Below are 144,179 nucleotides of genomic sequence, written 5' to 3' on the forward strand. Positions count from 1 at the left end.
TTGGGTCCAACACCGGTGATAACCTGGTAGCCGGTTGCTCTCAGGCAAGGGCTGCAGTTACTGGAATAAAGTTACATTACTAGCTATCTCCAATTAAGATATTACACAATATGGCATTACCACTTTGAAATTGTAGCTAGATTTGGTAGAAAGGAGAGTTGCGGCTATTGAAACAGCCAGGTGATTTCGTTATCACAATATAATCAAGAGAAAGTATTTGTAAACAAACAGTACAGTAATGATACATTATTATAACTCGTCTTCATTTCTACATTGACAGTTTAGAGTTCCGGTCTGGGTCCAGCCAATTTAGCTAAGAACTGTCACCGCTTTGATACAGGTGTAAAGCAATGTGGTGTAATGGGATACTGCACTGAGATAATTAATATCACGAAGCACTCATTTTGTGGATGAAATTAGCAAAACTGAATTTACTGTGGTGACTTTATAAACTGTAATGATTAGTCTACTTAGTTAAGAATATTCAGAGAAAGCAGTCACTTCACCAAACTTTACAATTAAGATGAAACCATTACACAAATTAATTGCATGTCAGTTGCATCTAATATTGATCAACATATAGCCAGCCAACTTTGAGAATAAAGTAGGGCTATCACAGCACAGGAAAATATATGTGGAAACTCTGAATAATCTATTTTGAATGGTTGTCAACTTGTCACATTATTATTCTTATAATATATCCAAAAGCGCCCCTCCCCCACGAACAGTAGTAATTTTGTTCTGTTTGAACGGTTCTTGTACATTTCAGATGAGCTCTAAAAAAGACAACACTGTCTATTGTTCCAATAAACCGCTTTGGAGTGCAATACCGTTGTTTCTAGTAGAGGGCGCTGCGTGGCAGTACGAGCTCGAGGCCTCAGATCTTTTTGTCTGGAACTGGATCCCGCTGCCGCTCTACAGTGTGTGCGATTGCTTGGAGCCGCGTCCGTAACACACTGTCAAACCACTCCAAACGAACACATTTGATACCAAAACTATTAATTTAGCATATTTTACAATGGCAGTTGTAGTTTGCCGTTGAAATCGGCCGTTATTCTGGCTAAGTGTTTATTACAACTTGCAGAATCGGCTTGTTTTCTGTGTATAGCTGTGCATCAGTCTTTATTAGCGAGCTGGCGCTCTTCTTGCTATTAGCTATTTCTTTAACTTTTTTAAACACTCAGCTTCGCGAATGACTGAGCGCCGGCGGAGTATGGGATCCTTGGTGTCTTAGGAAGCGAGTGAGTGGGGGTTTAACCGTTTTTACATGCAAAAACAATGGCAAATTCGACGGGGAAAAATGTACTAGATCAGCGAAGGAAGGGACTGGCTTTCCTGGACGAGCTGCGGCAATTTCACCGAAGCAGAGGGTGAGAATGGGGCGTTTAAATACACCTTTAAACATCATGTACATATGACTATGGATGCTTACAAACAATTACTAATACTATTCTCCATGTATTTCATTATTTTTCCTTCAGATCGCCGTTCAAGAAGATTCCTATCGTGGGTGGGAAAGAACTAGATCTTAATGCTCTCTATATCAGAGTCATTTCGTTAGGTGGATTTGCTAAGGTGAGTGCAACAAAAAGTGCATTTTCGCACTCTCGGTTTTCAGTGAACAGCTAGAGAACTCTCTTTCGGCATCCCGAATAGCTATTTCATACTAAAACGGCTGTAGGAGAGAGATGATTGCGGTCGGCCTTGTGCTAGTTTGCCATCTATGCAATGTGGTGGCTTGTGTTGTGTATGGTTTGAATTGAAAGTCCGTACGGTAGCTGCACTGCTCGGAGTCTGAGTGCAGTAAGAGCAACTCAAAATTAGCGGGCACGTTTAACATCGATTATCGGCACTGGCTAGGAGGAACTATTCGCCGCGGGGGATAGGTAACATTTTGTGCAAGTAGATTTTTTACGATAATTTGGGGGAAGCTAGTTATTCGCATTAGCCATCTTTGGCTCTATGGCTGAAGACAAATGTAGGCCGCACACAGGCCTATTTATTGAAAACTGTAAACGTGAAAATGATTTCCCAAATAAAGACTGCTCGCCTTCATTCCATCATTGCTACTAGCATTGTGCTGAAGCGGGTCATCGTTGTCTCGGGCTTTGGAAGCTACCACATTTAGCCTGCACGCTTGGCTTGCCAGAAAAGTAATGTTAGCCAGATTGCTAACACTAGCTTGTAAGTAAGCCATCCAGTTCAAGCTGTAGCTAGCTGTGAGTTGTTGCTTGCAAACATGGAATTAAATACACAGTTCTAGCTAATAAAAGTAGCTAACATTAACATCTTGTTACTAGATGCTAATCAGATTGTTTATGATTCATCTAATACATATTTTATGCATCCTGATATTGCTTAATTGAAAAATGTGTAATAACATCCTTATTTACTTTACAGGTTTCTGACAAGAATCAGTGGTCAGAGCTGGGTGAAGATTTTAACTTCCCAAGGAGTTGTTCAAATGCAGCATTTGTTTTAAAACAGTACTACCTTCGGTAAGTGGCATGGTCTTGTATTAGCTACTACACTCAGACAGCATGTGGCAAATGTTTACAAATTCTGAGAGGCTGGAAGCAGGAAAGGACCATGCAACAATCCAGCATTGCTGACAGTTGTAAAGATGTTGAACACGGAAAACAAAAACACCATACTGGACCTTACCTTGGCTGCAATATTTATGCCTCATAGCAGTATGTTTTGATGTAAAATTTACTAAACTTTACTGGGTTAATGCAGATCACTATTTTATATATATATATATATATAATTGTTTGTTTGTTATGCCATGTCTTACTGCTGGGGATTCTGCCATACATATTCTCTTTGTAGATTTAAACTATTATTAAGGGACATGAACTGGGAATGCTTTTTAAATGGTCCATGATTTGTGTGTTACTGAATGCTGGCTGGTCATTTTGCAATTGAATAGGCTAGCCGTTGCCACAACTGCAATAAGCGGCACGTTACCCTAAACACCTTTTGCCCTCGGTGTAGATGTTTCACCAGCAGTAAGCCTTTGGCCATTGTGGAGCTGCTTCTCTACTCAAGTCTCATTTTCCCTCCAAAATATTGCCATCATTGACACGGTCACCTGCTTTTAAGAGGAAGGATCATATTCACCAGTCTAGCCTAGAGGCTGCTTATACGACGCTGCGTTGCCAGTTAGTTGAAGCAACATATCTTTAATAATCCTGTTGCATTAATCACCTTCACAATTTGGGAATGGTTTAAAGAGCTCTAGGTCAACAGTCTGCAAGTAACCAATCTTGTAGGCAAGTCAAATTCTTAACAAGGTTCACACAGACTCTACCTAAGTATCATAACTGCCTACAGATATGGCTTATGAATTTGAACAACTCGGCATAGGCCTAAAGATGTTATTGCCAACCTCTCTTAAGTCATCATGGGATTTTGTATAGGCCCTACATGCAGAGCCAATAATAGGCCAAGCACAGTAATGAAGTGTTTCCAAATGGTCCTGGTTATTCCAGCATTTTTAGCAAAGGATTTCATTCTTGCTATCAGATGAACAATAGTAACGCTTGATACCCTATAAGAGTTTGTTGAATTAAAATATTTTTACATTAACTTCCCATGCAAAGCTGATTTGATATTGGGCAGGCAATGTTACCCTGCGAGGTGTGGGTGCAGGCTGTTTTAGCCCAGCTGCAACACCTGATTCTACCAATCAACAAGGCCTACATGGTCTTCAACCAAGAAACAGGTGTGTTGCTGCTTGGCTGGGAACAAAAGCCCGCACCCAGTGAGACAAATTTCCCCACTTTCAAATTGTCATTTGAAGAGTCATAGGCTAATTTATAATGCAGGGCTCCACAATGTGACCATTTTACTCACATATACAATGTCGTCACAGTTCGCATATGTGTATCGTCAAGTACAAGTATTGTGATATTTTATTTAGGAGCACCAGTGCGCCTAGAAGAATGAAGGATTCTAACATTATTACTTCAAATATTTTTTGTGTGCACCTGGCTACATTTTCCGACTTAGTTCGCACATGTGCTCCTTGTAAAAAAAAAAAAAAGTATGCGTAGAGCCCTGTAAAACAATGTTTGACTGAAACACAGAGATATAAATAGCCTAACTGACAGAACATCAGCAGGTTGGAAGGAGCTGTTGGGAGCTGCCCAGATACATGCTTTATTTTGCCTCATATTTTCAAACAAATGCACAGGCCTAACCCATTTCAAGCCTGCATTTGACCTGACTGCCTGAAACTTTTCCTGGGTTTTACCTCATGACACAGCCCACTGGGATCACATAGAAGTTTGACCATTCTGGTCTACAACTACCATTCCTTGGAAGATTTTTTTCACAGCTTATATATGTTGTTTATTTTTACCACACTCCTGTGTCTTTACCAAACAAAAAATTGAATTGGCCAGGCTAAGACAGCCTTCTACCATCAACTCAAACTGGTTTAAGGGGGAGATGTAGCCCAATGCCAGGTCTCTATTATAGGGTAAGCAAGCCTGTAACGGTGAAACTTATTGGAACCAAAGAGCCCTTTGGTTTAACTGGGAGGTGTAGCTCAATACCAACGCGGTCTTAAGGGCAAACGCTGAATAGTCAGAAATGTATTGAAGTAGGGAGTCGTTTGCTTGTTGGTCTTCTTGTACCGCTACTTAAATCAACATTGCCAAGCCACTTGTCAGTGAAAATAGTAAGTAATCATACAACATGGGAATCTGAGCAATAGACTCAATAGTTGACCTCTGATTGTCGTTTAGTAAAACTGGAATAAAAATTCCACTTATGTGAAAGACAAACATGGAATAAATGAGTTGTTGCAGCTCAATTCAAGTCACTACAACCATCATGTTGAGGCACAAGTTCAACAGTCTAGTGGTTGCTTCCCCTTGTATCCTTTTATCTGCATTGGTTTGAACCTGATACATGGGGGTAAGCAATATTGATGTTGTGCCTACTGCGTACAGTAAATTGGCTTTTGTCTGTCAATTTCCTTCACCTTAGTTCAGGTGCAGGAGAGGAGGTCTCTTAAGACAGATGCAGCTCGTGAATAGACTGTACCCAACATCATGATGTTAGCACTGTGATGCCCATGCCAAAACAAGAGCTGAATTAGAACTACCTCGCTGTTTTCATGCATAAGTGAAGTCCGAGGCAATCAAGTTGTCTCATTCACACATCGTTTGCTAGTGAGATTAGCCTTGGCACCTCAACAAAGGTGAAACGCGGCAACAGCGTTTAGAGATCCGGTGTTACCCCGATGTCCCCTGATATCTGTATGTCTCTTTCTGATGTTAAATAGAGGGTGCTAAAATGATATAGCAAAACTCATGTATCAGCGAGCCACAGAACTGTAGCGAGTCTGCTGAAACTTTGGAAATGCATGTTATTTCGACAAGATTTTGCAGACAATGTCAACAGTTTCCTGGTGTAACCCAAGCGTGCATACCATATTCATTTTTATGAAAAGTCAATTTGCTTTCTAAACCAGTGTCATATAAATTAGGGCTGTGACGATACTAGTATCGTGATATTTTTTACATGGCAAAAATGAAAACACAAAGCAGACATCTCTGGTCCTTTAAAAACTTGCTGTATGTTAAGTATTGTGTTTTGTAGCTTGGAAAACACAGTGAACAAAAATATGAACGCAACATGTAAAGTGTTGGTTTCATGAGTTGAAATAAAAGATCCCAGAAATGTTCCATATGCACAAAAATCTTATTTCTCTCAAATGCTGTGCACAAATTTGTTTAAATCCCTGTTTGTGAGCATTTCTCCTTTGCCAAGATAATCCATCCACCTGATAGGTGTGGCATATTAAAAAGCTATTTAAACAGCATAATCAATACACAGGTGCGCCTTGTGCTGGTGACAAAAGGCCACTAAAATGTGCAGTTTTGTCACACAACATAATGTCACAGATGTCTCAAGTTTTGAGGGAGTGTGCAATTGGCATGCTGACTGCAGGAATGTCCACCAGAGCTGTTGAAAGAATTGGATGTGCATTTCTCTACCATAAGCCGCCTCCAACGTCATTTTAAAGATTTGGGCAGTACGTGCAACTGGCCTCAGACCACGTGTATGGCATCATGTGGGCGAGTGGTTTGCTGATGTCAACGTTGTGAACAGAGTGCCTTCTGGTGGTGGGGTTATGGTATGGGCAGGCATAAGCTATGGACAACGAACACAATTGCATTTTATCTATGGCAATTTGAATGCAGAGATCCTGAGGTCCATTGTCGTGGCATTCATCCGCCACCATCTCCTCATAGTTTCAGCATGATAATGCACAGCCCCATGTCGCAAAAATCTGTGCACAATCCTGGAAGCTGAAAATGTCCCAATTCTTCCATGGTCTGCATACTCAACAGACATGTCACCACCCATTGAGCATGTTTGGGATGCTCTTTGGGATAGCGTGTTCCAGTTCCCGCCAAAATCCAGCAACTTCGCACAGCCATTGAAGAGGAGTGGGACAACAGGCCATAATCAACAGCCTGACCAACTCTATGCGAAGGAGATGTCGCACTGCATGAGGAAAATGGTGGTCACACCAGATACTGACTGATTTTCTGATTCACAACCCCTACTTAAAGAAAAAAAGAAAAGGTATCTGTGACGAATATCTGTCATCCCAGTCATGTGAAATCCATAGATTAGGGCCTAATGCATTTATTTATATTGACTGATTTCCTCATATGAACTGTAACAGTGAAATTGGTGTTTTCTATCATCAGATGTAGGCCTAACAATTACAATCCGCTAAAGTTGAGTAACTCCATAGTTCCCCACTTAAGTCGATAGGACAAACTGTTGCGAATGATGGGCAGCAGAAGTTGTTCACTCTATAAAAAAGGTACACCCGGGAACCACTGTTTAAGAAGAGCAGCTCTCCCTACTCCAAATCCTATTTCCAATGCCTGGCATACATTACAAGACTTGACTGGCAAGTAGGACCTAACCTTGTGTTGGACAAAGAAAACTATAGAACGTCTGCTTGTTTGCAATTTGATTACAGGTGAAGCGCCATGGTTATTTGCTTAGGTTTTGTTCTGGTTTTCCGCCACTGTGTGAGGCCACAGCTAGCTCTCCCTCAGCATACCCCCTTATTTTGTCACTGGTTATCTGCTTCCCATGCCTTTCTCTACTATTTTTAAAATTGTTAAACCTTGTCAGCAACAATAGCTAGGAGAGGTTTTGAATCACAGATATAACAGTCCAGGGGTGGGGATTGGAGCTGTTGGGACTAGCGAAAGCTAGCCGAGGTAGGCAACACTACTACTGCTACTGGCCTAAGATTGGGCATGCTGTCCCAATGTTCTTTGACTGTGGTAAGCTCTCTGCAGATCACACAAAGAAATGTTTGAAATGAAATGTTTCTGTTGGATAGAAAGTGAGACGGACTTTAACTTTGCAACAAGCTAACTACACTTGTGGAAAATGTATTTAGGGGGCTGACAAATTAAACTTAGCCACCATTCTCATTATGTTAAGCATGGTCTTGAGGCCAAAGTGTTTTATTTTTTGTCTAATGGCATTATTTTATATTTGTTGTGATTCCCACCTTGATTGTGGTTGTTAGCTTTCTTCTCGGTGTCTTCTCATTGTCTCCCCAGACCAGTTTCTTGTCCACAACCTAGTACCTGGATTTCACCCACCCCCACTCTCAGTAGTGGCCTGTATATAGTGCTTCCATTTATTATTTTATCAGCCATAAAACCAGCCTATCAATTGACATAGCTTTAGGCTACATAATCTGGATTTCTAATGTTGCTCATCGGTCTCTGTTGAATGCCCCATGTTTAATAAGTTGTCTCTGTCTACTCAAATGAATCTGCAAGCGTTTAATTTAAAGGTACAATAATATATACCTGTTTATAGAACAGTAGTAATGCCAGTTAGTTTACTCAATCTGATTGTGTGTTTGTATGTGTGCTTGTCCAACAGGCGGCACCCAATTTTCTCTCTCTCTCTCTCTCTCACACTCACTCACTCACTGAGGCAGCCTTTATTGAGAGGGTTGCTCTTATGTCCTATCAGCTCTTGTATGATCCGGACAACCCTAAATTACATCAGTTCTCAAACAGTCACCATTTGCAGTGGTAGATCTATGGCTTCAGTTGGTTGCCTACATTTTTATTGTGTGCCGTTCAGATTAATTGAAAAAATGTGATTTAAAAAAAAAAAGTATATATATTTTTTGTTGTTGCTGGGGACAAAAAAATGAGTTAAGAGCCCTGTTCTACCTTAATTGCTTGTTTTTCCCCAGCTGATGGTATGACACATGCAATGACATTATTTTTTAAATGTCAACTTGATTGGACACTGATAATGAGAAGGCCTCCTAATTCTGTGTTGCTTTTCTGTGGCACTCTGGCTGTTGTCTTGTCAGAAGAATGGGTGCTTTTTGCCAGCCATGTATGAAAAGGGAAGTGCATACATGAGCAGCTGCAACAGAACCCACCACCACCACACATCCCGCCTCCCCTTCTGCCCGTGCCCAGACAAGTGTGTGATGACGCTGTGCAGAGCCAGGGCCTCTCCAAACGGAGAGTTGGTGTATTTATAGTCCAGTGTGTCACGCGCCGTGGACGGGGGATTACCTTGGTCACGGCGAACCAGCAGCAGCACTGGGACTCCGTTCAGATTGGAGCTCTCACTCTGACTCATGGCAGCACACACACTCCGCGCTTAGCCAGGGCTTTCCACGCTACCACTGGTGAGGTATTTTCTGTTGCCACCACTGCAGCATGTGTCTGTGTAAACAAATATTCAATGTGCAGATGTGTTGGTTCCTCCCTACCTAAACATGTGAGAGAAGGCTGCAGCACTTATTAGACATTCTCAACTCAAGTAAGGTTTTGCAGATTTTTTTGTAGACTTTTTTGGCTTTAGACAGAAAGCTGTCAGTATTTTTCTTTCATTGAAACTCCCTCTGCTTTTCTGCACTCCTCCCCAGCTGAGCGGTTGGTCATTTGAATGAGGACATCACCCCAGTGTCTGGAATATTCTGTCTGTGCTGATGATAAGGTCATATCATCCCCACCTGTGTCACATCCAAGCTGAATAAACATATTAAGGAATACTGGTATTGGTTGTGACTCTTGATAAACTAGTTTGCCCTAAGCAATAGGGCACAAAGGATTCATCACTTGTACTCTGCTTAAACACTTGCACATGTCTTTTGATTCTTGAGTCAGCTAGGCGTAAACATAATTATTTCAACATAACCGATGGTCTCTATGTCAAACTTGGATTGGATTTTTATCCCCCTCTGGCAGTATTTTCATTTCATGCTTTGTCGTGTAGTCATTCATGTTCACTCTGTCGATTTTAGAAGTAGGCGAGAGACATTGGTTGTGTTGTAAGCCCAGTTTTGTAGTTTGTTCCACTCTGCTGCGACTGAGTAGTGGAATTGCTTTGTGACTGGGGTTGGAATAGAATGTGGGCACAGATAGCCCAACAACATTAGTGTTGTCTGTAGGAGGACTTTGAAAATGTTAGGAGTTCACAGAAGTAGGCTTGTGAGTCTTTATAGGCCGGAGTGTAGCCTACCAGTTTACTTGTGTGATTGCAGGCATTAACCAAATTCCTCAGAGTGGCTGTCATACTCCATTGGCAAATTTATATGGTGGGAATGTGCCAGGGTGTCCAGTTTTGTTATCAGGGATTTGGAGGCACAACAGTTGATGTTGAAGCCACAGTCTAAGGATACAGGACTTATCCTAGTTAGGGAGATTTGAGGATCGGGTGAAACAGGATTATTTGCTATAGAGAAGCCATTCTAAATTCGATATTGGGGGGGAGAGTAGGAATAGGTGGGGTCTTGGATCAGTCACCCTCTGAGCATTAAGTTCTCTTTTGTCTACAGATATTTAGAAAAGTATGAAAAGGTCCATCACTTCGGCGAGGATGATGACGAGGTGCAGCCTGGGAACCCGAAACCATCTCTTCCAATCGGTGCAATTCCCTGCTCCTATAACTACCAGCAACACACTGTATCAGGTAAAGCTTTCCCTCTCTTTTACAAAGTGTCTTCAAACAACCACAAAGCAATAATTGGCTACATAAGTTCTGCCAAAATCTTGTTGGTTGGGCTAGGACTTGAAGTACAATAACGATTCTTGAAGGGATGGCCCCATATTTTGCTTTCGAGCTAGTTCTTAAAGGGACAGTGGTATTTCAGGATGGTGGCATATTCCAGGAAAGAAACAGATGCAAGTATGATAAAAACTTAGTTTCTTATTGACACTTTGAGAAGAGTGATTTTATTGGACAGGTATCTGAGAGGTAGGGCTGGGTAATTGCTAGTGGTGGGGGGAAAAATAGATGGTTACATATTGGGATATTATTTTTGATATATCGTTTTGACAGCATCGCAGTATTCATTTTGCGGTAGTACCTGCCCCAAAACTCCAGTATTTTTCCTTGATGACTTGTTCTCATCTTCTTTTCAGCTATTTTATTTCCTTGACTGATCAAAACTAGTTTTCTCATGGCTCGCTCTTGTGCCTCTGCAGCCATAAGCAGACATAAGGTGAGCAATATATTTGGAACATCAAATCACAGTCAAATCACAGTATCTGATCGCAATACACATAGAATAATGAGAATCGCGTGCCGAATCGGCACCTTAATATTGTGATAATATTTTATTGTGAGGTCCCTGGCAATTCCCAGCCCTAGTAATTGCTTTGGGCCTCACGATACAATATCACTATACTTAGATGCCGATAAGACATGTATTGAGATTGTATATGTATCACTATTCTGTATGTATTGCGATTCGATGTTCCAAACACATGCTCACTATACTGTATATTTGCTGCAGAGGGACAAGAGAAAGCCATGAGAACTAGTTGTGGAGGTTAAAGTGCTCACGTTGTTGGCTCAACATGCTTTCTTTTTTAATTAAAAAATATATATATAAAAAATAAGATGGAGAAAAAGCTACAGGATGATAAATACCTGATATGTGGGGCAGGTACGTACACCTGACTAACGTTAATAATATAGTCACAGTAACGATGTAAAACCAGCAAAAATTAAATTGTGATACTCTACTGTATCCATACTGTGAGGTAAAGCAACCACCCTTTGGTGGATTTTGGGATGCCGTGAAATAAATAAAAGTACTCTTAGGTCAGAGGACAACCTTGGTGTGTGTTTATCAAGGTGGATATTTCTTCAAGTATCGAGTGATGTGGCTGTTGAAGAACACCGCCAACTCTGGTTTGAGTTGAAACTTTACGACTCAAATGGAGAACATTATGGCCACCTTCAGCACTGAACTTCCTCGCAACACTCTTGACTGGGAGAACTAGGTCTCTCTCTACTCAAAGCACACATTCGTTAGTCATCTGAATGTGCATATACTGCAGGCTTGTTTGCTTTGTCTTTTCAGACAATTTATTCCACCTCATAACATAATCATAGATTCATCAAGATATAATTTGGAAAGCTCAAGAGAGGAGAATGTTAGCAAGACAACAAGATCTTAAAATGTATGATGAAAGTAGCCTATATTCCAAGAAAGAGGAGTTGTACTAGGATTAGTCTTTGAGCTGTTTCAGAACTGAGACGCAATGTACTTCATACGGTATTTGGGCTGCTACATTTATACTCCTTTTGTTTATGTGCAAACATATGGGCCTTTAAACCAGTGCTCTGCCACCAGAAGCTCATATCCTCCCTCATATGGCTGTTGAGATAATTGTTTGAATAATCTTGACTTTGGACAAAAATTGTAATACAATCTTGCACAGGCCTGAGAGACCCCCATCAGTAAGAGTGTATCTGAACTGAGGTTGTCATTTCCGCAGGCATGCAGGCAATTTGCAACAGTGTGTTACCATGGTGCTGTGTGATGGTGCATTACCACCATGCCCGCTATGTGTGAAGTAGCTCTAGTTCAGGAGTCCTGACAGCTACACACACACACACACACACACACACGTGTGAAACAGATGCAAAGCTGCCAGCTGTGAGGAGTTGGCTATTTATATCCCATTGATTGCACCGTAATCAATTTCAAATAACTGAAATATACCATACAATCATTGCCATGCCAGCAAAGTTATGCCAAGTGACTGAGGCTTCAGGAAGTTGCACTTGTTAAGCCCACCCCCTGCATGTGACTTTAATTACTGTTTCCTATCTTTGAAAGCATATTCATTATCAGGCAGGTGTCCCAGTGCATGCAGTTGCAATCCATTTTTTTAAACAGTCTAAATAAAAGTATAATTTCTCAAGGTCTTTATAGCGCAACATTATAATGTTTTTGTATGTTTTCATCAGGCTTTCTTTACATTCACTTTGAAGTTGAAATTACAACTGGATTTGTGGGTTTTTTTTGTCCCCAGACTATCTCCGCCAAAGCTATGGACTGTCCATGGAGTTCACGGCCCCTTGCGACTATAACAAACTGGTGCTCTCTCTCCTGTCGGGCTTGCCCAATGAAGTGGACTTCGCAATCAACGTTTGCACTCTCCTCTCCAACGAGAGCAAGCATGCCATGCAGCTGGAGAAAGACCCCAAACTCATCACGCTGCTACTGGCACATGCAGGTGTCTTCGATGACTGTACGTCTTCAACACCTTTAAATATTCTTCATTAGTATCCAAATCTATTTTTGCAGGACAGTAATTAGAAAGATGTGTGTTTTTGTAATCTTTGTCTATCATGGGAACTTGGGGGAAATGTTGAGACACTCGCACTACTGTGCTCAGTTTCCTTTTTTGGTTAAAGTGGAAATGGGGAGTCAGTAGTTTATTCCCTTTCATTTGCCTGTATGGAGACTAGATGAGTTATTACCTCCTTGGTAAACTTGTTAATTTATAGTCTGAAGAAGGTTGTGTTCAATGCAGAAATCCAGGCTTTAACACAACAAAATGTGAACACTGTGCATTCCTTTTCAAGGCACTGCCATAGCAGAACCTTTTTTGTTGTTGTGATCCCTCAGGTGTGAAAGTACCTTCTGTCTCAGAATGTAAGGGTTGGAATGTTCTCTCTAACGGTACTCTTGTGAATTTGCAGCACTAGGCAGCTTCTCCTCTGTATTTGGGATGGACTGGAAGGAGCAAACCTCCCGGGACTTCATGAAGGTAGATTTGACTGACAGACTCACTATATATGTATACTATAGGTTTGTAAGTTACAGGGCTTTTGGTCAGAGGGAGAAAAAAAAACAGTTGCCTCGCCTCCAGCCGTTCAGGGATCTTCGTGAATACGGTGATATGTCCTCGCGGGAGTACATCAGCCTTAACCGCTCTTGTTTTTTGTAGCAATGCATCTTTTCGGCAGTCACTATTTCAATAATAATCTGTGAATATGATTCTACAGTTCTGGAAGGATGTGGTAGAGGATTCTGAAGTCTGGGACCTCATCTGGGACAAGACCAGCCTGACACAAGGTAAGCAATTTATGCCGACAGACCCAATTTTAAAAGACCCATGGCACAATAAAATATTTTTTGCACATCAATGGTAAAAATAGCACGTCAAATAAATATTACGGCAACATTGTTTTGTGGACTTTTTGTGTAATAAAGTATTTGAAGATTTCTCAACCATTGCTCAGACCCTCGATGTCCTTGGGGGATCAGACATTCACTGTTCTCTCTGCTCTTCTCCCAGTGACAGACACTACGCTGGGGGACGAGCGCTGGGGCGCCCTCTTCCACCCGCCACGCAACCTAGGCATCAGCGACATCGAGGGTCAGCGGGTCCTGCAGGTGGGAGTCATCCTCCGCAACCTCTCCTTCGAGGAGGCCAACGTCAAACTGCTTGCTGCTAACCGCACCTGTCTGCGGTTCCTCTTACTGTGCGCCCACTGCCACTTCATCTCCCTACGGCAGCTGGGATTGGATACACTCGGCAACGTGGCCGCAGAGGTGAGGCGTTTTTACTGTTATATTTATCTTCTGGATGTTATTACTTTTGTGCAGTATGGAGCTAAGTAGTACTATTCAGTATCATGTTAGACAAGGCTGTAGCTGTTCCAGAGCATTTGTGTTATTGATGATTCCATTAATTAATATCTCTGTTTTCTCTCCCAATAGCTTCAGTTAGATCCTGTTGACTTTCGAACAACCCACCTAATGTTTCACACCATCACCAAATGCTTGATGTCAAGGGACAGGTTCCTGAAGATGAGGGGTGAGTGAAAGAGCCCATACTTTATCTTTGTCAGTGTCTGGGTCTTTTTATTACAAATTCAATGTCAGATTTATTTTTATATCACTGGCCTTGTAATGCGAAAGCAACTTCATGTCTTTATGTAAAAACAGTAAGCATAAATTGTGATAAAAGTAGAGATGATTTTCCCCAGAGCCTGACTATTTGTTCCTCCTCCCCTCAGCCATGGAGATCCTGGGTAATCTGAGCAAGGCGGAGGACAACAGTGTGCTGATCTGTGAGTACGTGGACCAGGAGTCATACCGTGAGGTGATCAGCCTGCTGTCGCTGCCTGACCTCATGCTCCTCATGTCCTCCCTGGAGGTCCTCTACCTGCTGGCCCAGCTGGGGGAGATCCCCTGCAGCAAGATCGCCTCCGTGGACAGGAGCATAGGTGAGATACCAACAACCTAGCCCTAACCATGGTACTAGTAACCTAGACACTAGTCAGGATTGAGGATACATGCAGTAGTATAAACAACCAACCAGAATGGAGGGGATGGAGAACCGTCTAACCAAGATAAAGTATGTATAGCATTAACAACTGATGGAGTGTTTGAGTACAGTTTGATTAAGTATAGTCTCTTAGCATGGCACAGCAACCAAGCTACATGAATTGGGAAACAAACTGGTTGCACAGAAGATATTTGTCGTCTCTTGGAGAAATAGGAAATTCAATCATTTTCAGAATTGGGAAATCCAAAACAACCGTCATGCAACAATTTAGACGTACGTTATTAAACGGTGTATATGTGTGTCCCTGGGCAGATCTGCTGGTACGGCTGGTGTCAGTGGACCTGCACACGTTTGGTCCGGATGCTCTGACGGCCGTGAGGCTGATGGAGCACCAGGCTGCTGGGCAGAGCCAGGTGGCCGAGGTGCGGCCACAGCTTGTAGAACAGCTGCCTGCTCCGCTGCAGGGCGCACCCATCCCAGGTGAGCATCTTAACACTTAAACCCTGTCCCCTGATCTTCAGATGCACATAGAAATTAAATGAACCCGGGTTATATTCATGTTGTACATAAAATCAGAATTTAGAGCAAACTGTGTGAGGGCAATAATTAGACATATGGTATAAAGGAACAGTTCCCTGAGACAATGGCCTGAGATTATAGGCTCAGCTCTGTGGAGCCTTGCTCCTTGTCGTGTACGTTAGAGACTGATCGAAAGCTGACAGCTCATCAGTTTACGCCTCCCATAAGCCTCTGCATCCACTCTGTTCTGTAGAGACTTTCCATCCGTTGGTGATTTAGAAACATGGATGATCAGGCAAACTGGTGTAACCCGTATTGTATGCAATCAATCAGCTAAAGTTGATGTTTGCATGAGGTGCTAGGAATAATTCAAGCTAGGGAAAACACAGCAGTCTGCTTGTACAGTACTGTCACTGCTCCCTAGTGGGAAAAATGAGGAACAGCACACTAAACACACCATGTAGGAAGGGAGCAATGTTCTGCAGATTTGACAGTTCAGTCTCACATCAGAACAAAAGTGTTTTCAGCATAGAGAATGGGTTTATTCAAAAACTTTTGTAAGTTGATCAAATTAGACTCAATAATGATGTCAGATCTCACTTCAGCAGCAAGAGTCCCTGTCCAGTCCACTCCCCCTCCTCCTGGTATTGTTGAGCTAGATGGGGAGAAGTTTACAGTGCAGTGGTGAGTCTCTCAAACACACACACACACCCTCTCATAGTTATGCTCTCTCTGTGACACATTTTAGCTCTTTAGTTTCTCTGTAAGTTGAACGGTAGTTTTCGGGTCAAGCAGTCAGCTTGCTGGTCACAATTGACCCCTGAGTAGCTATAGATACAGTTTGAGTCCCTTTGTCTCCACCAGGCTAAACGCCCACTTCGAGGTGAGCGGCGAGAGCTCCGTGTTGCGCTCAGAGATGTACTCGGAGTACCTCACCACATGCAGCAAGATGGGACGCGCTGGCATCCTGGCCTCCCAAGGCTTCCTCAAATGTCTACGGTTGGTTGGAATAATCCCATATTAAATCAATAGATTTAATTGAAAACCATCATCATTTGGAGAACACACAACTAGAAGTTCCGTTTTTTTGAATTTCCAACTGTGGTCCTGGAAGCCTTATATTCATTCATGTTGTGTTTTCAACCAAGAAATCACCCTATGGACAAGTTACAATATAGTGGTCCAAATTAAATTACTTTGAGAAGCATGATTGACAAGGTTTCAGTGTCAACTGCACTCACACCATGTCTCTTATCATTTTGTAGGACAATCTTCCCAAACCACACAGTGAAGCGGCTGGAGGACACCAAGCCCAATGCTCAGGCACACATACACGTGGTGGGGGTCAAACGGAGGGCCATCCCACTGCCCATCCAGCTGTACTACCAGCAGCAGGCTAGCCCCACACCAGGGCCCAGGCACGACGTCCCTGTCGACCCCCAGGCATCCCCGTCAGGTAAACTCACTGTACAACTAACTACATTTTGTAGTTAGTGGCATTAAAATTTAAGTTTACACATACATTGAATGTTATCACAGCAAACGTCAGAAGACATAGTTGCTATACATGTTGTCTTGGAGTATGGTGAGACATACTTTGCAGATGTGCAAATTAGACCTCAGTCAATGATTCTAATGTGTTCTTTGTTGTATCTCTTTCTGTGTTTACGCTTTGTTCCTGGGTATCCTGGGTTTGCCCGGCCTCCAGTCCCCAGCCTTACTGCTAACCCGGCAGCGCCACAGGTGGCATCCAACATGCAGGATGGTGTACCTCACCCCCAAGTGGCTCAGACTGTTCCTCGGCTCCCCCTTCACCCCCAGGCCTCACCGCATCACCACCCTGCTCAGCAGGCCAAGCCAGGGGATATCCTCAAGACGGCCATGGTCCAGAGCTCCATCCCCACCTCTGGCCAGGTGGTCCAGAACCACAGCCCCAGCATGACCCAACAGCTCCACCATCAACAAGTCATGGCGCCTACCGGGACCCCCGTCACACTGTTCCAACAGGTACAGCAGGGCCACATCTTCACGGCGCGGGTTCAGGGGGTGCCCATCGCGCAACGGCCGCCCCTGCCACACACTCCCTCCTCAGTACCCCAGGCCCTCTCCCAGGGCCCCCAGCAGGAGACGGCTGTATTCTCTTCCCCCCCACACTACGCTGCTGTGTCGGCCCCCTGCTCCTCGCTGCAAAACTTCCAGGTGGGCGGGGGCCAGGTGTTCACCATTGCCGGCGTGTCCAACACCCAGGGCTCCCGCGTCACTTTCCAGAACATCGCCCCCAAGCCTGCACCCTCGCAGGCCAGTGGACCACCAACAGCCAGTCATAACCAGCAGCAGCAGTCCAGCGTTGTCATCGTCAGCCCCAACCTCCAGCAGAACCAGGCCTATGCCCCGGCTATCCATCAGATTGTTCTGGCCAACCCCTCCACCATGTCTGGTGGCCAGGCCATCCAACTGGCAGGACAGCCTCCCGCTCCTTCCAAACCCCCACCTTGCCCTTCCACCATCGCTCCACTGCCCCAGGGCCTGCCCACTCCTTCCAACACCCAGATCCCAATGCAGGGCTCTGCTTCTGTCAGTCAGATGCTGTCGGTCAAACGGCAACCACAACAATTGAACCCCCAGCAGCAGTTTCACCCCCAGCAGCAGTTTCAGATTCAGTCCCAACCCCTGCCTCAGCAGCAGCAGCCCCCCCAGCCTACCTCCACAGAGTCCAGCCTGATCAAACAGTTACTGCTTCCAAAGCGGCCCTCCACGCCGGGCGGAAAGCTCATTCTGCCCGCGCCCCAGGTGCCTCCCCCTAGCAGCACGCAGCGTGCCCCAAGCCCACAGGTGCTCTACCAGTTGGCCTCACAGGGCCAGCCTCAGCCCCAGCAGCTCAATGTACAGCTGGTCCCCAGCCAGCTCCAGTCCCCAGGGGGGCCTCTCCAGACGGTGCAGCTCATCTCCACCAGCAGCCCCGCCACCATCATCCAGGGCCAGGCTCCTGGTGGCCAGGTCACCTTCACTGTGGTGCCCAACACAGGCTTCACCACTTCAGCCTCTGCAGCTGCCGCCCAGGTCAGCCAAGGAGCCGCTGCACCAGGCCTGCCAGCGGTCCAGACAGGCAACACCCTCCACGGGCCACCGCTGCCCTTCAGGGGGGACAAGATAATCTGCCAGAAGGAGGAGGAGGCCAAGGACGCCACGGGTCTGCACATCCACGAACGCAAGATCGAGGTGATGGAGAACTCCTCTCTGGCCGATGGGGCTGGCACCAAAACCAGCAACGGGGACCTGGCAGGGGCTGATGCTCCAGGGGCCAAGCTGCTTAACGGGAGGAAGTGCATGGACTCCAGTCTACCTCCATACCACTCAGGGAACAGCCAGGGGGCCTGTGCCAACGGACCAGCCAGCGAGAGCTGCCCTACCAACGGGAAGCAGACCTCTGGCCTGGCTAACCCACAGGAGGGCCATGTCGACCCCAAAAAGGCTCTCGTCAACGGGGTCTGTGACTTTGAGAGAGGGGACGCCTCCACAGGTGCCCACTTAAGCAAAAACATTCCAAATCATTTCGCTTCCAAACACTTGGGGAACGGGGAGGTGGGTCCTCCTCAGAAACTGCATGGGGCTCCCCAGGAGCCCTCTGTCCCCCAGCAGGATACTGCCAAAGCTGAGCAGGCAGAGCGCCTTGCCAATGGGCCTCAGGCAACAGGCCCCTTCTCTAACGGACCTATGGGGCCGGGGCCTAACTACGCACTGCCTGCATTCAGGCAGCAGCTGTTTCCCACCGTCACTGTAAACTCCCAGGGCGCCACGGGGCCAGGGACCCTGCCGGCCAATGGTTTGAGCGGTGAGAGCCGTGCGCACAAGAGGCCGGCGGAGGAGGACAAGGGGGCGTCTGTGATTCCCTGTAAGGTGGGAGTGAGGATCATCACCATCAGCGACCCCAACAAGGCGGGCTGCAGTGCCACCATGGTGGCCGTGCCTGCTGGAGCCGACCCAAGCACAGTAGCCAAAGTAGCAATAGAGAATGCCACGCAGCAGAGGAACTGCTCCACCATACAGGCATCTAGCTCTACGGTGAGTGTCACATAACTCAACAATTTGTTTCTTGTCCCAGTTTTGCAAGATGTGCCAACTTAGTTGGCTAGCAAGCTCATTAGATTGATGACTTATCTTGAATAATTAATTGGATCATTGACATTCTTGCCCTGCTGGTAAAACATGTGACTACGTTTTTTCTTCACAAACATAAAATGCAGGGCTCGACATTAACGCTTGTTCTCTTGTCCGGGACAAGTAAAAACGATGCTCGGACAAGAAGAATATAGATTGAAGTTTGGACAAAAGTAATACACTTTTTTCACATCAAACAATTACTCAGATCAGAATTTGATCAGAGGCCGACATTGGAATAATATTCCAATCTATTTTTTTATGCACATTAATAAAAAAGCCTACATGTCAAAGTGTAGATGATATGCATCTTGGCTACAGCCTCGCGTCCAAACCGATGCTGAATGCTGACATGAGGGAGGCACCAGAAAATGTAGCCAGACTTTTACTTACATAAATATAGGTTGAACACCAGTCATGTTTGAAAAATATAATAAAGGACCATTAACGTCTAAAGGCTTGATTCGACATACTCAAGGCACGGTTCGTTCAGATCAAATGGTCACAAGACCGGCCTGTTGCGCACCGCACATCACCCATCTTGATTCTGAGTGGGGTCTGCATTTTGAAGCTATTTAAAGGGCAATTCCACCACTTTTCGACCTCTTATCATTTCCAGTGTATACATATGTGAAATCAGCACTTTTTTTTAACAATCTGTAGTTACAAAGATGAGAAGGAAAGTCCTAAAGAAATGCTTCTCTGTGACATCATAGGGTAAGATATAAAAAAATAAAATGTAAATCAACCTGCAATGTGTTTTTAGCCCAAGGTGGGGAGCAAGAAAATACCTCCATCACTGAATCTGTTTGAAAATAACTGATCATGTATTCTAGTATAACTTTTTTTACTTTTGTTTTTTTCCTACAAGACGTATAAATGCACCGTTTTCGTAAATGTTGAAACTGGTTTTGTGCTGGAGATAATGAACAAGAGGTTGGTGGAGTTGCCCTTTATCTATTAACTTCATTGTTTGAAACCTTGATGTTTTGTCATTTTATGAAGCACGTCTTACCTTGTTTCAAAGTAGCCAAGCATAATCCTAGTCATTAGAAACCCATGCTAGTTGATGCATCTTTAGATCTCCCCTTGCTTTATTTCTAACAGATATTTTCATATCTCATGCGGTGTGATTTTGAGAACAATGTTTTCCTGCAAATTGCATTTTGGAACATTCGTGCATAGCCTACAGCCAAGTGCGCATTGAGTTTATTGTATAACGAAATAAAACGTTATCAACATTTTAAGCTAAACAGTCTGATCTGAGGCATCAGCCTCATTGCTTTTTTAAGTGTTTTAATGTGCAGTGGTTGTATGAATTTGGGATCTGTCATCCCCAAGTCTGTTATGAACCGTAGACATATTTTTTATCGTTCCAGGGACAACGGGAAGCCCTGGGGGGAATTATTTTATAAAGAAAAGTGTTTGGTTGTAATTGTAATGTTGCAATATTTTATAGGCTACAAAGGGTGGCCAACCAATCTCCAGGAGAGCCTTAAAGGGGCAGTGTTGTAATTCCAGATAGGCTTGAATATGGAAAGAAGCCTACAGACAGTGTAGCCTACATTTGTCTGATTCTCTATGGTAAAAAATGTAGTCATGCATGTTATTTTGTAAAGTGGATCTGTCAATGATGCAAAGATTGTGTTATTTGGGGGGGGGGGGGGGTGCTTGAGTTTTTGCAAGTAAAACATCTGACCTTGAATGTCTATCCATCACATGCAACTACAATGCTTTTCTGTTGCTGTTATTTGGGAAAATCAACTGCATTGTGATGAGTAGGGTTAGAGGCCATTTAATTATTTATACAGACTGACTTTGAAAAGATGCAATTGTGTTTTATATTGCACTTATTGGATTGGCATGTGTGTGTGATCTTTAATTTCATCGAATAACAATGCAGGGCTTACAGTTGTTGTTTTTTTACAAGCAAATGACTTGCATAAAACAAGATCAACGATGAAAGTCTTCAGGATCTAGGACCTTGAATAATTTATTCAAACTCTGTTCATATTTCTGTTTAATTAATTTCTGAAAATAACTAATAAGCAAGTGGTAGGTTATTCATATTGTATAATCTATTGTAAGCAGAGGGTAGATAGGCTAGAATCTAAATGTGTTTCTTCAAAATTAGCTTAATTTACCAATTTATCTTGTCATACTTTTTAAAAAGGTAAAAGAAATGCAATTTGGGGAATAGTCAAACACAATCATACAACACAAAATACCACTTGCTTATTTGGTCTGATAAAGCTTTGCTTCTTTCCCTGGTTTTACGCAGCCTCTGCCAACAGTGGCTCAGCCTGTGCAGGGTGGCAGCGCCAGCCCCAACGCCTCCCTTTCTGGGCCACAAGCCGTGGTGGCACCCCCAGAACAGACCAGGAAAGCGGGACAGAACTTCAAGTGTCTTTGGCAGTCCTGTAAACGGTGAGTTAATCTCTGTCCATATTGAGTTGACATACTTATTAAAGAGAAGTCCTTTGTTGTGAAAGGTGTGTTCATGTCATGGCTAACTAAAACTGCGTTTAGACAGGCAGCTCAATTCTGATATTTTTTTTCCACTAATTGGTATTTTGATCAATCACATCAGATCTTTTTCAGAGCTGATTGTTCAAAAGACCCATTAGTGGAAAAAACATCAGAATTGAGTCTTTGTGGCCTGTTCATTGGCTGTCCCATTTATATCCGTGTTCTTCCAGGTGGTTTGAGACGCCGTCTAGAGTGTTCTACCATGCAGCCACGCAGCATGGTGGCAAGGAGCTATACCCAGGCCAGTGCCTCTGGGAGGGATGTGAACCTTTCCCACGACAGAGACTGTCCTTCATAACCCATCTACAGGTAAAACTACACCCTCACCTCTCAATCAATCAGTCCATGTTTGTGGGTTTTTGCTGACAATTATCCTATTTTCTTCCTGCAGGATAAGCACTGTTCTCGAGATGCCCTATTGGCCGCACTAAAACTGGAGCAGGAACCGACACAGACGCAAGACCCAAATCAGAAAACTTCCAAGTATGTACCCTCTGGTTAGCTTAGTATGCTAGTGCTAATGTCCATTCTGGTGATGCTAGAATGCGCTATGTGTGGCTGACTGTCTTTTGCATTGTTCCACAGGCCTCAGCCAGTGGCAAGCAGCACTCCAGCCCCCCGAGCACAGAAAGCTATTGTCAATCATCCGAGCGCAGCCCTTATGGCCCTACGCAGAGGCTCTCGGAACCTGGTGTTCAGGGACTTCACTGTGAGTATGGCTGAGCTTAGCTGTTTGTTTACACTGAAGGTGTCCGGCTGACTTTTGACAGAAATGTATGATTTTATACCTGGAAATAAGATTTAAGATGTTAAACATTGCAGTCCTTGACTACTCCATATTTATCATATATTCCCACTTGGAAATATTTTGTTATCAATATATCTTGTAACTGATGAATTTCACAATCATTTTCCTTAGGATGAAAAAGAGGGACCAATGACCAAACACATAAGACTAACTGCTGCCTTAACGCTAAAGAACATTGCCAAGTATTCAGACTGCGGTCGAAAGTAAGAACAATTTTTTTTGTATACATTCACATTTACAGAAGGGTTATCTGAGGACTCCTCGTGCTGTGTTTGTTCGGAGTGATTAATCATAATCAATTAAACAAATGTTTACTGTTTGATGGAGTGTGTTTAATGACAGCTTCCTGTCTTCTCAGGTTGGTGAAGAGGCATGAGAGCCACCTCTCTGTGCTGGCACTCAGTAACATGGAGGTCTCCACAACGCTCGCCAAATGCCTTTACGAACTGACTCGCTCTCTCCAAGCTTGAGCCCACAAGAGCAACCCCACCCCCAAAAATTGGAGAACCATCCTTCAGGGGTGTCATGACAGTGGGGCACACAGGTGGGCAACACCAGACTATGCCCTTCGGACTCCCCTCCCTAACCCCACTGTGCTCAAATCGCCCCCATCTCCTTCACAAAACAAACTGCCACGGGGTCTTCCACCAGCCGCCCAAGAGGGGGAGCTCTTTAGACTGCTGCCCTGAGGGACTCTCCTACCGAAACCCTAAATACGAGCACATTTTTGTAATCCTGGGACTATTTGCAGAGAACTTATTTGAGTAGGAGCGGCAGTACGTTGAGGTTTTGCTGTGCCGGGGGAGGGGAATGGCTGGAGAGGGGGAGGGAGACGCAGCTGCAGGAGACTGGCTCGATTGTTTTTCTTTAGAACTTGATAGCGTGGTTTTCTTACTTGAGTCAATATATTTTCACTTATTTATTATTGAAATGAATACCATTACAATTAATGAAAATAATCTTGTAAATATTTGTGAATATATATATATAAAGAAAATCCTCTCATGCCGATACAGCCACTGGGGAACTTGCTCTGTGGAGTAATAGAAGCATTACTTTGGTAGAACCTTTTTTTTTTTATGATCCCTGGTTACTTGTATCTAATGTGATTCTATACTCAGCAGTGGATGAATGTACTTAAAACCTGTAAATATTTCTGCAAAGGTACTGATGCTGTAAAGTTAAGGGGGGAAAACAGTTTTTTTGTGGAACTGACTTTTTTTGTATAATAATACCTTGTAGAACTCATTTTGCTGGCTGAAAGAGTATGGAATAATATATCTCATGTCATTTTGTAGAAGAAAATAATATTGAAGGTATTCTCTCACCCCGAACATGTATCCACTGTAAACGTTTGTCATTGTACAAGCACAGTGCGCGTACATTTTTTTTTTTGTATTTGTAAATTGGTTTAAATACATGGAGTTTTATACAGGTTTTCTCCTGTGTTCTTTGCTTTATGTGCAGGTATATTTTCTTCACTACTTTTTTTCTATGTTAATATAGTGTGGAGTTTTATTGTACTATTTTTTTCATAATACCATGCCACATTCCGGCTCACGTCCTCAGACTATCCTCTCTATGGAGTGTTGTGTAACATTAATGACTGCCTGTTAGCGTCCGAGCGGGGCAGCCCACCCATCCTCATTTCTGCAGTGTCAGTAGGATGTGCTATTATACATAGACATAAGTCTGTTAGATTGGCTTTATTTACTTTGGTGACTGTTTATAGTTTTTAAATAAAAGACTGAACTATTTGTCTTTGTTTTGGTGCTCTTGTTTTGTGGTGTGAGGAGGCAATGGGTGCCTCTGTTCTACAATGTTACATGGCTGTGATCATCCCCTTTTAAATACACATATTTAAATGGAAAATGGTTTCCCCTAAATGTGTATATTCTATTGATCAAATTACAACACAGTTACAGAAAGTTGAGCTGTTTTTAGAACGTTTAATTGTGAGATCATCCCTCCCAGTGGAAAATAGATCAGAATGGTTTTCAATCTGAAGGTTTGTCCCCCCCAAACTACCTTAATTGGGTTTATATGGTGTAGTTTACCTTTTACTTGGATGTCCTGTTGATGGCCTGTCACTAAAACTGTCAGTCTCCTGCTACTGTTTATGAAATTAGACTTTCAGCCCCCATGCCAGTTACCTGTATAATTATGTTTGTCATTTTACTGCATATACATTCCGTTCAATGGAAAGGCAAGGAAAATATCAATGCTTTCTTGAAAATATTTTAATTTCATTGGCTACAAAACAGATACCGGTTATATCTGGGACCGGAAACAGTTGAAGGATTTCTTCCCTAGTGTAAAATGTATTGCAGCGACACTGTGCGGTGCCTTTTAAACTTCACAGGTTTCAGACATGTGGCCGAGACGTTCTTAAATGTATAACGAGTTAGCAGTGCAATCTATCCGGCTATGTTCAGGTTCTCGTCTAGCTTTGGAGACTAACCAATACACGGAAATAAGTGGGACAACAAAAAAATAAACAACCAGGCCAATTTTTTAGCTATTGATTTAGCTTCGGGTAAGTCAACAAACACGTAGCTAGCTAACCCATTTAGCAAGCAAACGTATCGTTAGCAAAAAAATATATATCGTTAGCTGCTAGCTAGGTAGCTGTTATCGTGGCAAATATAGCGTCTGTACTGTAGGCCAGACCAGTCTCGTTAGCCAATCAAGTTGAATAATTAACTAGCTAGCTATGAACATGTTTGTTTCTTGTTACTGACCTAAATACAAATACGTTGTTACTAGCCAGCTAACGTTAGCTAACAGCTGACTAGCCTATATCAACCAAAAGTAGTGAGGTAAATTAACTGACTAGCGCCTGATCATGACCATCTTGTTACCGTTATCTGAATTGCAAACTAGCCAGCTAACGCTAGCTAGTTAACTTAGTTATCAAACTAGTAGAAAGAACAAGTAGCTAGTTAGCCAGCGAAACAAGTTAGTTGACTTTTGAGGGGGACTAGTACACACTTCTAATAGTATAAGTTGAAGGGTCATGTTACATCACACATGGGCCACATCAAAGTTTAAATTGTCAGCGACCGCAGGGCATTTCATAATGTTTACTAAATTAAATAGTAACTTACGTGATAGCTAGCTGCGAGGTATTTGGTTAGCTAGCTGGACAGAAAATAAAATACAAGACCACAACTCGCCAAATTTACTAAATGGTAGGAAGCTAGCTGACTAGCTGGTAAATTAAAGAATCCAAGATGGCATTGGATGCTAGAACATGGCTAGTTAACGTTTAGTTATTTTGACATGGTAGAGAGTGTTGGCTTCAGTGACCAGTGTAACCCATTTAATTTGAATCTTTTTGCCTCTGTCCAGACCTGCCTGTATTTTAGTCAGAGCTGACAGACTGGCTAAGCAAGGCCTTTTGTGGTACCCTTGCCACTGTGGTAAACCCGTTTGCTCTGGCTTTCACTGGACGGTGTTGTTTTGCTTCCTGATTCAGAGGTTAAATGCGGAAGACACATTTAAGTTGAATGCATTCAGCTGTACAAACCTTCCCGTTGCTCCACTCACCAAGCAGACGTTGACTTATCAACTGGCTATGTACACTTTGACAGTGTATATTTTTGTTTTTTGAAGTTTATTTAACCAGGTACCAGGTAAGTTCTCATTTACAACTGCGACCTGGCCAATATAAAGCAAAGCAGTGCGACAAAAACAACAGTTACACATGGGATAAACAAACGTACAGTCAATAACACAATAGAAAAATCTACATACAGTGTGTGCAAGTGTAGTAAGGTTAGGGAGGTAAGGCAATAAATAGGCCATAGTAGCGAAATAATTACAATTTAGCATTAGAACTGGAGTGATAGATGTGCAGATGATGATGTGCAAGTAGAGATACTGGTGTGCAAAAGAGCAAAAATAAATAATAATGTGATGGGGTAGATGGGTGGGCTATTTACAGTTGGGCAGTGTACAGGTGCAGTGATCGGTAAGCTGCCCTGACAGCTGATGCTTAAAGTTAGTGAGGGAGACATAAGTCTCCAGCTTCAGTGATTTTTGCAATTCGTTCCAGTCATTGGCAGCAGAGAACTGTAAGGAAAGGTGGCCAAAACAGGAGTTGGCTTTGGGGATGACCAATGAAATATACCTGCTGGAGCGCGTGCTACAGGTGGGTGCTGCTATGGTGACCAGTGAGCTGAGATAAGGCGGGGCTATACCTAGCAAAGACTTATGGAAGACCTGGAGCCGAAGCGAGGGTCAGCCAACGAGAGCATACAGGTTGCAGTGGTGGGTAGTATATGGGGCTTTGGTGACGAAACGGATGGCACTGTGATAGACTACATCCAGTTTGCTGAGTAGAGTGTTGGAGGCTATTTTGTAAATGACTGCTGAAGTCAAGGATATGTAGGATAGTCAGTTTTACAAGGGTATGTTTGGCAGCATGAGTGAAGGAGGCTTTGTTGCAAAATAGGAAGCCGATTCTAGATTTAATTTTGGATTGGAGATGCTTAATGTGAGTCTGGAAGGAGAGTTTACAGTCTAACCAGACACCTAGATATTTGTAGTTGTCCACATATTCTAAGTCAGAACCGTCTCAAGTAGTGATGCTAGTCGGGCGGGTGCGGGCAGCAATCAGTTGAAGAGCATGCATTTAGTTTTACTAGCATTTAAGAGCAGTTGGAGGCCACGGAAGGAGTGTTGTATGGCATTGACGCTCTTTTGAGGTTTGTTAACAGTGTCCAAAGAAGGGCCAGAAGTATACAGAATGGTGTCATCTGCGTAGAGGTGGATCAGAGAATCACCAGCAGTAAGAGCGACATCATTGATAAATACAGAGAAAAGAGTCTGCCCGAGAATTGAACCCTGTGGCATAGAGGTCGACCAATTTAATCGGAATGACCGATTTCAAGTTTTCATAACAATCGGAAATCTGTATTTTTGGGCGCCAATTTCCGATTATTTAAAATAAAAAATACATGTTTTTTTATACCTTTTATTTAACTAGGCAAGTCAGTTAAGAACACATTCTTATTTTGAATGACGGCCTAGGAACTGTGGGTTAACTGCTTTGTTCAGGGGCAGAACGACAGATTTTCACCTTGTCAGCTCAGGGGTCCCAATCTTGCAACCGCACAGTTAACTAGTCCAACACTCTAACCATTGCACTCCACGAGTGGCCTGCCTGTTACGCGAATGCAGTAGAAGCCAAGGTAAATTGCTAGCTAGCATTAAACTTATCTTATAAAAAAACAATCAATCATAATCACTAGTTATAACTACTAATCCAGTTTAGCAGGCAATATTAACCAGGTGAAATTGTGTCATTTCTCTTGCGTTCATTGCACGCAGAGTCAGGGTATATGCAACAGTTTGGGCTGCCTGGCTCATTGCGAACTATTTTGCCAGAATTTTACGTAAATATGACATTCATTGAAGGTTGTGCAATGTAACAAGAATATTTAGACTTAGGGATGCCACCCATTAGATAAAATACAGAACGGTTCCGTATTTCACTGAAATAATAAACGTTTTGTTTTCAAAATGATAGTTTCCGGATTCGATCATATTAATTACCAAAGGCTCGTATTCCTGTGTTATTATGTTATAACTAAGTCTGATTTGATAGAGCAGTCTGACTGAGCAGCAGCAGGCACGTAATCATTCATTCAAACAGCACTTTCGTGCGTTTTGCCAGCAGCTCTTTGCAAGCACAGTGCTGTTTATGACTTTAAGCCTATCAGCCTAATGGCTGGTGTAACCAATGTGAAATGGCTAGCTAGTTAGCTGGGTGTGCGCTAATACTGTTTCAAACGTCACTCGCTTTTAGATTTGGAGTAGTAATTCCCCTTGCGCTGCAAGGGCCGCGGCTTTTGTGGAGCGATGGGTAACGATGCTTCGAGTGTGGCTGTTGTCGATGTGTTCCTGGTTCGAGCCCAGGTAGGGGCGAGGAGGGGGACACAAGCTATACTGTTACACTGGCAATACTATAGTGCCTATAAGAACATCCAATAGTCAAAGGTTAATGAAATACAAATGGTATAGAGAGAAATAGTCCTATAAATACTATATTAACTACAACCTAAAACCTTACCTTGGAATATTGAAGTCTCATGTTAAAAGGAACCACCAACTTTCATATGTTCTCATGTTCTGAGCAAGGAACTTAAACGTTAGCTTTTTTACATAGCACACATTTTTACATGGCACATATTACTTTTTTCTCCAAAACTTTGTTTTTGCATTATTTAAACCAAATTGAACATGTTTCATTATTTATTTGAGGCTAAATAGATTTTTATTGGTGTGTTATATTAAGTTAAAATAAGTGTTCATTCACTATTGTTGTAATTGTCATTATTACATATATATATATATATATATATACACTCTGCTCAAAAAAATAAAGAGAACACTAAAATAACACATCCTAGATCTGAATGAATGAAATATTCTTATTAAATACTTTTTTCTTTACATAGTTGAATGTGTTGACAACAAAATCACACAAAAATTATCAATGGAAATCAAATTTATCAACCCATGGAGGTCTGGATTTGGAGTCACACTCAAAACTAAAGTGGAAAACCACACTACAGGCTGATCCAAATTTGATGTAATGTCCTTAAAACAAGTCAAAATGAGGCTCAGTAGTGTGTGTGGCCTCCACGTGCCTGTATGACCTCCCTACAACGCCTGGGCATGCTCCTAATGAGGTGGCGGATGGTCTCCTGAGGGATCTCCTCCCAGACCTGGACTAAAGCATCCTCCAACTCCTGGACAGTCTGTGGTGCAACGTGGCGTTGGTGGATGGAGCGAGACATGATGTCCCAGATGTGCTCAATTGGATTCAGGTCTGGGGAACAGGCGGGCCAGTCCATAGCATCAATGCCTTCCTCTTGCAGGAACTGCTGACACACTCCAGCCACATGAGGTCTAGCATTGTCTTGCATTAGGAGGAACCCAGGGCCAACCGCACCAGCATATGGTCTCACAAGGGGTCTGAGGATCTCATCTCGGTACCTAATGGCAGTCAGGCTACCTCTGGCGAGCACATGGAGGGCTGTGCGGCCCCCCAAAGAAATGCCACCCCACACCATGACTGACCCACTGCCAAACCGGTCATGCTGGAGGATGTTGCAGGCAGCAGAACGTTCTCCACGGCGTCTCCAGACTGTCACGTCTGTCACGTGCTCGGTGTGAACCTGCTTTCATCTGTGAAGAGCACAGGGCGCCAGTGGCGAATTTGCCAATCTTGGTGTTCTCCGGCAAATGAAAAACGTCCTGCACGGTGTTGGGCTGTAAGCACAACCCCCACCTGTGGACGTTGGGCCCTCATACCACCCTCATGGAGTCTGTTTCTGACCGTTTGAGCAGACACATGCACATTTGTGGCCTGCTGGAGGTCATTTTGCAGAGCTCTGGCAGTGCTCCTCCTGCTCCTCCTTGCACAAAGGCGGAGGTAGCGGTCCTGCTGCTGGGTTGTTGCCCTCCTACGGCCTCCTCCACATCTCCTGATGTACTGGCCTGTCTCCTGGTAGCGCCTCCATGCTCTGGACACTACGCTGACAGACACAGCAAACCTTCTTGCCACAGCTTGCATTGATTGATGTGCCATCCTGGATGAGCTGCACTACCTGAGCCACTTGTGTGGGTTGTAGACTCCGTCTCATGCTACCACTAGAGTGAAAGCACCGCCAGCATTCAAAAGTGACCAAAACATCAGCCAGGAAGCATAGGAACTGAGAAGTGGTCTGTGGTCCCCACCTGCAGAACCACTCCTTTATTGGGGGTGTCTTGCTAATTGCCTATAATTTCCACCTGTTGTCTATTCCATTTGCACAACAGCATGTGAAATTTATTGTCAATCAGTGTGGCTTCCTAAGTGGACAGTTTGATTTCACAGAATTGTGATTGACTTGGAGTTATATTGTGTTTAAGTGTTCCCTTTATTTTTTTGAGCAGTGTATATATACAGTGCCTTGCGAATGTATTCGGCCCCCATGAACTTTGCGACCTTTTGCCACATTTCAGGCTTCAAACATAAAGATATAAAACTGTATTTTTTTGTGAATAATCAACAACAAGTGGGACACAATCATGAAGTGGAACGACATTTATTGGATATTTCAAACTTTTTTAACAAATCAAAAACTGAAAAATTGGGCGTGCAAAATTATTCAGCCCCCTTAAGTTAATACTTTGTAGCGCCACCTTTTGCTGCGATTACAGCTGTAAGTCGCTTGGGGTATGTCTCTATCAGTTTTGCAAATCGAGAGACTGACATTTTTTCCCATTCCTCCTTGCAAAACAGCTCGAGCTCAGTGAGGTTGGATGGAGAGCATTTGTGAACAGCAGTTTTCAGTTCTTTCCACAGATTCTCGATTGGATTCAGGTCTGGACTTTGACTTGGCCATTCTAACACCTGGATATGTTTATTATTGAACCATTCCATTGTAGATTTTGCTTTATGTTTTGGATCATTGTCTTGTTGTTCAAAGACAAATCTCCGTCCCAGTCTCAGGTCTTTTGCAGACTCCATCAGGTTTTCTTCCAGAATGGTCCTGTATTTGGCTCCATACATCTTCCCATACATTTTAACCATCTTCCCTGTCCCTGCTGAAGAAAATCAGGCCCAAACCATGATGCTGCCACCACCATGTTTGACAGTGGGGATGGTGTGTTCAGCTGTGTTGCTTTTACGCCAAACATAACTTTTTGGCAACAATGCAAAACGTTAAATGTTGGTTTCATCTGACCAGAGCACCTTCTTCCACATGTTTGGTGTGTCTCCCAGGTGGCTTGTGGCAAACTTTAAACAACAATTTTTATGGATATCTTTAAGAAATGGCTTTCTTCTTGCCACTCTTCCATAAAGGCCAGATTTGTGCAATATACGACTGATTGTTGTCCTATGGACAGAGTCTCCCACCTCAGCTGTAGATCTCTGCAGTTCATCCAGAGTGATCATGGGCCTCTTGGCTGCATCTCTGATCAGTCTTCTCCTTGTATGAGCTGAAAGTTTAGAGGGACGGCCAGGTCTTGGTAGATTTGCAGTGGTCTGATACTCCTTCCATTTCAATATTATCGCTTGCACAGTGCTCCTTGGGATGTTTAAAGCTTGGGAAATCTTTTTGTATCCAAATCCGGCTTTAAACTTCTTCACAACAGTATCTCGGACCTGCCTGGTGTTTTCCTTGTTCTTCATGATGCTCTCTGCGCTTTTAACGGACCTCTGAGACTATCACAGTGCAGGTGCATTTATACGGAGACTTGATTACACACAGGTGGATTGTATTTATCATCATTAGTCATTTAGGTCAACATTGGATCATTCAGAGATCCTCATTGAACTTCTGGAGAGAGTTTGCTGCACTGAAAGTAAAGGGGCTGAATAATTTTGCACGCCCAATTTTTCAGTTTTTAATTTGTTAAAAAAGTTTGAAATATCCAATAAATGTCGTTCCACTTCATGATTGTGTCCCACTTGTTGTTGATTCTTCACAAAAAAAATACAGTTTTATATCTTTATGTTTGAAGCCTGAAATGTGGCAAAAGGTCGCAAAGTTCAAGGGGGCCGAATACTTTCGCAAGGCACTGTATGTGTATATATAACTGCTGATTAATCTGTATCTGCTTTTTTTGGTCCTCCAATAATCGCTATTGGCGTTGAAAAATCCTAATCGGTCGACCTCTAGTACATACCAACCTGGAACTCCGCTATTATTACTGTTCTTCATAAAGAAGGTAAAGATCCAGCAGAATGTGCATCGTATCGACCAATATTGTTGCTGAACGGCGAAAAAAAATTGCTTACATCAATTTTTGCAAATAGATTAAGTAATATAATCCCAGATATCATAAACTCTGAGCAAATGGGTTTTGTGTCCAGCAGACTTCTGAGCGATAATGTTAGGCAAACGTTTAATGTGATTGGCGCAGCGGTCTAAGGCACTGCATCTCCGTGCAAGAGGCGTCACTGCAGTCGCTGGTTTGAATCCAGGCTGTATCACATCCGGCCGTGTTTGGGAGTCCCATACGGAGGCACTCATTTGGCCCAGCATTGTCCGGGGTAGGACGTCATTTGTAAAGAAGGATTTGCTCTTAACTGACTTGCCTAGTTAAATTCATAGAAATAAATAATGGAATGGAACACGCTCAAGAAAAAACTAATTGCTTATGCTAACTCTAGATGCAGAAACAAATAATACTTTAGTGAAACTTTCCTGAACTTGCAGCAAATGATGTTCAAAACACCAAATGTCAGAATAAGGGTAAATGGTACATTATTCTCTAGAGTTCCCGCCGCTATGGATGAAATAAAACAATATGTTGTATCTGGATACAAACTAAATACTGGGAAATCAGAACTAATTACTGTCAACCAATATCCCAAGACATCAAAACTAAGTTTAAACTTAAATGGGATCAAAATAAACTGAAATACTTATTGATTACTATCCCCCAAGACTTGACTTTGCAATTCTGGGAAACGAGTTTAACAGGACCTACCTACAAATATGTACATTGGTGCCTTTTAACAATAACAGGAATAATTTAAACTATTAAAATGAATGTCCTCCCAAGATTTTTTATTCCTGTTCCAGAATCTATCAAAAACTATTACTCCAAACACTTTTAAACAGTGGGATAAACTCCTGAGTAAATTCATATGGAGAGGATTAACAGTCTGTGTCCAACTTAAAACAATCAAACAAGGTAAATAAGCAGGGGGACTAGCATTACCAAACCTAATGAATTATTATATAGGTGACCAACTAAAATCATTTTTTGTTTGGATAAACCCGGCATCAACAGCTAAATGGAATCCACCAAATGGAAAAACTATAAGTGCAACTATATTTATCAGGACAATCAATATACACACTCGGAAGATAGAAAATACCTGTATAAATAACACTATAAAGATCTGGACAAAGATCACCAAAATAAAAGGCATCTAAACAGACCTGACCGACCTGCGAGTAATTGTAATGGACGGCGACTTTAAGCCAAGTATGATTGATGATGCATTTAAATTATGGGCTGACCGGGTATCATTAGATGTTCACAGACAATGGGATAGATACATTTGAGTACCTATAAAAAAAATATACAACCCCCAGAAATCTATTTTACAATTACTTACAAGTGAGAAGTTCTTACTAAAGCAGTGAGACCTAAAAAAACAGAACATTGCTGGGTTCGTGAGAGTCTCCCCTTTCCATAGAGTAGTAATAGTTTGTAGGCCGTTCGAATGCTACAGACGTTTTCGTGAGAAGACAGATTTTTGGGATGTCTCGTGGTCTGGCAAACACAGCTATAGCTCAGCCACCTTCCACCGCAGATTTGGAAGGCCGACATAGTCGGATGTGGTGGATTGCGACGCAGGCCATGTAAAAATACTGATATCTCTAGTTTAAACGGACAGGTGTGTCAATAGACTCTTAAGGATTAAGATGTCCATTGTGTAAATAATGCATTAAAGTCTATGGAAAACTTAATTGACAATTTGGTTACACACACATCTCAAGTTCAATGTAATTAAATGATGGCACTGTGACTGGGTTGTTAACAAGAATCTCTCATACATTTTTATTTCCAGGGGTCATCTGGTCATTAGGGACAAAGCAACAGTGCCAAAGATGACGGGTGAATCGGGAAATGGTAAGTAACTGCCAGCCAGTCATCATGAAAAAGATCTTTCAGTGGGCTTTGGCACCATGGTTTAATTTAAACGTCTCTACCCTCAAGTTTGTTCTTGAATGACAAGCTGTTGTGCCACCTCTCTCTGGTTGTCAGACGGACAGACCCCAGAGGGAGACCCGGAGCCGGAAGAGGCGGAGCGGTGTCCTATCTGCCTGGGCGCCCTGGGCCGTTGTGTCCTGGCCATGCCCGACAGCTGCTGCCATTTATTCTGCCTCAGCTGCCTCCTCAGATGGGCAGAGGTAAGCACCATGTACTGTCCTACCCCCTAGGCACATTACTCTCATTGGCAACAGATAGTGCTGCAACTGGCAAGTTGTCTATTGTGATAAGCCATGGTGAGGCTCAGGAGACGATACATGGTTAAAATGTGTGTGGACTGATGTTTTTTTTGTTGTCTGTTTTTAAGTTGCAGGCAGTTCCATCTTGCCCAGTGGACAGGCAGCCTTTCAATGTTGTCTACAAACGTGACGCTGTGCTGGGATGTGTGACGGTAAGTCTCCACTGGCTACCTTCTATGTTTCACGATTTATAAATGTCATTCACAAGCTATATTATAACTTTAGTCACTATGCAGGGAGAATTTATGTGCTGTGACTTCAGTTGTGATGTGAATCTCAGGTTCCTGTGAAGAAGAGAGTCAGCCAATCAGAGCCAGAGAAGTGTGGCTGCACAGACCCAGAAGCCAGTGGCTGTTTGTTAAAGTGAGTAGAGGTCTTGCGTTAGTGAAAAGGTTGCCCTGCTGCAGAGTTAACCTGACAAAGACCCTTTGTGGTCGAAACGTTGTCTTTAAACTTGGGGAGCATTCAAACAGTGTGCAGCTTAATGGCAGTCACTTTGTGGTGCATTATTATATTCATTTTTTACCACGTTTTTATTTGTTTTGTCATTTTTTTGTTGGAGGTGGGAGTTACAGGTACAATATACATGTTAATTTACACACTTAGTTTATACCACATGTACAGTGCCTTGCGAAAGTATTCGGCCCCCTTGAACTTTGCGACCTTTTCCCACATTTCAGGCTTCAAACATAAAGATATAAAACTGTATTTTTTTGTGAAGAATCAACAACAAGTGGGACACAATCATGAAGTGGAACGACATTTATTGGATATTTCAAACTTTTTTAACAAATCAAAAACTGAAAAATTGGGCGTGCAAAATTATTCAGCCCCCTTAAGTTAATACTTTGTAGCGCCACCTTTTTCTGCGATTACAGCTGTAAGTCGCTTGGGGTATGTCTCTATCAGTTTTGCACATCGAGAGACTGACATTTTTTCCCATTCCTCCTTGCAAAACAGCTCGAGCTCAGTGAGGTTGGATGGAGATCATTTGTGAACAGCAGTTTTCAGTTCTTTCCACAGATTCTCGATTGGATTCAGGTCTGGACTTTGACTTGGCCATTCTAACACCTGGATATGTTTATTTTTGAACCATTCCATTGTAGATTTTGCTTTATGTTTTGGATCATTGTCTTGTTGGAAGACAAATCTCCGTCCCAGTCTCAGGTCTTTTGCAGACTCCATCAGGTTTTCTTCCAGAATGGTCCTGTATTTGGCTCCATCCATCTTCCCATCAATTTTAACCATCTTCCCTGTCCCTGCTGAAGAAAAGCAGGCCAAACCATGATGCTGCCACCACCATGTTTGACAGTGGGTATGGTGTGTTCAGGGTGATGAGCTGTGTTGCTTTTACGCCAAACATAACGTTTTGCATTGTTGCCAAAAAGTTCAATTTTGGTTTCATCTGACCAGAGCACCTTCTTCCACATGTTTGGTGTGTCTCCCAGGTGGCTTGTGGCAAACTTTAAACAACACTTTTTATGGATATCTTTAAGAAATGGCTTTCTTCTTGCCACTCTTCCATAAAGGCCAGATTTGTGCAATATACGACTGATTGTTGTCCTATGGACAGAGTCTCCCACCTAAGCTGTAGATCTCTGCAGTTCATCCATAGTGATCATGGGCCTCTTGGCTGCATCTCTGATCAGTCTTCTCCTTGTATGAGCTGAAAGTTTAGAGGGACGACCAGGTCTTGGTAGATTTGCAGTGGTCTGATACTCCTTCCATTTCAATATTATCGCTTGCACAGTGCTCCTTGGGATGTTTAAAGCCTGGGAAATCTTTTTGTATCCAAATCCGGCTTTAAACTTCTTCACAACAGTATCTCGGACCTGCCTGGTGTGTTCCTTGTTCTTCATGATGCTCTCTGCGCTTTTAACGGACCTCTGAGACTATCACAGTGCAGGTGCATTTATACAGAGACTTGATTACACACAGATGGATTGTATTTATCATCATTAGTCATTTAGGTCAACATTGGATCATTCAGAGATCCTCACTGAACGTCTGGAGAGAGTTTGCTGCACTGAAAGTAAAGGGGCTGAATAATTTTGCACACCCAATTTTTCAGTTTTTGATTTGTTAAAAAAGTTTGAAATATCCAATAAATGTCGTTCCACTTCATGATTGTGTCCCACTTGTTGTTGATTCTTCACAAAAAAATACAGTTTTATATCTTTATGTTTGAAGCCTGAAATATGGCAAAAGGTCGCAAAGTTCAAGGGGGCCGAAAACTTTCGCAAGGCACTGTACCTGTACTCTAAAGGATAATAACACTAAGAAATACATACTGAGAAATTATTACCGTATATTGATCACACAGGATTTTGTAGTAATACAATTGGTATGTAAAGAAATTCTGCTTAATCTTGTCAGTAAATTAAGTTCTGTCTTGACTTTGGAAATAGTAATAGGTACCTGGTCTGAAAAAAAGGGTTGTTTGAAAATGCAGTTTGTTTGAAAATGCAGTTAACATTTCCCATGATGATTTTTGTGATTTATTCAACCGAGATGCAAATGCAGTTGCATTATTTTTATAAAACCTTTAATGGCATTCCATAGAATTCTGGCATTTGTAGTTGGCAGTAGTAAGCGTGATGATCAGACAAGCTCATACAGTGCCTTCGGAAAGTATTCAGACCCCTTGACCTTCTCCACATTGTTACTTTAAAGCCTTATTCTAAAATGTATTAACTTTTTCCCTCATCAATCTTCACACCATATCTCATAATGACAAAGCAAAAATGGGATTAGACATTTTTACTAAAAATAACAAACTGATATCACATTTGCATAATTATTCAGACCTTTTACTCAGTCCTTTGTTTAAGCACCTTTGGCAGCAATTACAGCATTGAGTCTTATTGGGTATGATGATAAAAGCTTGGCACACCTGTATTTGGGGGAGTTTCTCCCATTCTTCTCTGCAGATCCTCTCAAGCTCTGTTGGGTTGGATGGGAGAGCATTGCTACACAGCTATTTTCAGGTCTCTCCAGAGATGTTGGATCGGGTTCAAGTCCAGGCTCTGGCTGGGCCACTCAAGGACATTCAGAGACTTGTCCCGAAGCCACTCCTGTGTTGTTTTGGCTGTGTTCTTAGGGTCATTGTCCTGTTTGAAGGTGAACCTTCGCCCCAGTCTGAGGTCCTGAGTGCTCTGGAGCAGGTTTATATCAAGGATCTCTGTACTTTGCTCTGTTCATCTTTGCCTCGATCCTGACTAGTCTCCCAGTCCCTGCTACTGAAAAACATCCCCACAGCATGATGCTGCCAACAGATGTGATGCTTGCCATTCAGGCCAAATAGTTCAATCTTGGTTTCATCAGACCAGAGAATCTTGTTTCTCATGGTCTGAGAGTCTTTAGAAGCCTTTTGGGCAAGCTCCAAGCAGGCTGTCATTTGCCTATTTTTCCTGAGGGGCTTCCGTTTGACCACTACCATAAAGGCCTGATTGGTGGAGTGTTGCAGAGATGGTTGTCCTTCTGGAAGGTTCTCCCATCTCCACAGAGGAACTATAGAACTCTGTCAGAGTGACCATCGGGTTCTTGGTCATCTCCCTGACCAAGGCCCTTCTCTCCTAATTACTCAGTTTGGTCGGGCAGACAGCTCTAGGAAGAGTCTTGGTGGTTCCAAGCTTCTTCCATTAAAGAATGATGGAGCCCACTTTCTTTTTGGGGACTTTCAATGCTGCAGAAATGTTTTGGTATCCTTCCTCAGATCTGTGCCTCGACACAATCCTGTCTTGTTGCTCTACGGACAATTCCTTCGAACTCATGGCTTGGTTTTTGCTCTGACATGGACTGTCAATTGTGGGACCTTGTATAGACAGGTGTGTGTCTTTCCAAATCATGTTCAGTCAATTGAATTTACCACGGGTGGACTCCAATCAATTTGATAGCAAATGGTCTGAATAAAAACTTCTAAAAACCTGTTTTCGCTTTGTCATTACGGGGTATTGTGTGTAGATTGATATGGGGGGGAAAATAATTTTGTCAATTTTAGGAGACTGTAATGTAACAAAATGTGTAAAAAGTCAAGGGGTCTGAATATTTTCTGAAGGCACTACGTCGAATTTCTATTTTCTTAATTTTAGAAAATAAAGGTATAGATAAGAGAGAAATCGAGTACTCTGAGTAGAAAGTGCACTCTTGCTTTAGGAGTATGTGCTCACCGGGCATCAGTGAGGTTGTAATCAGAGAGTATATGTTGGAGAGCCTTGGTTGCGTGTGGATTGTAGTTGGTCTTTATTAGATCTGTCCCAAAAACTAGTTGGATTTCAGTTCATTCTAACAATAGGCTGTTCAGAGAATCAAAAAAATTGGGATCAAACAAAGGTGGAGCATACATATAAATAAAGTACATTTTATTTCCATTATGGATACATTTTAAGGAAAGGGATTCTGCCGTCTTGGTCTTCGCCTTAACCAAGATGGTGATTTTGAGTTTGTATTAATACGAATGCACCTTTAGGGCTGATGGAAAAGCAGCCAGTTTCTACAAATGGTTCTGTATTCTATCTGCATGCCTTTGGAGTAGGTGTATTTCTTGGAGCGTTACTATATCAATATGGTTTCTTGCTAGGATATCAAGACAGCTGGAACATTTGATTAAGTGAGCAGTGCAAGAGATTAATTTAGCAGTTTTAATTGCAAGTCGAGGGCAGAGGTAATTTCCCCACAAACAATGTCTTGCATAGTAGCAGCCAAATCTTTCTGTTGTCAGGTGTCTTTCTGTTCCCACCTTTTATTTTTTTATTTCACCTTGATTTAACCGGGTAGGCCAGTTGAGAGCAAGTTCACATTTACAACTGCATCCTGGCCAAGATAAAGCAAAGCAGTGTGACAAAAACAACAATGAAGAGTTACACATGGGATAAACAAATGTAGTCAATAACACAGTAGAAAAAGTCTATGTACAGTGTGTGCAAATGTAGAAGAGTAGGGACGTAAGGCAATAAATAGGCCATAGAGGTGAAATAATTACAATTTAGCATTAACACTGGAAGGATAGATGTGCAGATGATGATGTGCAAGTAGAGATACTGGGATGCAAAAGAGTAAAAATAATATGGGGATGAGGTAGTTGGGTGTGCTATTTACAGATTGGCTGTGTACAAGTACAGTGATCGGTAAGCTGCTCTGACAGCTGATGCTTAAAGTTAGAGAGGGAGGCATAAGTCTCCAGCTTCAGTGATTTTTGAAATTCGTTCCAGTCATTGGCAGCAGAGAACTGGAAGGAAAGGTGGCCAAAAGAGGAGTTGGCTTTGGGGATGACCAGTGAAATATACCTGCTGGAGCGCGTGCTACAGGTGGGTGTTGCTATGGTGACCAGGGAGCTGACATAAGGCGGGCTTAACCTAGCAAAGACCTATTGATGACCTGGAGCCAGTGGGTTTGGCGACGAATATGTAGTGAGGGCCAGCCAACGAGACCATATAGGTCGCAGTGGTGGGTAGTAAATGAGGCCTTGGTGACAAAACGGATGATACTGTGATAGACTACGTTCAGTTTGCTGAGTAGAGTGTTGGAGGCTATTTTGTAAATGACTGCTGAAGTCAAGGATATGTAGGATAGTCAGTTTTACGAGGGTATGTTTGGCAGCATGAGTGAAGGAGGCTTTGTTGCAAAATAGGAAGCCAATTCTATATTTAATTTTGGATTGAAGATGCTTAATGTGAGTCTGGAAGGAGAGTTTACAGTCTAACCAGACACCTAGATATTTGTAGTTGTCCACATATTCTAAGTCAGAACCGTCCCGTGTAGTGATGCTAGTCGGGCGGGTGCGGGCAGCAATCGGTGGAAGAGCATGCATTTAGTTTTACTAGCATTTAAGAGCAGTTGGAGGCCACGGAAGGAGTGTTGTATGGCATTGACGCTCTTTTGAGGTTTGTTAGCACAGTGTCCAAAGAAGGGCCAGATGTATACAGAAGGATGTTGTCTGCGTAGATGCTGATCAGAGAATCACCAGCAGCAAGAGCGACATCATTGATATATACAGAGAAAAGAGTCTGCCGAGAATTTAACCCTGTGGCACCCCCATAGACTGCCAGAGATCCGGACAACAGACCTTCCGATTTGACACACTGAACTCTATCTGAGAAGTAGTTGGTGAACCAGGCGAGGCAGTCATTTGAGAAGCCAAGGCTATTGAGTCTGCCGATAGGAATGAGGTGATTGACATAGTCGAAAGCCTTGGCCAGGTCGATGAAGACGGCTGCATGGCGATTATGATATCGTTTAGGACCTTGAGCGTGGCTGAGGTGCACCCATGACCAGCTCAGAAACCAGATTGCATAGTGGAGAAGGTACGGTGGGATTCGAAATGGTTGGTGATCTGTTTGTTAACTTGGCTTTCAAAGATTTTAGAAAGGCAGGGCAGGATGGATATAGGTCTATAACAGTTTGGGTCTAGAGTGTCTCCCCCTTTGAAAAGGGGGATGACCGCGGCAGCTTTCCAATCTTTGGGGATCTCAGACATTACGAAAGAGAGGTTGAACAGGCTAGGCTAGTAATAGCGGTTGCATCAATTTCGGTGGATAATTTTAGAAAGAGAGGGTCCAGATTGTCCAGCCCAGCTAATTTGTAGTGATCCAGATTTTGCAACTCTTTCAGAACATCAGCTATCCGGATTTGGGTGAACGAGAAGCGGGGGAGGCTTGGGCAAGTTGCTGCAGAGGTTGCTGAGCTGTTGGCCGGGGTAGGGGTAGCCAAGTGGAAAGCATGGCCAGCTGTAGAAAAATGCTTATTGAAATTATCGAATTTCGTAGATTTATCAGTGGTGACAGTGTTTTCTAGCCTCAGTGCAGTGGCATATGTTAACAATTTTTTTTAAAATTTACTCCGTGGCCAGTTTATTACGTACACCCATCTAGTACTGGGTCGGACCCCCCTTTGCCTCCAGTTCAGCTGGAAGTCTTTGTGGCATGGAAACGTTGCACAATTTCTATCAAGAGACCTTATGTGTGCCAGGAAAATAGTCCCCAGGAGTTGTGTGTTCCGAGATGCCATTCTTCACACCACTGTTATACTGCGCCGTTATTTGCCTGTTTGTGGCCTGCATGTTAGCCTGGACAATTCTTGCCATTCTCCCTTGACCCCCTCATCAACAAGCTGTTTTTGCCCACAGGACCTATCACTGACTGGATGTTTTTTGTTTGTCGCACCATCCTTTGTAAACCATAGACCAGGGTTCCCCAACTGGCGCTTCCCCCCCCCCCCCCACACACACACAGTTTTCTTAGCACAAAAATGTAAACAAGGTTTGAAATGATTATGTTTAGTCAAATATCTGTTTGGGATTCTTGCAGTTAATTTGCAGTCTACAAGTTCCGGCCCCCTGTTCTGGCCCCCTGACCATCCGGTCAAGAAAAAAATTGTCCTGTGGCTGAATCTAGTCTCCTTTTATGACATGTTTTTGTTTTTTTAAGGAAACAAGGAGGAAGATGGAGGAGAACGAAGACTGAGAGGACATCAGAAGCCAAAGTCAAAGGCCTTATTCGGAAATGTATGTGCTTATTCTCCTCGCATAAATCCTCTTTCCCTCATTTGTTGGCATTTTATTCATGAGGTGTAACAAGATAAATTGTTTTCCCCAGGCAGCGATGATGACCCCTCTGTGTTGAGCAAGAAGAAGGTTAGTAATTTCAGACCCCTTGTAGGGGCATCTATTTCATAATAAATATGTATGGTTCTTGCAAGATTTTATGGGTTTAGAGTCCAACTGTCCAGATATGTAATGTATGCGATGCAACTAAGAAACAACATACGCATACCAACACAAACACACATACAGTGCATTCGTTAAGTATTTAGACCCCTTGGCTTTTTCCACGTTTTGTTACATTCCAGCCTTATTCTAAAATGGATTAAATAAATTGTTTTCCTCAATCTACATACAATACCCCATAATGACAAAGCGTAAACAGGTTTAGACATTTTTGCAAGTGTGTGTGTGTGTGTGTGTGTGTGTGTGTGTGTGTGTGTGTGTGTGTGTGTGTGTATGAAAACACCTTATTTACATAAGTATTAAGACACTTTGCTATGAGACTCGAAATTGAGCTCAGGTTCATCTTGTTTCTACAACTTGATTGGAATCCACCTATGGTAGATTCAATTGATGGGACATGATTTGGAAAGTCACAAACCTGTCTATATAAGGTCATACAGTTGACAGTGCATGTCAGAGCAAAAAGCAAGCCATGAGGTTGAAGGAATTGTCCGTAGAGCTCCGAGACAGGATTGTGTCGAGGCACAGATCTGGGGAAGGGTACCTAAACATTTCTGTAGCATTGAAGGTTCCCAAGAACACAGTGTCCTCCATTCTTAAATGGAAAAAGTTTGAAACCACAAAGACTCTTCCTAGAGAGGGCCTTAGTCAGGGAGGTGACCAAGAACCCAATGGTCACTCTAACAGAGCTCTAGAGTTCCTCTGTGGAGATGGGAGAACCTTCCAGAAGGACAACCATCTCTGCAGCACTCCACCAATCAGGCCTTTATGGTAGAGTGGCCAAACAGAAGCCACTCCTCAGTAAAAAGGCACATGACAGCCTGCTTGGAGTTTGCCAAAAGGCACCTTAAGGACTCAGCCTATGAGAAACAAGATCATCTGGTCTGATCAAGACTGAACACTTCGCCCACAATGCCAAGCGTCACGTCTGGAGGAAATCTACCACCATCGCTAACGTGAAGCATGGTGGTGGCAGCATCATGCTGTGGGGATGTTTTTCAGCGGCAGGGACTGGGAGACTAGTCAGGATGGAGGGAAAGATGAACAGAACAAAGTACAGAGAGATCCTTGATGAAAACCTGCTCAGGCCCTCAGAATGTGGCAAAGGTTCAGCTTCGAACAGGACAACGACCCTAAGCATACAGCCAAGACAACGCAGGAGTGCATTCGGGACAAGTCTCAATGTCCTTGAGTGGCCCAGCCAGAGCCCGGACTTGAACCCGATCCAACATCTCTAGAGAGACCTGAAAATAGCTGTGCAGCGACGCTCTCCATCCAACCTGACGGAGCTTGAGAGATTCTGCAGAGCAGAATGGGTGAAACTCCCCAAATACAGGTGTGCCAAGCTTGTAGCGTAATACCCAATAAGACTCAAGGCTGTAATCGCTGCCAAAGGTGCTTAAACAAAGTATTGAGTAAAGGGTCTGAATACTAATGGAAATATATTTCAGTTATATTTAATACATTTGCCGTAATGTCTAAGCCTGTTTTTGCTTCGTCATTGTGTGTGTGTGTGGATTGAGGGGGAAAAAACTAGTTAATCAATTTTAGAGTAAGGCTGTAACGTAACAAAATGTGGTGAAAGTCGAGGGGCCTGAATACTTTCTGAATGCACTGTACATAGACATTACACATGCCTACTCACACATCATTTGCTGCTGCTACTCTTTATTTATTTTACTCTTATTGTTATCTATCCTGATGCCTAGTCACTACTCTGCCTTCATGTACATATCTACCTCAAATACCTCGTACCTCTGCACATTGATCTGGTACTGGTACTCCCTGTATATATCTGCTTGTGTATTGTTTTGTATTCCTCTTGTGTTACTACTTTGTTTAAACTCTGCATTGTTAGGGAAGGCCTAGTAAACAAGCATTTCACTGTAAAATCTACACCAGTTGTATCCGGCGCATTTGACATTACATTTGATTTTAGATTTCCCATGTTCGTATTTGCTCAGCCAAGAGTTTTCAATAATACTCTGACATAGAATAAGTAGTATCAACGTGGCCCCCTGTCCTCATAGGCCCATTTGTTCCCACTGGGTGCTTGTCTGGTATTTGCAACAGCCAAGCCTCCTCCTGAATGGTTTTCTCTCTTTTCTAGGTGAGAGGACCTCTGTGCTCTTGGTCTGCGGCCCAGACAGGCACAGCAATGGGGACTCTGACACAGTGCATGTGAGTAGGCCACTTTGTTAAGGTTTTGATTTGCAGCTCACCGAGCAGAGACACAGTAACTACTTCTTATGGTACTTCACAATTTGTTGGAAACCCTGTTCTAATCATCATTGTCCTAACAAAGTTGAAATAGATCCACTCTTTCGATCTCAAGTTAATGTTTTTGACTTAAAAAAAGAAAACCAGTGAAAGATGTCCTTTTTCTGTGTGTATATTGTGTCCTTTGTCTACTCTGCAGTGCAGAACCCCTTTGGGTGCCCGAGGAGGAGCCGTCTGAGGATGACTGTAAACAGTGTAGCCGCAAAACACAGGACTGCCCATTTCTGCCTGTTGCTGTACCCCTTCCTGCCAGTGGCAACTCGAGGTGAGTTGGTCCACACACAATGAATGTATGTAGATGGAGTGTGTGTATATACACTGCTCAAAAAAATAAAGGGAACACTAAAATAACACATCCTAGATCTGAATGAATGAAATATTCTTATTAAATACTTTTTTCTTTACATAGTTGAATGTGCTGGCAACAAAATCGCACAAAAAATTATCAATGGAAATCAAATGTATCAACCCATGGAGGTCTGGATTTGGAGTCACACTCAAAATTAAAGTGGAAAACCACACTTCAGGCTGATCCAACTTTGATGTAATGTCCTTAAAACAAGTCAAAATGAGGCTCAGTAGTGTGTGTGGCCTCCACGTGCCTGTATGACCTCCCTACAACACCTGGGCATGCTCCTGATGAGGTGGCGGATGGTCTCCTGAGGGATCTCCTCCCAGACCTGGACTAAAGCATCCGCCAATCCCTGGACAGTCTGTGGTGCAACGTGGCATTGGTGGATGGAGCGAGACATGATGTCCCAGATGTGCTCAATTGGATTCAGGTCTGGGGAACGGGCGGGCCAGTCCATAGCATCAATGCCTTCCTCTTGCAGGAACTGCTGACACACTCCAGCCACATGAGGTCTAGCATTGTCTTGCATTAGGAGGAACCCAGGGCCAACCGCACCAGCATATGGTCTCACAAGGGGTCTGAGGATCTCATCTCGGTACCTAATGGTAGTCAGGCTACCTCTGGCGAGCACATGGAGGCCCCCCAAAGAAATGCCACCCCACACCATGACTGACCCACCGCCAAACTGGTCATGCTGGAGGATGTTGCAGGCAGCAGAACGTTCTCCACAGCGTCTCCAGACTCTGTCACGTCTGTCACATGTGCTCAGTGTGAACCTGCTTCCATCTGTGAAGAGCACAGGGCGCCAGTGGCGAATTTGCCAATCTTGGTGTTCTCTGGCAAATGCCAAACGTCCTGCACGGTGTTGGGCTGTAAGCACAACCCCCACCTGTGGACGTCGGGCCCTCATACCACCCTCATGGAGTCTGTTTCTGACCGTTTGAGCAGACACATGCACATTTGTGGCCTGCTGGAGGTAATTTTGCAGGGCTCTGGCAGTGCTCCTCCTGCTCCTCCTTGCACAAAGGCAGAGGTAGCGGTCCTGCTGCCCGGTTTGTTGCCCTCCTACGGCCTCCTCCACGTCTCCTGATGTACTGGCCTGTCTCCTGGTAGCGCCTCCATGCTCTGGACACTACGCTGACAGACACAGCAAACCTTCTTGCCACAGCTCGCATTGATGTGCCATCCTGGATGAGCTGCACTACCTGAGCCACTTGTGTGGGTTGTAGACTCCGTCTCATGCTTCCACTAGAGTGAAAGCACCGCCAGCATTCAAAAGTGACCAAAACATCAGCCAGGAAGCATAGGAACTGAGTAGTGGTCTGTGGTCCCCACCTGCAGAACCACTCCTTTATGTGTCTTGCTAATTGCCTATAATTTCCACCTGTTGTCTATTCCATTTGCACAACAGCATGTACAATTTATTGTCAATCAGTGTTGCTTCCTAAGTGGACAGTTTGATTTCACAGAAGTGTGATTGACTTGGAGTTACATTGTGTTGTTTAAGTGTTCCCTTTATTTTTTTGAGCAGTGTATTATATAGGTTGTAGGGTGAGTTAAATACCCTGGGCAAGGTGATAGTATTTCAATAGAAACAGTGATTTTAAGTGTGTTTTTGTGAGGAGTGAAGCTCTGATCTGATATTTCCCTCCCAGGCAGTTATTCCATCCCTCTGAGTGGAGTAGCAGCCCCTTTCCTCTGAGACCCCTCTCACCGTTCTCTACTATTGCTTCACATCTTGGCTCGGGGCATTTTGGTGAGTCCTGCTTTGAAATGCTTATCAACCATTTAGTGAGTCTGTTCAAAGGAACCCTCTTGGATACCCCCCCCCCCTCCCAAAACCTTGTATGTTAGCTTGAATCACAGGGTTTGAATGAGATCACGCAAGGTGACTGGACTGTAAGCTGCTTCGCTACACTAACCTACATTGTGGCAGTAAGATACTTTTTCAGAATAATTTCCATCATGTGTGTGGGTTGTTCAGTATCCTGGCATCATGAGTTCAGTTTTGTGAAGGCACCAAAACCAAACCTTTTAATCCATAGGTTATGCCTAATTTTATGCTACATAAGACCATTGTTAAGTTTCTCACAATACTTCTAAAATTCATGATTATGTCTCATAATAGTCTTTCAGGGAAGAGTTTGCGCAGTCACCTGCCCCAAAGGAGAGGAGAAGAAGGGCACCTGTGGATCTGGCTCCAAAGACCCCTCCAAACAGACAGAGGCCCTGACGACTAGGCGCTCTGGCCGCCACAGCAGGGCCGAGGAACAAGCTCCTACACAAGACCCTGCATCTTCGCAGTCCCACTCTTCAGATTCCGACACTTCCACAAACCCACCCACAAAAGCGGGCAAAAGCACCGCAGCCGCTGGTAAGAGGAAAGGCAAACGGGCAGCTCAGCGAAAGCCCAGCGCCAAGAGGAAAGCCCCAGCTAGAAAAAAGGCCTCCAAAGTCGTTCTCAGTAGCCCAACAGGAAGTGAGGAAGAAGAGGAAGCCAAAGAGGAGGAGGAATTAGAACAGCAGAGGAAAGAGGTAGAGGAAAGGGAGCAGCTCTCAGACACTGCAGTGAGCCCACAGGCTGTGCAGCGCACCTCCAGCCCTACCGAGGAGGAAGGCCGTCCCGAACCTTCTGCTTGTGATGCCCTGAAGGACCAGCCATGCGAAGATGATGATCTTTCTGAGGAAGAGAATTGTGGGAAGGAGGAAGAGGAGGATGGTGAGGAAGTGGACCAGAAATCACCGTCGTCAGATGTAGAGCTGAATACCCCTGGGCTCTCCCCCGACAGGGACCAAGGTGCAGGGGGGAAACACCCGGACCAAATAGAAGATCCAGAGAAAAGCAACTCATCCACCTCTTCCAACTCACCAGAGAGACCATTGGAGAGCCCCCAGTCTGGGCAGTCAAGACAACTTGGGGAGGAAGATGCTGACGCTGTGGAAGCCACTGCCGATCCAGCAGAAGTGAAATCAGATGAAGCCTCAGTGGAGGAGGAGAAAGCAGAGACCTCTCCCTGCCCTACTGCAGAGCCTGAATCTTGCGCTGGCTCTACTCGTTGTGACTCTCCAGAAGGGAACGCGTCCCAGAAAGTTTCAGGCACCTCAGAAGCAAAAGTGTCCGAGGAGGACAGGCATGATCCAAAGGATGTCATAAATGAAAAACCAGCAGCCGGCAGCAAAGAGGATGGTCTGTCTGAGGATGACACAGAAGCAATACCGATAGACTGTGATTCACCCAGCAGTGAGCGCAGCACCAACCTGGCCTCTGATCCACCAAAAGAGACTGAAAGTACAGCTCACGAGTCCACAAGCCAGGCCCCGGAAGACAAGAGGAATGGTAGCAGGCAGGAGCGGGAGAGCTCGGTCGGAGAGGAAAAGGTAGAGGAAAGGAAGAATGGCAGGCAGCGCAAGTCACGCTTCCACTCTGCTGCCACCACTTGGTCTCCCAAGAGAGAGTCGAAGCAGGATTCGTTGAGGAGGTCGCGGTCCAGATCTCGGGAGCGCAACAAGGAGCGCCAGGCCTCGGGCAGCCCCCCCTCCAGCCGCAGCAGGGAACGGGACGCTGAGAGGGACGCCCCCAGGATGGGCCGTAGCCGTGACCATAGCCGTGAGAGGAAAAACAGGAAGCGCTCTAAGAGTCGTTCCAGATCTAGTTCCAGGTCCAGAAACAGGTCCTACCGAAGAGGGACGTCCCCGGAGCGCCCGGACTCAGGGGGCCAGTCACCACGGAAGAGGAATCGCTGGACTGGAGATGGATGGAGGGCTGGGCCGGGTAGCGACTCCTCTCGAAGGAATTTCCCCGAGAGGCCGGCCAGAGACACGGGCCGCTCTGAAAACGGTGGCTTTGCAGATGTTTCCCCCAGCAGGGAAAATCCTGACTGGGTTATGGAGAAGGCACGTGCTGACACAGAGGCCAGGGTGACAAGTGGCCCTCGCTGGGAAGATAAAGGCTGGGGTGGAGATCGTGGACGAGGCACAGGACGAGGCCGTGGCGCCTACGGAACCTCCAACCAACAGGGGGAGCAGGCAGAAAACCGCTGGCAGCCCAGAAACACATTCTCAGGGACCTCAAACAATTCAGGTAGCGACGCGTACAGTCGATTCAACGAGAACCGTGGAGGCCGCAGGAAGGAGCCTGAGATGGGCGAATCGATGATGGACCGCTCTGGCTGGTCATCAGCTTCCAGCTGGGCTGTGCGGAGGACACTCCCGGCAGACGTGCAGAACTATTACTCCAGGAGAGATCGAGGGGGAGGTGCAGGCTCTGGCAGCTGGAGCAGGCAGGAGGAGACGTCAACAGCAGGTCAGAACCCTTAGATTGTGTAACATGGCGTGTATGCACTCATTACTGTTACTAGTTTCACCATGCATATCGAAATGGTATTGCTGATGCCTGTTGCGCATCAGCAAAACGTAATAAAAGCCCGGATGTACATTAGGTAATATTATTCTTGATATTTGTTTTTATCTATTCAGACCCAGCTCAGAGTGAGACCAATGCCCAGCCCAATGCCCAAGGAGAAGCTCCACCCACCCTGAACGTCATGCCTCCCCAACTGAATGTCCTGCATTACCCAATGGGCCCACGAGGCCCACCTGTCAGCCTGCAACCACCCCCCTTCGGGATGCCTCCTCAGGTCCCCATGCACCACCACTCCTCAGTGCCTCTCCTGCAGGTCCCTGTGACAGCTGCCCAGGGCCTCCCGCCACCACCTCCACCACCACCTCCCCTGCAGCAGGGCAGCATGACGGCCATACAGGCAGATAGCCGCACAACACAGGTAAGGACAGGAGAATTTTGTATCCTTTGTCAAAATATAATCTTCTGGACCCAATCAATGTTTGAGTATTTTCACTTCTCACATACTTAATTCAATCAACTGTAGATAGTGTATTTCCGGGATAGCACTTTCAGAAGTGTGTTGTATTTGCATAGTAGTGTGTCCCGGTTGGAGGGAATTGTCCCCCTGAATACCTCCATGTCTCTTTCCCAGATGATGAGCAGCATGGCAGGCCATGGCAAAGCCCCCTTCATGCCCACCATGACCAAAGTAGGTGGCGCCACCACAGCCCAGGCCCACAGCATGGCCATGCCATCCTCCACCACCCAGCACAGCAGGGCCGCCCCCCCAGACAGCTCCAAGAAAGAAAAGGTAATGTCACCGCCACTAACAACAACCACAGCACCAGGCAATGTTCTCAATATTCTCAAGTGGCTTCCTAAACTTTCTGTTTTGTATATACTGTGGGGAGCTACTTTGCTAGTGAATGATTTGTGTTTGCATTCTGACTCAGATAATTAAGGATCCTTTTATTAGATTAGAACTAGATTTCTTAACTTGATATCTGCTTTGGAAACAACAGATCCATGAGAGAGCTGTCAATGAAGTGAAAGCAGCCATGAAACCCTACTACCAAAACAAGGACATCACCAAGGACGAGTACAAGGAGATTGTACGCAAAGCAGTTGAAAAAGTGAGTGGTTATAAACCTCCAGTAACATTTTGACATTGGTATTTGAATTTAGCTTTTAGGTGTATTAAAACTGCTTAGCTTTCAGGAGAACACTTAGCTTTTAGTAGTATTATAAATACATAGTTTTTAGGAGTATTAAAATACTTAGCTTTTAAGAGTATTACAAATACTTAGCTTTTAGGAGTACACTTAGATTTTAGTAGTATAAAAAAACTTCACTTTTAGAAAGTATCAAAAATACTTAGCTTTAAGGAGCATTAAAAATAAGACAAATAACCCAGCAGAACTCATAGGGTGTCCAATAAATCAAAACAGTCTGTTTAGAATTTTTTGATTTGCTGAGTGCATTTTACATTTCAGGTCTGCCACAGCAAGAGTGGAGAGGTGAACTCTGGGAAAGTGGCAAACTTGGTGAAGGCCTACGTGGACAAATACAAACACGCTCGCAAGAAATGAACCCTGACATCTGCTGAGGGGGAAACGGTCTCAGCCCATCTGCTTAAGTGCAATTTCTACCAGGTGTAACAGCCTCCCGGCTGACAGACTGGAGCCCGACTTTTGATATCTCTTACCTTGAATGAAGATTTTTCTATAGATTTCATATTTTGTTTAGAAATAATCCAATCGGGAACTGTAGTGTGAGAAGACCGTTATTTCAAGCAGATCTTGTGGCTTGGGAACTACTATGAGATAGATGCCCAGAGTAGCTGGAGCAGTAAGGTTAGCACCTGTTCTCTGGTGAGATGGACATGGTGCTATGGGTAGTACAGAGGAGAGCACCCTCTCGTGGAGCCAGCTGGTATGATGAATTTCTCCTTCTCCACCGTGGTCCTCCTAATTACTTCTTAGTTTAAAAGTATTGTCATTGTTTCTCATTTTGTTTTTGTTTTATAAATATTATATTATGATCATTCTGGAGAAAGCCTAGGTAAATGTGCATTGCCTTTATGACTGTCTAGGCTGCATCACACGTGTAGCCCAATTCTGATCTTTTTCCACTAATTGGTATTTTGACCAATCAGATCAGCTCTGGAAAAGATCTGATTGGTCAAAAGACCAATTAGTGGAAAAAGATCAGAATGCATCCTTAGTCGTCACAGCTCAAAGCTTGTAGACTGGATATGTCTTTGAGTGTAATTGTATCAGGGACTTCATTGGTTGAGAGTTGGAGATGAGTTGTCCAATCAGCAGTGAATTTGTAGCGTACGGTATGGGTCTGGCAGATCAGGTGAAAACGGCCATGTCCCTTACTTGTTAAATGTGCTGCGAAATAACCAGAGAGCAATGAAATAAATGAGCTGCTTCATGTCTGGCTATGTGTGTGTGTTTGTGGTCAATCATGGAAAAGTTATTGACCTCATCCATCAATTTTAACATCAGAATTTCTATTTTGTAAAGGTCCAACGCAGCTGTTTTTCTCTATCAAATCATTTCTGGGTAACTATTAAGTACTTTACTGTGGTTGTTTAAAAAATAATTTAAGAAAATATACATAAATAGCTTATTGGCAAAGAGCAATTTCTCAATCAAGAATTTAACTAGGACTGTCTGGGAAGAGGTCTGTGTGAGGAGGGGAAAACTGAAAGGTAGCTGTAATTAGCAGGCCAAAACTCCATTCCACCAAAACACACTGAAATTTCAGGTTCTTTTCAAACAGCTGTTAACACTAAAAGGGCATCATAATTTTTCACAGTTTCACAGGACAGACATATTTTGTTATGGTCATGAAGACCCACTTGCCAATGTTTCACACAAGCAGTCGAGTGTTAACTTGAAAATGTGCTTCACTATTTTCACCAGTAGGGCGAGCCTTTGTCAAAACCATCTCAGGTTTTTCTTTTTTTATAAACCCACCATTTCATAAAAAAGATTTGAACACAGTTAACATGACAATCCACAGAACTTTGGCAATTAGGGCCTTTTCCAGCTATAAGCGACAAACGGTCGCTTAGGTTGGGGTCTCATCCAGTAAAAATTGTAGAATATACCAGGTGAATTTTCAAAATTTGGTTGTGCATCCGCTGTTTTTCTCTTATGACACGCACCAGGTTTCCATCCAACCTTTTTATGCGAGTAAAGTACATGACGGATAAAACATACCATGACAAGCCTGATGGAAACAGAACATTTTACGCTCAACTTTCCAAATGTTGACAAAGAATACACTGGACAAGATGGGATCTTTTTGTGTTGGTAAAATGAATTATGCGAAAATGTTTTTATGTGCAAATATTGATAGGCTTAATAACCATATCGAAGTAAACTTGGAGTCACACAATGACATGTATGGTCCTCCCATTAGGGCTCATCGGGAAAGAAATCAGGTTAACTTCACAAGGTGGTGAAAGTGCAAGGTGATGACTGATACTCCTTTCCAGTAAATATCGAGGGATTTATTCTTGTGACATGATGATCGATTTTTGGCTTCCGTCTGACAAGTATAAATAATCTCGCTCTTTTGTCCATAATAATAATCTGATCATGTAGGCTATATGGTGGATTTTGAAGAGCTAACATATACACTGCTCAACAAAAATAAAGGGAACACTTAAACAACACAATGTAACTCCAAGTCAATCACACTTCTGTGAAATCAAACTGTCCACTTAGGAAGCAACACTCACTGATTGACAATAAATTGCACATGCTGTTGTGCAAATGGAATAGACAACAGGTGGAAATTATAGGCAATTAGCAAGACACCCCCAATAAAGGAGTGGTTCTGCAGGTGGTGACCACAGACCACTTCTCAGTTCCTATGCTTCCTGGCTGATGTTTTGGTCACTTTTTAATGCTGGCGGTGCTTTCACTCTAGTGGAAGCATGAGACGGAGTCTACAACCCACACAAGTGGCTCAGGTAGTGCAGCTCATCCAGGATGGCACATCAATGCGAGCTGTGGCAAGAACGTTTGCTGTGTCTGTCAGCGTAGTGTCTAGAGCATGGAGGCGCTACCAGGAGACAGGCCAGTACATCAGGAGACGTGGAGGAGGCCGTAGGAGGGCAACAACCCAGCAGCAGGACCGCTACCTCCGGCTTTGTGCAAGGAGGAGCAGGAGGAGCACTGCCAGAGCCCTGCAAAATTACCTCCAGCAGGCCACAAATGTGCATGTGTCTGCTCAAACGGTCAGAAACAGACTCCATGAGGGTGGTATGAGGGCCCGACGTCCACAGGTGGGGGTTGTGCTTACAGCCCAACACCGTGCAGGACGTTTTTCATTTGCCAGAGAACACCAAATTCGCCACTGGCGCCCTGTGCTCTTCACAGATGAAAGCAGGTTCACACTGAGCACATGTGACAGACATGACAGTCTGGAGACGCCGTGGAGAACGTTCTGCTGCCTGCAACATCCTCCAGCATGACCGGTTTGGCGGTGGGTCAGTCATGGTGTGGGGTGGCATTTCTTTGGGGGGCCGCACAGCCCTCCATGTGCTCGCCAGAGGTAGAATGACTGCCATTAGGTACCGAGATGAGATCCTCAGACCCCTTGTGAGACCATATGCTGGTGCGGTTGGCCCTGGGTTCCTCCTAATGCAAGACAATGCTAGACCTCGTGGCTGGAGTGTGTCAGCAGTTCCTGCAAGAGGAAGGCATTGATGATATGGACTGGCCCGCCTGTTCCCCAGACCTGAATCCAATTGAGCACATCTGGGACATCATGTCTCGCTCCATCCACCAACGCCACGTTGCACCACAAACTGTCCAGGAGTTGGCGGATGCTTTAGTCCAGGTCTGGGAGGAGATCCCTCAGGAGACCATCCGCCACCTCATCAGGAGCATGCCCAGGCGTTGTAGGGAGGTCATACAGGCACGTGGAGGCCACACACACTACTGAGCCTCATTTTGACTTGTTTTAAGGACATTACATCAAAGTTGGATCAGCCTGTAGTGTGGTTTTCCACACATTTTGTGTGACTCCAAATCCAGACCTCCATGGGTTGATAAATTTGATTTCCATTGATAATTTTTGTGTGATTTTGTTGTCAGCACATTCAACTATGTAAAGAAAAAAGTATTTAATAAGAATATTTCATTCATTCAGATCTAGGATGTGTTATTTTAGTGTTCCCTTTATTTTTTTGAGCAGTGTATATATTTTTTACAAAACTTAGTCAGATAATAGTTAACCCTTTACCATTATATATCAACATACATGCCAGTTTAATTCAATTTAATATTTGTAATTCATTGCCTAAAAAAATGCTAGTGCTGCCTTTTTGTCACTGGCATTACCTGTATTTTAGATGGCAATTCAGGCTTTCCTGATTTGTAATTTCACATTTTAATTTGCATATATAATCAAAGACTGAAAAGGTTCATGCAAATATTCATGAATTGTTTAGATTTGTAATAATTTACTTTAAACTGTATGTAGAAAGTTCTAGTGTGTGACATTTTTATATTTCTACCATGTGTTTTGTGTTGTAACATCAGAAATAATTGAGGTTGAGTCATCAAAATTTGATTATCATATGCTTAAAATGCTTACTAATGCATGCAGCAGTAGTTGGGTAGATACAAATTAAAAATTCTATAAAAATGGGCAACTCTGATGCCAGAACACCAGTGTCCATGCACTAACTAATTTGCTTACTGCCCAAATAGGTTCACAGACGATGCAATCTCAACCACATTGCACACTGCCCTAACCCATCTGGACAAGAGGAATACCTATGTGAGAATGCTGTTCATCGACTACAGCTCAGCATTTAACACCATAGTACCCTCCAAACTCGTCATCAAGCTCGAGACCCTGGGTCTCGACCCCGCCCTGTGCAACTGGGTACTGGACTTCCTGACGGGCCGTCCCCAGGTGGTGAGGGTAGGTAACAACATCTCCACCCCGCTGATCCTCAACACTGGGGCCCCACAAGGGTGCGTTCTGAGCCCTCTCCTGTACTCCCTGTTCACCCACGACTGCGTGGCCATGCACGCCTCAAACTCAATCATCAAGTTTGCGGACGACACTACAGTGGTAGGCTTGATTACCAACAACAACGAGACGGCCTACAGGGATGAGGTGAGGGCCCTTGGAGTATGGTGTCAGGAAAATAACTTCACACTCAACGTCAACAAAACTAAGGAGATGATTGTGGACTTCAGGAAACAGCAGAGGGAGCACCCCCCTATCCACATCGATGGGACAGTAGTGGAGAGGGTAGTAAGTTTTAAGTTCCTCGGCGTACACATCACAGACAAACTGAATTGGTCCACCCACACAGACAGCATCGTGATAGGCGCAGCAGCGCCTCTTCAACCTCAGGAGGCTGAAGAAATTTGGCTTGTCACCAAAAGCACTCACAAACTTCTACAGATGCAATCGAGAGCATCCTGTCGGGCTGTATCACCGCCTGGTACGGCAACTGCTCCGCCCACAACCGTAAGGCTCTCCAGAGGGTAGTGAGGTCTGCACAACGCATCACCGGGGGCAAACTACCTGCCCTCCAGGACACCTACATCACCCGATGTCACAGGAAGGCCATAAAGATCATCAAGGACAACAACCACCCGAGCCACTGCCTGTTCACCCCGCTATCATCCAGAAGGCGAGGTCAGTACAGGTGCATCAAAGCAGGGACCGAGAGACTGAAAAACAGCTTCTATCTCAAGGCCATCAGACGGTTAAACAGCCAACACTAACATTGAGTGGCTGCTGCCAACACACTGACTCAACTACAGCCACTTTAATAATGGGAATTGATGGAAATTGATGTAAAATATATCACTAGCCACTTTAAACAATGCTACTTAATATAATGTTTACATACCCTACATTACTCATCTCATATGTATATGTACAGTGGGGCAAAAAAGTATTTAGTCAGCCACCAAATGTGCAAGTTCTCCCACTTAAAAAGATGAGAGAGGCCTGTAATTTTCATCAGACGTACACTTCAACTATGACAGACAAAATGAGAAAAAAAATCCAGAAAATCACATTGTAGGATTTTTAATTAATTTTTTTGCAAATTTTGGTGGAAAATAGGTATTTGGTCAATAACAAAAGTTTATCTCAATACTTTGTTATATACCCTTTGTTGGCAATGACAGAGGTCAAACGTTTTCTGTAAGTCTTCACAAGGTTTTCACACACTGTTGCTGGTATTTTGGCCCATTCCTCCATGCAGATCTCCTCTAGAGCAGTGATGTTTTGGGGCTGTTGCTGGGCAACACAGACTTTCAACTCCCTCCAAAGATTTTCTATGGGGTTGAGATCTGGAGACTGGCTAGGCCACTCCAGGACCTTGAAATGCTTCTTACGAAGCCACTCCTTCGTTGCCCGGGCGGTGTGTTTGGGATCATTGTCATGCTGAAAGACCCAGCCACGTTTCATCTTCAATGCCCTTGCTGATGGAAGGAGGTTTTCACTCAAAATCTCACGATACATGGCCCCATTCATTCTTTCCTTTACACAGATCAGTCGTCCTGGTCCCTTTGCAGAAAAACAGCCCCAAAGCATGATGTTTCCACCCCCATGCTTCACAGTAGGTATGGTGTTCTTTGGATGCAACTCAGCATTCTTTGTCCTCCAAACACGACGAGTTGAGTTTTTACTATTTTGGTTTCATCTGACCATGTGACATTCTCCCAATCTTCTTCTGGATCATCCAAATGCTCTCTAGCAAACCTCAGACGGGCCTGGACATGTACTGGCTTAACACATCTGGCACTGCAAGATTTGAGTCCCTGGCGGCGTAGTGTGTTACTGATGGTAGGCTTTGTTACTTTGGTCCCAGCTCTCTGCAGGTCATTCACTAGGTGTGGTTCTGGGATTTTTGCTCACCGTTCTTGTGATCATTTTGACCCCACAGGGTGAGATCTTGTGTGGAGCTCCAGATCGAGGGAGATTATCAGTGGTCTTGTATGTCTTCCATTTCCTAATAATAGCTCCCGCAGTTGATTTCTTCAAACCAAGCTGCCTACCAATTGCAGATTCAGTCTTCCCAGCCTGGTGCACGTCTACAATTTTGTTTCTGGTGTCCTTTGGCAGCTCTTTGGTCTTGGCCATAGTGGAGTTTGGAGTGTGACTGTTTGAGGTTGTGGACAGGTGTCTTTTATACTGATAACAAGTTCAAACAGGCGCCATTAATACAGGTAACGAGTGGAGGACAGAGGAGCCTCTTAAAGAAGAAGTTACAGGTCCGTGAGAGCCAGAAATCTTGCTTGTTTGTAGGTGACCAAATACTTATTTTCCACCATAATCTGCAATGTGATTTTCAGGATTTTCTTTTCTAATTTTGTCTGTCATAGTTGAATATGAACTATGATGAAAATTACAGGCCTCTCTCATCTTTTTAAATGGGAGAACTTGCACAATTGGTGGCTGACTAAATACTTTTTTGCCCCACTGTATATACTGTACTCTATATCATCTTTATGTAATACATGTATCACTAGCCACTTTAAACTATGCCACTTTGTTTACATACCCTACATTACTCATCTCATATGTATATACTGTACTCGATGCCATCTACTGCATCTTGCATATGCCGTTCTGTACCATCACTCATTCCTATATCTTTATGTACATATTCTTTATCCCTTTACACTTGTGTGTATAAGGTAGTAGTTTTGGAATTGTTAGGTTAGATTACTCGTTGGTTATTACTGCATTGTCGGAACTAGAAGCACAAGCATTTCGCTACACTCGCATTGACATCTGCTAACCATGTGTATGTGACAAATAAATTTGATTTGAACACCAGTGACACGATGTGAAACCAAACATTGAACGTAAACAAAGACTTCCCAAAAGCACTGATATAAACCTATTGTATGCAGTAAAACATGCAGTAAAACATGTTAACATGCTATTTCCTGTAATAACTTTTCCTGTACTAATTATTTCACATTCTAACATCACTTTTACTTGAGATGTGTTTGTTTTTAGAAAAGTTTGTTCATATGTTTGTCTTTGCCATGTTATTGTTTCATGTCCATATGTTAGCATCTCCGAGCCAGTCTCCCTTGCTTTCTAACCACTGACGCCTTCTTCTCTGGGAGCCAGTTCACATCTGCCACTTCCACACATTCAGGTGCTCCTCCAAGTACTTCCAGATACTGTGGCCAATCTGAGCTGATCTTTTGTTCACTGGCAGTGGCTTTGGCATCAGACACACAATGTGGTCATCCCCATACCGGTTGATATCGTCTCTTGGGCTTGGCCAGAAGAACTTGTTGACTTCCTTCCTGTGACATTCATTCCTTTGACGTTATGTTCTTTGACCTCTAGTATAACGCCAGGGTATGGTGGTTCATCGTGGTTCACAATGCACCACTGTCCATTGTGGTGAGCCTCTGACATCTGGACAAAGTGGAGCTGAGGTATCCGGGTCGATGACATCTGTTTGATGTGGAGGTGAAAGACCATTGCCATTAGCCGGCACTGTCGGGAGAGTGATATCTTGTAGTCCATGACATAGGCAATCCCACATGCTTTGCGCTGGTTGACAACTTATGTCTCTGTATTTTAGGATGCCAGGTGTGATACTCAGAACCTGGTGCATTGTTATGGTTCCTTTTATGGTTACCCCATAAATATTATGGGCCTTACTTTCCACTTCTTCCTCACTGACATAATGCAACTGTATTTCATATCAAATCAAATTTCAAATCTGAATTTGATTTGAGTGCCGGAGCCCCTTGCCTCCTGATCGAAAGACATTGCATCCTTTGTCTTTCCTGTGTTGGACCAAGAGGTCAGCTGTCTTCTTTAGTGAACCCCCCACTCCATCTGGAGCACCCTTTCCATGACTGGGCTCAAAAAAAGTTCCACGTACTCCCCTGGAAACCCTTCTTGAAAGGTTCAGTGCCAACCATATAGAAGTTGCCCTTTTGTTTATATTGGGTGGCATGGCCATTACTGAAGAAGTGTTGCACGGTAGGCTACTGCTGTTTAATCATGCCCGAGATGGGGTCCAGGGGAGCCCATATGACTGCGCGGTCATGCCTTCAAACTGGGTGAGATGGTGCAGAAGGAGATGGGGGACTCCTCTGCCACATAGAAGACATCAGTGTGGAGCGTCACCTGCTTGTGAAGTTTTCACTCAAATCTATATGGATCAGGCAGTTATTGGTTAGGTTCTCTCTCAAGGTCCGGTAGCTGTGGTACTGCCATTGGCTGTTGAACAGATGTTTCCTAAATTTAAAGAGCCGATACTGGAACTGGGTAACCAGCTCTTCCTCAGTTATGGCTATATCCTTCTTCATAGTGATTAAGCTAATTTTCTCTTGTTCTTCATTTGCTCTGTTGTGCTCTGTCTTGTCCAGACACCACTGTCGGGAGAGTGATTTCTTGGAGTCCATGACATGGGAAATCCCACATGCTTTGCACTGCTTAACAGAGACAACTTATGTCTCTGTATTTTAGGATGCCAGGCGTGATTACTCAGAACCTGGAGCATTTGCATGGTTCCTTTTATGGTTACACCATAAATCGTCTGTGCCTTACATTTCACTGCTTCCTCACTGACAATGTATTTTGAGTGCCAGAGTCCCTTACCTCCTTATCGAAAGACATTGCATCCTTTGTCTTTCCTGTGGCGGACCGAGGTCAACTGTCCACTTTAGTGAACCCCCCACTCCACCTCTTCGTTGGATTTGCTGTCTAGCAGGCGGTGCAGCGGAGTGTTCACTTTCTTGCCATTCGCCATAGGCGCATGCCTTTGAATTGTTGCAAACTGTGCTATCTGCAATCTCCTCCAGGTTGCTGGACTGTGAAAGACCAAGTTTGTGCATTTTATCCATTGTAAACTGCAAGTTCTCAGGAGTCTTGCACTGGCAAGTTTCTCTCCTGTGGTGTCACCACCCAAAAGGGGTTTTCCCTGCAAAAGAAGCGGTCTCTCTATCCTGCTCAACATCTTTCTGTTTTTCTGACTGACCCGACATTGCTTTTGCTACTGTCTTGTTCCTCTTTATGTGAGATCATTCAATGTGTTTCCATCGCTTTTGCATCTCTACCAATAGTTTTTGCACAAAAAGTGTTGCATTAAAATAGCAAATGTGCCTAGTCTGGCCCTTTAGCTAAACAGCTTGCAGATACTGTGCGGGTAGGCTCAGCAGGTAGGATAGTCTACAATACATGATGAGATTATTAATGATAAGAGCGAGAACATTTTTATTTGTCAAACGGCAGTCAAGTATCGATCATCATGTCACCAGAATAAGACCCTCAATATTTATTGGAAAGGAGCATCAAACTCATACTGGTCCGTGCACTTTCACCACCCTGTGAAGTTCAACATAATTCATTTCATAGTGGGAGGACCACACACCATGTCATTGCCTGACTCCAAGCTTATTTCAATATTTGTATTTTATTATGGATACCCATTTGCTGCTGCAGCAATATTGAGGCAATTTACATACAGTGGGGCAAAAAACGTATTTAGTCAGCCACCAATTGTGCAAGTTCTCCCACTTAAAAAGATGAGAGGCCTGTAATTTTCATCATAGGTACACTTTAACTATGACAGACAAAATGGAGAAAAAAAATCCAGAAAATCACATTGTAGGATTTTTTATGAATTTATTTGCAAATTATGGTGGAAAATAAGTATTTGGTCACCTACAAACAAGCAAGATTTCTGGCTCTCACAGACCTGTAACTTATTCACTTGTGGCATAATTTCCCACCACAATATTTAGACAATCTAATATTCTCTCCTGAAATTGTTTTGTTCATCTGCAGTTTATTAATCAAAATAGAGGGGGTTCCAGTTCTTTGTCTCAGGAGTTGCCATCACTTTCCCAACATACGGTGGGCTCCCTGCAAAAGCACACCACAATCAGCTGGTCTGCAAAATAGAACTGACACAAAGACCTGACAATGTGTGGGGTTATCTTTGACTTTATTTAGACAATAATTACATGATGTACATAGTGTTTCATTGAAACAAGAGTGTAACACTGGTGGGCGATGCCCTCTGCTCCTGAGGTCAAGAGATGGCTCACATACTCTCTAACCAAGACGTGCATAAAGCATGAGAGAACAGGTTATCAGGGTCACAAATAGAAGTGTGTTACACAAAGACCACTGCCACTATGCTTTGGTAGGTTCCACTTTAAACATGGTCTTTCAGAATTACAGCAAGTGGAAGAGGGAAAACCCTCTCACTATGGTTCCAGAAATGAAAGTGAACAGCTCCATACTGAATCATAGGGGGGTAAATTGATAAAGACCAAATTCACCAGCTATTTTTATAGTTTAGTGAAATGCCAATAGAAGGTTAAACAAAACATAGCATATATACAGTAGTTCAACTCATAGATATATATATATATATATGTACAATATATAAATATAGTAAAATAGATAAAATTACATTGATTTCATGTTCTTCCATAAATAATCGCAGGACAATAACAGTTTGGATGATGTGTGAGGTTAACATTGGAAGCAGGGAGCCGCTCACCTCGTGTTTGTGACGAGGTGACAAGCCAACTTTACACTATCCGTATCAATCATTTCGTAACTTTTTTTGTACCTACGGTTATGTTTAATAAGGAGAAGCTGCCAACCGTTAGAATAACACTGACATTTTGACAGACACTGAGCAGCTCACATGACATTCCTCCGCTTTCCCTCAGTTCTGCATGGAAGCCATTATGTAACGTTGATGTGACGTTTGGTTATGTGCGGTCTCAAAACCGCCATAAAACAAACTATTTTAGCAAGTTAAACAGGTACATTACAACCACGCATGTGGTCAAATTCAAGATATTCTTCCGTAAAGAAAAAAAGTGTAACGTCCCCCTCCCCTTAGCATCCGGGGGATTTGACAGGGAGCATGCCCCATCTACAAGCAGTAGTATCATCGCTGTGCTAGATTTGAACAAGGTCTTCAATACATTACAATGCGTAATACATTTCTTTAAAAGAGATCTTTTGCAACTTCCAGTGTGGGGTTTTGAGAAGGCAGGTTTCGTTGATTCATACTAAGCATTTTACAAGTGAAGCCGACACCACTAGCTAGGTCACACAGCCTTGGTACAAATACTGATAAGCGGTCTAGTAGTCCGTGAACATACAATTTCCTCACGAGTGTGCTGAACATTAAGTGCTTTTTAAATATATAAACACATATTACAAATACCTTTTTTGGCAATGTTTTAAAAAAATAAGAAGTTGAACACTAAATTATTCACGTCGAGTAGAGTCTGCTGTCACGTTCTTCACCTCTAATGAGTTCTGGGATTCCAGGATGTCCGCGGTTGCGTGCGGCCCTGGTTGAGAAAAGTTGTCGCCGTGCCCAAAAAGCTGAGCTCACACGCAGTACCTGAATATGAGCTGCATTGGAACTCTACAACTACACCATCCCTGTTTGAGGCACCGTCAAATGTTTCAACTCTACCAGAATAACAAAAAAAGAGAAAGTCCAAAACGGGAAACGAAACAAAGAAAGCACAACGAAAGGAAAAAAGAAAATCACCACCTGTGTGGCTTAACTGCATACTGTACAAAGTTCAGTACATTCTCATTGGAATGGTATAGTCTCTTGCTTAGAGTTCAAAGCCGAACATTGTTGTATGTGAGGTCATATTCTTCTTCTTGGGTAGCAGTCTTAGCGGTCAGATGTTTAGCGGCTGAGCTGCGGATGGTGTGGTGCCCACCCCTGGTGGATGAGGTATCCTAGTGTCCATTGGCGGCTTGTGAGGCGTTGTTGATCCAGTCCAGGGTGATGAGGGTCAAGCTGCCGATCATGACAAAGAAACCACTGCACAGGAAGATGGATGCCTGGAGAGAGAGGGAGGACAAGACGGTTGGGCTTAGCACAACAAACACAACAAGGCTTTCTTCTCCACTATACGATTGTCGCTCCTTGCCAGGAGTCACAGACCACAACACCCACAAACACATCAATTGCATGGACTAAAAATGAGAGGGATGGTTTCTTACTCCGATTTTCTGCACAGACTTCATGGGCTCCTTCTTGACCAGTTTGATATAGAAGGCCGAGGGCAGGATGAAGATCAACATGGCTGCCGCAGATGCACCTGAAGAGGAAGATGACAGGCTCAGTGGGGATGTTCACCTCTTTTCTTTCTCTATTACAACTTCTGGATTCTGTGCTGTTCAACTTCTAGAACTGCACCTGACCAGCTGAACACATTCACTCACCGATGAAGCCGAAGATGTCTCTGATGGAGGGGACGAAGATAACCAGACAGTTTGTGCTGGCCAGCAGAACCACGGTGATGATGGTGTGGCGGATCCAGCTGAACTCCTTGGAGGCACACAGCAGCTGGTTGACCGACGTGCGGATCTACAGAGAGACAGAGACGGGGGACCAAGGTCAACATGGTGGCAATACCGAACTTGACAACGCTCACAAGTTTTGGATGGATGGACAGACAGACGAGCTGCCAGCCAGACAGATAGATAGATGTCGGGCTTACGGGAAACAGCACCACAGGGACAGTCAGGGTGACAGCTGTCAGCACGGCCAGACGAACGATGAGTAGGATCACGTCAGCCTTGTAGACCTTGGAGTAGGTGTGCAGAAGTTCGGACTCCACATGCACTGTAAAGCCAATCCAATACGGTCATTTAATTTATGCTTGTTTCCTTCTCACTTATAAAGTCACATATTCAATTCATTTCCACACCTTTCAAATATTCAGATATCCAGACACAGGGCCCATGTGTGACCAACCGGGTATCGAACCCTGGTCAGCAATGCTCTATAATAACCCCTACGGTCAACATTGACTCATTTAGCTGTATTATTGGTGTTCGTTCAGAAAGGTCTTTGTAACCTGCCTGTTACATGTCCAGCCAAATCAAACTGAGATTGGGAGATCAATTGGAATACAGCTAAGATTATTCGAGGTTGTGCGTAACTTTCGCACCCTCGTTCATTCGTTTTCGTCATGTCGTCCTTGCTAACGAGGGCCATTGCGTAGCCATACTTTTAGGGAAGTCTGGAACATGGCTGGACACCTGCTGCGATGTCCTTGCCATAACAAATATACAGGATCATTGGTGTATTTCTCATGGGGGACAGTCCTTGCAAAACAACTGTTTGTATGAGCCCCGAAACGGACTGTTTCCTTCTCAAACTAGTTTTGTATCCGACTGTTAAAAAATGGATGAATATGTTTCTAAGGGGGGCGGGGCTGGCTCACCGTTGAAGGTCAGATATCCGAAGAGAGCAGCCAGCAGGTACATGATGAACATGGCCAGGAAAGACACGTTGGCCACGCCCTGCATCTTTCTACGGGAACGACTGGGAAAGAAGAGGAGGTTTAGACAACACAGAACCACTGCTCTTTTCTCTTTCTTCCTTCACAGATACTTCAGATATAAACTGTGTGTGTGTTTGTGTGTGATTGTGCACTTCTGTGTGTGGCAGCTGGGTAAACAGCAATAGACTCACTCTTTAAGCTCCTCGTACATGGGCAGGACGGCGGGGTGGCAGACAAAGGCGAACGTCAGGATAGGAACAGCATACACAGTCTGAAGGAGAGCGTTAGACAAGACCGTTAGACATTTGACACATGCACAGACATAAAAAAAACTAATACAGGTACGAAAGCACTTGGGCATCCATTAAGTAGTTCTCTTTCTATTTATCGATTTACCACTCAACAAATCTGTCCATTTCTCACCTGAGAGTTAAAGACAAAGTATTTGGGTGTGCAGACGTCCTCGTTGTAGACACCGGCGGTGGTATTGAGGAAGCCCATCGTGTTGTTCAGGACCTTGCTAACCGTCTCGTTCAGTATCACGTCCATGTTAGGGATGAAAGGGCACGGGATCTGGAACTTCTTATAGATCACCTGGAAAAGCAACCAAGCCCATTTAGACTCCCATACAAAAGGTACAGACTATTGGCTACATACATTGCTAATTGGTGATATAACTACTACAGATTAAAACTCATTACTTTTAGAAAGCAACGTACAATAGAGGGGATAGGTCATTTGAAATGCTTGGTCATGGTCCGGCTAGTGTGAGCTGGTCAGAATTGTAAACCAATGTGTCAGTTATTCAGGTGTTCTATCTTCATTTGACCAGTTTCTCACTGCATGAAAATAGTCCTGCAGCGACAGGAATTTTGAATTTCTGTATGGATTATAATTAATGGAAATGTGGTTGATACATTTTAGTTAGGATAAATCAAGATTTATCTGCAAATCTACCATTCCAGTGTTTTACTTGCTATATTGTATTTACTTTGCCACCATGGCCTTTTTTTGCCTTTACCTCCCTTATCTCACCTCATTTGCTCAGATCGTATTTGCTCACACCTGTTTATACTGTATTATTGACTGTATGTTTGTTTTACTCCATGTGTAACTGTGTCGTTGTATGTGTCGAACTGCCTTGCTTTATCTTGGCCAGGTCGCAATTGTAAATGAGAACTTGTTCTCAACTTGCCTACCTGGTTAAATAAAGGTGAAAAAAAAAACTTAAATACACTACAATTTGCATTTCCTACTGTGCAGGAACATTATCTTAGACAACAGAGTGATAAAATTAAGATATCATATCTGTAGGTGAGCTATTCACTACAATAACCTGAACTGTAAAGACCACAACAGCGGAGTAGTTTAGGATGTTGACTCACCACAATCAGGAAGAACACCATGCAAAGCAGGGAGAAACCACTTGTGTAACCAAGGTAACCTGAAGTAAGGTAACAGAGAGAGAAAAAAACATTGAGTACTTCATATACTATGGAAATGTAAGATAGTAAATATACTAACAATTGTGTAATATCCCTGTTATAACATATATTAAAACCATATTACAATGAATAAGAATGTACTCTTCTAAGGCAATATATTAACTTTATCAGTCAAAAAGGAATCTAATGTAAACAAACTGTTCTGGCCCCTATTACACACACACGTTGCCAAAGTGCGTCATGATCCCCTGCCCTTTCCCAACATTTTACACAAGTGCTGCATTTCACAACACACGTGTACACACACACACACACCACACACACACAAAGTAAAGTGCCACACTCTGTATTGTGTCTTACCAAGGTTTCTGAGAAGTGAGAGTGGCAGGATGATGACAACTGACACCAAGATCACAAGATAGTCCCCGTTCGCATACCACTCTCTGGAACGCACAGGAGAGACAAGACCTCGTCATTCACTGTACACACATATCACCACACAGTTTAATATAATAACACACAGTTACACCCACACACGCTTACACACATTCATATCCCAGCATTTATCTAGCTTTTGTGAAAAAATATGACCTATATCAAAACTTTTGTATCGTTCGTTTCCCATTTGACTGGTGTTGTAAAATACAAACATGGCAGAATGTCTGCAATGCACACAGAAATAGCAGCCTGCACTTAGGGTGGTCTAGCTACATGCTGGCAACACTACATGAATGTTTGATGGGCCAGTTGGTTGGTCTGAATGAGCTCATCCAGAGGTCTGTCTCTGTGCAGCACTGGCTCTTCTAAAAGGACCCTTTGAACGGCTGCCGACAACACACTGTCCCTGCTCCCTCCTCTCCCTCTCTGCTGAGAGGGACAAAGAGGCCTCTTCACATCTTCCCAGCACAGCACTCAAAAACAACCCACCGCCATTTTGAATGACACCAAAGTCACTGCTTCACCTCGAGGGTCGACCTCTCAAAATCAACCATGGGCCATTTTTCAAACCAAACTCTAACAGCAGACTAAAAGACTCACACACACACCAACGCACACACAGAATCTAGAGACAAAGCTGCTTACCCGTTGGTAGCTCCCACGAAGGCTTGGATAACGATCGGCAGCTCGTACTTCACAATGTAGAGGTAGCTGGACATGGCTGCAAAGGTAAAAGCAAAGTCACGGTTAGTCAAAGTCATATTGCATCAAAACATGCCTTATTTTGTTCCAAAACAGACATCTCTGAGACATAAATGGTTCTAGAAGCACTAACTAAGGATGAATAGGCCTGTTGGTTCGCAGAAGGGATGTTTGTTCCATTGAAAAGTCTAGTACCCTTGCAAATATTTATTGTAAACATTTACAGAACCATTTGGTTTATGGGAAATGGGCTGCTCTTCCTTTTCTGAGTGTGACCACTGACATTTAGACTTTGGACTTTTTTCCACATAGTCTCATTGATCCACTAGGAGTTGACTGTCTCCCTGACTTTGATCTGTCTTTCTGAATGACCATTGAAGTGTCCTTAGTTCTCACCTCCGATGTTCTGCATGGTGATGGAGATGGATGCAGCCAGTTTCCCGGGCATGCCGAAAGCCTTGTAACCCAGCTGTTCATAGACCAGTGACCCTCCTTCATTGGCTGTCTTTAGAAGCAAGTGCACAGAGTACAGGGAGAAGATGGACACAGCCACCAGGAGAATTCTGTGGAGAGAAGAGGAACATTGTATCACGAGTAAGGTACGGAACCAGGCCAAAGGACTGCTATTGCCTGCAAGACTGGTAAGGGCTATTATCGACTGGAATTAACCACACGGACACCCTGTAACCCGGTTGACTACTGATAGGTGCATATTGGATAAGTGCAAGCTTGGTTTCCGTTCGGTGCATTTCACCAGTCCCAATTCAAACACATTATTTTGACTTGATCTCCCGATGGTTCCATCTGAACGTGGAGACAAAAAACGCCATAGGTCAACGCAAGGCTAAAATTCACATGGAAAATGTGTTCTGACCATCGCAAGGACACATCTCATGTTGACCATGTTGAGGCTGGGGAAGTGACATACAAGCGACTTCTCTACTGTACTGTAGCACCCAAACACAGGGATCAATAGGTTCTGTCTGTGAGCTGATCTGCAAAGACCTTGTCATGGGGACAGTTTTGATGCAACACAGCTATGCACAATCCAGATGCAGGGATGTGATTTGGACAATGGGCTCCAGGTCAGGATATTCTATCTAGCAGCCAAGCCGTGCAGAGCTAACACTGTCACTGAGAAAAATATAAGCTATGGTCACATTATGAAGGCCTTGTGAAAATCATTTCACTCACACACACAATTTCAGAACCACAACACAGTGGTATAGAGATGATTACTCAACTCAGCTACTTGTCACCGTTTACACTTCTGCCCATAATAGTTTAGTCTACATTTTATCATATCATATGCACTTCACTGACTCACCAAATATACCTTAGATGACCCCAAGGTAATTGTTTTCACTCTGTAAATACTGAATCTACCCAGCGGTGAAGTGTTTGCAAGTCCCATGGCGTGGAAACCTTTTGCAAACAAAGATTTTTTTAAACGGAGGCCTTTGTGAAAATACACAAATGATTTTATACACTGAAGATGGTATGTTGGCGGAAATGCAGAAGCCAAATGAATAAAGGGTTTTGCATTGAGTGCCCAGGTTTTTTTCAGTATGGTATATATATTTTACAGAATTTCTCCTATTTCACAATGATACACAAATAATCAGAGGTATTATATTCATAATTCATATTCATAAGCTGTTGGAGAAAGTGGCCCTTCAGACTGGCTACCCTCTGGGCACAGACGTCATTTCAACGTCTAGTTTTGATTTAAATTTGGTTGATTTGTCAACTAACGTGAATTCAACGTGAAATCAACAAAGAATGTAATGTCATTGGATTTTGGTTAAACGTTGGTTGAAATGACTTGTAATGAGTGTAATGGAGAGAAGAAGAGTCTACTGGAATGGCGGGGGAGGGGGGGGGGCTCCATTCATGATCTCATGTGAGGCCCGTTTACAGTACCTTACACTTTATATAACTCTTGCCCCAATGCAGAAAGATTAGCGCTGCTAAGCGGCTTCCCCCCGGCTTCGAGTGACTGGCCCAAATGAAAGGCCCCCCGATGCTAGTGCGCCACACACCCAACCCCAGCGCTCACAATCGTACGCCCGCTGTTTGTAAACACTGACCTGCGTGGCTACTAGCTACCGTGCCCTGCGGTAGCATAAGCTTTGATCTCTGTAGGCTGTCTCACCAGCTTACTCTAACTCCCTTCAGGGTTATCCAATGCCCTGTCTTAGACAAGGACACATCTCCAGTAGACTGTGGATAAATGCTGTGCTCAGGTTGTATGTACAGTCTCTATGCCTCACATTGGTAGATATTGAGATGTGTGACCTTATTGTGCTGTAGCTGGTGGTATATCACACTGCTAAGTTTAGAATGTGCTGTATTGCTTCTGATATGACTGAGTGCATTCAGACTCAGAGTTCCACAAACTATCTTCTACACTAGCAACATACAGTGATATTCTATATTGCATCCTATTCAATGTGATGTTGACTTACATTTGAGTTATTTAGTGGATGCTGTTATCCAAAGCGACTTACAGGAGCAATTTGGGTTAAGGGCCTTGCTCAAGAGCACATCGACAGATTTTTCACCCAAGGGATTCAAACAAGAACACTTTGGGTTATTGGCACAACCCGATTAACCGCTAGGCTACCTGCCGCTCCTAATTCCTACTACCTACTTCCCAGATTCATAAAGCTGAGCTCCATTTCAATTGTGGATGTGTATGTTCATTCCAATTATTTATATATACACTAGTTGACTGACAGGGGGTGCTGTTTTGATGCTACTGCGCCTTCATCTTGGCACCCTCCCACCATTGTAAAAAACAATTTTGGAAGCTATCAAATAAAATACATGTATTAATGTGTACATTTGTTTTTGCCACATGTATTGAGTTAACAGACACCTAAATGCATAATTGAAAGTATATTATTTGAGTTAAACATAAAAAAGCACAAAAAATATATATACAACGTTTTTCCTTAAAGTAGAATGGTACTAATGTTACTGTCCCCTCTACAACAACAAAATACTTAAATACATGTAATTTTGTCCTTGAAAAATTGTATTGAAATACTGTAGAATTCCATTCATTCCTATGGAGGACTACTCTTTCTGGGGACTGCCAATATGGCCGACCGGTGGCTTCAAAGCCTCTCATTGGCCAATACATAGCATCAGCAATCCTGGGATATATCATTGGTGTTAACCTCTTTAAAACAGACACCACTATCTCTTCGTCACACCTTGCAAGCTGCAGACATTGCCATTGGATGACACAGTGTGAACGTTGATTGACCCCGCAGTACAGTTTACAGTTTTTATTTAGAAAGCCCTTTTTACATCAGCAGATGTCACTAAGTGCTTATACAGCAACCCAGCCTAAAACCCCTAACAACAAGCAATGCAGATGTGCAATTGATTTCAATGAAACCCAAGTCTGACACTGGCATACAGGAACACAAGAACAGTACTCACACAAAGAGTGCAATGCCAGTGTTGGCCATGGCATAAGAGAGACCAAGGATGCCACTGCCCATAATAGCATTGCCCAGGTTGAAGACTGACATCCCGAAAGAGGCGGTGCCTGGATGCTGTTGAGAATAAAGTCAAATTTACTCAGTAAGAAAAAAAACTCAAATAAATGCACAGTAAACCATAAGCCTCAAATTGGGTAACCTATATGTTATCAGTCCAGCACTTACATAATCTGTTTCATACTTCTTCTTGTCCAGGTGGTAGTCTGGAAGGAAGTTTTGACTCTCCGCATCCATATCGGGATATTGACTGGAAATCAAACACGCATAAAGCATTTATTTAATGGATTAATCCCATTCCAATTCAGCCGTTAAAACAAACATAATACAAGTTCCACAAAAATATGCAAGTTGATGACATTTCTGCGGTTAGAAACACAGGCATAAGTCTACTGCAGAGCATCTTCAGACCCAGCAGGCTGCAGTGCCTCACCTGTCAATAGGAACCTTCTTGGTTGGACAGGAACTGTATTCATGACTATTGGAACTGACACTGCTATCCTCATCAGGGGAAATGCTGAAGCGGCTCATCTCTGTCTTTGCAGTGGCCTGTTTCATGCTGTAAAATAAACAAACGGAAAACCTTGAAGCAATTTGTGTTAATTTGTGAACTTCTTGCCTGCACCATTCCCACTCTCTTTTTTTATTGTACCGTGAGTTTTACCAGGGACGTCGAATAATCAATATTGGACAGGGAGAGACTAGGCTACTCAATGCGCTGCAGCTACCTCATAAATTTGAAGTCATGTGACCAGACGAAGGGGGGTTGACTCATCCCAGGAGCCAGTGGAAAAATACCAGCCGCCCGGCATCCGCGTCTATCCACATCAGCGCAGCGTCACATACCCAATATGAATGACAAAAGCATTGCGCAAGTCTTTTCATCCCCAATTTCAACGTGTTAAATAAGAAGAATTGCCATTTTAATCAGCCAATATATGTAACTAACAAATCCCGTGTATTCAAACAGAATGTGAGATCATGTTATTAGTTTAGGGTTTTGATAGAGCACAGCCTAATCTAAAACATTTTAGACATGGGACTGTTCAATAATTCGATTTTGGGCTCCATTTAATAAGATTTCTTCCATGACTGACTGATGGAAACAAAGGCACGTGCTTGTCTATTATGGACTGGCACCATTTTGCGCAGAGCTCTAAGTCCTATATCTGTCTTAGATATCCTCAACTGTAGCTTACAGTTGCATGATTCATTTGGGTTGCATAATTTATTGGACGTTGATGTCTCTTATTTACAAGTATCCCAAATAAGTGAAAAGACTCAACCATCAAATCCATTACATTCCTTCCTTGGTTACCGCCCCGACATTCCTCTAGAAAGAATGTGGCCCACTAGCCTACAGCATCAGTGATATTTATTTATATACTTGCGAGTCTGGCCCGTTGCGCTGTGTAGCCTAGGCCTATAGCATAGCATCATAAATATTATAAAGAATATAGAAATAAAAAGCTATAACCTAATACATTTGATCTTTGCGCCTAACTGATCTTGACTAATTGACTAGGGAAATAACATGCAAGAGATTATATACATCGGCCCGCTATTTCACTACACAATATTTGGGCTAATTATTTCACCCATTTTCCAATAGAATAGACTTAATTACTTACAATACAGAATACAGCAATTTATTAGGCCTACAGAATTGTAAATTACAATTTATAAATAGAGAATTACAAGATAATTAGCCTACACCGGGTAACCCAGCATATTTCCTGGTAGACAGTAAAAGATGCGGCGCAGACAGAATCTTACCTTTGATAAAACGAATAAAATCCCTATGAAAAAGTGGCGATCCTTAGCAATTTTAATTTAAACAATTCCTTCACCGTTGAATGTCTCCAATATTCTACTAAAAACTATTTATCCTTGAGGTTTTAAATTCCCAATTATCAGCAACAATAAATGTACTTCAGATACAATGAAATTGTCCCAATTAAATAGGAAAATAACTTAAAATGTGGATACACTTGTATAATAATTGCTTAAAAGCTCAATTTTAAGATGTTATATTAAATCAAATTGCCAATGATGTGATGCGCAACTTGAATTTACGTTGTCTAAACGAGGAGGGGTTTGTCTGCACCTTTATATCTATCCAGCATTGCATCAGCTCGAGGAGGAAGGGGAGTGGCTTTTTGCCTTGGCGACAGGCATAGACTTTACACACACCAGAATGAATGACGCGGTTTGTGTACAAACACACGGTACAGGAAAGGGGGTGGTTCAGTCCGCCCTTCACAATGTGCAATCGGTTATCTTGATTTCTGCTAATTGAAAAAGTTTAAGTCAAATTCTGATCATGTATTTGGATCACTGTGTCCTCATTAGTTTTGTTCTGTGTGTTGCACTGAGCCTAGCCAATAGTCTATACTTTAAACTATAGCCCATAGTAGTCTAGGCCAACATTCCTTTGGTTTAACCCACCCCGATAATTAGGCCATGACTCCTTTTCTGGACCGTTTTTTATTTGGTTCCCGGACATGAAATTGACAAGACGATGAACTGATGAGAAAGCACAAGATTGGGTGTCAGTCGAATTTTAAATGCGACTAAAGCTTCAAAGAAGACCTCCCAGTATCAAGAAGATTAACGTACGCAAACGAATCATGTGACGATGGTTCAGTGAGCGCGCCAGGAATCCTTGTCATCCCAATCCTTTGTCATGAAGTGACTCCCTTACATCTGCTTTAGGTTCACACTCTGCTCCTTTGCGAGTGTAAGCAACGCATTGGTTCTCTCACCCATGCTGTTAAAGTTATGTTTACACACTCTTTCTAAACAAACTAAGCTGCCCCTGACTTCACACACAGGCTCTGTCTCTGTTATTGTTATCTGTGTCACACACACACGCACACACACACACACACCATACATGTTAGGCTATTACACATGTATTAGGCTATCACTTTATTATTGTCCGTAGCAGGGTCAATGTTTCTCAGTATGCCACACATTTTTTGATGGATTCAGCTGGGGTGTCTGACATTAAGGTGAAATCACACAGTTTCGTAACAGAGAGGGGTTCATAACCCCTTTTTCATTCATTATATTAGCAGCAGTCGGGTCTTTACTTATGCTTCATGAACTTGTGACTCAAGTACATATGAACCCATGGCACTGTTAGAAAATAGGGATTTCTGAGAACAAGTTTGCAGATGAACAAAGTTAATGTTGTTTGGTGGACCAGTTGGACCTCAGTGGTTAGGGTTAGTTGCTGATTCAGGAGATATTACTGTAAAGAGCCCACTAGTCCTACCTACAATGTCCACTATTAGTGCCAGGTTAATTTCTATGTGATAGCAGAACAGTATACAATGCAAAACATACTAACCCTGTGTGGGTATGAACAACCTCCCAGCCTATAGACCAAAACGTAGCAACACAGATGTACACACCACACACACACACACACACACACACACACACACACACACACACACACACACACACACACACACACACACACACACACACACACACACACACACACACACACACACACACACACACACACACACACACACACACACACAGACACAGACACACAGACACAGATACACACACAGATACACACACACATTATTCCCCTCTCAGTCACACATGAGTTAGTTTGTGTATAGGTCTGTGGGAGCCATTGTTTGGGGCTTTAGAATGACCCTGCCAAACTAAGACGGATCAGGAAAGTGGAGCAGGGCCTGGATTTGGGCCGATTCCCCAGCCTTGCCATGGCCCCATGCTACATTAAAACATAATTTAAGCTGATGCGTCCAGATACAGGCCGTGGGGCAGGCACCTCGGGAGTGGGAATTATCTTAAATTAACGTAACTTTTGACTGATACACAAGAGTGTGAAGTCTAAATGTTGTCAATGTCTGTCTATGGATTTGGATGGAATGCACCCAATTATATATTTCTATAGGACACTGTAGTTTAAATTATCATTTGGTTTGTCACCTCTGTACCCTGTTACTGTCCCAAATACCTGTATGAGTAGCTTAAAGCATTACTACCTCCTTAAAATTCTGCTGAGCATTCTAGCATTCTAGCATTCTAGTGTGTTACTAAACCGAAAGCCTACTGTCAGCTGATTGGCTGCAAGAGGTGTAGAGATATTTTATTTATCAACCATTTCCTGTTCACTTTCTCGGAAAGGAAGCGACCAACTTGAAAGTAAAGGACCAAAAAGGCATAGCAAAGGAGATCTACTTGAAGATTGTGCCTCTTTGTCTCTGCAAGGCTAATATCACCGCAATAATTACATCCGGTTTTCATATATATACAGTTGAAGTCTGAAGTTTAAATACACTTAAACCACTCCACAAATTTCTTGTTAACAAACTATAGCTTTGGCAAGTCGGTTAGGACATCTACTTTGTGCATGACACAAGTCATTTTTCCAACAACGGTTTACAGAGAGATTATTTCATTTATAATTCACTGTATCACAGTTCCAGTGGGTCAGAAGTTTACATAAACTAAGTTGACTGTGCCTTTAAACAGCTTGGAAAATTCCAGAAAATGATGTCATGGCTTTAGAAGCTTCTGATAGGCCAATTGACATCATTTGAGTCAATTGGAGGTGTACCTGGGGGTGTATTTCAAAGCCTACCTTCAAACCCAGTGACTCTTTGCTTGACATCATGGGAAAATCAAAAGAAACCAGCCAAGACCTAAAAAAATTAATTGTAGACCTCCACAAGTCTGGTTCATCCTTGGGAGCAATTTCCAAACACCTGAAGGTACCACGTTCATCTGTACAAACAATAGTACGCAAGTATAAACACCATGGGACCACGCAGCCGTCATACCGCTCAGGAAGGAGACGTGTTCTGAATGTACTTGAATGTACATTCAGAACACAAATGAATGTACTTTGGTGCGAAAAGTGCAAATAAATCCCAGAACAACAGCAAAGGACCTGGTGAAGATGCCCTAAAACCGCTCTAATAAAGCCAGACTACGGTTTGCAACTGCACATGGGGACAAAGATCGTACCTTTTGGAGAAATGTTCTCTGGTCTGATGAAACAAAAATAGAACTGTTTGGCCATAATGACCATTCTTATGTTTCGAGGAAAAAGGGGGTGGCTTGCAAGCCGAAGAACACCATCCCAACCATGAAGCATGGGGGTGGCAGCATCATGTTGTGGGGGTGCATTGCTACAGGAGGGACTGGTGCACTTCACAAAATAGATCTTATCATGAGGGAGGAAAATTATGTGGATATATTGAAGCAACATATCAAGACATCAGTCAGGAAGTTAAAGCTTGGTCGCAAATGGCTATTGCAAATGCAAAATGACCCCAAGTATACTTCCAAAGTTGTGGCAAAATGACTTAAGGACAACACAGTCAAGGTATTGGAGGGGCCATCACATAGCCCTGACCTCAATCCTATAGACAATTTGTGGGCAGAACTGAAAAGGTGTGTGCAAGCAAGGAGGCCTACAAACCTGACTCAGTTACACCAGCTCTGTCAGGAGAAATGGGACAAAATTCATCCAACTTATTGTGGGAAGCTTGTGGAAGGCTACCCGAAACGTTTGACCCAAGTTAAACAATTTAAAGGCAATGATACCAAATACTAATTGAGTGTATGTAAACTTCTGACCCACTGGGAATGTGATGAAAGAAATAAAAGCTGAAATAAATAATTCTCTCTACTATTATTCTGACATTTCACATTCTTAAAATAAAGTGGTGATCCTAACTGACCTAAGACAAGGAATCTTTACTAGGATTAAATGTCAGGAATTTGAAAAACTGAGTTTAAATGTCTTTGAATAAGGTGTACGTAAACTTCCAACTTCAACTGTATATACTGTATATGAGTTTATATATATATATATATACAGTATATCACAAAAGTGAGTACACCCCTCACATTTTTGTAAATATTTTAGTATCTTTTCATGTGACAACACTGAAGAAATGACACTTTGCTACAATGTACAATAGTGAGTGTACAGCTTGTATAACAGTGTAAATTTGCTGTCCCCTCAAAATAACTCAACACACAGCCATTAAAGTCTAAACTGCTGGCAACAAAAGTGAGTACACCCCTAAGTGAAAATGTCCAAATTGGGCCCAACGTGTCAATATTTTGTGTGGCCACCATCATTTTCCAGCATTGCCTTAACCCTCTTGGGCATGGAGTTCACCAGAGCTTCACAGGTTGCCACTGGAGTCCTCCATGACGACATCATGGAGCTGGTGGATGTTAGAGACCTTGCACTCCTCCACCTTCCGTTTGAGGATGCCCCACAGATGCTTAATAGGGTTTAGGTCTGGAGACATGCTTGGCCAGTCTATCACCTTTACCCTCAGCTTCTTTAGCAAGGCAGTGGTCGTCTTGGAGTTGTGTTTGGGGTCATTATCATGTTGGAATACTGCCCTGCAGCCCAGTCTCCGAAGGGAGGGGATCATGCTCTGCTTCAGTATGTCACAGTACATGTTGGCATTCTTGGTTCCCTCAATGAACTGTAGCTCCCCAGTGCCGGCAGCATTCATGCAGCCCCAGACCATGACACTCCCACCACCATGCTTGACTGTAGGCAAGACACACTTGTCTTTGTACTCCTCACCTGGTTGCCGCCACACACGCTTGACACCATCTGAACCAAATAAGTTTATCTTGGTCTCATCAGACCACAGGACATGGTTCCAGTAATCCATGTCCTTAGTCTGCTTGTCTTGAGCAAACTATTTGCGGGCTTTCTTGTGCATCATCTTTAGAAGAGGCTTTCTTCTGGGACGACAGCCATGCAGACCAATTTGATGCAGTGTACGGCGTATGGTCTGAGCACTGACAGACTGACCCCTCACCCCTTCAACCTCTGCAGCAATGCTGGCAGCACTCATACATCTATTTCCCAAAGACAACCTCTGGTTATGACGCTGAGAACGTGCACTCAACTTCTTTGGTCGACCATGGCGAGGCCTGTTCTGAGTGGAACCTGTCCAGTTAAACCGCTGTATGGTCTTGGCCACCGTGCTGCAGCTCAGTTTCAGGGTCTTGGCAATCTTCTTATAGCCCAGGCCATCTTTTATGTAGAGCAACAATTCATCAAAAAAAGAAACGTCCCTTTTTCAGGACCCTGTCTTTCAAAGATAATTTTAAAAAATCCAAATAACTTCACAGATCTTCATTGAAAATGGTTTAAACACTGTTTCTCATGCTTGATCAATGAACCGTAAACAATTAATGAGCATGCACCTGTGGAACATGACACTAAGAGCTTACAAACGGTATGCAATTAAGCTCACAGTTATGAAAACGTAGGACACTAAAGAGGCCTTTCTACTGACTCTGAAAACACCAAAAGAAAGATGCCCAGGGTCCCTGCTCATCTGCGTGAACGTGCAAGGAGGCATGAGGACTGCAGATGTGGCCAGTGCAATAAATTGCAATATCCGTACTGTGAGACGCCTAAAACAGCGTTACAGGGAGAGAGGACGGACAGCTGGTCGTCCTCGCAGTGGCAGAGTGTCTTTGAATAGTGATTTCTTTGCAGCAATTCAACCATGAAGGCTTGATTCAAACAGTCTCCTCTGAACAGTTGATGTTGAGATGTGTCTGTTACTTGAACTCTGTGAAGAATTTATTTGGGCAGCAATTTCTGAGGCTGGTGAACTTTTACCCTGCAGCAGAGGTGACTCTGGGTCTTCCTTTTCTGTGGCGGTCCTCATGAGAGCCAGTTTCATCATAGCACTTGATGGTTTTTGCGACTGCACTGAAGAATAGGGCTATCTTCTGTATACCACCCCTACCTTGTCACAACACAACCGATTGGCTCAAATGCATTAAGAAGGAAATAAATTACACAAATTAACTTTTAACAAGGCACACCTGTTAATTGAAATGCATTCCAGGTGACTACCTCATGAAGCTGGTTGAGAGAATGCCAAGCATGTGCAAAGCTATCATCAAAGCAAAGGGTGGCTACTTTGAAGAATCTAAAATCTAAAATATTTGGTTATATTTGGGTAAAATATTTGGTCACTTGTTTTGGTTACTACCTGATTCCATATGTGGTATTTCATTTATTATTTTTATTTATTTATTTATTTAACCAGGTAGGCAAGTTGAGAACAAGTTTTCATTTACAATTGCGACCTGGCCAAGATAAAGCAAAGCAGTTCGACACATACAACGACACAGTTACACATGGAGTAAAACAAACATACAGTCAATAATACAGTATAAACAAGTCTATATACGATGTGAGCAAATGAGGTGAGATAAGGGAGGTAAAGGCAAAAAAAGGCCATGGTGGCAAAGTAAATACAATATAGCAAGTTAAACACTGGAATGGTAGATTTGCAATGGAAGAATGTGCAAAGTAGAAATAAAAATAATGGGGTGCAAAGGAGCAAAATAAATACATTAATTAAATACAGTAGGGAAAGAGGTAGTTGTTTGGGCCAAATTATAGGTGGGCTATGTACAGGTGCAGTAATCTGTGAGCTGCTCTGACAGTTGGTGCTTAAAGCTAGTGAGGGAGATAAGTGTTTCCAGTTTCAGAGATTTTTGTAGTTCAGTCCAGTCATTGGCAGCAGAGAACTGGAAGGAGAGGCGGCCAAAGAAAGAATTGGTTTTGGGGGTGACTAGAGAGATATACCTGCTGGAGCGTGTGCTACAGGTGGGAGATGCTATGGTGACCAGCGAGCTGAGATAAGGGGGGACTTTACCTAGCAGGGTCTTGTAGATGACATGGAGCCAGTGGGTTTGGCGACGAGTATGAAGCGAGGGCCAGCCAACGAGAGCGTACAGGTCGCAATGGTGGGTAGTATATGGGGCTTTGGTGACAAAACGGATTGCACTGTGATAGACTGCATCCAATTTGTTGAGTAGGGTATTGGAGGCTATTTTGTAAATTACATCGCCAAAGTCGAGGATTGGTAGGATGGTCAGTTTTACAAGGGTATGTTTGGCAGCATGAGTGAAGGATGCTTTGTTGCGAAATAGGAAGCCAATTCTAGATTTAACTTTGGATTGGAGGTGTTTGATATGGGTATTGGTATTTGTAGTTGTCCACGTATTCTAAGTCAGAGCCGTCCAGAGTAGTGATGTTGGACAGGCGGGCAGGTGCAGGTAGCGATCGGTTGAAGAGCATGCATTTAGTTTTACTTGTATTTAAGAGCAATTGGAGGCCACGGAAGGAGAGTTGTATGGCATTGAAGCTTGCCTGGAGGGTTGTTAACACAGTGTCCAAAGAAGGGCCAGAAGTGTACAGAATGGTGTCGTCTGCGTAGAGGTGGATCAGAGACTCACCAGCAGCAAGAGCGACCTCATTGATGTATACAGAGAAGAGAGTCGGTCCAAGAATTGAACCCTGTGGCACCCCCATAGAGACTGCCAGAGGTCCGGACAGCAGACCCTCTGATTTGACACACTGAACTCTATCAGAGAAGTAGTTGGTGAACCAGACGAGGCAATCATTTGAGAAACCAAGGCTGTCAAGTCTGCCGATGAGGATGTGGTGATTGACAGAGTCGAAAGCCTTGGCCAGATCAATGAATACGGCTGCACAGTAATGTTTCTTATCGATGGCGGTTAAGATATCGTTTAGGACCTTGAGCGTGGCTGAGGTGCACCCATGACCAGCTCTGAAACCAGATTGCATAGCAGAGAAGGTATGGTGAGATTCGAAATGGTCGGTAATCTGTTTGTTGACTTGGCTTTCGAAGACCTTAGAAAGGCATGGTAGGATAGATATAGGTCTGTAGCAGTTTGGGTCAAGAGTGTCCCCCCCTTTGAAGAGGGGGATGACCGCAGCTGCTTTCCAATCTTTGGGAATCTCAGACGACACGAAAGAGAGGTTGAACAGGCTAGTAATAGGGGTGGCAACAATTTCGGCAGATCATTTTTAGAAAGAAAGGGTCCAGATTGTCTAGCCCATAGTTTTGATGTCTTCACTATTATCCTATAATGTATGAAATAGTAAAAATAAATTAAAGCCTTGAATTAGTAGGTGTGTCAAAACGTTTGACTGGTACTGTATATATATATATTTTAATAATATGGATTCATATGAATTGTTACACATTAATATCGTATAAATAAAACCGCAACTGTTAAAAGTATCTGCACGAAGTGCAAATATAGTATATTACTGTAAAATATGCTTTTGGTTTCATTTCACTCAGGAACATATCCGTGTCGGCTTGCAAGCTGAAAATATTTGTCTGTGCATGTTTAGTCTACCTGCCCCTCACCCAGGCTACTGTACTGATGTTACAAGCTTGATTCAGAAGATAGGCAAAGGGATTTTTTATTAGCAAGAGAAGAATGGTTTTACTTTTCAGTGCTAGTTAAGGATAATATGTGTCTAGTTATCACGTTTCACATAGGATTTATTAACTACCAAAAGGTACGTGTATTTAATTATGCTGCTGCTCTGCACACACAAGCTTTTAGCTAGCTAGCTAGATCAAATGACATTCAATGACATTCCTCCATAAAAGCAGCTCCTCCCAGGTATAATTCTGTGGACCTAATTCAGATAATGCATGTCATAACAAGATGCCCGGTGCTTCAAGCCTCCTCCTCAACCCTTTCTCACTCTCTCCCCATCGGCAAAATTTCAGTTGCATCTTGCTCCATAAATTAGGCTACACTTGTCTGTCCATCACACATGTAAATAACTAGCTTGCCTGCTCTATCCGCACTTATTTGTGAAGTAATTGAATGAACTAAATGTAAAAAACTGTTGCTTTCACAGGTTGAAAAGGAACAGACAGGAACCATATAAATCACAACTTTTTGGGGGGGATTTGAACCAGTTCAGAACTTTAATTTGCTGCTTCAATAGTAGAACGAAACGAAAAAAATGGTGGTTCTGTTCTGAACGAAACGATTGGGAAATAATTTTGGTTCCAACCCCTGGTTCGCACAGAGCAAAATGGCATATCATTTATGTGCCACTTGTTGCAATGTTTGTTACCCTCATGGCAGCCAGTAGGGGTAGAACAGCCTTAAACCAGTCACACCCATGTCCAGGCCAAAGATAATTTCCCCATTGTCTTGGCAGAGGGCCCATTTCGTTATCATTTATCCACAAGGATACTAGATAAATAGTTATTCTCAATGCATCCGACTCATTCATGGCATCCCGCTTTCCCCTCTCTCTACACACGTACACACACTCACTGGCTTCGAAGTCCGATCGCTAACCTTGGCACATAGCTCGCTAGCACGAGAGCCCTACCCCCCCCCTTCTCTGTTTCATAAAGACTTTTCATTTTGCCTGGGTTTAAATGAAGGATTTTCCTACTCCAAGCCTTTATCCACCTTCCCAAAACTCAGATTCTGAAAAGGTTCATCTAAGTAGGGGATATTTCAATTTGGATGCCTTTAGAAAGTAAATTAAAAACAATCAAATCTGCCTGTCAAGTAAAGGGCATTTGTTGTGTCCAGAGGCAGTTTCAGGAGATTTACTGAAATTTTTCATGGGTCAACATGTTTATGGGGTAACTGAGGATGTTACCACATAGTTGGTAGAGCAACTGAGAGCAGCTGAGGTTCCTTTACACTGCACACATCAAATAAAATAACATTTTATTGGTCACATACACATGGTTAGCAGATGTTATTGCAAGTGTAGCGAAATGCTTGTGCTTCTAGTTCCGACCATGCAGTAATATCTAACAAGTAATCTAACAATTTCACAACAACTACCTTATACACACAAGTGTAAGGAATGGATAAGAATATGTACATATAAATATATGAATGAGTGATGGCCGAACGGCATAGGCAAAATGCAGTAGATGGTATAGAGTACAGTATATACATATGAGATGAGTAATGTAGGGTATGTAAACATGATATGAAGTGGCATTTTTTAAAGTGACTAGTGATACATTTATTACATCCAATTTTTAATTCTTAAAGTGGATAGAGATTTGAGTCAGTATGTTGGCAGCAGCCACTCAATGTTAGTGATGGCTGTTTAATAGTCTGACAGAAGCTGTTTTTCAGTCTCTCAGTCCCAGCTTTGATGCACCTGTACTGACCTCACCTTCTGGATGATAACGGGGTGAACAGGCAGTGGCTCGGGTGGTTGTTGTCCTTGATTAACTTTTTGGCCTTCCTGTGACATTGGGTGGTGTAGGTGTCTTGGAGGGCAGGTAGTTTGCCCCCTGTAATGCGTTGTGCAGACCTCAGCCTTGCGGTTGTGGGTGGAGCAGTTGCCGTACCAGGCGGTGATACAGCCTGGTACGTGAGTGTTTTTGTGAGTGTTGTTGGTGACAAGCCAAATTTCTACTCCTGAGGTTGAAGAGGCACTGTTGTGCCTTCTTCACCACGCTGTCTGTGTGGGTGGACCCTTTCAGTTTGTCCGTGATGTGTACGCTGAGGAACTTTCCACCTTCTCCACTACTGTCCCGTCGATGTGGATAGGGGGGTGCTCCCCTGCTGTTTCCTGAAGTCCACGATCATCTGTTCAAAGACAGTTTTTCATCTACTTAATGCTGCAATATGTAACTTTTAGGGTGACCTGACCAAATTCACATAGAAATGGGAATTATAGATTTGTCATTCCCATTGATAGCTGGTAAAAGAAGTGGTAAATCTGTTCTATGTGCGCTATTTCTATGCTTCTCATTTTTACGTCTTTTAATTTAGGTTTTGTACACCAGCTTCAAACAGCTGAAAATGCTATATTTTTGGTCATGAAAAGTATATTTCACAGATGGTACAATGATTCTCTACACTATACTTGCTTGTTTTGTTACATAAACTGAAATTAGGCAAACTATTTGAATTTTAGCAACCAGGAAATGGCAGAGCAATTCCTGCATGGTGCACCTTTAAATAAGCTGGCCAATGAGACTGCTATTGCCTTTGAGGACACTGGAATGTACCCTTCAGTGTGAGGTCACATTTGAGGTCACAAAACTCTGCCCTAGTCAGTCTTGGAGTCCATTTAAGGACAATGGCAACAATAGTCTCATGGTCTGGCCATTTAGACCACACAACACACAGACAATCCTGCTCTTTAAAGGCCCACTGCAGTTGAAAGTAAACTTTTCTGTAAAAATATGTCTTGACCTTATCTATGATGTTACACAATAGTTTGTAAATAATCATTTTAATGGATATGAGTTTTATTTTGTTTTGACGTTGCCTTAAAAATGTAAAGGTCATGTGTTATATCAAATGAAATTATATTGCTTTTCTAAAAATAAAGCTTACAACATGCAGTACATGCCAAGTAAGTGACTCATAAACATTTGCGATTTGAGTTTGATATATTCAAATGCATTCTCAGTGGTCCTAATGGTAGGAGACTGTTCCTTGTGTAACCGATGTGAAATGGCTAGCTAGTTAGTGATGGTGCATGCTAATAGCGTTTCAATCGGTGACGTCACTTGCTCTGAGACCTTGAAGTAGTGGTTCCCCTTGCTCTGCAAGGGCCGCTGCTTTTGTGGAGCGATGGGTAACGATGCTTCGTGGGTGTCAGTTGTCTGTGTGTGCAGAGAGTCCCTGGTTCAAGCCCGGGTAGAGGCGAGGAGAGGGACAGAAGCTTTACTGTTACACTTGGAAGGCAGTATGAACCATGACTCAAGGCTGCAACTGGGGCTGACACAGCAGTGAAATAAATATAATTGTTGGTGGCACCACATTAGGGACAAATTCTGTGGAAACTGATGACGTCATCCCATGAGTTATCTCAAAAGTAATTAAAGCCAGGGAAACAGATTGTAACAGATCTTTACTGAACAGTTAGTGCAAAACATCTGTAAAACATCCTAACTGAAAGATGAGACAAAATGACTTAAAAGTGAACGCTGAGTTCATATCTACTAATGAATCTATGTAACGTAACTTATCCATTCAAATCAAAATTGAAAATGTTCATATATAAAAAATACATTTTTATGGGATTGTATTCCTTTTCTACAACAGACATAGCATTGATTTCATTTGCAGGTGACCGAAGCAATGCTTTCCAAAACATGTACATTTCAGGGATGAGGTGATGGGCATTTAGGATGTACTACCTTGAACACCGTTTGTCAAGTTTAGAGGGGAGAAAATAGGTTAGTGAGTGCCATTCCACATTGGACACACAAAGGGCTAGTAGCCATCAGACTGAAAGGCAAACATGTCGCCAAAGAGGAAGTGAGTTTTGTTTTGGTATCACACACACACACACACACACACACACACACACACACACACACACACACACACACACACACACACACACACACACACACACACACACACACACACACACACACACACACACACACACACACACACACACACACACACACACACACACACACACACACACACACACACACACACACCAGTTGATCCTGATCGGACATGATGCCTGTGCCGGCCAGGAGACAGTGCGTAAACATTGCCTACATCAACACCATCACAAAGAGTGGAAAACCAAAGCATGAGGGGACCCACGACACCAACACTACTGTCTGTCATGTGGGATGACGGCTAAAATGAAGGCAGAATCATTTGACGCAGTGGAAAAGTTTTATTTTATAGAATGGACCATCAACTGGTTGTCGATACCTAACAGCAATACAGTAAAGAGTTTTAAAAACAATGTGTAGTATATTTATAATGTTAAGGTCTGTACATTAGGTCATGGACATTATAGAACACATTTAGACTTTTTGACTGTTGACTTCAGGGCTAAGCATCCTATATTCAATATTCATTTCCATCCTGTTCAATTTCTATGCTAATAGCTGTCATTAGCTTCCACCCATCTTATCTCTCCCAGCATGTGACCTAAAACAGGGTGATTTGAAAAGGTATACTTATGCAAGTTAAAGTGCTTTTACAGTGGTTACTACAGTATCAGTTATGTTTGTGGACTGACATGGTTTGCAACATGGTCTTGACCCTCACGTGGACATATATTAGGTTTTCGTCACAGTACAGGACAGTGGCGTCCATGTCCAGTCTGAAAAGTCTGACATCAATTTTCTACATGAATAATTCAATTCAGTCTCCCAGCGGCTACATCGGCCGTAGCATCTTTTTGATATGAAGCATTACCTTGGTAATCCTCTTAGTGGTGGGAAAGTGGTTTAGAGGTGCATTCTTTATAACAGCAGCACAAATGGGGGGGATCACTGCCCCGAGGGGCCTGGGTTCAGGGTAGGCCACTCCCTCTAAGGCTCTTCAAAACTTTCCATGAAGAGTTCCTGGGATGGGATTGCCCGCCTGCATTGCAGTGAACCCGCTGACATCTCTGCACAGTGTGTGATGTGATGGAGAGGTGGGGGGAGGGAGCGAGGGGAGGTGGGGGCCGAGGTGATTGGGGGTGGTTTGGGTTCAATCTGGATGGGAAACTCAGGGAAATGGTGTTGCTGCGGGAATGCAGGGCTGTTTGAGCCATGCGGGCTGAGAGGATTAAGGGGATCAAGAGCGGGAAAGGTGGCCAGATACACACATACACTCACACATACATATGCGTATACATACACACTAATCAGGGCACGTCAGTCACAACATTCTCTGCAGCCCACGCTGGAACACGATGAAAGACAGAGAGACAGAGAGAGATTTACAATGAGCATTGGTGTAGTGGGGGCTATACGACGTATACCCACTTTTTTCCAGTGGGAATTGCATATTACTTCATAATCCCCATTGATGCGTATCAAAGTAGTATAGTGAAGGTATACGCCATTTCAATTATGTAGTACAATAGCGAAATCATGCACAAAGTAGCCTACACAATCGCAAAGTATGTGAATATAGGCTATTCACATGCACGCTGCACACATTGCTAGTTTTAGCGGAATATCAGGCAGCAAGAGCACATAGCTCTCAACTGGTTGTTGACGCATGGAGCAGCTCACGGAATTGTAAGACATCAGTAGCCAGTTATGGACTTTAAACGTCACATCTTTAAAAAGTGCAATTTTGAGAGTGAAAACATGAAACAACTATAGGAAAATGTTTTGCAAAGTTAGAGTATACCCACTTCTCCAAGCACCACTATACCACTGACAATAACAGTCACCACACTCAATAACAGACAGACAGACAGACAGACAGACAGACAGACAGACAGACAGACAGACAGACAGACAGACAGACAGACAGACAGACAGACAGACAGACAGACAGAGGCATTCAATGAGAGACAGAGAGACAGGCATACAATGAGACTCAATGAGAGACAGGCAGACAGGCTTAAGATGCCACTAGAAAGACAAGCTTAAGATGACACTAGAAAGACAGGCTTAAGATGACACTAGAAAGACAGGCTTAAGATGACACTAGAAAGACAGGCTTAAGATGACACTAGAAAGACAGGCTTAAGACGACACTAGAAAGACAAGGTTAAGACGACACTAGAAAGACAGGCTTAAGATGACACTAGAAAGACAGGCTTAAGATGGCACTATAAAGACAAGCTTAAGATAAGACTCAATTAGACCACTAATACATTGGCCTAACTCTTTGTAAGTGTTAGAGAAAGTACTCTGAGACTTACAAAGATCCAACAGCATACGCAGAGGTAATTAGACACACAAGTGGTACACTCAACAAGTGGTAGAGCATGAAAGAAACATCAACAGAGACACTGAGACAAGGCTGTGAAGAAGACATGCAGACGAGGTCTACTTACAGATGAGTGCACTGTTTTCCCTCTGCCACAGCAACGGCAGTCAAAGTTCCTGTCTTCCAGTCGTTGTTGCGTGATATTGGTCGCTTTGCTCAACGGCATTGTCGCAGTGCACCATGCCGGAAGTGCTGTGAAATACCATCTCCATGACCATTTCCTGTGGAGGACAGGACGTTAAGGGGACAGACATAAGGCATTATGACACAGCTTCCTGTCTGACATAGTGTCAGCATTGGAGAAGATAAGGAAATATGTTCTCAGGAAGAGCTGTAAGAAGTGTTTTCAAGTGTCTTCTGGGAAGGGGAAGGAAATGTGGTGTTGTGATGTTAATCAAGCACATTTTCCACTGTGGCTGAAATGGTGGCTGAAACAGTGGCTGAAATGGTGGTGTAAACATCAGACCGGACTACTAGTATTTCTACAACTAGTAGACCAATAGTTCCTCATTGCAAATTGTTACTGCTCTTTTCATTGTCAGAGTCAGGCAGTGCTTAACCACATCAGACAGAAAGAAAACAGCACCACATTTGTCTGAGGTTAGTTTCACATCACTTCTAAACACATTTCTATCCAAAATACGTCCTGTTCTCTCATTGCTTACATGTCATTTTTTGATGAATAACTCTTTTATTTTATTTGAGCAGTAAAATCCTTTAGTGCGGACAAGCTTTTCTTGGAAAAGATGTGTTTGCAAGTTGTGTGAGTGTGTTACTAGAGCTGAACGTTGGCATGTCGGATTCTTTTAAGGGCTCACTTTGCTTCCAAAATATGAACAGAAAATATTTAAAATGTTGCTTTGTAGTTTGCACTACAGTTCTAATGATGATAAATGTTAAAGTAATTATGTGCCGTGGGTGAAGGATTGTGATAAAAAAGACAATTTAATGTTTTAAAGTTGAGAAACGTGTATGGCCAATAATAATCATAGTAATGAAAATTGCACACAAAAAACATGATCATCTACTTCCTACATAGAACATGTAAGCAGATTCATGACAGGATGCTGATAGTATATCCATCGTAAATCCAAAATGACCTACTTACCGAGTGGTGTGAATGTATTGTAGGTTTGAACCTCCCAGTGTAGACTGTTGGAACCTCCCAGTGTAGACTGTTTAAACCTCCCAGTGTAGACTGTTTAAACCTCCCAGTGTAGACTGTTTAAACCTCCCAGTGTAGACTGTTTAAACCTCCCAGTGTAGACTGTTTGAATCTCCCAGTGTAGACTGTTTAAACCTCCCAGTGTAGACTGTTTCAATCTCCCAGTGTAGACTGTTTGAACCTCCCAGTGTAGACTGTTTAAACCTCCCAAGGTGTAGACTGCTTGAACCTCCCAGTGTAGACTGTTTGAATCTCCCAGTGTAGACTGTTAAACCTCCCAGTGTAGACTGTTTGAACCTCCCAGTGTAGACTGTTTCAATCTCCCAGTGTAGACTGTTTGAACCTCCCAGTGTAGACTGTTTAAACCTCCCAAGGTGTAGACTGCTTGAACCTCCCAGTGTAGACTGTTTGAACCTCCCAGTGTATACTGTTTAAACCTCCCAGTGTAGACTGTTTAAACCTCTCAGTGTAGACTGTTTAGCACCTCCCAGTGTAGACTGTTTGAACCTCCCAGTGTAGACTGTTTCAACCTCCCAGTGTAGACTGTTTTAACCTCCCAGTGTAGACTGCTTGAACCTCCCAGTGTTGACTGTTTGAAACTCCTAGTGTAGACTGTTTCAACCTCCCAGTGTAGACTGCTTGAACCTCCCAGTGTAGACTGTTTGAACCTCTCAGTGTAGACTGTTTTAACCTCCCAGTGTAGACTGTTTGAACTTCCCAGTGTAGACTGTTTGAACCTCCCAGTGTAGACTGTTTCAACCTCCCAGTGTAGACTGCTTGAACCTCCCAGTGTAGACTGTTTCAACCTCCCAGTGTAGACTGTTTGAACCTCCCAGTGTAGACTGTTTCAAACTCCCAGTGTAGACTGTTTGAACCTCCCATTGTAGACTGTTTAAACCTCCCAGTGTAGACTGTTTGAACCTCCCAGTGTAGACTGTTTGAACCTCCCAGTGTAGACTGTTGGAACCTCCCAGTGTAGACTGTTTAAACCTCCCAGTGTAGACTGTTTAAACCTCCCAGTGTAGACTGTTTGAATCTCTCCCAGTGTAGACTGTTTCAACCTCCCAGTGTAGACTGTTTAAACCTCCCAGTGTAGACTGTTTCAACCTCCCAGTGTAGACTGTTTAAACCTCCCAGTGTAGACTGTTTGAACCTCCCAGTGTAGACTGTTTGAACCTCCCAGTGTAGACTGTTTGAAACTCCCAGTGTAGACTGTTTGAACCTCCCAGTGTAGACTGTTTAAACCTCCCAGTGTAGACTGTTTGAATCTCCCAGTGTAGACTGTTTGAACCTCCCAGTGTCTTCAGATTGACCCATATAAGACATGTTCCCATCTTTGTTGTTTCTTCTTCTCCTTGGTTTCTGACCTTCATGGTTTTCAACAGGTGATTCTGTGGACTTTACTCACAAGGCCATCACACTAGGAGCTCCTGACACACACAGACACTCCATCCCGCCTCCTTTCCAGATGCCAGGTGGGACCTAAACCCACTTTCAGCCATATTTAAACTCTAATATAAGCTACGTTATCCGCTTATTTTTTTCCATTTTATTGTAGAAAGACTGATGAGCACGATACAGTAAAATTCAATGCAGAAATGTAATTGACAAAAGGGCCCAGGATTAAGAAAAATAGGATTATGACTGTGCACTTTCATGGCTTACCATAGCTAGCATCTTTGACCTTCTACAGTGGACCACACTTTGATAAGAGTTTTGTTTGGAATTTCATGATTGTTTCTTTACTTGGCGGTTCATTCTAAAACTGCACTTCTAATGCTGTTCAGTCATAAATTATTGTTGAGTCCTATCGATTCCAGCAGCATTTGCAGACTTGGTAGTGAGACTGTAGCTATTAGTTCAAAATGGAGGATACCATATGTGACAATTCATGTCCTGCCTTGAGGAAGACTATGAAAGTCAGAACATAGTCTGGAAGAACCAAAGAGTACGGATTGCAATGACCATCAAGTGCTTCAAAAACCAAGACGAGCCAAGAGAACTGGGTTGACTTGAGTTGCGTGAACCTCTGGAGGGGTGAGAAAGAAGAGTTGGGTTACCAGGTGGCAAGGGGCCCGTCGGCACAGTTATGGAAGGGTCAGGAGAGGCTGTGGAATCTGACCCAGGGACCCATGAAAACCTGGAGCTTTCTCTCCTCTCAGTCGCTTCTTCCTCAGAACCCACAGCCGCCTGGCTCTCTGACTGTCTGTTTCTGTGTCCAACGTTGATTATATAAATCTACGGTGTCCGTTCACCCACCCACTGAGATAGATCATATGAGACAGTGATACATACTGCCAATGATCTCTACCGCTGTGCAGGGGTTATTTGTGTAGTCTCATTATTACATAGGCACTCACATTCACTCAAGTTCTTGGTATGTGCTGTAGGAAAATAGGAACTTGTTCACACGCAAATGTAGCTGTCGTCATAAGTGATTGGATCGTTTTTTTCACAACAACATATTGAATGTTGTCTCCAAAAATGTGTTCAGGCATGACCTAGCAAGTATAGGGACCTACGTGCTGTTTTTCCTCCCCAAAAAGCTACAACTTTAGCTACTTTCAAAGATGGATTCAGTTAAATTACAGTAGAGGGTAAAGATGAAAAGTCAAGTATATCATTCAATTTTTCCCTTTTGGGAGAAATGACAGTGGACAGTGGACAGTAATCGGTAGCGTCTAGGAACACGACAAACAGGTTACCCTCATGTTATAACATCACGTTTCCGCCCACAGCATTATATACAGATAGGCCTGGTTCCGCAGTCATCTAGTTGCTTTACTGCTACTTTCCTGGAAGATCCATGTGGCAGCACCAAGCATCGCATACCCTGTGAAAGAGCGTAATGCTATCCATCCTCCTATTAACATTAACATTCCCCTTCAGCTTGTATAACCATAATGAACCAATCAGGCTAAACACACTAGCTATCAGCATTATGTCAAGGAAAAACATGCAACAACCTAATCACTGGTCTAGGATCACCTATGATCGACATGTAATGGTTATAAAGAAGGAGAGAATGTATGCCCAAAAATGTCATTTTATTTAGCGGTGTAGATGCCTCTCATTGTATGTCTCTAGTCTAATTTATTTCCTGCACAGTCATTTCCCTCTGGTGCTCTCAGGTTTACACCTGGAGAGAACATCAATGGCCACTCTATCGCAACTCCGGATGACTCTGCGTTTTCTTTTTGAAAACATTGCTGTTACATTCCTCCCAAAAAACAAACAGTGCCACCAAAGAACAAGTGAACAGCTTTTGAAGTTCACACATGAAAGATACGGGTAGCTAAGGAGCACTTTTCAGGTAATGTTTGTCAACTCACGTCCGTCATCCTGATACCAATCCAATCATTGATTTTTACCTCAGATACTGTAGCTATTGATAAAGTAAGTCTTAAGAGTAGAGCGGTTGGCTTGAAAAGCTACGTGGTTGGTTCTGTTAGGAATGACCCATTGTGGTTCCGTCTGGCTCAGTTGGTAGAGCATGGCACATTCAATGCCAGGATTGTGGGTTTGATTCCCATGGGGGACCAGTACAAAAATGTATGCAGTGTAAAAAAAAGAGTAAATTGTCTTCCGGTAGGTGGCGTCACTCATATCCAGCACTAGTCTGTCAGACAGTGGGAATTACTAAATGGATACTTCCTTTTGGGACAGTGCTCTTTCCCTCCTAAGAGCTGGCAGGATCATACAAATACAATCCATTTCTATGGTATGAGTTGGTCACAGGATATACTGTCAAAGACCATTGTCCTGCCACATCATAACAACAAAGTGTACTGTACATAGTGGTCTGAAAAGTGTCTCGAAGACCATTCTGTGGGCAAGGGTCTCTTTCAATCCTACAGCAGGACCTTTGGACTGAACCATTGATTTAGGTGGGAGCAATCTGCTTCACGAGATGGCTTATCACTGTGTTTGGAATGTCATTGGAAAAGCTCACGTTCTTTCAGGGCTACAACACCAGCGACTCAGAAAGGATCAAAGCTGTGTATCTTATCAACAGGATGCAATAAACGGGATTCCACAATAAAACCCCAATAAAACCCATGGTAAATCATTTTCAGTGGCTTTCAAAGACTGAACGTGCCATGATGAATCTATTTCCTGTTTGTGACAAAAAGGGGCACATACAGGCACCACTTGAAGAATGCTTCTGTGATGGTCCTTAGTGGAGATCAACTTCAGGATTCGAGGACTTTCTGTCCTGGTACATTAGGATCAAACTGTGACCATCAACTGGCATGCTAACATTTCAAGACTGTGGCATTGAATTGGCCAACTAAGCATAGTTTCCAAGGCCATTGCCCAAACCTGCTTCATTCACGGTTCCATTTGAGTTGTATTTACATTTAGAAACATGGTAAGCAAGCTGGTTTGTTTGCCTTGACCTCTAAAGTCTGATGCATGTGAGACTCATTTAGCAACAGTCAAAAATGTAAACATTGAAGGCAATGTCATCACATTACATTTTCATACACAAATAATACTTTATTTCTACATATCTGTAGCCTATAGTCATGGAAGTGCTCTTACGGTTGTTTAGCCCAGGGACGGGAAAATGCCTATGGGCTCTCGTGGCTTCAGAAAAGCCAATGGCTTCTCATTACGCCTTAGCCTGTGTCTCTGTGATTGGACCATTTGTCAATCACATGTTGACCAGGTAACAAGGGTTTCTGAGAGGTCAGAATCATGGTCATTCTGAGTGGAGGTGGTGGTCAAAGGTTGCTCTCTCACACCAAGTGACTGCTTCTCTCACCGTGTCGCCATTTACAGGGTCTTGACCACCACTTGTGTGTGACACAACAGCTTCCAGCAAAGGACGTAGGAGCAGTAAACCATTGAACTCCACCAAAACAGATAAAACGGGGTACACTGAAATAGTTTATCTGTGTATAGGCTATAAGTAACTAAAATAGCTGATCATAACAACTGATATCTCTAAAAGTTAATGATAACATTTAAACTTATATCTAAAATAGCTGATCATCACTGATATCTCTAAAATAGCTGACCATCACTGATATCTCTAAAATAGCTGATCATCACTGATATCTCTAAAATAGCTGATCATCACTGATATCTCTAAAATAGCTGATCATCACTGATATCTCTAAAATAGCTGATCACAACAACTGATATCTCTAAAAGTTAATGATAACATTTCAACTTATATCTAAAATAGCTGATCATTGATATCTCTAAAATAGCTGATTATCACTGATATCTCTAAAACAGCTGATCATCACCGATATCTCTAAAATAGCTGATCATCACTGACGTCTCTAAAACATCTGACCATCACTGATATCTCTAAAATAGCTGATCATCACCGATATCTCTAAAATAGTTGATCACAACTGATATCTCTAAAAGTTAATGATAACATTTTGTTATTTCCAAAATAGCTGATCATCACTGATATCTCTAAAATAGCTGATCATCACTGATATCTCTAAAATAGCTGATCATCACTGATATCTCTAAAATAGCTGATCATCACTGATATCTCTAAAATAGCTGATCATCACTGATATCTCTAAAATAGCTGATCATCACTGATATCTCTAAAATAGCTGATCATCACTGATATCTCTAAAATAGCTGATCATCACTGATATCTCCAAAATAGCTGATCAAAACGTTTCAGCAGTTATCTCTAACAGAACTAGAGAGTTCTAGTTTTCCAAACTCAAACAAATAATCGTTGTCACACAACCCTACATACGACTTTCAACCTTTGTGTAAACATTAACAGAAGTGGGAGAAACAGAACTACCCCAGTTAGTCTGTGATTGTGTCCATCAGGGTCATTAGTGCAAACCGAACATGTTTTGCAACGAAAACTAAAGTTTTTTATTGGACAAGTTTAGGTTAGTGCCTCCCTGTTTCAGTCCGTTTTCTTCCACTTGGTGCCTAGTGAATACGACCCAGACGTTTCCCTTACATACGGTATGTTCCTAATGCAGGCTACACGAGGGTGGCAGGACTATGCGATCTGACCGAGGGCATCTCAAACATGGACACTGGATTATTAAAGGTGACAGTTTTCCTGGAATTCTCCCCACCGTGCAGGACTGTTAATCCTCATAAAATAATGATCTGAGGGAGGGAGGGGAAGGAGTGAGAAGAAATGAAGGTAGAGAGAGGGACAGAAACTTTAGGGGGAAAATAAATAAATAGGCACATAGGGTAAGAATGTCTAAAGTTAAAGTGGAAGAGGAGGAAGAGCGGGACATTGGGTAAGAGGGTAAGGAAATTGGATGAGAGGAATATGGAGGGATGAGGTATAAGACATAAAGCTGTGGTTAAATATATGGGCACCCTTGCACAATTTACTATTTCTTTTAAAACAAGTCGATTTTTATTTATTTCACATACTGTATGTATTTGTTTGATATACAACTGCACAGGGCCAAGAAAAAAAAAGTCATAAAATGGCCCGGACTAAACTATTAAAAATTATAATGAATTTGGTTGGACGCAAGTGATTCTCATCTACGTGTAACTTATCTCACCAGTGGTACATTTCAGGTGCCTACAGGGTATAAATAGCCATTCAACCACTTTCTAAAAGACCAAACGGAACATTCTATTCCATTGCACATCATTGTAAAGTGCAAGGATGCCAATATATTTGACTGCAACTGTAACACATAAAGTGATTTATGATGGCGTGAGAGAGTAGTGGAGAGCGGAGTGGGTGAAAGTGGGATTGGAAGAAAGAGAGAGAGGAGGGGAGGGGTTAAAGAGAGGAGGGGAGGGGTTAAAGAAAGGAGGGAGGGGTTAAATAGAGGGAGGGGTTACAGTGAGGAATTGAGGCGTTAAATAGAGAAGGGGAGGGGTTAAAGAGAGGTGGAAGATGTGGAGGATGTGAAGAGAAAAGGAGAGGGTAGCCAAGCCTTTATTTACCTCGTCATGGCAGTCACACCACTGTGTAACATAACAAACTGATCCAGGTTAAGTTATTAAGAGTGTGCACAAGGTATAGAGTTGCCTGTGAATGCAGTAGCTATTAAATAAACACAGCCTTGGCAACAGCCAAAGATCTTCAACGTTGCAGAATGATATGGGGATGAGGACGACACCCAAAATCCAATGTCTAGAAAGATGTCAAAATGTTTTATCCAACCAAGTCAGTGGAGTCTGTATGAAGTAATCCAAATAATTAGTCCACAAGAACATTGATGAACAATAAACAAGACTACTATTTAAGTAAATATGGGTGTGGTCAGTGGCCGGGCGGGGCCCAGTTAAGCCTACATACATACACGCTAAGTAATTATGGAACCTTGTGGTTATATGGATTGTATGGGACCATAAAAGCCATGCAATATAACTACAGGGGAGACTGTCTAAATTGCCTGGTATATGAAGTGAAAGGCCAGTCCTGTAATGGGCACTACTGTTTAAGATGAGTAGTTTTAATGTCATGTTGTCAATGGTGAAAAGACAACGCAACTACACTGAGCTCCAAAGGTATTGAATGAATAGTGAGTAATGATGAATGAGAACGTTACAAATATCATACCCCCCAAAATGCTAAACTCCCCTGTTATTGTAATGTGGAAAGGTTAACATGTCTTGGGGGTATGATATTTGTGCTTATGTAACTTTCGCACTCTTCATTATTCACGATTAATTCAGGGTTATACATAATCATGGTAGCATCCACACTCATGTAGAAGTGTTTAGAAACATTCTATTCTTATTTACAATAAAAGTGACTCTAAAATGACACAATACATTACTTACCATTCATTTCTATTGGGCACAAAACAATCTGAAACACAACCAAAACAAACAGCAAATGCATCCAACAAGTTGGTTAAGTCAAAAGTGTGACATAATAATTGAGTGCTAGGAATATGGGACCAAATACGAAACTTTTTAATACTTTAATGTACATATAACTGCATTTATCCCAATCATTTTGGTCCCTTAAAATGGGGGGACTATGGTACAAAAAGTGCTGTAATTTCTAAACGGGTTCACCCGATATGAATGAAAATACCCTCAAATTAAAGCTGACAGTCTGCACTGTAGTTCAAATCAAATCAAATTGTATTTGTCACATGCGCTGAACAGATGTAGACCTTACATTGAAATGCTTACTTACAAGCCCTTAACCAACAATGCAGTTTTAATAAAAAATACCTAAAAAAAGAAAAAGATAAATGTAACAAATAATTAAAGAGCAGCAGTAAAATAACAATAGCGAGGCTATATACAGGGGGTACCTGTACAGAGTCAATGTGGAGGCTATATACAGGGGGTACCTGTACAGAGTCAATGTGGAGGCTATATACAGGGGGTACCTGTACAGAGTCAATGTGGAGGCTATATACAGGGGGTACCGGTACAGAGTCAATGTGGAGGCTATATACAGGGGGTACTGGTACAGAGTCAATGTGGAGGCTATATACAGGGGGTACCGGTACAGAGTCAATGTGGAGGCTATATACAGGGGGTACTGGTACAGAGTCAATGTGGAGGCTATATACAGGGGGTACCTGTACAGAGTCAATGTGGAGGCTATATACAGGGGGTACCTGTACAGAGTCAATGTGGAGGCTATATACAGGGGGTACCTGTACAGAGTCAATGTGGAGGCTATATACAGGGGGTACCGGTACAGAGTCAATGTGGAGGCTATATACAGGGGGTACCGGTACAGAGTCAATGTGGAGGCTATATACAGGGGGTACCTGTACAGAGTCAATGTGGAGGCTATATACAGGTGGTACCGGTACAGAGTCAATGTGGAGGCTATATACAGGGGGTACCTGTACAGAGTCAATGTGGAGGCTATATACAGGGGGTACTGGTACAGAGTCAATGTGGAGGCTATATACAGGGGGTACTGGTACAGAGTCAATGTGCAGGCTATATACAGGGGGTACCGGTACAGAGTCAATGTGGAGGCTATATACAGGGGGTACCTGTACAGAGTCAATGTGGAGGCTATATACAGGGGGTACTGGTACAGAGTCAATGTGGAGGCTATATACAGGGGGTACTGGTACAGAGTCAATGTGCAGGCTATATACAGGGGGTACCGGTACAGAGTCAATGTGGAGGCTATATACAGGGGGTACCGGTACAGAGTCAATGTGGAGGCTATATACAGGGGGTACCGGTACAGAGTCAATGTGGAGGCTATATAGAGGGGGTACCGGTACAGAGTCAATGTGGAGGCTATATACAGGGGGTACTGGTACAGAGTCAATGTGCAGGCTATATACAGGGGGTACCGGTACAGAGTCAATGTGGAGGCTATATACAGGGGGTACCGGTACAGAGTCAATGTGGAGGCTATATACAGGGGGTACTGGTACAGAGTCAATGTGCAGGCTATATACAGGGTGTTACGGTACAGAGTCAATGTGGAGGCTATATACAGGGGGTACCGGTACAGAGTCAATGTGGAGGCTATATACAGGGGGTACCAGTACAGAGTCAATGTGGAGGCTATATACAGGGGGTACCGGTACAGAGTCAATGTGGAGGCTATATACAGGGGGTACTGGTACAGAGTCAATGTGCAGGCTATATACAGGGTGTTACGGTACAGAGTCAATGTGGAGGCTATATACAGGGGGTACCGGTACAGAGTCAATGTGGAGGCTATATACAGGGGGTACCGGTACAGAGTCAATGTGGAGGCTATATACAGGGGGTACCGGTACAGAGTCAGTGTGGAGGCTATATACAGGGGGTACCGGTACAGAGTCAATGTGGAGGCTATATACAGGGGGTACCGGTACAGAGTCAATGTGCAGGCTATATACAGGGTGTTACGGTACAGAGTCAATGTGGAGGCTATATACAGGGGGTACCGGTACAGAGTCAATGTGGAGGCTATATACAGGGGGTACCGGTACAGAGTCAATGTGGAGGCTATATACAGGGGGTACCGGTACAGAGTCAGTGTGGAGGCTATATACAGGGGGTACCGGTACAGAGTCAATGTGGAGGCTATATACAGGGGGTACCGGTACAGAGTCAATGTGGAGGCTATATACAGGGGGTACCGGTACAGAGTCAATGTGGAGGCTATATACAGGGGGTACCGGTACAGAGTCAATGTGGAGGCTATATACAAGGGGTACCGGTACAGAGTCAATGTGAAGGCTATATACAGGGGGTACCGGTACAGAGTCAATGTGGAGGCTATATACAGGGGGTACCGGTACAGAGTCAGTGTGGAGGCTATATACAGGGGGTACCGGTACAGAGTCAATGTGGAGGCTATATACAGGGGGTACCGGTACAGAGTCAATGTGGAGGCTATATACAGGGGGTACCGGTACAGAGTCAATGTGGAGGCTATATACAGGGGGTACCGGTACAGAGTCAATGTGGAGGCTATATACAGGGGGTACCGGTACAGAGTCAATGTGGAGGCTATATACAGGGGGTACCGGTACAGAGTCAATGTGGAGGCTATATACAAGGGGTACCGGTACAGAGTCAATGTGAAGGCTATATACAGGGGGTACCGGTACAGAGTCAATGTGGAGGCTATATACAGGGGGTACCGGTACAGAGTCAATGTGGAGGCTATATACAGGGGGTACCGGTACAGAGTCAATGTGGAGGCTATATACAGGGGGTACCGGTACAGAGTCAATGTGGAGGCTATATACAGGGGGTACCGGTACAGAGTCAATGTGGAGGCTATATACAGGGGGTACCGGTACAGAGTCAATGTGGAGGCTATATACAGGGGGTACTGGTACAGAGTCAATGTGCAGGCTATATACAGGGTGTTACGGTACAGAGTCAATGTGGAGGCTATATACAGGGGGTACCGGTACAGAGTCAATGTGGAGGCTATATACAGGGGGTACCGGTACAGAGTCAATGTGGAGGCTATATACAGGGGGTACCGGTACAGAGTCAATGTGGAGGCTATATACAGGGGGTACTGGTACAGAGTCAATGTGCAGGCTATATACAGGGTGTTACGGTACAGAGTCAATGTGGAGGCTATATACAGGGGGTACCGGTACAGAGTCAATGTGGAGGCTATATACAGGGGGTACCGGTACAGAGTCAATGTGGAGGCTATATACAGGGGGTACCGGTACAGAGTCAGTGTGGAGGCTATATACAGGGGGTACCGGTACAGAGTCAATGTGGAGGCTATATACAGGGGGTACCGGTACAGAGTCAATGTGGAGGCTATATACAGGGGGTACCGGTACAGAGTCAATGTGGAGGCTATATACAGGGGGTACCGGTACAGTCAATGTGGAGGCTATATACAAGGGGTACCGGTACAGAGTCAATGTGAAGGCTATATACAGGGGGTACCGGTACAGAGTCAATGTGGAGGCTATATACAGGGGGTACCGGTACAGAGTCAATGTGGAGGCTATATACAGGGGGTACCGGTACAGAGTCAATGTGGAGGCTATATACAGGGGGTACCGGTACAGAGTCAATGTGGAGGCTATATACAGGGGGTACCGGTACAGAGTCAATGTGGAGGCTATATACAGGGGGTACCGGTACAGAGTCAATGTGGAGGCTATATACAGGGGGTACCGGTACAGAGTCAATGTGGAGGCTATATACAGGGGGTACTGGTACAGAGTCAATGTGCAGGCTATATACAGGGGGTACCGGTACAGAGTCAATGTGCACCGGTTAGTCGAGGTAATTGAGGTAATATGAAAATTAAAGAGAGCCACACACTCTAGGAGCTCAGATGCAAACATGTAATTACCAACATTTCGACAGCCAAGCTGTCTTCATCAGGGTATAATCACAAACACTGCGGGATGGCTCGTTTATGTAGTGTCAAAAGACACAGTGTCTGTAATCATGGCCAAGAGTGGCCTAATATCATTGGTTAATTATCAAATATTAAAATGGCATACAAAGAACAGCATACAAACAACAAATGGATAGCATACGATCATAAATTAATTTGACTACAAAAGCTTATAAACAATTACAATGGCAAAGTCACAATAATCCCAAGAATGGCTTCAGATCAAAGTCTCCGTTAAGACCGAAGGGAGCAAGGGTCTTTATGTTAAAGCTCCAGGCAGCCTCTCGTTTTAACAATACATTTTCAAGGTCACTTTTAATTAGCGCTTTGTTTTACCCACATCATTTTTACCACAAGGACAAGTTATAAGATAAATAACTGCCTTAGTGCAGCACATAATAACACCTTTGATTGGGATCGATTTCCCTGTTTGTGGGTGTTTGAAGGATCTACATTTATAAGTGCCATTGCATTGAGCACAGCCATTACATTTGTAATTTCCATCCAGTAGGGGTGCAAATAGACGTTGTTCAGGAATATCTTGGGGTGGTAAATCGGAGTGTACCAATTGGTCTCTGAGATTTCTGCCTCACGAGAATACGATCAAGGGAAGGTCCGAAAACACATTACTGAGACTATCATTGGATCTTAGAATGTGCCAATGTTTGTGAACGATTCCCTTAATTTGTTCAGAGCATTTTGAATAGCGGGTAGTTAGAACACAAGAATGCGTCTTTTTGCGAGACTGACCTTGAAAAAGGTCATGTCTCGTTTTGTTTTGAATTTTCTCAATGGCAATATTAATCTGATCATTTTTGTAGCCCCTCTCCTTGAACTTTCTTTGCCTCTCAGCCATATTTCTGTCGAAATCTGATTGTTTTTTGCAAATTCTTTTGAATCGACAGAATTGGCTATAGGGCAAACTAATTTTCAGGTGAAGTGGGTGACAACTATCAGCCCCTCAATTGGGGTAATATGTACATGTAGGTAGAGTTCTTAAAGTGACTATGCATAGATAATAAACAGAGAGTAGCAGCAGCGTAAAAGGGTGCCGGGGGCAATGCAAATAGTCTGGGTAGCCGTTTGATTCGATGTTCAGGAGTCTTATGGCTTGGGGGTAGAAGCTATTTAGAAGCCTCTTGGACCTAGACTTGGCGCTCTGGTACCGCTTGCCATGCGGTAGCAGAGAGAACTGTCTATGTCTAGGGTGGCTGGAGTCTTTGACAATTTTCAGGGCCTTCATCTGACATCGCCTGGTATAGAGGTCCTGGATGGCAGAAACTTTGGCCCCAGTTACGTACGGGGTTGTACGCACTACCCTTTGTAGTGCCTTGCGGTCGGAGGCCGAGTAGTTGCCATACCAGGAAGTGATGCAACCATGCTCTCGATGGTGCTGCTGTAGAACCTTTTGAGGATCTGAGGACCCATGCCAAATCTTTTCAGTCTCCTGAGGGAGAATAGGTTTTGTTGTGCTCTCTTCACGACTGCCTTGGTGAGCTTGGACCATGTTAGTATGTTGGTGATGTGGACACCAAGGAACTTGAAGCTCTCAATCTGCTCCACTACAGCCCTGTCGATGAGAATGGGGGCGTGCTCCGTCCTCCTTTTCCTGTAGTCCACAATCATCATTGTATAATTTCAAATCTAAAGTGCTGGAGTACAGAGCCACAACAACAAAAAATGTGTCACTGTTCAAAAATACTTTTGGAGCTCACTGTATATGACTCACATGTACACAACCTCAAATAGCATCTGCATCAGCATGTGTCTTAGATGTATACAGCATTTGAATTCCAACACACCATGGCTCAGTTTCATGTGAATATGTCAGTTTGCCGGCTACAATCAATTCCTACCGATTCTTTGCCAGGAGATATTGATGTATGTGCTGTTGGTTAATGGGAAATGAAATCAGCAGGCATAGAGGAATTTATCCTCAACGGTAACACTTCACCTCATCACTTCTTGGTAAGGCCTGACATTGGCAGGCTGTCATTGTAAATAAGAATTTGTTCTTAACTGACTTGCCTAGTTAAATAAACTATGACATAACAGATGCCCTAAGCAGTCATGACAGCTGATGTCAGCTCATGGCAACTAACTTAACTCAGTTGTGACACAAACCGTTATTTTGTTAAGCTAGTTGGTTAAACTTACAGATAGTCAATTAGCTGACATCTGCCATAGTGTTAAAGATGCAGTCCGGCACCTTAAGCACAACAAATTCATAAAATATTGTACGAATGTAACATTTCATGTGAATTTGCAGGACGTAACATATCATACATAACTGGATGACGTACTACACAAAAAACAGAGACCCGTTTTGGCTCGTGAGCACCCCTTAAAAACTACTGGCTGAAATTACACAAAAGTTCTGGAGAATTACTTTAAGTCATCTGTCATAAGAGTTAATGACTGCATATAATGCATATTATGTCACTGCTATGACAGTGCTACACAAGCCTTACTACAGAGGATTCTGTACTTACCTCTTCAACAAACACAGTATTGTGGTACAGCATATTTACTGTATATGGAATTCTCTAGACCAGAGCCGTATATCAACAGAAATGGCATTGGCCTAGACCTTTCTGTTTTGAAATGGGATCTCTGAGACGTCTCATTGGAGGAATTACTGTATCACAGTGTCATAGAAGGACACAGAGAAGGAGGGTCAGCGCATCACTGGAAATGAAGTGAGTATGTGTCCTTGGTGGGACAGGGTGAGGATAAAGAGATAGAGGGAGAAAGAGAGAGGGGGGTGGTAGAGGCAGGGGATGATCCAGAGGCGTTATGTAACCAGATCCACAGGGAACCATGCAGAGGAGTGTGACCTGCATCCTGAGTGAGGCTATGAGCTGGTGCTCACACTCAGACACACAGACACACACACAACAAATTCAATAATACAAGAAAGTAGTATTCTATTTTTTTACTGTTATATTTTACTACAAAATGTAGTGGTATGTCTTAATAGCCCAATTTCTTGAAATTTACTGATGGTATTTCACCAAATGTCATAACATAAATAAAATAACATTTAAAGCATTCATAATGGTTAGTGGTTAGAGTGTTGGGCCAGTAACCAAAAGGTTGCTAGATAAAATCCCCGAGCTGACAAGGTCAACATCTGTTGTTCTGCCCCTGAACAAGGCAGTTAACCCATTGTTCCTAGGCCATCATTGTAAATAAGAATTTGTTCTTAATTGGCTTACCTAGTTAAATAAAAAACATGAACTGAATGCACTTGTACAGCCAGTACAGTTGGAATAGTGTCTTAATTCAAATGAAACTCACAACCTGCTCCACAGAATTTGAAGGCTGATTCCTGATCTTAGATGTTTTTGGTAAGGTGGAGGGTAGAGAACAACACCTCCTAGCTCCTACCTGACCACCAGTGTGTGACCTGTCCTGGAACATGACAAGCGGGTGCTAGATGTCAGGGCTGGATGTTAAATAGACAGGACAAAGGTATATTTCTGGACAGGCCAGAGTGCACTGTGTCATTACACCAGTAAAATTGCTCCCAAATGAAGAGTTATTATGCCCTGTGAGGCGTTGTAACACCAGCTGTGGGCAGGGAGAGAGGGGATTTGGTGAGTAGATACAACCCCAAGCAAGTTCACACACGCACATGCACACGTCCATTAGCCATACTACATATTTGTTGCGGAGCTTGAAAGATAATGATGAATTAACATTAACACTATAGCTGTAGAAGAGAAGGAATGAAATTCAATTCAAATGTTATCATAAGTTGAGGTTCAATCAAATGTCATTTAATTAGACCTCGTTGTCAAATGTTAAAAAAATAACAATAATATTTCACATACTTACAAAGAGTTACGGTATGGTACTTAAATGATTATACTAAAGTGGTCAAGGAATTTATAAGATGCATTACTAAAGAAATCAAGTCGTATTTTTCAGTAGCTAATAATCAGAGCAATTTTTAGTTGCATTTTTAGTTTATTCTGGGTACTACTTAAGCAATAAGGCCAGAGGGGGTGTGGTATATGGCCAATATACCACGGCTAAGGGCTGTTTTTATGCACGATGCAACATGGAGTGCCTGGATACAGCCCTTAGCAGTGGTATATTGGCCATATATCACAAACCCCCGAGGAGCCTTATTCAGTGGTATAAAGTACTTAAGTAAAAATACTTTAAAGTACTACTTAAGTAGTTTTTTAGGGTATCCACTTTACTATTTATATTTTTGACAACTTTTACTTTACTACATTCCTAAAGAGAATTATGTACTTTTTACTCCATACATTTTCCCTGGAATCCAAAAGTACTCGTTACATTTTGAATGCTTAGCAGGACAGAAAATGGTCCAATTTGCACACTTATCAAGAGAACATCCCTGGTCACCCCTACTGCCTCTGATCTGGTGGACTCTAGGCACAACTCCTTGTTTTTACCTCATTTCAACAGCAGAGAGATCCAGCCAGGTTTATTTCACATTTTTATTGTTCATGTTACATGACATTGAAACAGCTTCTCTGATACAAAAATCCCCTTTGTTCAGGCAAATATACAATTTGAATGTTAGTTGATCCACAGGAAGCAGACACTGAACGGCAGGACACTGATGCTGACCCAGTGCTTCTTTCAGGCCAGGTTACAGATAAGGCAGATGATTTTGGGGTAACACATTACTCAAACCCTCTGGCATGAAGCCTACTTTACATTGTCAAACGCATGACACGCAGTTTGCATGCCAGTGTTTGGTCATTTAACGTATATTAAAGTCAGCTGTCGTGACTACAGCATGTCATGCTACGACAGTCTAAAGTATGAGTGATATTGAGGGCATAGCGCTGAAAGATCCCCTCCCCAACCCAATTCTCGAGTGTCTGAGACCCCAACATCTGTGGTCTCCGCTCTGGTCCTTCATTGGGAGAGAAAAAAAGGAGAATATCACTGTATGAGGGTCTTACATCTGGTGCCGTGCCTGACCCTAAGGTTTGCTCCCTAGATGAACTGAAGTTTGCAATTATTAAGGCAAAGATTGGTTTCTGCATTCTCACTCAATAGTAAGGTTTTTGTCAATACACTTCATGAAGTCTATCTTCACATACAGTAACTGAGGCTCAGGAGGAATTTCAGCAAAGACCCAGCAGCCCCTATCGATGCGGACCGCATCTCAAATGTGGCTGTAGGGTGGTTCTTACTAAAAGCATGTGATCTGAACGTCATTGATCTTTTGACAGCACACCCACCCGCATGGCATGAATCAAATACTTCAGCTCAACATAGGCAATATCTACCTAAGTCTCGCAAGACATCAACACTGACATTCTACTTGCACCCTGCAGCCCCTGTAGGACTGAGGAATCAGACAACATTACCGACAAAACCATTCATTAATTCAAGGTCTAGGTCCTCCAGATATGTAACTATAAAGAAATGAAAAGGGATAGAGATTTTCTACAAATGTACAAGCTTCCATAAAAGAAAGAAATATCATCATAGAGCAAAATCAAAAACATTGAATACTGAAATAACATTGTAGAAGACTTCTGGTAAAATCCCTTACAACCCCCCACACACATAATTCAGTGAGTACCATATAATACGATTATTTACAAAGCATATACAAGTTGTCAGAAAAGACCATGTTTGTAATCCAAAACATACACATAACAGCATTTCATTTGAAATGTCAATTTGTTTCATGCATATGTAGATCCACAAAGGATCTGTAAATGTTGTCCATTCTGGCTGGATCCATTCAGAACACGTATCTGCTTTAACACCTTAGAAAACAGGTATTCTATGCTTCGAATGCAAACTGCTAATGTTTTTTCAGCACGGCACAATTTGCACAACATTTTGAAATTCCTTTATCGTGGTGTTAGTTAATTAATTAGGGCATTTTAAGAGGTCTGTTGAAATGATGTAAATTACAGTAACAATAGTCACAATTACAGTAATAAACACATACTGTTTATGTTAACTCTACTATCAGCAGCAATCTGGCATAAACAAATCGCTGGTATAAACATCACCAAATGATAAGCCTGCTAAGTAACAGTAGATGCATTTCATTTCTCTAATCTTTTCCACATTTGACATTATGACCCATGTTGAACTTAAAGGGGCAATCAGCAGTTGAAGCAATAACAACGTGTAGTCCCCGGCTGTTCCGGAAAAAGCTGAAGGTTGAGGTATACGGATGCAAGGACTGACCATCCATGATATCAAAATGATGGTTTTAACCATGTTTTGAGGCTATATATTGTTTACATTTACGTTGTTTACAAACATTGGAGTAAACTAATCATATATTTTGGGATCTGATGGGGTACGACGGTTAAACTAAGCTCTAAGTTATATTTTTCAAGATGTAGCAACTGCAGATTTCCCCTTTAAGATGTGAACTGCAAACACAGATAAAACAATGTATCTTGTATCTCAGAAACAGCACAGTCTGGAGGTTCAATCCATTTCTTATTTTACCCACAATATTTTTTCCCACAATTGAATTTTGTCACAAGATATCGTTTTACACACTGGGATAAAAGAAAAACATTCTCATGGGTTATAGGATCGCTGTGCCAAGTCAAATAGCTAAATCACCTGTATGGTATACTGCCAGTAGACCTTCTTTAACTCTCATAGAGTTCTGTTGTTGTTCCTCTTCACTGAAACTAGCGTTCACTAGTTGTATTTCATAGCACAGTTCACTTCACATGAAGTTTAGGAAGAGATGGAGTTACAAGTTGAAAATGATCTCAAGCCATCAACATGAGCTCATCTCCTGGTATTGTTCGCTGCAATTGACCCAAGGGCTCTGTAGTGTGACACATTGGACAAGAAGGCAAAGAAAGAAACACGTAAACTGTCATTCAGTAGACGTTTGGCCAAGTACCGGTACATTCAAAACTCGGCAACATTCAAATCTCTGCGACAATAACACTGAATGGAGTCTCTTGTTTGAAGCTCAGTCTACACGGCTGTTTCAGAATGGCTGACAGTGTGTGTTGATCATCGCGTTAAGTGTTGATTGGGAGAATGGACATGGCTGAAAATGTTGACTTAGTGTATGTGTCTGTCAATGTGTATGATTGCTAACGTCTGATCTCATGATTGCTGTCAAGGGATGTTTGAGAGCAACACACTAGCCACTGAGAAATTTGTGTGTGCACATAAACTGTGGTGATTTGATTGATTGTAAAAGTATAAAATACGATATAAACTACTTTACCAAACCTAATTTACAAATATCCCTCAGAAGAACTTTTTCCAGGCTCTAACTCGGAAAAAGATACTACACCTGTCATCGACTTTTCTTACTCCCCCTAGGTGTACAAAAATACATTTTGACAGTAAGCAAAATAGCTCCAATTAGTGTAGATGGCGTGCTGTATGTGTGTGTGTTTTTTGTGTGTCTGGATGTGTTAAAAATACATTAAAACTTGAAACATATGCTAAAAGTGCTCTTTGTTTTTGAACCCTTGTCCCACCTCTCTCTCTAATCTTCAAGTGTGCAGAGCCCATGGCGCTGAAGCCACACCTGCAGTCACAACCAGCTCCAATAGTGGCAGCTCTTAGATCAGGTCTCGTTCTCTTTGGGTTCTCTTGACAGTTTAATGGTTGAGGTCCCTGCTCGTATTTTTCCTTTGCTCAGGTAATATCACAGAGTAGGGATGATGGGCAATCTAGACAACTGCGGCAGGGCGCGCAGCAACAGCCGCAGCGTCTGACGTCTTTTCTCCCGTTTCTGACCGTCCTCCTTGATTACTTTGTGTCCTTTCGGCGAGCCCCTGTTGTGGAGGATTCTACAGAACTAAACCATCCAACAACAACAAGAAAGAAAAAGAATAACGAACTTAAAAGAATCTGTTTCAGTCGTAGAACGTAGTCCCCTCCAGTAATACTTTGTGGAAAGGGGTGGGGGTTGAGAAAAGCGAACCGCCCCTTTACAGTACGCTGATGTACTCAGTCTGTGGGTGATGTGTGGGGGCACCCCCCGGGCCCGGTGACCTTACCCCCAAGGCACAGTCAGGGGAGGGGGTTTGAGGTGAGAGGGGGTGGAGGTGGAGGTAAGGGGGGTCGTCTTAGTGACCACTGCCGGAGCCGGGAGGGTTGTGGATCCAGTCCATCACGATGAGCGACAGGCTGCTAAACATGAAGATGATGCCCACCACCAGGAAAATGGCCGCCTAAAAGACATCAGGAAAAATAATAACGACACTGTGAGAGGAGGTTGTGTGAAGTGTTCATATCTGTACATTCAGTGCAATCATTTTTTGGCAAGAATCTCAGTGGGCCTCTGGGAAACCCTGTTTTGGGGGACTGCTGTAAATCAGGGTTGTTGTGGATGGGGGTCAGTTCTAATAACAGCTATGGTGTGTCTGTGTGGGCATGTTGATGGGTGCTAATTTCGTCAGGCTATGTCATGTGTGTGTCATATGTTGCGTTTGTCAGAGTGGCTGTTCTGTGTGTGAGTCACCGTATGTGATTTTGAGTTGAGTGTTTGTGTGCGTGTGTTTGTGCGCCATCGTTTCCTGCACAATTACCGAGATCTTCTGCATGGAGCGCATCGGCACAGACTTGACCAGGCGTAGATAGAAGGCAGCAGGGAGGATGAAGATGAGCATGGTGGCTGCAGAGGAGCCTGTCAGAGGGGAAACAAATGTCCTCACTTAGACAGCACTAGCCTCAGGAGGTGCGGGCGTTTGAGCCAGCCCAGCACTAACACCTCATTCAACGAAATACCTCCACATCAAGACATCAATCAGTGTTAGTGCTTGGTGGGAACAAAAGCCTGCACACCCCGTAGCTCTCCAGGAATGGATTGGGGACCACTGCTGTGGTTGAGGACTCACCGATGAAGCCGAAGATGTCTCTGATGGTGGGGACGAAGATGACCAGCAGGTTGTTGAACAGGAGGATGAAGGCGGCGATGAGCATGTGACGCACCCAGCTGAACTCCCGTTGGCTGAACAGCATCGTATTGATTGAGGAACGGATCTGCAACACAAACCTCTTTATAATGTCTGATCAACCGCGACATACTGACGATCAGTTGACAATTAGGATACCACTTGTAAAGTGTTTTTTATGTGTTGATTAATACAGCAATTTTTTGTCTTTATTTCTCTTTCACACACACACACACACACACACACTGTACACACAAACGCACACACACACAAACAATTACACACACATAGTCAAATTCAAGGGAGAGTAGGTAACAATATCGTCAGTCACGTCTGCAAACTAGTCTAAGCCCACAGGCCAATTCCCACAGTTGGCTGCTGACTGAAGTGTGTCAACTGCAGCAGGTGAGAGTCTAAGTAGGCAGCCAGGCAGAGAGGCAGGGAAGGAGGCCACCAGCTAAGAGGCTGAGAGCTGCACAGCTCAAGGCATTGAGTAAAAGACTTCACTGGGTGAGAGGTCATGGGCATCAGGTGAAAAGGAACTACTATGGGCCAGCCGGCCACAGGGGGAAAGGTTGAGGAGGCGGGGCTTAACGCGCCATTCAAAAGGCAGAGGATTAACTCCAGGAGAGCCTCCTGCAACGACACCCTGGGATTGCATCAGCCGAGGGCCAGAGAAGGAGGGACTGAAGGCAGCAGGATAGGCGTGTTCTGCCCCTAGGCAACGCTTGTCAATTAACAGTTTCCCTTTTCTCCCTTTACTGATATCCTCTCATTTGTTCTTATCACTAATGATACCTTTCCTATGTACACATTTAGAGAGCAGAATGACGAGACGCTTGGCTGGTTCATGTTTCAGTCTAAATACTTGTTTGGTGAGGGTTGAGGGCGCGTTGCTCTCTTGAGTTGTGGATCTAAAGCCAAAATGGCCGACACTGACACCTTGCTGAAAGAATGAAGGAGTGGCAGAGATTTACACCCTTATTTGTTTTAAGGGAGTGGCAGTAACTCTGCAAGGCAAAATTACCCCCCCCCCCCCCCCCCCCCCATATTGATAATAAACAATCCCCTCTCCCAGCAGTCATGGCATAATTGGGCCGGTGAAAACCTGGCGCCTGGGCGTGACATTTCTACCCACCTGTACGCCAAGGCTCTGAACTATTCCGCGCACAACAGAGATCCTGCACAGGGCCTTTGGAGTGCACCATGCAATATTTGCCTGCATCTCCCTCCCCCTACCTGCTATGACAGCTCTCACTGGGGTGAGATATGTGGCAAAGCGCCACCGCTGCTAAGGTACCTGGGTCTACCAGGCCAGCCAAAAGCTAGCAACATGGCCCAAAACCAGGGAGCCTCCTGGGCTCCAACCAAGTGAAAGATGCTGCAACCTTTTCAGCTACAGCTAGATATATGGCATAGTATTACTACGCCTTGGTTTGCCCCTGCTTTTTTCAGAGGGGAGGAAGACATTAAAAAGGGAAGAGCAAAAAGGTAAATCCAAGATTAAGAGAAACAATCACACCATAAAGTCAGGAATAAGATAGACAGGTTTTAACTTGAGATGTTTGAAATCCTCAATTGACTGACCATCAAAAATAAAACCCATGTTAAACCCTTTCCCACCACATCCAACAAGCCTATTCAACCACTGTCAAAGACAGGTGACAGGGTTCACTTTGTAAAGCCAGCAAAATGATCCTGAAAATATTGTATTACAGCGATAACAAGGGCAGATATATCATTAACTCACTAACTATAAGCTGTTTTTCCATGAAGTCACTGTGAAAAGACAGCATGCATGGCAGGCTACTTTTGGTCACAGCCAACTGGGCACTGTGCTTGTGCACCACAGGATTTGCCTTCTCTGACCTGCCCTCTAGTGGAAAACTCAGCAGCAACCTAACAACCCCATCACAAGAATAACATCACTACAAGGCCAATGTAACCATCATAATTGACTGCAACACAAAAAGAATCACTTCTTATTACAGAGCCATAAGCAGCAGAAAATACCAAGGCTAATAGACAGAAGGACCTATTTCCTGCGTTTATATTTCTCAGACAAGTGGTCCCACTGCTTTATTTAGAGATACGATCAAGAAAAGGTCAACCACCTTGAGATGAGGCCATAGAATATCACAACATAACAGATCATATCACACACCAACATTCAAAAACAATGTAGTAGGTCAATTAAAATTACTCATAAAAACAGGAATCATTACACTTAAGAATGCTTTAAGTGACTTTTAAAACATCAAAATGAACAGTTGACTTGAGGTAATTTAAATATTTGTGTTCCTGTTATTGAGGAGCCATGAAACAAAGAGAGCATGGGAACTGGACAAGTCTGCCTACCACATCTAAACACTGTTTCATTAAAACCTGCTGGTTCGTGACCAAGTATCTTTACTGTTGCCTTTAAGTTCTTTACTGTTTGAGGCCACCCTTTCACCTCCACGCCCCTCCTACACAAGCCCAGCCCTCCTGCTTGTAATAAAGGACATAGTGCTTGAGAGACAAAGCAAACGTTAATCTGAGTGCTGAAAGCTTCTCTGCCAAATGAAGGGCAAAGGACTCCCAAGGGAAGATCTCAAATGTCACGTCTCGTGATTCAGAGGGCTGGACACCTGGCAACGTGATGCCAGCATGACTGGTTACTTTCATCTCACCTCTCCTATGTTTCCACAGCTATATCCTCAAGATTGTTCGGTGAACTGAACTCACTGCGCTGTAAATGCTGAGGTGCACGTGATGCTTTGTTGAAGCCTGAGCAGCAGTCAAGGTGGGGAAAATCAATGGTTTGATGTTGCTGCTGGGTTATCTAGGCCTGGATTAATGTGTTTGGAAAAGATGCCATGCATATGCTATGCCCCACAGTTTTTCAGGTGTAACAGACCAGTAGCCAATGGCTACAGAGCACACGGCAGCAGACGCATCAACATGATTGTGTCCAAACATGTATTCAACATGCTGTACTTGCTTTATGTTCACATCGCCTCCCTTCATTTCTGTGCTTGACTACGGCCTACTCAAGGAGCCTTTCTGCTATGGGAGAGGCTGTACAGACACGCCTGGTGCCCTCTGATTCAGAGGAGTTGGGTTAAATGCCCTGCTAGAGCTGCCCCGGTCAATTGTAAGTGCTGTTATTGTAAAGTGGAAACGTCTAGGAGCAACAACAGCTCAGCCGAGAAGTGGTAGGCCACACAAGCTCACAAAATGTGACCACCGAATGCTGAAGCGCGTAAAAATCGTCTGTCCTCGGTTGCAACACTCACTACCGAGTTCCAAATTGCAGCACATGAACTGTACGTTGGGAGCTTCATGAAATGGGTTTCCATGGCCGAGCAGCTGCACACAAGCCTAAGACCATCATGCACAATGCCAAGCGTTAACTGGAGTGGTGTAAAGCTCGCCGCCATTGGACTCTGGAGCCGTGGAAATGCGTTCTCTGTGATGAATCAGGCTTCACCATCTGGCAGTCCGATGGACGAATCTGGGAAATCTTAATGCTACAGCATACAATGACATTCTAGACGATTCTGTGCTTCCAACTTTGTTGCAACAGTTTGGGGAAGGCCCTTTCCTGTTTCAGCATGACAATGCCCCCGTGCACAAAGCGAGGTCCATACAGAAATGGTTTGTTGAGATTGGTGTGGAAGAACTTGACTGGCCTGCAGACCGTCCCGACCTCAACCCCATCAAACACCTTTGGGATGAATTGGAACGCCGACTGCAAGCCAGGCCTAATCGCCCAACATCAGTGCCCAACATCACCAATGCTCTCATGGCTGAATTAAAGCAAGTCCCAGCAGCCATGTTCCAACATTTAGTGGAAAGCCTTCCCAGCAGAGCAGAGGCTGTTACAGCAGCAAAGGGGGGACCAACACATTATTAATGCCCATGATTTTGGAATGAGATGTTCGACGAGAAGGTGCCACATACTTTTGGCCATGAAGTGTATGTGACGCAGCTGAGAGTAATGTCGAGACAAAGGGGTTTGGTTCAGTTAGTCATCCTGATAAGCCTCTCCCAGATAGGTAATGCTGGCTACCTGGCAACAGCAGCAGCATGGCACTAGTTAAAACCTGTTAAAGAATGTGATGATTATGTCGATGGGCGAGGGAGAAATAACTTGTCTTATTGGTCACCATCTCCAATTTGTTCCATCCAACATAATTTTATTCCGAGTACGATAGAAGCCTAGACAATAAATAACTTCTAATGTTTGTAGTAACCATCTGGATACAATCTACTGCTCAATGGGGAGAGTTTGTGCTGCAAGCATGCAACACAACAACACTGGGAACAGTGTACTTCGCTTCCGCTTGCCACAGTAAGGAAAGGGTAGCTAGATAGCGTAGCCAATAACAGACCATGGTGACAGCTGAAGCACATTTATTGTAGATTTCACCAAAAATGTACAACTCCTGCATTAACGTCTAACGTTACATTCAAAAACATATTTGTACTCAGATAAAAACAAAATGATTTCAACTTCGGCAGACAAGTTTCAAATTCTCGCTGAAGTTTCTAGCCACAAGCATAAACTAGGTAGCTGGGAAGGGCTCATTGGGACTGACTGAACCCAATCCGTTCGTCTCTACTCGACTCTCAGTGCAAGAAATGTAATTCATTTGGGCACTAGGCGTGTCCATATAGCCTCCCTTCTGACACTGCATTTTGGTGTCAGCTGCAGTAGTCAGTGAGTGCATTACCTCTCCCTCCCTCTGTCTTTCTCTCTCCCTCCCTCTCTCTAAAGGGGGAGGTCACAGTGAGGGTTTTTCCACTGTCTGCTCAGGGCTTATCTCCTGTAAACTTCCACTGGGACTGTGAGATTCACTCGCACATTTCCATGACCAAAGAAGCATTCACTCCCACAGTGAGAGAGCTGGTGAGTGTGAGTTTCTGTGTGTGTGTGTGTGTGTGTGTGTGTATGGGAGAGATAGTGTGTGCGTGTAAGAGTGTGGGAGTATCAGTATAGCCCACAGACAAGGTGTGTGTGTGTGTGTACCACTGCAGCCCACAGACAAAACGGATACTCCCCCCACCTCTCTTTCTCTCTCCAAGCAGGGCTGACTTGAGCCATGGGGCTGACAGTTCTCCCCTACCCTCTGCTGGTGGCTCAGTGTAACAACATCACCAACACATACTCCATTAACCCTTCCACCCTAAAACTGTCTCTCCCATCACTCCTGCAAGCTACAGTGACTGTAGGTAAACAGTGGAATTTTGGTGCCGTTCCCCTGTATAGCACAGGAGAACTTGCTTGGAGAAAAAAACATTCCATAAATCTAATCTATTATTACCATCTTAATGTTCCTTGGGTCAACAAAGTCCTTTGAGAGGATCCATTCTAACGGGCACTGCTAAGTGCGAATGCATGGTTCATTGTAGGCTACAAAGTAGGTCCATGACACTTCTGATACCCTCAGCCCTTTATGGGCTCCTGTGCCAGGCTAGGGCCAAGACAAATATAGCCCACAGCCATGTAGGGGGGTCAGGTACGGCCATGCAAGGCCAACGCTCTCATTCAGTGACTCACACACCAGACAGGCAGGCAGGCAGGAAGGCAGGCAAGCCGCATGAACAGGATATTACATAATAACCAGTGGAACAGAAACACAGTATCAGACCTGAACTGACGCTACAAACCAAGGCTAAACTGTACAAACCAAGGCTAAACTGTACAAACCAAGGCTAAACTGCAGCTTACACATGAACAAAATAAGGATGGTAGCAAGTGACTTTACAGTATTTATTTGCAAGGACAGCATCTGGTGACAATGTGCAACTTAGAGCAGAGGGGGAAATGAGAGACAGGGGAGTTGTGAACATTACACTGTGTTCCTTGGCAGCCAGGCTAAAGAGCTTGTGACGAACAAGACGTCTATTGTACCACTGCTTTTCACATTGACATTTAGTCATTTATCAGACGCTGTTATACAGAGAGACTTAAGAGAATACATTTCCGTGCTTTCACATGCTGTGTCTATTGATGTGTGTCCATCTATGTGTCTCCCAGAAGGAAGAGACTGAATATGTCTGGCATCATGTGGGGAGCAGTGTAGGGGTGTACTTGTTTCAAAGCTGTATATGCGTGTGCGTGTTAAGTTGTGTTTATGCTTGTATTTGTGTGTCTAAAGTATGATTGAAAATATGATTGGAGGAGGGACAGAGTGCTCTTGTAAGGAAGCTTACGACAGACAAACAGAGCTTTGAAAACCTGGGCTGGTTCTCATTTGGGACCTGGGGAGTTGGATTGACGGGATTGCTGAAAGTCAAATAATGAGTCAGCTAACATTACATCAGAACAGTATGTGCTTTACCAAGTTCAGCAAGAAAACCAGCCGTGTCAACACACCCACTCACTCAGCCAATACAGAAAGAGACCCTCATGTTGGTATTAAAATATATAATGGATGTTTAGCTCATTTGGATAAAATGACCTAGGTGTTGAGCAGCGTGTGAATGTGTCTGCATAAATTGTAGGTGTGAGAATATGTGCATATGTTTTGTGTATGTGGGTGTGTGTGTGTCTGTGTGCATGCATGCGTGTGTGAGTCTCTGCTTGTGTGAGTGTGGATGTGCGTGTGCCTGCGTGCGTTTGAGCAGATGCCTCGTTGTACTTACAGGGAACAGGACAATGGGGACAGTCAGGGTGACAGCGGTCAGGACAGCCAGACGGACCAGCAGGAGCATGGTGTCAAACTTATACACCTTGGTGAAGGTGTGGAGCAACTCCGCCTCCACGTTTCCTGTGTTTGGGAGAAAGAAGGAATACGAGCTGTCAGAGACATACCAAGAGAGAGATATGGTAAACAAACACACAATGGTTATAGTAGTGTATTTTAATACATACTACTGGCTCTTTTTCAAACATTTCACTTATAAAATTAACACATAACGGCAATAAAATCAGAAACAAAGTAACACAATTGCTGCAAATGTATCTTATTGTGCGTGTGTGTATATCTTACCGTAGAAAGTGAGGTAGCCGAACAGCGCTGAGAACATGTACATGACCAGCATGGCCAGGATGGACAGGTTGGACACGTTCTGCATCTTTCTCCGGGAGCGACTGGGGAAGACGCAAGTTGAGATGTGAGTTATATGGTGAAAATGTACCGCAGCAATTTCTATGAGCGTCTATGCAAACGTGTCTTTTGTAATTCACTTGGATGCACTTACTCTTTGAGTTCACTGTAGATGGGTAGAATTTCAGGGTGGCACACAAAGGAGAAGGCTAGGATGGGAACAGTGTAAGCTGTCTGCAATGACAGGAGAAGAGACCGTGGAATGAAACACAGGCCCAGATACACACTCACAGCAGCTAACTATGTTTGGTTTGATTTCATGTACGTTAAGAATTGCGTTCTTCTAAACCTTGATTAATTCAGTTTTTGGGAATGTTTTTCAGAGGATATTGTTTCCAAAACACAGAATTATGACATGAAGCATCCCGACTCACCACATATACACACACGTATGCACACACCCCACCCACATACAGTAGCTCCACACCTCACCAACTCACCTGAGAGTTGAACACAAAGTACTTGGGCGTGCACATCTCCTCCACGTCGTCGGGGTGTGGTTCGAAGCGGACCCCTGAGGTGTGGTGGCCGTCCAGGTAGGAGGCGGGGGACATGTCAGCTCTGGAGAAGTCAATGAGGACGGTGCCGTTGTGCAGGGCGTGGGGATCCAGGGCTGTTCCATTCATACTGTGGTTGGTATGATGGTACATGAAGGGCATCGGGCAGGGGAGGTTGTACTTCTTATAGATCAGCTGAGGGGAAAGAGGGGACAGAGGGGTGAGATGGGGACAGAGAGGTGAGATGGGGACAGGGGTAAAGAGGGGGGAGAGGAGTGAGATGGGGACAGAGGGGTAAAGAGGGGGGAGAGGAGTGAGATGGGGACAGAGGGGTAAAGAGGGGGGAGAGGAGTGAGATGGGGACAGAGGGGTAAAGAGGGGGGAGAGGAGTGAGATGGGACAGAGGGGTAAAGAGGGGGGAGAGGAGTGAGATGGGGACAGAGGGGTAAAGAGGGGGGAGAGGAGTGAGATGGGGACAGAGGGGTAAAGAAGGGGGAGAGGAGTGAGATGGGGACAGAGGGGTAAAGAGGGGGGAGAGGAGTGAGATGGGGACAGAGGGGTAAAGAGGGGGGAGAGGAGTGAGATGGGGACAGAGGGGTAAAGAGGGGGGAGAGGAGTGAGATGGGGACAGAGGGGTAAAGAGGGGGGAGAGGAGTGAGATCGGGACAAAGGGGTGAGATGGGGACGATTAGAAAACATAGAAATGCATTATATTACATAGGCAGCATTCCATTATATTGCAGAGCAATGAGTTCCTTCCATCCTGTAATCGTTCATTCTGTCTTCAAAGAAACAGACGCTGAACGCTAAACTATGTAATTTCAGGGTTACTAACTACTTAGGATGTCTCTCTGATAGCTACTATGGTATAAAACCTGTGTAGAGCGGAGTGTGGCCGCACGCACAGATTTATTTCATCAATGATGATACAGACTGTATCAGTGTTTAATATGATACACCACTAGAGAACAAGTGGGCCAAAGTGGAGTTTAAGATATCAAAAGAAGGCTATTGATAAACTCATCTCTAATCTCATGTACGGTAACTAACCAGCTGAACACCACACCAGGCATTTTCTAAATGTTACTAGGAACTACCATGGCATGCAAATCACCCACATTGCCTGTGAGAGCAAAGCCAGCATTGGCATAATACCCTACAAACTGTCAGGATGACATTTACGGAGGATAAAGTAGGTACGATCAAGGCGCCGTGTGCCAAGAATACAAAAGCAATGTAGGTGAAATGTACTATTTTGGCAACAAGTATGTTCTGTCTGCATTGAAACATGACTGGACAGAAAAAGAATGTCAGAGTTGATAAAAAGCTGTAGTTGTTGGCATATTGACAGAAGGTGAAATGTAGCCGTCTTATCTCACATCTGATGGTACTTTAGATAATATCAACACCATCATCCGTCATTGTTCAGTCATTGAGAGGGCTAAAAATGCTAAACTAGCGGAGCAAGAGGAGGCAGGTTAAACTTACCACTCCCAGGAAAAACACCATGCAGGATAGGGAGAATCCACTGGTGTAGCCAAGGTAGCCTAGACACAAGAGAGAGAATTAGAGAGAAACTCATGTACTATCAAGCAAATTCTCACACACATTTATGTAAACAAAATATACAAAGACTCACTATGAAACACACTCGCAACCGCACACCCACACACACCCTCACGCACTCACACATACACCCATACACACATCACTTACCCAGGTTTTTGAGTATGCAGAGAGGCAGGATGATACCGATGGACACAAACACAACCAGGTAGTTTCCGTTCATGTACCATTCACTGTAAACAACGCAGAGAGAACAGGTCTCACACACAGAGCATCAATCCATCCATCTATCTATCAATACACCAACCAAACTGTGTAGCGTGTTGTGCCACCTGTGCCAAATGAACTACAAATAATAGATTTGATGAAATAGTTAACCAATGACAGACCGACAGACACCTACCCAGAGCTCTGCTCCAGTCCCATGAAGGCACGGATCACTTCTGGCAGCTCATACTTTACAATGAAGAGGTAGCTGGACATGGCTGTGTGCAAACAAACACAAATGTACATTTCAATATAGAATCATAACATTAAAATGAATGCAACATTAGCTGTTCACTTACCACCAATGTTTTGAAGGGTTATCGATCCAAACGCAGCCATTTTCCCCGGCCAGCCAAAAGCTCGCTCTCCCAACTTTTCATAGATGAGAGAGCCTGTTAGAACAACGACAATGTGCTGATGAGTGATATTCAAAGATACAGAGGGAAAAAAGCAGAAAGGCGAGAACAGACAGATAGATGCTGACGAAAGACAGACATTTCCATTAATAAAAAAATGACACCTACCTCCTTCTTTTGCAGTCATTAGCAGCAAGTGAACGGAGTACAACGACAAGATGGCCACACCCAAGAGAAGGACTCTACGTTGGGATAGAAACCAGTCAGACATTAGCATTGGGCTATACCATACGGAAATGTTACGCAAATCACAATGAACAACACTTGGAGGGGAGTCAACCGGGTTACAAAACACCCTACATAATAACTTTCACTAGTTTCCCCCCCTAGTCACTCTCACTCTGTTTTCCCCATTACCTATTTAGGGAGGTAAACTTAGCTTTAGAACTGCAGTCGTATTTAACTTGAGGGGGGGAGGGGTCTGGATGCTTTCTCTGGCATGCATTTATTGCCTATTTGAGAAGACCATGTTCCAATGCCTAAAGCACATGTCAAAGACACCATCATGCCATGTCAATATATGTGCCAGCTCAGACATAATAGTGGTAGACCAATGCGTGTCAGTGCTGAGAGACCACACTAAACTCTGAGCTATTATATAAGTCAATAAAGTAACTTGTGAGTTATGTACGGGATGTATGGGTTTTCCACATCGGCTGAACATGATCAGCCTTAAATCCTTACACTTAGAGGTCACAAGGGGCCTTCGTCACCAAGGAGCCTCTAACCCAATCATCCAGCATCCAATGGGCTCCAACGTATTAAACTAACTGTTTAATTACATATGTTGTTTTTGAATTGAGAGTTGCACCTCTACCCCTCACTGTACTATTGTTGGCCAGAGACAGGCAAGCAGGTGAATGACTGTATCAAATGGGTGTTATGTGATACCACCTTACAGAATGTCAGGGAGTCCCAGAATAGATGGTGCGGAAGTAAGATGTCGCAACTGATGAGGGGGACTGACGTTAGGGGACTCCCTGTTAAACTCTTCATAATCATCACGGAAGTAGGTTCCTAATCTACTTCCTTGTCTCCTGTCCTTCAATCACTTTCAGGGATATATTTTTGCTTAGTGAAAGTACTCAGTCACCAAATTCTTTCTTGGTAAAGCCCAGCCATATACAGTAGAAACAGCACTGAAATAAAGCATCACCATCCTGGTTTGGACATTTGAGAAACCTGGTTATAGGGACTAATTGACTCTTAGGGACCTTAAACACAATCCAGGGAAGCTGGGAATGGATTGGGTGTTGGGGTTCAGAGGCGGGGCTGTGACATGGTTGTTCACTCTACCTTTGCATAAATGCTGGGGATGGCATGTCACAAAAAGGTCCTGACTTCGAGCCAGAGTTAGTGTCTGTGTCTGCCTATTCTCGAATACATACCCCACCACTCACCCTGTTGTCAAACCCCACTTGCTATACCAAGGACTCTGAAGCTATTTCAGTCCTATCAGTAATACTATACGATGCAGACAGAATACTTTACTTTAATAGCTGGTGCTTTAATCACTTGACTGTTGCAGAAACCAAACATTGACCCCGTTCCACATGGTCTCTATGGCAGAAGTTGACACACACTTACACAAAAAGCACAATGCCAGTGTTGGCCATGGCGTAGGAGAGACCCAGGATGCCGCTGCCCATGATCGCATTACTCAGGTTGAAGACCGACATACCAAAGGAGGTATGTCCTGGGTGCTGAGAGAGAAAACGTTAGAGAGAGAGGGTAAGAGAGATCACTATGAGTTCAACTGATCGTAAACAAGAACATTTCACACACACACACACGCGCGCGCACACACACACACACACACACGTGTATGCACCACCCGTCACACACACACACACACACACACACACACACACACACACACACACACACACACACACACACACACACACACACACACGTGCATGCACCATCCATCACAGACACGTAACTACCAGTTCCTACGAAAGGGTTCCTCGGAATGAAAGTTTGAATAAAAGAAGACAGCTTTTGAGGAAATGGTCAAGGTTGTTGCTAAGAGATACAGTGTCCATAAGCAAGAGCAAACAGGCATGTGTTGTCATCGATAGTTCATCATCAGTCTTCTTACGTATTCTTCTTGATACTCCTCGTACTTCTTCTTCTTCATAATCCCATTAGTGAGAAACTTGTGGCTCTCTGCATCTCCATCCTCATCCAGGAAGTGACTGCAGATGTACAATCATTGAATCAATCTCTAGTTTAAAATACTTCTTTATGACTAGTTTATGACAGCTATGTTTGGACTTTATGAGTGGTTACAAGGTCAGTTAAGCTAGTTCCAGCTTCTATATGTTCATTTACATTTTTTGGGTGATTGAAGAAATGAGATTACAGAGTAGATAATCTGTTGGCGGTTTACAGTGAAGCTATGAGCTGAGAGATTCTCCTAACCAGTGTATTGAAAATAATTGTGTACATTAGACAATGATAGGTAGGAGACAAGACATTTATGATAAAGAACATCATTTCTGAACAGTTTGGCAAAGAACACATTCTAGTTGCAACAACTAAGGAAATGTGCTTTCTTTCCTGTTTTCTTTCTGTAGAAAGTCTCAGATAAAATAATTGAGACAGTATTGAACCACACCTGTTGATGGTGGCCTTCTCTGAGTCGATGGGCTCTGTGAAGCGGTCGTCCAAACTGTCTGCGCTGTCATCGTCTGCCTCCGTGCAGACTTTCTTCAGCTCCATGCGGTCCATGGTTACGGCTATAGTGGTGCGGGGCTGGGGAAGGGGTCACGGTCCAAAGCAGAGCAGTTGTACTCGGTAGGTTGGCGTGCTTTATCTCAGCCTTACACTATAGGGCAAATACCTGCAGAAAACGGCAAAGGGAGAGATAGTAAATATTCAGAGAGCTGCTGATGTGGCAGGAAGCCCTTATAACCAGCAAACATACAACCAATCATTCAATGTTGTCTAAACGTTGACTAAACGTTCTGGGCCGCAACTAGCCATCATTTCTTTGTAATTACACGTTGACTAGCCCTCTATAAAGTGACAATATCCCTAATAAGATACAAAGATGTACATGTCCAGTCAAAAAGGTCATGGCCACAAGTTCTCTGATTTGACTGTCTAATCTGTCAACAATGAGCTAGTTACTGTTAATGTTATGAAGATACATTCAATGAGTCGTATCTGACTGGCAAGCAGTCTAGGGCCTTGACAAAGGACACTTCAAGGGGAAGAAAAGGTGTCGTTCTACACACACCCTCCCGCAGCACCATTTTATCTCCCCATTCGATACATGTTGGTAGCTCATGCATTTCAGTGAACTATGGCGTCGTTCATAAACAATGTTCCTGTCACGCATTGGAATCTTGACGTTCCATGCTGACTGGTTTTGGATACCTTTTGTACTCTGCTATACACTGACAGTTAACAAAATGGCCTCTAACTGTATCAAGTTCAAAAGGATTTTGTAGTCGATGTAGATAAGTAATTGTAGTCTTTTTTTTTGCTTAACAGACCGTAAAATCCCATATCAATTGTGACCTCAATTTTACATAAAATGTATTTTAATAGAATAGCACACATTATTTTCCCCTAAAAGAACCTCTAAGTAACCCTTTCAGACACAAGTCCATGTTCTATTGCTGCTGTGCAGTTTCCTTTATGATGCTATAACCACATTCAATATAAAATGTGGTGGTTATAGCAAGTCTCAACATTATGTCAAAAACACGCCTGAATCCTAAATTCAGGTCAAAGAGGTCGGCTTATGAGGCAGGCAAGTTTCCAACCAAATGTTCCTAACCTCTGGGAGAGCACGCTACAAAGACCTGTCTGTATTGCTGTCCACGGTAAACCCAATTCAATTGAACGCACCGAGTGCACTGAAGTAGTGGGCCAGCAGGAGGCATGTGTTCTTATTTCCATTCTATTGAACATTTGATTGCTGCTATTACGTAACAACAAGATGAGGCACTGGGGAGCGCACACAGAACTCTGCTAAATGATTTTAACAGCCAATTACCCACAGTGCTGTTCTTCCCATACAAAGGCTTCTTTGACAGGAATGGGTAAAAACAGCCGAGCAGCCAGGGCCCTTGTCCATCCAGGTTCCCAAAAGTGGCACCCTGCTCCCTCCCCTGTCCTACCGACCAACACCCCAGGAAAAACACAATGGTGAAACACATCTAAACCTTAGTAACACACATGGATGTCCAACGCTGTGACAAAGCCATAAACAAACAGCTCTGGAACATAACCTCATCCACCAATCCAAGTCCATGAATTAACATTTCAGTGCTGCCCATCAAAAAACAAGCATTGTAAAAACTCTTCGAAAGGAAGTTTTAGTGCTAGAAAATACATTTCAGTCACATGCTATTTCAACTCTTGCTATTTCAACTCTGGCTATTTCAACTCTGGCTATTTACACTCTGGCTATTTACACTCTGGCTATTTACACTCTGGCCCCAGACATTGAAAGGCGTTGATGAAACTGGGCCAAGTATAAAATCCATCATCCTCACATGATCGCGCCAAAGCGTGCCACGTTAACAGTCAATAAAACATTACGTAAGTGAGCCTATGCACAGTAGGTCCTCCATGTTGTACCCAGTCAGGACAGAGATCCATGGCCTTCGGGACTGAAACAGGTCCTGTAAGGAGTTCCATGTTTCCCTTTAACTCCATGCTGTGGAGAAGTCATAGACAGACTGAACCTGTATCTTACCACACACACCTCTTTTGTTGTGACTGCTGTCACCTACCCTGTATGGAAACGCATAGCCAAGCCAATCATTATCTGTTTGCGAAGCATTTTTCTACATACTTAGTTTTGCCTGGCTTGTCTAATCTACACAGTTCTGGTTTGATCGCATTCTAGTTGCTGCTGTGCCTGGACCAGCTGCGTTCCTGGAACTTGTGTGTCCTAGTTCCTGGAACTTGTGTGTCATAGTATTTCCTATGTCTCCTCTAGATAGACAGATTGACTGGTAGGCCTCTATCTTCTTATTGGTAGATATTTGTATCTTTGTGATCGAAAGTGTGCATTGCATACAAATACACCTCCCCAGTGTGCTACCCTCGAGGAAATAAGAAGGAACCTGCTCAACCAGACTTCACCCCTCCTCCCAGGCAGCTAAGCACTCCACTGCTCCCCGTGCATATACCTTGTGTTATGCTATGACTAAGCTACCTATAGCCATAGACCCAGCCCCAGCAAAATCCTTGAACCTTTGCCTTTCATGCACATCTGAAATGTATGCTTTACTCACTGTAGTTAAAACCACTGGTACTTTTGCATATGATTGTTTGAAACACGTTTTATATTGAATAACAACAACTGAGTGAATGTGATTTAAAGTCGTTACAGTGTGTTTGTCAATGTGTTTGTGTGTGCATTTGCTGTTTGATAAAACCAATGTGATAAATGCACGCAAGTACAGACGTAGGATTTTAATTTGAGACCATTTGTGTTACAGCAGGAAAAGAATCCTGCAGCAACAGGAAATGTAAATTATTACGTGGATTATAATTAATGGACATTTTGTGTAGGGGTTGATACATTTTTCGTTAGGGCAAGTCAAGTCTGACATTTTAAAGTGAAAATCACAACCTTTAGAAGCTTTTTTAAACCTCAAATACACTACAAGTTTCCATGTCCTGCTATTAAGGAAAATTCCTGCAACAACAGGATGATCAAATTAAGATACGGCACCTGTATCCCAAATCGTTTATTGCATTATCAAACACAATATTTGATACCAAGCCTTGTACATTGTGCAAATAAAGAACCTTCTTGAAAATGCCTAACGCCTAAATCTAATGTAGTGTACTTGCATACAACAAGGCTACAACACTTTTAATAGAAAAGTCAGTTCTGTGACACAACAAACACTGATCAAAACTTGAGATTCTTCTTATCCAATTTGCCAACAGCGTGACATCAATCATCTGAATGGGAAAAACATGAACTTCATTTGTTTTATCTGTCCAGAAGTAGCAGAAAGGGGGTCTGTGCAACTTAAATAACACTCAACTCCAAGTTTAAGGACACAACAAAAGTACAGTACCAGAGGATCCCATTCTTACTGGAGGTACACAACACATCATTAGCTCAAAGATTAGCTCTGTCTAACTCAAACTACCACTCAAGTTATGCAAGTCCCACTTCAGCAGTGGCGTGGTTTTCTCAACAACCCAACAAAACATCTAATAAACCCACAAACAAATGCTCAAAGGAAACCAACTGAATACTTCAACCAATGAAATACCTCCCACAATCTCAAAAGCACAAAACAAACTATTTCAGCTAGGTGCATCTAGTTTCTCAAGAAAACTGGAAAATCCTCCACTTTTTTTCTATAAGAATTTTTATTTTCTCAGCAGTTACAACTTCGTGCCTATTTGAATAACAAACTTAGACCAAGGTAACTAAAGTTCCCTGACATGAGAAGCAGATAAATCATGTGGAAAAGGAGATATACTCACTCATTCAGAGATGACAGAGAGGGGGTCCGAAGTGTTATTTTTTGCTTGTTTGGGGGGAGAATGAGGACAGTGCTAGTGAACAGCCAGGAGAGGCAAGAGCTGCTGCTTTTTTGTAACCCAGGTGAGAGGAAGGCTTTTAAAGAGCAGGGGAAGGACCCACCCTGGCCAATCACGTCAGGAGCCTGAAGCCAAAAAATGCCCCGCCCCTCCCCCTTTCCCCTAGTGAATAAAAAAGAAGCAAGAGAGAGAAAGGCAGAGAGAGGAATTAATCAGTAGAAGAAGAGTGGGAGGGGTTAGAGAGAGAGAGAGGGACAGCACACAGACATCCTGAAAGCTCGGCCAAGATTGCACAGTGAGCGTTGTTGCATCAACTGCTGTTTGTTCTGTGATGGCCCGCCAAGCACACACCCCGGGTGGTCATCCCTGGGTGCAAACGGTACCGTCCTCATGCTGCGGTCACTGTCCTACTCTGTCCTGCCCTCAACCACACACCCCTCCCTTCCCACTAACCCTACCCCCTACTACCATGGGTAGCGTACCGTTAAGCATTCAGAACCTGCGGAGAGACAACTGGCATCCACTGGGGAGGTTGTGACACTGCCCGCCAATCAGGGGCCACAGCTGAGTGTGCCGCTGAGCGCAAGGTCACACTCCGCTGAAGGATGGGGTCTTAACAGTCCAATTTTGTAATCCCCCTCATACACACGTACACACACACACATTATACACAGAGAAACTTCAAATCAGACACATGAAATGCTTCTTTTGAGTCCACAACCCACCACATTTTATGAAATAAAATAAATATTACTGAACGTGTTGTCTAGTCCACACCTGTTACAGCAGAGAGTATAGTCTAGTCCACACCTGTTACAGCAGAGAGTATTGTCTGATCCACCCCTGATATAGCAGAGTATTGTCTGGTCCACACCTGTTACAGCAGAGAGTATAGTCTAGTCCACACCTGTTAGAGCAGAGAGTGTTGTCTGGTCCACACCTGTTATAGCAGAGAGTATTGTCTGATCCACACAAGACATCTGCAGAAGCAGAGCAGTACAGTCACATAACATCACTCACACATACAGATCTAAAATCTCCACAGAATAACCTAAATAGCATGTTGTATATTCACATGTAGTATTTGTAACTAGTTACAAGTTAAGAGACAAAACAAACCAATTTTGCAAGTAAGTTATCTCAAACATTCAAAGACTGAGTCAGTCAGGACGATCCAAAGCTGGAAGATATGTCAACTCCATTTATACCTCAACCATCATTCACGGAAAATGATCTACTACTAAGCATCAATAGCCCGAAAACACAAACAAAAATACTCTTCTATGCTACCATTGGCAATGCATCACTACTGTGGCAAATTACATGGAAAATATCCAGCCTATTCAGAGGTGAGTGCAATTTATAAAAACAAGCTCAGAAATTCAATCAGAGCTCAATCAGAGTGAAATTTTAACGAGAAATGTAAGAGAAATGTAATACAGGGAGAATTAAATGAAAAGGTTAATTCGTGTGACAGTCCTACTGACCATGCCTGATATCTTCAGACTTCCTTCTGGCTATGGGAGTATTCCTTAAAAGGTGTCACACTTCTGAAGTACAACGGTTTCACACCAAACGGTCTAAAATCTTTGAGCCAATCATTAGCGGTTCTAGACCAGCCCAGATCACACAGGAGAAGCGACTGACTGGAACAAGCATGCTCCAGCCACTACTCAAACGCACAGAGACGTGCTTAGTCATTACAACACAAATTCTAAACTACAACACAAAAAGCCTTGACATCAACGTTATTAAGACAATAACTACTACATTGGCTGAGGCAAAGCTCAACATTATAGAAGCCAGTGAAACATTCTAACCAACATTGTTTTATCATGGCATTTGTCATGTCATATTACATCTCTCACAAACAAGATGCATATTTACTCGACCTCACATGGATTGACCACGGAAATAATAACAGCTTAGCCCTCCGACCAGTTGCACTCGTTACCCCAGCTATTTCCCCATGTCAAAACATTCCCATCTTCAAACACTCCTTTTCAAATGTGGATATAAATGAAACCTTCCTGTAATTATTGTTCCAGTAAACATTTCTTATTAACATTGAGGAACTTACGGAACACTTTGCATTGGGCTCATCTGTATATTAGAGGCCATCTTCAATCAAATCAATGTCCTATTCTGAAAATCTCAAGCATCTACCTGGAGGATTATACAGTACCAAGCATTGTGGATAACGGGCTATAAATAAGAGCCAATGTTTTCCTGCTGTAGTTTTACAGTAATTTGAACTCTCTCTCCCTTTGTGTCTCTGTGAAGACCAAGAGCCAGATCCCTGCATTAACTGCATTACTGGAAGTACTTCAACTGTGGTCTCCCAAAAAACCCACTGGACTGGAGGCAAATACTCCCCCTCCAACTTATTCACTTTTTACGAGGGGCCTCTGACGTTGGCAGAGTAGGATCTGGCCTGTAGATGCCCTATAGTTGGGTTATCTCTGCAGCAGGAGACCCACATGTTGGGTTAACAGCGGTTGTCAATTACAGGCCAAGGGGCCTCCTGACCTCTCTTATCTTCCAAAACAAAAACACCAAACCAGTCCACTGGCACCAGCAGGTAACTGGAACAGCTGAAACACCATGTCACTGCAATAATACAGGGTCTTGTCCCAAGAAAGACGCATGCACTCTCACAAACTGTACACAGCACTCCAGTCACCAGACTCTTGCCAGCGCAGTCGTTCAGCTAGCCCCATTCCAGCAGCCTCCACAGTTCTCTAACCAATTATAGAAAGCAGGAATTTTAAGGCAACCAAAATAAGTCGGTACTCCAGACGCCATGTGACGTGCTGCAAATAGCTCCGGTAGGTGGTGAATGAATGGCCAGATGACATATCACCAGGACGGTAATGGAAAGTGCCGCTTTTGTTACATCAAACAAACCAACATCTCTTTCCGTCCAACATTAACATTGCTGGAAGAATGTCTGGGCCCTTACATCATAACAGTTTAGAATGTGTTGAGAGACACATTTTGATCTTTGCTATGTAACTCTATGCTTACGTCTGGTGAACCATTAGAAGCCATTAGCCTGTGCACTATCAGGTGTGTAACACTGGCATTCAAAAGCAAAGAGGATATAACACAATGCTCCTTCTGGTAATCCCTCAAATGCTGAAAGGTCAATAAGGAATGAATACAGTGCAAGAGATGCACCAGCCCTTCCACACACTTGTTACAAATACAACAAGTGTAGACCTTACCATGAAATGCTTACTTACAAGCCCTTACCCAACAATGTAGTTCTAAGAAAAACAGGGCTTAAGAATATATATTTTTTAAATAACAATAACGAGGCTACATACAGGGGGTACCGGTACCGAGTCAATGTGGGGGGAACAGGTTAGTCAAGGTAATTGAGGTAACATACACATGTAGGTTGGGGTAAAGTGACTATGCATTGATAATAAAGAGTGAGTAGCAGCAGCGTAAAAAAAAAGGGTGGGGGGGTCAATACCAATAGTTTGGGTACAAGATGTCAAAAAAGACTCAGGTTACAGTGATCAGCTGACACCTCAGGGACGTTTAGGAGAAAGTCAAGTGTATCCTGCATGTGGGACTACTCCGAAATTCACAGAGTAGAGTTACATCCGTGAAGATTCTTTAATGGATTTGTCGAAGAGGTTTACAACCAGTCAAAGCACATATCAAGAAGCACCAAGCAGAGACGCATCAGTTCCCCTTTTTACAGTATGACTCGGTCGGGGATTATATCCCCACAAGGTTGGTGGTATTAATGTGTTCTAACCACCCTGTCAGTCAAGCTGATACCCACAAATCAACTATTTAGATGTTGTCTGCACATGCAAGTTAATTATGAGTGGCATGTGCCTCTCTTTCTCTCTCACAGACGTGTCACATTCTACATGTCCACTCTCCGAGGCTCCCTGCCACAATTTCAGCTCCACCATAAATGCCTTGGGTGTTATGGGAGCCCAGTTCAAGATGGGGTTGACTCGTGTAGCCTACCTGGATGCATCTGATCCACTGCTTATCTACACTAGCTAGTTACTATTGTTGGCTGTGTGAGACCTTGTATCCATCTGTACAACTAGAAAAGCTTTGAATGTCGGCCACTGATCAGTTTTAAGCCCAGTGTTAAATGTAGGTGTCCCTTCTCTCCATTCAACTCGCGAGAATAGTTTCTGAATGTCGGAAACTCAAATTTGCAAATGCAGCATTTAGCTATTCACATAGAAAAGGTTGCTTCATAACACTGCTGCTATTCACCTGTCTGGTATCAGTAAATACCCAAAGGTATCCTTCCCAAAACTTGCAAGGTGTTTGGTTAGGCCTTTGCCAATATCATCTAACAAGTAGGTGTGTTCACTAGCATTCCCACAGGTCAGAGCATGTGAGCTGGCGTCTATGGAGATGAATATGTGGGTTGAGGGTAAAGCTCCAAAACATGCAAATATTTCCATGAGGATCTCCATACATATTGACTACAGCCAAATAGTGCATTTGTTAAGAACCAAGTTAGCTTGTGCTCTCAATGCTATCTTAAAGAACCCATGTTAGCATTAAGCACAAGTTAGCCCAAAGAACACAAGTTAGCATTGAGAGAGCAAGATTGCCTCAAGAACACAGGTTAGCACAGAGAACACAGGTTAGCACAGAGAACACAGGTTAACAATGAGAACACAGTTTAGCACTGAGAACACAGGTTATCCTTGAGAACACAGGGTTGGATTCATCTATGGGGTTTGACTTAGAGCATAGCTGGGCTGGAGTGGGAGAAATTATCTGATAGAGGCTGAGAGACTCCCATCAGGCCAAAGTCCACATACCAACAGAGCTAAATATAAGTCATTCCTCAGAACCTCACATCTCTACACTAGCTGTGACATGACTGCCATTCTTTTACCACTTCATGCAACACTTACTCCTGAATCTATCAAACCAATGCTGTAGAAGTGCACAAGGCAAACTGTTCAAGAGAACATCTGGTTTAGTCTAAAATATCTTGGCAACCCATGTGAAAGTATCAATATTGTTCAAGTTCAATCTCTCAGTGAAATCTGCTAAACATGAAACACAAGAGAATCTGACTGCCGATAGGTACTTATCAAAGTAGGAGGCCAATCCTTCTCTTGCTAGAACAAAAGGTGTACCTTCGGTGTACTCGTAGAATCGCAATGGTCGGCAGTGGCCAACAACTTGACTTTGAGCCAATCAGAGAGCACAAACCTCCACATGGTGAAGCCGAAAGGAGTGACAATAAAAAGGAAAAAAGGAGAGCTAATCCACCCGTTATAATCAGAATTGTTCTACCTAAAACAATAAAGCTGCATAAAACAAAGAAAATCTTTAGCAAGTGTTTACATATTTTACGTCTAGGTAAGGAGTTTTGTGCTTTTTTTTGGTAGGTTTGATAATGTGTACTAGCTTATTAGTTAGCTAGCTAGCTGGCTAACGTTAGCTTGCTTAGTGAGCAATGCCGTCACACACACTTCATATGAAACAAATGAGGTGGTAAGTGCAGCACAATACACACAACACTAACCAAGCATGCTACCTAGCCACAGTAGCTAGTAAAATTATAATTAAATCACAAGGTATTTGTTTCCATGAAGCAGCAGCTGCCTGTAGCTGTTGAGAGTCAATGCAGTATCTTTACCTAGCTAGCACATCATGCTAACCATTTAGCTAACGTTAGCCAGCTAGCTAAAACTGTATATATGGGCTGTATGTGATAATGGAGAGTACATTAAAAAAAAAAGTTGTCTTGCTAGCTAGCTGTGGCCATCTGGCTAGTATCAACAATGACTTTTTACAACCATAGCAACATTAGCGCATCTAGCTCGCTAACATTGACTAGACAAAGCAACACACACAGACATGCATTGCCAAACCACTCTACTGCCACCTTCTGGTATGGTGTATTTGAATAAGGCTGAGTCGCTGACGACTTCAAGGTCTTTGCTGTTTGAACACAGAAGAGATTGGCTGCCAACACTGTTGAGAGGTGCTAAGTACTGTCGGCAGGCAAACGTTTGACAATCCTACTAGTGTGTCTGAGCCATTGTACTTCAGAATTGGAGTTGGGCTTGGTCAAAGAAAATAGAGGCCATCAATGTACAAAGGTACAGTACGAGTTACAGTCACAAGCATGTACTGTACTAATCATAGGAGGTAGGTTGCACCTTAATTGGGGAGGACGGGCTCATAATAATGTCTGGAGCAGAATAAGTGGAATGGTATCAAATACACATGGTCTCCATGCGACTATGTACATACGTACGACTCAGTGACCTTGTTGTACATACTTCTTTGCTCATGCCTTAGCATCAATACAGGCATTTCTCATGCTGTACATAATTTTGTAAAAATAATAATGAATGTACATACTCATGACGATCTTGTGAAGAGTGCGGTGATATGTATTGGTCTTGTCAGCACAAGAGCCTGATGTATGAGGCCCTGCTATTACTACGGTATAATCAAATACAACAATGTGTGACCAGGTTTGTGGTGAAGAGGATCACCCAAAGCATGGTCCCTGCATGTTTGAGCTGGACCTCTGCAGTAAGATCTATTTTGTTGGCCTGATGGGATTCAGGCTGTAGTCGTTGTTGCTTCCTGGTACTGTACATGGTCCGTCCTAACTTTGTTTGTGAACACTTTCCCCAGGTCCCCCATGTTCTGATGGTCTTATCAGTCCCTATTGATCTGTCCATGGCTTTTGTTGGCTGATGACGAAGTTGCACTGCTTGACGTAGGCCCACATCTGAGTGGCCTTGAATTTGCTAGGGGAGGAGGGTGCTCCCGGGGACAGGTAAGGCCCTGCATGTCATTAGCCGTTTGCTCATAATTGCGCAATATCCGAGCCAGTACGTGCTGGCACCTGAGACATTTGAAACTGAGACTCATTTTTAAAAATAATTTATTTCACCTTTATTTAATTTATTAGGGATAGTCCCCCTTTTTTCATTTTTTGCCTAAATGACATACCCAAATCTAACTGCCTGTAGCAGTTAAAATATTCATATTTTTGGTACCATTTGAAAGGAAACACTTTGAAGTTTGTGAAAATGTGAACTGAATGTAGGAGAATACAACACAATAGATCTGGTAGAAGAAAATACAAAGAAAAAAACAACCAGTCTTTTTCTACCACCATCTTTGAAATGCAAGAGAAAGATCATAGTTAGAGCAATCACTCTGGTTGTAAATATGCAGTAGGATGTGGTATTACATTAATCAATGCAGGTTAGTCTCATAGAGATAAGATCAATTATTAAGAGACCTGGTTCAAAGCCATTTCACAAAAATTAAAGCTAGTCTAAGAAATATTTCTTACCATCACTAGTGCAGGGCGTATTTAAGTTCCATATTCTTATTGTTCAAACTATTTAGTCATTGCATTATGCAATAGTAGTGGTAAGAATAGCCAGCCCTCACATTGTATGCCCTTCTCAGATTTCAAAAGGACATAGTGACAGTGTTTTGGAAAATCACCCCGAAATCCTTTGATTCCTTGGTGAAATAATAGTGGATTAGTGTTAATAGTAGCTGCCATGCACCACGCACCTCAAACACGACTTTGCGACCGGCTTAAGGGTAAGTTTGCTCTGTTCCACACAGTCTCAATTGCATCAGCCGTCATTGCTCGAACATGAACAGCTCTGGGCTTTTTGACTTACATCTGTTCGGTCATTCAAGACCCTACATCACACACCTCATACTGACCAATGAAAAGAGCAAGCTCATTTCTCTACCCCCACTGACATGCAGAGAAAAAGTGGCAGGGCCTGCCCCTGCATTTGAACACACCTGCACACTGCTGACATGAAAGTCTTTGACATAGAATGAACCCATTTTCTATTAGACCGTAAACAATCAAAGGTGTACAGTGTTCTCTGTAATAGCCTAGGCTTCTGTCTGTCACCGAATGGTTACATCAGTAGATTAGCTGTGAAATCAAGATATCAAATGTGAAAAGTATTTCTCACATTTGCAAGTAATTTCCCATCTTTGTCTCTATAATTTGTGTTACCATTTGTGAGAATAAATAAAAAACACCACACATCTTTACACTTAATTAATAATAGTCCCTTTGACAGGTGTCAAAAGAGGCTTCACAAAGATAGAGATAGTTTACCCATATTACAAATTGACCTTATTTTAAGGATACCTAGAAAATAGTCTGTGGACACAGTCAGCAACCCAAGATGTGGGTTGGATTTTACCAAGCAACAATTTAGTAATTGCATTGTAAAGTTCAAAATAATGGGAACTGTATGACCCCTTTTTGTATGCTCTATATAACAGACCTGTACTTTCACCGTGATACATTCAAAAGTTAGACATTTTGTTAAAGCTTCATGTCTAACTTCCTGAACCTTCATGCCATAAAAACATATACATATGTGTGAAACATTACCATTTAGGGACACACTTGAGGTCTGGTCATCTGAATTTGGTTGCCCAACTCAAAACCAATATTACTTAAAATAATCCCATCTCACGGTAGTCTAAAAAGTATGTTATTGGTGGCAAAAGTAACCTAATAATGCATGCAGTTTCAGTGGGAGTTCACCAGACAATATATATAAATCTTTCCCGGAATCACTTACTTTATTTGTATTTATGATATATGTCTGAACTTCTGTTATGATAGGCTCACTGGGTTAATAATGTATGCTACAACCTTAGCTTGATGCTGGTACAGAGAGGAGTGTTTTTAAACCACATGGATTTGAGAACCCTGCACTTTTACAATATATCTAGGTTTACATCTTCAAATAAAAAAGTAGCAAACAGAGAAGTGAAATTAAATCTGAGCCTATCTCTATTAACGACATAAAGAAAAAGTCTACGGGTTAAAATGACTTAACCTTTAGGAATCTTCCAGATATACGCTCCTCCCCAATCAACGAAAGAAGGTAGAATCTGCCTGTAGGCTAAACCATACACTCCAAAATACCTTTCTCGTTTATTTCACATGTCCAGATATTTCTACTATATTTATAATTGTAAAACTATTAAAAACACACACATACAGAAATTGTATTCAAAAATAACGATTAAACCTAGGTAAACTTTATAACTCCGACAGTGTCGTTGTGAAGGTTATTGAATGGTAAAAATAATAATTTCCACGTTCCTTTGTAGTATGCGAAATGCACACGCAGGGCAGTTGCAAACATTGGAAGAAACTGCATTGTTTCTTATCCAAAAACACATAAAAATATTTAATGCATTTGGCTAGTAAGTGAATTACACATGTAATATCACTTACTGGCGTTATAATAATAATTAACGGTCTACAATAGAATATTGGCCCTTCATGTAAACTACACGACACATTCGACACGTGTTATTTTCGCGAAAAACATTATTATTTAACATTCAGGCTACACCAAACACAGAAAATATACTCCAGGACTAATACCTAAGAACGTGTTTTAAATATCCCATAGTTCCTTTAAACGACACATTTATTGGCTAAACAAATTACCTGAGAGATTAAACGGCAATTTTCAGCCTTGGATAATTACTCTTGTGGATGTTTTGTCAATAATGTCAACATTAACCATTAGCTTTCCGGTGCGAATTGAAATGGGATACAGTGTTTCAAAATTCCGACGTTGACAAACAAGTATGCAATACCTACACAACTATTGGAGAACATATACAGGCTAAACATTGGAAAAAAGCTTAAATGGGGACCTACCTACCTAAATTTTAATTGTTCGGGGCTTCAGAGGTGGAGGACAAGTAAGCGTAGTGAACACCAGTAAGGGAGACCCTTCCCATTTAACAACCGAGCGACACAGTGGAAATTTCCACCATGTGATGGCAACTCTTCAAGCATCATGTTTCACTACCAAGACACCCTCCGACTGAACGCAACCAATTGGCTGTTGTATCTCACAGTCCTCGATAGGCAATGGCAGAACATAAACGTTGTATAATGGGCAGTGACTGTGGTCGACTAAAATATGTAAAACGTAGGCAATATGAAGAGCACAATTGATTTTGGAGCGCCTTCACGTTGGTGTAATTCATTTGTTGACACTACACATTCTGTTTGTAGAGTAGACGCACTCAAGGAGTGGGCACGGTTACCATTGTTTGCGCGCGCTGCATAAAGTTTCCAAAAACCTTCAATTGTGGATGCATTTTCATTCAACACGTTCACTTTCAAATTAATTTCAGTTAGATAACTGATTTTAAATAAGTAATTACTTATATGAAATAATTGAACATTGCAACAACCAACAGTGTTTTTCTAAAGATGTGTTGTCTTGTAATCCTATAACTAAATCCTAGAGCATTAGGAAAAGTGTTTTGCAGTTTATCACTGTAGGGCAAGCTATGCTAAAAATGAAGACAATGAGTTTATTATAGATTACATTTTCATAACCCAGGTATCATAATAATGCATTAAAAACAATTGCCACCTAGTCAGTCACCATCATTTCAGGTAAAATATTGATATAGGACAAGTAGCTTAATTATGTTGGCCTTTTGCATTTTGGTAGGCTGTAATTGTAAATAAGAATTTGTTGTTAATAACTGACTTGCCTAGTTAAAATAAAGGTTATATAAAAAAAATATTAAATAAATATGCTTGCTCCACTCTACAACAATTTATGAATGGTTTAATATATGTGTAATATATACAGCCACAGAGATCTCATAAAGACATGGTGCTAACTTTTTTTTTTTTTAACTACATAAATTGCCTAACAACCTACTACAGATGTAGGATCATAAGTTGATCACCCTGTTGCGGGATAACTTTTCTTGTAGTGTATTTGAGGTTTAAAAACGCTTCTGAAGTTTGCAATTTCCACTTTGAAATTTCAGATTTAATTTTCCCTTACAAAAATGTATCAACCTCTACAAAGAGTTATATGAATTATAATCCACATATTTCTAATTTCCTGTTGCTGCAGGATTATGTTCCTGCTGTAGCAAACTGGCTCAAATTAAGATCCTACAACTGTATGCAATTGTCTGTATTTTTTAAAATGATTGTTACAAGGTAATAACACCCATATAGTGACCTCATAGTTGGTGAGTTGAATAGAAAATGTTCTATACAGTAGCAAGTCAGATGCGAGGACGTCAATGGAGCCAATGTAATCAAAGAACTGAGTCAGCTGTATAAAATCAGCTTTAACATTCTCAAAGCTGTGAGTCAGCAACGAACCGATAGAGCAAGCCTGCTAAGTAAACTAAAAACGATATAATACATTACCAAAAAATGAGAAAATCTCCATTCATGCACTGAAGATGATATTGACACAAATTATTTTCCTGCAATTAACAACAGATTTAAAACTTTGGCATGACAAGGTTTCATCAATAACTCCATAAACCAATCAAAAGGGACATATTCAACCCCACTTGGTTTCCTGATAAGTTAAAAACAACTTCCTGTTCAGCGAGAAAGCAGTCATACTAATAACAAATGAGTATGTAGAATTATTTTAGTTTTGCACTGTATATTTTAATTCTCGATATTAAATAATAATAATTATTATTAGCAGCTAGCGGGCCGCGGCTAGCAGGCTAGCAGATGGGCATTCAGGGGACGTCGCGATGTAGGGGCCAGTTGAGTACCTCCTCGAGCAGATTACGTCGTAATCCAGTCGTGAAGGATCGGCGGGGTTCCGTGCCCCGTACCGTCAGTAAAAGGGGTCCGGGTATTGTAGCCCAGGAGTGGCTGATGGGCCTCTTCAGCTAGCTGGGAGAATGGGCCTAACATGGGCTAGCTCCAGACTAATTGGTGCTTGCTTCGGGACAGACATTAGCCAAGAGTAGTCACTCGGGTAGCAGCAACATTATTACCTTGCACACCATTTTTTAAGGTTCAGGGTTCAAGTTTTAGTCTACTATGTGCACTATTTCGACTGTGACGGCCATACATTATAAAGTGGTTCATGAGCGGCATGTCATCTTGATCAATGGCAGGACTTTGACAAGTCCTCACGTTTATGTGATTACTGGCAAAAACATATTCCCCATGATTTGGAAGCAAAGTCTCATGATTACTCTGTCTGACCATACAGTCTCTCTAAAAACAACAAATGCTGCTCAGATTAAAAACATACTTGAATGTCACTAGTCACTAGTCAGGTCAGTCAGTTTCTGCTTTTTACTTGTGAGGATGAGATGCTATTCTGGCATTATCCTTTGTGTTCTGGGTTGAAAAGCATGGCTTCTAGAGACCTTGTTTTATATGACATTCAATTACATATTTTATCCATTCTGTTTGTATGACTTTTATTTAATTTAACCTTTATTTTAGCTATAGATATAGTTGTAATTTTTTTGTCACTCAAACACCACATGAAATGTATAGAATTGCAAGAAAACTAGCTTTAAAACAGCAACATTTTATTTTTACCCCATGACAAAATGTGTAGAATTGCAGGAAAGAAGCTAAACAGCTGCAAAATTCAGTGCTTATTCCCATAGAAATAGGTGGGGGGGGGGGGGGGGGGGGGGATATATCACATAGACATCAATTGTCAACATACAGTACAGATGTAGGGGGAGACGCGGAATGTTCCCCAATGCTGGAAGGGGGCCCTGAATGAAAAAGCTTGGGAACACCTGATCTAAGTGACAACTACATAACCCATATGTACAGTATGATGTTTTGGTCGCAAACTTCATGTTGGTATATCACATAGAGATCAATTGTCAACATCAATTGCTGCAGGAAAATTACCATGCTGCAGGAAAATAATCCTGCAGCAACAGGAAATGTTGATTATTATGCAGATTATAAATAATGGACATTTTTGTAGGGGTTGATACATTTTTCTTGCTCAGGGGCAGAACAACAGACATTTTACCTTGTCAACTCTGGGATTTGATCCAGCAACCTTTCAGTTACTGGCCCAACACTTTAACCACTAGGCTACCTCTAGGCTACTTGCCACAGTACAGTACATCAGCAGATGGTGAGTATGTTACTCTAATGTTTCCCTATCAGGACTCTGATTCTGGATCTGCTAATATTAATGGATAAATTATTTCTAAACAATTTCACGGAGAGGCTGGCTTCTGTCGTGCATTATCTGAGATCAGCTGTCACACTCTGGTTTAGAGAGTGATACCTACTAAAGCACTCACAGGAGGAGGACCGGTGCCTACCAGCTGACAGTGATTAAAGACTCTTACACTGTAATGAAGTTTGCAATGAAGACCTGTAGGTCTGATCTAGGGAACCATTTGTGGATAGGAGTCAGGTGACACCAGAGCAGACACGGCATGGGTGCCGCTATTCCCTTTGAAATAAGTATTTTCCCTTTTGTATATTTAACCGTGATATCAAGCATTTCTGATAACATACTAGTTAAATATGTATTGCCAGTAACAGTGTGCTATATCAATAATTCACCATGTTTTTACAAGTTCTGCTTTATGATAAAGGAGGTATAAACAGTATTTGGGGTGGGTATGATATTACAAGAAACAGCCTGTTTAAAAGGGGAGGATGATATAGCAGAATGATGACTTCTATGTGGGATTGAGTAAAGGTACCTTATGGTAAAATCACGGGCACACATGGTGCACACGCTCCTCAGGTTCCTGCGTCAGAGTGGCTGAGGCGTTGGGTATTTCACAGAGGAGGGAAACATGGCTTGCAGAGGTGGCTGACCCAGTTAGCTGAAATAGACTGGCTTTAGATTTGGGGAGGGGACACAGATAGGGGTTTGGGGGGGTGCGGGGGTACAGGGCCCAGGAGTGGCAGGTGTGACTGGGGTCACAGTCCCCAGAGTAACCTCATACTAGTATAATGCTCACGCCACCTTCCCATACTCAATTCTCCTACTCAAAACAAAGCTTTCAAAACGAGACCCTCCCCACTCCCTATGTCACCCCCCAAAAACCTCTTAATAATTGTTTCTCATGATGTATTGGAAATTGCCATTGAATTTCCCTTGTAGTAATAATGGTGAATTGGATTTAAATACTATTTTAGCAGGTGTTCATAAACCTTTAGGTGGGGGGGGGGACTTCGTAAAGACTTGGAATAAAAACTGGTATGGTCTATAAAGGTACAACGATCTGTGCAGTGTGACCCTTTGTTACATTTTAGTAGACACTCTTATTCAGAGAGACTTACAGGAGCAATTAGGGTTAAGTGCCTTGCTCAAGGGCACATTGACAGATTTCACCTTGTCAGCTTGGGGATTTGAAACCAGCAACATTTTGGTACTGGCCCAACCTCTTAACCACTAGGCTACCACCCAACCCAGAATTAGTGCAACCTGTAATAGTAGAATGGTAATTTGGACTATTGTAAGATGTCTGATTTAGTGAGTTCTAACAACACCTTAAAGTGATAATTCTCTCTTTTTACATTTTAGCTTCTTTTTTACTTCCCTGGGACGTTATCATTTCCTCCAACATGTTTTTAAATTTGTTAGCTTGTTATTTAGCAACGTAAAAAATCTCCTGGCTAGCATTTTTGGAGAATGCCATTTTTGGAGAATGCCATTTTGTTGCTACATTGTTTAATCTACTTATAGCCAGACATTTTGCCAGATAAACAATAGGAAACCATCTGTATTATGGAAAGATTATATCACCTTTTTATACCAACAAATCCCTAATTTGCTCTTGGGGATAAAGCAACCAATTTATAGTAAAATAAAATAAAAGCTTATCCTGGTCTTTCTCTGTGAAAGCTGAATGGTTTTCAACATAGCATGTATTGATCAGATATGGGTGAGTCTTTAGCTTGCAGGTATAGCTCTATAAATACCAAGAGAGTTTATGCAACAAATACTGCATGTTTTGATCTGTTAGCCAAATGGGAGTCACTCTATTGAAACAGGTCTAGTGTTTATACAAGTTCTGATGTTATTTTAGCCATGACTGTGCCCATCTGTCTTTAAAAGAAATAAAATGTTATTAGTCACATACACGTATTTAGCAGATGTTATTGTGGGTCTAGCAAAATGCTTGTGTCTCTAGCACCAACAGTGCAGTAGTATCTAACAATTCACAACAATACACAAATCTAAAAGTAAAATAATTGAGTTAAGAAATGAATAAATATTAGGACGAGCAATGTCGGAGTGGCATTGACTAAATGCAGTAGAATAGAATTAAGCAATAAGGCCCAAGGGGGTGTGGTATATGGCCAATATATCACGGCTAAGGGCTGTTCTTACGCACGACGCATTGCGGAGTGCCTGGACACCGCCCTTTGCCGTGGTATATTGGCCATATACCACAAACCCCCAAGATGCCTTATTGCTATTATAAACTGGTTACCAATGTAATTAGAGCAGGAAAACTAATGTTTTGTCATACCTGTGTTATACGGTCTGATATACCACTGCTGTCAGACAATCAGCATGCAGGGTTCAAATCACTCAGTTTATAATACAGTATATACATATGAGAGGATAAAGCAGTATGTAAACATTATTAAAATGACTAGTGTTCCACTAGCCGGCTAGTGATGGCTATTTAACAGTCTGATGGCCTTGAGATAGAAGCTGTTTTACAGTCTCTCTGTCCCATCATTGATGCACATGTACTGACCTCGCCTTCTGGTTGACAGTGAGGTGAACATGCCATGGCTCAGGTGGTTGATGTCCTTGATTATCCTTAGGGCCTTCCTGTGACATCAGGTGCTGTAGGTGTCCTCGAGGGCAGGCAGTGTGTCCCCGGTGATGCGTTGGGCAGACCGTACCACCCTCTGGAGAGCCCTGCGGTTGCGGGTGGTGCAGTTGCCATACCAAGCGATGATACATCCCGACAGGATGCTCTCAATTGTGCATCTGTAAAAGTTTCTTAGGGTCTTAGGGGCCAAGCCAAATTTATTCAGCCCCCTGAGTTTTAAAGGTGCAATATGCAGAAATGTCTTTGCCATTTCCTGGTTGCTAATTTCAGTTTATGTGACAAAACAAACAAGAAAGTATAGAGCCTTCAAACTCAACTCTGGACCTCGAAGCCAGCTCCACTTCATGTTTTAATTGTTCCTCTTTAATAAGGGACTGATTTAGACCTGGGACACCAGGTGGGTGCAATTAATTATCAAGTAGAACAGAAAACCAGCAGGCTTCGGACCTCGTAGGGTAAGAGTTGAATACCCCTGGTGTAGAGAATCGTTGTACCATCTAAACCGCTGTGAAATATATTTTCAATAACCAAAAATATTGTATTTTCAGCTGTTTTAGATGGTGTACAAAACCAAAAGTAAAAGACAAAAACTAAACTTTAGAATGAGAAGCATAGAAATACTGCACACAGAACAGATCTACCACTTGCTTACAATGAGAATGACAGATCTATAACTTTCTATGTGAATTTGTTTGGGTCACCCAAAAAGTTGCATATTGCAGCTTTAAATAGTGGGTAGGTATGGTGTCCATTTCAGTAGAGTGATTTTTGCTCAACCCCAATACCTGTCAGTCAAATAGAAAGCAGATGGGAAATGGGGTCACTGAGCCAAATAGGGTTTAGCCAGTAGCAACTGACAAAAAGTCCAAGTATATATCCAGATTTTCAATGTATTTTCATGATCTGACACGGTCAAGTTACAGTAGACATGGGACCAAGTCCCAATTATTTCAAGTTCGGAGTAACATCAAATCAGCCATGTTTTTTGGACGGCTGTGAGACGCAACTGGTACAACTCCACAGATGTCAGTGTTGCCTGCTGCATCAGTTCTGTAAGCTGCATGTTAGTGCAGCAGCAACACATGCAAGCAGACTTACATCCCTGTTGTGTGTACCTCCGTATCAAGTCTATTATCAAGTCAAGTCATAAATACAGAGTGTCTTACACTTCAGACTCAGACAAGTTATGTCTCTGAGATTGCCTGAGGTTGTAGAAGTTTGTGTTAAACTGAACTTGGTAGAATACTCACCGTATGCTAACCCAATACCTCTGCTGTAGTTAATCACAGTTAGTATTGACCTTCAAGTCTCAAGAAGGTTCCAAGTTAAGAGCGTCAAGTCTCAAGAAGTCGTCCTGTGAACATAGTGAAAGTGGGAAGGGTATTTGTATCAAAAAGGTGTTGAAATGGTATAACTCATCTGTTCAGTCATTAGTTTTAGTCTTACTCAAGACCCTTTCGGTCTTAGTGTAAGGTTTGCCGTAAGTTGCTCAGTCATAAAAATTGGAGTCTTAAGTCATGAAACACTTGGTAAGTCTGGGTGGAGTGTCATGTCATATTTTTTTCTACTTTGAGTCAAGCCTACAACTCTGTTGTGTAGAATACATTAGGCTGTATGGTCAATATGGTCAATAATCAGGATGGAAAATTAACATGCATTATGTAAAGTCAGGCTTCAGATGGATGTGTTGAGTCAAATATAGGAAGACCAAGCGTTTTCGAACAGCAGACACCAGCTGTTCTTGTAGAATAATAAACAACTGTATTTTATTGGCTCTCAACATGACGTGGACTTGAATTGTTAGAGGGACAAACAGTACTCAAGAGTGAATGTGAAAATGTGTCTATTTTTGCATGAGAGAACATCTGTGTACTCAGTTCATCTCACAGACAGACACAGAGGAAGTTCCCCAACCAACTGAAAAATAGAAGGCCCCCTATGGCTCCCTGTCCCTGTTCCTAGCTGTTTACTCAGGTGGGTAGGGGCCATTCAGTCACAGCTCTGGGATCAGTGTTTAAGACAGGGCTCAGCAGAGCAATTTGTTCACAGGCATTGTCACTTACGATGGCCCCTTTAAATCCAAACATGCATAACAGGGGCACTGACAAAAAGCCATCGTTATGAATGGTTAGAAGATCCCTAATTACACGAACATCGACACATCTGAGTGGTATCATTTCCATTACATCATTTCGCACTTCAGCAAACGTCTTTTGCAAAGTACTTGCCTAAATTCCGATTAGACTCTTGATCAGAACAATGGTTACTGTCTCCTCAACTCAGATTTGGGTGTACTTCTTGTCATTATGTCTGGGTAATATTTGTACTCTTCATCCATGCATGCAAGCTCATTCATGCACACCAGGTTTTGATCAATGGTATAGCAATGGCTCCACAGTCTTGGTCATAAATTAAATTATACAGTAATAGGTGCCTCAGTTCAGTCCCTCTCTGTGACCATATTTTTATTTTGGGGACTCTGGCTTGACATCAGACCAATTATCAAATTCCAGTTTCCTGTTTTCAATTTGTACATTAATTCACATTTTTAACTATGGAAACTACTAAAGAGCTACTCCATAAACCATAGGAAGTTGTATTTATTTATACATTTTATCTGAATAAATATAGAATTGTCGATTTCCATCGGAAATTGATTACCGGTAAGACAAATTAGTTCAAATAGGTAAAACATAATAATAACACAAAGCACTATGATTCCTGTCAGTCTTATGACATCTACCCAATCCATCTCTAATTGCACAGTTGGTTGCTCTGACTGGAATTCAAAAGTTGCCTAAGGGGTTTCTGCATTACACTTTCAGAAGTGTGTTTGATTCATACAGCATTTTATCCAACATGGAGGAAATTGACACCATTAGGGCATTTAGCCACCATTAGGGTTACCATTTGCCACCATTAGGGTTGCCATTTAGGCCCTATTAGGG

At 42.9% G+C, this 144,179-nt stretch overlaps 4 protein-coding genes across 11 annotated transcripts; 2 read left to right on the top strand and 2 right to left on the bottom strand.

Annotated features, from left to right (window-relative positions):
* The first annotated feature begins 473 nt into the window (after positions 1-473).
* Positions 474-24,398, top strand: LOC110490508 (AT-rich interactive domain-containing protein 2). 3 transcript variants are annotated; one of them, XM_036944891.1, is made up of 21 exons: positions 474-1,370; positions 1,482-1,575; positions 2,401-2,498; positions 9,869-10,002; positions 12,360-12,578; positions 13,033-13,100; positions 13,339-13,408; positions 13,632-13,888; positions 14,057-14,153; positions 14,356-14,565; positions 14,940-15,107; positions 15,740-15,830; positions 16,011-16,145; positions 16,412-16,602; positions 16,855-19,208; positions 21,586-21,731; positions 22,004-22,142; positions 22,225-22,316; positions 22,419-22,542; positions 22,753-22,844; positions 23,000-24,398. In XM_036944891.1, exons 1-21 carry the CDS (start codon positions 1,279-1,281, stop codon positions 23,109-23,111), a joined length of 4,983 nt encoding a protein of 1,660 aa, XP_036800786.1. In that variant the 5' UTR covers positions 474-1,278; the 3' UTR covers positions 23,112-24,398. The 3 variants fall into 3 exon arrangements, with proteins under 3 accessions (XP_036800786.1, XP_021419606.2, XP_021419607.2); XM_021563931.2 differs by having other exon boundaries at positions 476-1,370; positions 15,752-15,830; XM_021563932.2 differs by having other exon boundaries at positions 476-1,370; positions 15,755-15,830.
* A 563-nt stretch (positions 24,399-24,961) lies between these two features.
* On the top strand, positions 24,962-51,806 carry LOC110490509 (protein SCAF11). The gene is made up of 15 exons (XM_021563933.2): positions 24,962-25,177; positions 34,229-34,290; positions 34,426-34,571; positions 34,739-34,822; positions 34,951-35,033; positions 42,095-42,171; positions 42,263-42,300; positions 44,504-44,574; positions 44,813-44,938; positions 46,681-46,781; positions 47,154-49,328; positions 49,502-49,806; positions 50,020-50,178; positions 50,390-50,500; positions 50,861-51,806. The coding sequence occupies exons 2-15, from the start codon at positions 34,269-34,271 to the stop codon at positions 50,954-50,956; spliced, it is 3,594 nt and encodes a 1,197-aa protein (XP_021419608.2). The 5' UTR covers positions 24,962-25,177; positions 34,229-34,268; the 3' UTR covers positions 50,957-51,806.
* A 9,530-nt stretch (positions 51,807-61,336) lies between these two features.
* On the bottom strand, positions 61,337-72,907 carry LOC110490511 (sodium-coupled neutral amino acid transporter 2). Of its 2 annotated transcripts, none has more exons than XM_021563934.2 (15): positions 72,564-72,907; positions 71,221-71,346; positions 70,956-71,037; positions 70,729-70,844; positions 67,672-67,838; positions 67,219-67,294; positions 66,496-66,578; positions 66,076-66,134; positions 65,114-65,284; positions 64,882-64,961; positions 64,631-64,731; positions 63,902-64,026; positions 63,624-63,768; positions 63,402-63,499; positions 61,337-63,239 (listed from the first exon to the last, which is right to left on the bottom strand). In XM_021563934.2, the coding sequence occupies exons 2-15, from the start codon at positions 71,343-71,345 to the stop codon at positions 63,135-63,137; spliced, it is 1,533 nt and encodes a 510-aa protein (XP_021419609.1). In that variant the 5' UTR covers position 71,346; positions 72,564-72,907; the 3' UTR covers positions 61,337-63,134. The 2 variants fall into 2 exon arrangements, with proteins under 2 accessions (XP_021419609.1, XP_036800788.1); XM_036944893.1 differs by lacking the exon at positions 72,564-72,907 and adding an exon at positions 71,516-71,535.
* Positions 72,908-105,398: 32,491 nt separating this feature from the next.
* LOC110490512 (sodium-coupled neutral amino acid transporter 4) lies at positions 105,399-135,450 on the bottom strand. 5 transcript variants are annotated; one of them, XM_036944895.1, is made up of 16 exons: positions 135,309-135,450; positions 121,691-121,915; positions 121,172-121,268; positions 120,655-120,770; positions 119,176-119,249; positions 118,951-119,043; positions 118,788-118,869; positions 118,535-118,617; positions 118,307-118,365; positions 116,762-117,013; positions 116,416-116,495; positions 116,205-116,305; positions 115,858-115,982; positions 109,168-109,312; positions 108,859-108,956; positions 105,399-108,501 (listed from the first exon to the last, which is right to left on the bottom strand). In XM_036944895.1, exons 2-16 carry the CDS (start codon positions 121,801-121,803, stop codon positions 108,397-108,399), a joined length of 1,623 nt encoding a protein of 540 aa, XP_036800790.1. In that variant the 5' UTR covers positions 121,804-121,915; positions 135,309-135,450; the 3' UTR covers positions 105,399-108,396. The 5 variants fall into 5 exon arrangements, with proteins under 5 accessions (XP_036800790.1, XP_036800791.1, XP_036800792.1 ...); XM_036944896.1 differs by having other exon boundaries at positions 135,305-135,422; XM_036944897.1 differs by lacking the exon at positions 135,309-135,450 and adding an exon at positions 133,159-133,182.
* Between the last annotated feature and the right edge of the window lie 8,729 nt (positions 135,451-144,179).

The sequence above is a fragment of the Oncorhynchus mykiss genome, chromosome 15, assembly GCF_013265735.2.
Source record: "Oncorhynchus mykiss isolate Arlee chromosome 15, USDA_OmykA_1.1, whole genome shotgun sequence".
In the NCBI taxonomy this organism is placed as follows: domain Eukaryota; kingdom Metazoa; phylum Chordata; class Actinopteri; order Salmoniformes; family Salmonidae; genus Oncorhynchus; species Oncorhynchus mykiss.

Bases quoted from the DNA above. Each gene is read 5' to 3' on its own strand.
- LOC110490512 (XM_036944895.1), bottom strand. From the start codon at position 121,803: ATGGACCGCATGGAGCTGAAGAAAGTCTGCACGGAGGCAGACGATGAC. The intron at 118,366-118,534 runs GTAAGTGATGTG...TCTTGTGTCTAG, and splicing joins CTGCATACTCAAAAACCTGG to GCTACCTTGGCTACACCAGT. The intron at 108,957-109,167 runs GTGAGTCCTCAA...CCCCTCTGACAG, and splicing joins AGACATCTTCGGCTTCATCG to GCTCCTCTGCAGCCACCATG.
- LOC110490509 (XM_021563933.2), top strand. From the start codon at position 34,269: ATGACGGGTGAATCGGGAAATG. The intron at 35,034-42,094 runs GTGAGTAGAGGT...TGTTTTTTTAAG, and splicing joins GCCAGTGGCTGTTTGTTAAA to GAAACAAGGAGGAAGATGGA. The intron at 42,172-42,262 runs GTATGTGCTTAT...TGTTTTCCCCAG, and splicing joins CAAAGGCCTTATTCGGAAAT to GCAGCGATGATGACCCCTCT.
- LOC110490508 (XM_036944891.1), top strand. From the start codon at position 1,279: ATGGCAAATTCGACGGGGAAAAATGTACTAGATCAGCGAAGGAAGGGA. The intron at 15,831-16,010 runs GTGAGTCTCTCA...TGTCTCCACCAG, and splicing joins GAGAAGTTTACAGTGCAGTG to GCTAAACGCCCACTTCGAGG. The intron at 22,317-22,418 runs GTATGTACCCTC...ATTGTTCCACAG, and splicing joins CCAAATCAGAAAACTTCCAA to GCCTCAGCCAGTGGCAAGCA.
- LOC110490511 (XM_036944893.1), bottom strand. The intron at 65,285-66,075 runs GTGAGTCAACAT...TTGCTTTTCCAG, and splicing joins TGGTGTTCTTCCTGATTGTG to GTGATCTATAAGAAGTTCCA. The intron at 63,500-63,623 runs GTGAGTGAATGT...CTTCCTCTTCAG, and splicing joins AGACATCTTCGGCTTCATCG to GTGCATCTGCGGCAGCCATG.